This window comes from Prionailurus bengalensis, unplaced genomic scaffold (genome assembly GCF_016509475.1).
Source record: "Prionailurus bengalensis isolate Pbe53 unplaced genomic scaffold, Fcat_Pben_1.1_paternal_pri Un_scaffold_71, whole genome shotgun sequence".
NCBI lineage: Eukaryota > Metazoa > Chordata > Mammalia > Carnivora > Felidae > Prionailurus > Prionailurus bengalensis.
In genome coordinates, this window is record NW_025091171.1 from 1 (window position 1) to 134,019 (window position 134,019).

The following is a 134,019-nucleotide window of genomic DNA, read 5'->3' on the forward strand; positions in this document are numbered from 1 at the left end:
CCGGCTTGGCCCCACGCCCGCCTCCGCTTCCATCCCGCACCGCACCGCACCGCACCACGTCGGGCCGCTCACTGGGAAGAGGGTGGAAGCGAGCGTGGGGCATCCGGCCGGCCTTTCCTTCTGGGCCCCCCACCCCACACACACACCCCGCCGGGTTCTCAGCGCCTCCTCCCCAGTCCCAGGGCGAGCGCAGCCAGCCCCCCCAACCCCCCCGCCTTTCATTCCCGTCCGCCCCACCTGGTGCAAAGCCACCCCGGAGGCCCCAGCGCCCCCAGAGAACATCACCAGCCCGAGCCCGCTGCCCTAGCCGGGCCTCGCCAAACGCCGCCGGGGGCCCTGGGGATGAGGGCTCGAGGGAGGGAAGAGGTCCGGGACCCAGGGAGCCCAGGCCCGTGGCGGAGTCCGAGTGTGGGGTCTCGCTGCCCCGCCCTCCCCGCCCGCTCCTGGGTTCTTGTATCCACCCAGCCAGCCCCCACCCTCCAGTCCCCAGGCGCCAGCCCCCGGCCCCGCCCTCACCGCACCCCCCCACCCCTCCGTGCGTGCGGGTGCAGTGTCAGGAAAGGTGCAAAGCTGGGGCGTGGCTTCCAGCCGGTGCAGTGGGATTTAGCCTGGTGCGGGCAGTGGGGAGCGGGGAGCGGCGAGCGGACCCCTTGGGAAGTGCCGTGGGGTGTGCGGTGTGCGGGCTCGGGGGGCGGGGCGGGGCGAGGCGGGGCGGGGCCAGGCAGGGCTAGGCCAGGCCAGGCCAGGCCGCTTTGCCGGCCCGGGAGGAGCTGAGGGAGCAGTGGGCGGGGTGTGTTTGGCCCCAGGAGACGCGCTCCCCGGGGAGAGAGGGACACACGGAGGGAGGGGGGAGGGGCGGCGGGCGCCAAAGGAGAGGTCAAGGAGGCCAGAGGCAAAAGGCAAAAGGCAAAAAAAGCCTACAGCACCCGGTATTCCCAGGCGGTCTCCCATCCAAGTACTAACCAGGCCCGACCCTGCTTAGCTTCCGAGATCAGACGAGATCGGGCGCGTTCAGGGTGGTATGGCCGTAGACGCCGGCGGCTGCCGCTGGGCGCCTCAAGAGCCTGCTCCACGCGTCCCAAGCCCAGCGGGTGCCGCGCTTCACCCATGCACGCGCCTGCCTGCCTGGCTGCCTGGCTGCCTGGCTGCCTGGCTGCCTGGCTGCCGCCGCCCTCCGCCGCGGGCCCCGGGCGGGTGGCGGAGGCGGCGCAAGAGGACCCTGGCAAGGCGCTGTGGCGCAAGCCCCGGCCTTCACCGATCCCGGGACTCTTGCACGCTGCTCCCGGCTTGGCCCCACGCCCGCCTCCGCTTCCATCCCACCGCACCGCACCGCACCGCACCACGTCGGGCCGCTCACTGGGAAGAGGGTGGAAGCGAGCGTGGGGCATCCGGCCGGCCTTTCCTTCTGGGCCCCCCACCCCACACACACACCCCGCCGGGTTCTCAGCGCCTCCTCCCCAGTCCCAGGGCGAGCGCAGCCAGCCCCCCCAACCCCCCCGCCTTTCATTCCCGTCCGCCCCACCTGGTGCAAAGCCACCCCGGAGGCCCCAGCGCCCCCAGAGAACATCACCAGCCCGAGCCCGCTGCCCTAGCCGGGCCTCGCCAAACGCCGCCGGGGGCCCTGGGGATGAGGGCTCGAGGGAGGGAAGAGGTCCGGGACCCAGGGAGCCCAGGCCCGTGGCGGAGTCCGAGTGTGGGGTCTCGCTGCCCCGCCCTCCCCGCCCGCTCCTGGGTTCTTGTATCCACCCAGCCAGCCCCCACCCTCCAGTCCCCAGGCGCCAGCCCCCGGCCCCGCCCTCACCGCACCCCCCCACCCCTCCGTGCGTGCGGGTGCAGTGTCAGGAAAGGTGCAAAGCTGGGGCGTGGCTTCCAGCCGGTGCAGTGGGATTTAGCCTGGTGCGGGCAGTGGGGAGCGGGGAGCGGCGAGCGGACCCCTTGGGAAGTGCCGTGGGGTGTGCGGTGTGCGGGCTCGGGGGGCGGGGCGGGGCGAGGCGGGGCGGGGCCAGGCAGGGCTAGGCCAGGCCAGGCCAGGCCGCTTTGCCGGCCCGGGAGGAGCTGAGGGAGCAGTGGGCGGGGTGTGTTTGGCCCCAGGAGACGCGCTCCCCGGGGAGAGAGGGACACACGGAGGGAGGGGGGAGGGGCGGCGGGCGCCAAAGGAGAGGTCAAGGAGGCCAGAGGCAAAAGGCAAAAGGCAAAAAAAGCCTACAGCACCCGGTATTCCCAGGCGGTCTCCCATCCAAGTACTAACCAGGCCCGACCCTGCTTAGCTTCCGAGATCAGACGAGATCGGGCGCGTTCAGGGTGGTATGGCCGTAGACGCCGGCGGCTGCCGCTGGGCGCCTCAAGAGCCTGCTCCACGCGTCCCAAGCCCAGCGGGTGCCGCGCTTCACCCATGCACGCGCCTGCCTGCCTGGCTGCCTGGCTGCCTGGCTGCCTGGCTGCCTGGCTGCCTGGCTGCCGCCGCCCTCCGCCGCGGGCCCCGGGCGGGTGGCGGAGGCGGCGCAAGAGGACCCTGGCAAGGCGCTGTGGCGCAAGCCCCGGCCTTCACCGATCCCGGGACTCTTGCACGCTGCTCCCGGCTTGGCCCCACGCCCGCCTCCGCTTCCATCCCGCACCGCACCGCACCGCACCACGTCGGGCCGCTCACTGGGAAGAGGGTGGAAGCGAGCGTGGGGCATCCGGCCGGCCTTTCCTTCTGGGCCCCCCACCCCACACACACACCCCGCCGGGTTCTCAGCGCCTCCTCCCCAGTCCCAGGGCGAGCGCAGCCAGCCCCCCCAACCCCCCCGCCTTTCATTCTCGTCCGCCCCACCTGGTGCAAAGCCACCCCGGAGGCCCCAGCGCCCCCAGAGAACATCACCAGCCCGAGCCCGCTGCCCTAGCCGGGCCTCGCCAAACGCCGCCGGGGGCCCTGGGGATGAGGGCTCGAGGGAGGGAAGAGGTCCGGGACCCAGGGAGCCCAGGCCCGTGGCGGAGTCCGAGTGTGGGGTCTCGCTGCCCCGCCCTCCCCGCCCGCTCCTGGGTTCTTGTATCCACCCAGCCAGCCCCCACCCTCCAGTCCCCAGGCGCCAGCCCCCGGCCCCGCCCTCACCGCACCCCCCCACCCCTCCGTGCGTGCGGGTGCAGTGTCAGGAAAGGTGCAAAGCTGGGGCGTGGCTTCCAGCCGGTGCAGTGGGATTTAGCCTGGTGCGGGCAGTGGGGAGCGGGGAGCGGCGAGCGGACCCCTTGGGAAGTGCCGTGGGGTGTGCGGTGTGCGGGCTCGGGGGGCGGGGCGGGGCGAGGCGGGGCGGGGCCAGGCAGGGCTAGGCCAGGCCAGGCCAGGCCGCTTTGCCGGCCCGGGAGGAGCTGAGGGAGCAGTGGGCGGGCGGGGTGTGTTTGGCCCCAGGAGACGCGCTCCCCGGGGAGAGAGGGACACACGGAGGGAGGGGGGAGGGGCGGCGGGCGCCAAAGGAGAGGTCAAGGAGGCCAGAGGCAAAAGGCAAAAGGCAAAAAAAGCCTACAGCACCCGGTATTCCCAGGCGGTCTCCCATCCAAGTACTAACCAGGCCCGACCCTGCTTAGCTTCCGAGATCAGACGAGATCGGGCGCGTTCAGGGTGGTATGGCCGTAGACGCCGGCGGCTGCCGCTGGGCGCCTCAAGAGCCTGCTCCACGCGTCCCAAGCCCAGCGGGTGCCGCCGCTTCACCCATGCACGCGCACTGCCTGCCTGCCTGCCTGCCTGGCTGCCTGGCTGCCTGGCTGCCTGGCTGCCCCCCCTGGCTGCCTGCGCTGCCGCCTGCCCTGCCGGGCCTGGCCGCGCCCCGGCCCCGGGCGGGTGGCGGAGGCGGCGCAAGAGGACCCTGGCAAGGCGCTGTGGCGCAAGCCCCGGCTCTTGCACAACGCGATCCCGGGACTCTTGCACGCTGCTCCCGGCTTGGCCCCCACGCCCGCCTCCGCTTCCATCCCGCACCGCACCGCACCGCACCGCACCGCACCACGTCGGGCCCGCTCACTGGGAAGAGGGTGGAAGCGAGCGTGGGGCATCCGGCCGGCCTTTCCTTCTGGGCCCCCCACCCCACACACACACCCCGCCGGGTTCTCAGCGCCTCCTCCCCAGTCCCAGGGCGAGCGCAGCCAGCCCCCCCAACCCCCCCGCCTTTCATTCCCGTCCGCCCCACCTGGTGCAAAGCCACCCCGGAGGCCCCAGCGCCCCCAGAGAACATCACCAGCCCGAGCCCGCTGCCCTAGCCGGGCCTCGCCAAACGCCGCCGGGGGCCCTGGGGATGAGGGCTCGAGGGAGGGAAGAGGTCCGGGACCCAGGGAGCCCAGGCCCGTGGCGGAGTCCGAGTGTGGGGTCTCGCTGCCCCGCCCTCCCCGCCCGCTCCTGGGTTCTTGTATCCACCCAGCCAGCCCCCACCCTCCAGTCCCCAGGCGCCAGCCCCCGGCCCCGCCCTCACCGCACCCCCCCACCCCTCCGTGCGTGCGGGTGCAGTGTCAGGAAAGGTGCAAAGCTGGGGCGTGGCTTCCAGCCGGTGCAGTGGGATTTAGCCTGGTGCGGGCAGTGGGGAGCGGGGAGCGGCGAGCGGACCCCTTGGGAAGTGCCGTGGGGTGTGCGGTGTGCGGGCTCGGGGGGCGGGGCGGGGCGAGGCGGGGCGGGGCCAGGCAGGGCTAGGCCAGGCCAGGCCAGGCCGCTTTGCCGGCCCGGGAGGAGCTGAGGGAGCAGTGGGCGGGGTGTGTTTGGCCCCAGGAGACGCGCTCCCCGGGGAGAGAGGGACACACGGAGGGAGGGGGGAGGGGCGGCGGGCGCCAAAGGAGAGGTCAAGGAGGCCAGAGGCAAAAGGCAAAAGGCAAAAAAAGCCTACAGCACCCGGTATTCCCAGGCGGTCTCCCATCCAAGTACTAACCAGGCCCGACCCTGCTTAGCTTCCGAGATCAGACGAGATCGGGCGCGTTCAGGGTGGTATGGCCGTAGACGCCGGCGGCTGCCGCTGGGCGCCTCAAGAGCCTGCTCCACGCGTCCCAAGCCCAGCGGGTGCCGCGCTTCACCCATGCACGCGCCTGCCTGCCTGGCTGCCTGGCTGCCTGGCTGCCTGGCTGGCTGCCTGGCTGCCGCCGCCCTCCGCCGCGGGCCCCGGGCGGGTGGCGGAGGCGGCGCAAGAGGACCCTGGCAAGGCGCTGTGGCGCAAGCCCCGGCCTTCACCGATCCCGGGACTCTTGCACGCTGCTCCCGGCTTGGCCCCACGCCCGCCTCCGCTTCCATCCCGCACCGCACCGCACCGCACCACGTCGGGCCGCTCACTGGGAAGAGGGTGGAAGCGAGCGTGGGGCATCCGGCCGGCCTTTCCTTCTGGGCCCCCCACCCCACACACACACCCCGCCGGGTTCTCAGCGCCTCCTCCCCAGTCCCAGGGCGAGCGCAGCCAGCCCCCCCAAACCCCCCCGCCTTTCATTCCCGTCCGCCCCACCTGGTGCAAAGCCACCCCGGAGGCCCCAGCGCCCCCAGAGAACATCACCAGCCCGAGCCCGCTGCCCTAGCCGGGCCTCGCCAAACGCCGCCGGGGGCCCTGGGGATGAGGGCTCGAGGGAGGGAAGAGGTCCGGGACCCAGGGAGCCCAGGCCCGTGGCGGAGTCCGAGTGTGGGGTCTCGCTGCCCCGCCCTCCCCGCCCGCTCCTGGGTTCTTGTATCCACCCAGCCAGCCCCCACCCTCCAGTCCCCAGGCGCCAGCCCCCGGCCCCGCCCTCACCGCACCCCCCCACCCCTCCGTGCGTGCGGGTGCAGTGTCAGGAAAGGTGCAAAGCTGGGGCGTGGCTTCCAGCCGGTGCAGTGGGATTTAGCCTGGTGCGGGCAGTGGGGAGCGGGGAGCGGCGAGCGGACCCCTTGGGAAGTGCCGTGGGGTGTGCGGTGTGCGGGCTCGGGGGGCGGGGCGGGGCGAGGCGGGGCGGGGCCAGGCAGGGCTAGGCCAGGCCAGGCCAGGCCGCTTTGCCGGCCCGGGAGGAGCTGAGGGAGCAGTGGGCGGGGTGTGTTTGGCCCCAGGAGACGCGCTCCCCGGGGAGAGAGGGACACACGGAGGGAGGGGGGAGGGGCGGCGGGCGCCAAAGGAGAGGTCAAGGAGGCCAGAGGCAAAAGGCAAAAGGCAAAAAAAAGCCTACAGCACCCGGTATTCCCAGGCGGTCTCCCATCCAAGTACTAACCAGGCCCGACCCTGCTTAGCTTCCGAGATCAGACGAGATCGGGCGCGTTCAGGGTGGTATGGCCGTAGACGCCGGCGGCTGCCGCTGGGCGCCTCAAGAGCCTGCTCCACGCGTCCCAAGCCCAGCGGGTGCCGCGCTTCACCCATGCACGCGCCTGCCTGCCTGGCTGCCTGGCTGCCTGGCTGCCTGGCTGCCTGGCTGCCGCCGCCCTCCGCCGCGGGCCCCGGGCGGGTGGCGGAGGCGGCGCAAGAGGACCCTGGCAAGGCGCTGTGGCGCAAGCCCCGGCCTTCACCGATCCCGGGACTCTTGCACGCTGCTCCCGGCTTGGCCCCACGCCCGCCTCCGCTTCCATCCCGCACCGCACCGCACCGCACCACGTCGGGCCGCTCACTGGGAAGAGGGTGGAAGCGAGCGTGGGGCATCCGGCCGGCCTTTCCTTCTGGGCCCCCCACCCCACACACACACCCCGCCGGGTTCTCAGCGCCTCCTCCCCAGTCCCAGGGCGAGCGCAGCCAGCCCCCCCAACCCCCCCGCCTTTCATTCCCGTCCGCCCCACCTGGTGCAAAGCCACCCCGGAGGCCCCAGCGCCCCCAGAGAACATCACCAGCCCGAGCCCGCTGCCCTAGCCGGGCCTCGCCAAACGCCGCCGGGGGCCCTGGGGATGAGGGCTCGAGGGAGGGAAGAGGTCCGGGACCCAGGGAGCCCAGGCCCGTGGCGGAGTCCGAGTGTGGGGTCTCGCTGCCCCGCCCTCCCCGCCCGCTCCTGGGTTCTTGTATCCACCCAGCCAGCCCCCACCCTCCAGTCCCCAGGCGCCAGCCCCCGGCCCCGCCCTCACCGCACCCCCCCACCCCTCCGTGCGTGCGGGTGCAGTGTCAGGAAAGGTGCAAAGCTGGGGCGTGGCTTCCAGCCGGTGCAGTGGGATTTAGCCTGGTGCGGGCAGTGGGGAGCGGGGAGCGGCGAGCGGACCCCTTGGGAAGTGCCGTGGGGTGTGCGGTGTGCGGGCTCGGGGGGCGGGGCGGGGCGAGGCGGGGCGGGGCCAGGCAGGGCTAGGCCAGGCCAGGCCAGGCCGCTTTGCCGGCCCGGGAGGAGCTGAGGGAGCAGTGGGCGGGGTGTGTTTGGCCCCAGGAGACGCGCTCCCCGGGGAGAGAGGGACACACGGAGGGAGGGGGGAGGGGCGGCGGGCGCCAAAGGAGAGGTCAAGGAGGCCAGAGGCAAAAGGCAAAAGGCAAAAAAAAGCCTACAGCACCCGGTATTCCCAGGCGGTCTCCCATCCAAGTACTAACCAGGCCCGACCCTGCTTAGCTTCCGAGATCAGACGAGATCGGGCGCGTTCAGGGTGGTATGGCCGTAGACGCCGGCGGCTGCCGCTGGGCGCCTCAAGAGCCTGCTCCACGCGTCCCAAGCCCAGCGGGTGCCGCGCTTCACCCATGCACGCGCCTGCCTGGCTGCCTGCCTGCCTGGCTGCCTGGCTGCCTGGCTGCCTGGCTGCCTGGCTGCCGCCGCCCTCCGCCGCGGGCCCCGGGCGGGTGGCGGAGGCGGCGCAAGAGGACCCTGGCAAGGCGCTGTGGCGCAAGCCCCGGCCTTCACCGATCCCGGGACTCTTGCACGCTGCTCCCGGCTTGGCCCCACGCCCGCCTCCGCTTCCATCCCGCACCGCACCGCACCGCACCGCACCGCACCACGTCGGGCCGCTCACTGGGAAGAGGGTGGAAGCGAGCGTGGGGCATCCGGCCGGCCTTTCCTTCTGGGCCCCCCACCCCACACACACACCCCGCCGGGTTCTCAGCGCCTCCTCCCCAGTCCCAGGGCGAGCGCAGCCAGCCCCCCCCAACCCCCCCGCCTTTCATTCCCGTCCGCCCCACCTGGTGCAAAGCCACCCCGGAGGCCCCAGCGCCCCCAGAGAACATCACCAGCCCGAGCCCGCTGCCCTAGCCGGGCCTCGCCAAACGCCGCCGGGGGCCCTGGGGATGAGGGCTCGAGGGAGGGAAGAGGTCCGGGACCCAGGGAGCCCAGGCCCGTGGCGGAGTCCGAGTGTGGGGTCTCGCTGCCCCGCCCTCCCCGCCCGCTCCTGGGTTCTTGTATCCACCCAGCCAGCCCCCACCCTCCAGTCCCCAGGCGCCAGCCCCCGGCCCCGCCCTCACCGCACCCCCCCACCCCTCCGTGCGTGCGGGTGCAGTGTCAGGAAAGGTGCAAAGCTGGGGCGTGGCTTCCAGCCGGTGCAGTGGGATTTAGCCTGGTGCGGGCAGTGGGGAGCGGGGAGCGGCGAGCGGACCCCTTGGGAAGTGCCGTGGGGTGTGCGGTGTGCGGGCTCGGGGGGCGGGGCGGGGCGAGGCGGGGCGGGGCCAGGCAGGGCTAGGCCAGGCCAGGCCAGGCCGCTTTGCCGGCCCGGGAGGAGCTGAGGGAGCAGTGGGCGGGGTGTGTTTGGCCCCAGGAGACGCGCTCCCCGGGGAGAGAGGGACACACGGAGGGAGGGGGGAGGGGCGGCGGGCGCCAAAGGAGAGGTCAAGGAGGCCAGAGGCAAAAGGCAAAAGGCAAAAAAAGCCTACAGCACCCGGTATTCCCAGGCGGTCTCCCATCCAAGTACTAACCAGGCCCGACCCTGCTTAGCTTCCGAGATCAGACGAGATCGGGCGCGTTCAGGGTGGTATGGCCGTAGACGCCGGCGGCTGCCGCTGGGCGCCTCAAGAGCCTGCTCCACGCGTCCCAAGCCCAGCGGGTGCCGCGCTTCACCCATGCACGCGCCTGCCTGCCTGCCTGCCTGCCTGGCTGCCTGGCTGCCTGGCTGCCGCCGCCCTCCGCCGCGGGCCCCGGGCGGGTGGCGGAGGCGGCGCAAGAGGACCCTGGCAAGGCGCTGTGGCGCAAGCCCCGGCCTTCACCGATCCCGGGACTCTTGCACGCTGCTCCCGGCTTGGCCCCACGCCCGCCTCCGCTTCCATCCCGCACCGCACCGCACCGCACCGCACCGCACCACGTCGGGCCGCTCACTGGGAAGAGGGTGGAAGCGAGCGTGGGGCATCCGGCCGGCCTTTCCTTCTGCCCCCCCCCCACCCCGCCGGGTTCACAGCGCTTCCTCCCCAGTCCCGCTGGGCGCCTCAAGAGCCTGCTCCACCCGTCCCAAGCCCAGCGGTTGCAGCGTTTCTCCCATGCACCTGTCTGCCTGCCTGCCTGCCTGCCTGGCTGCCGCCGCGGTCTGCCTTGGGCCCTGGGCGTGTGGGGGTGGTCGCCCAAGAGGACCCTGGCAACTCGCTGTGGCGCAAGCCCCGGCGTTCTCCAATCCCGGGACTCTTGCAGGCTGCTCGCGGCCTGGCCCCACGCCGTCCTCAGCTTCCATCCCGCACCGCACCGCACTGCACCTCGCAGCCCCGCACCACACCGCCCCTCACCACACCACACCCCGGGGTGCTCACTGGGAAGAAGGTGAAAGTGAGGGTGGGCCATGTGGCAGGCCCTGCCTTCTGGGCCCGCTCTGCCGTGTTCTCAGTGCCTCCTCCCCAGCCCTATGGCTCTTGCAGCCAGCCTCCTGGCTTTTCTGTCCTGTCTGCACCACCTTGTCAAACCCTTCCGGGAGCCCCAGTGCTCCCAGAGAATATCACCAGTCCCAGCCAGCTCCGTTTGCGGAGACCCTTGCTCGCCTCCCACCCCACCCACGCACACCACGTCCTGGTTCAGGAGAATAGATCTATTCCCAGATAGGTAGACAGATAGTTCAAGGACCGAGAGACACCCTTTCAAGGTGATTGACAGAGAAAGGAACACGTTGGGAGAAGAGACAGGCAGATAGGGAGAGTCAGAATAAGAGGGACAAGGGGAGTGGGGGTGTGGAGAGGGAGATGGAAAGGGTGAGGGTGACAGAGATGGCGTCGGAGAGGGAGTGGGAGTGGTATTGAAGCAGCGACCTCTGGATTATCCAACACAGACACCCCCCAAACTCTAGGAACCACACACAAAGAGGCTGTGTTGGAGAGACAGCTACCCCCTCGGGAGGGTCATGGTGCTGGGGCGGGTCTAGGCAAAGTGGCAGTGGCTTGAAGCTGACTTATGACTCCTTGGATCCCAAGGGCCTGCAGCCTAGGCCTCAGGAGGCCCGTCTGATCCCTCCTCCCATTCCTGTCAGGCCCAGGTATGAGATGTGTGTGTGTTCGGGTGGGGGTGGGGGTGGGGGTGGTGGTAATGTGTGTGTGTGTGTGTGTGTGTGTGTGCGCGTGCGCGCGCAGGCGCGCACGTGGGTCTATGCGTGTGTTGGTGGGTGGGAGCACTCCCTTGCGAGTAATTCCTTCAAGTGATTCTCCCCGTTTCTCCTGGCTCTTCTGGCCTTTGGGCGCAGCCTCGCCTTGGCCTGTGCGGTCAGAACGAGAGCGAGGACCTGCATGCCATGCCAACGGCGCCTCTGGGCCCGGGGTGGTGGGCCTTCTGGTGTCCTGAGCTCGTGTCGGAATGGGGAAGACTTGGCCTCATCAGGGACAAAGGGCACTCATCAGATCAATAGTAGCATCCTTTAGGAGCTCTACTGTATTTTATAAACATATACACCATCTATACTTGCCTCCATTAGATGCATATGACACCACCTCCTCCTTCAAGATGTAGGGTCTGTCCCTTTTTCCACCCTACTAAATCTGGTCTGGCTTAGGATTGTTGTGACCAGTAGAGAATGGTAGTGTTATGCCCCGAATTCGTGATCCCCAAAGACCACCAGGGAGCCGAGTCCGATGCAGAAGCGAAGAGCCTTTATTCGAGCTAGCTCGAGCTCAATCTCCTACCTGCTTCGACGCGGCGGTGACATACTGGAGAGAAAGAGAGAGTTTCAAAAGCACAAAGGTTTTATAGGGATCATGGCCTTAGCCGATTGGCTGGGGAAGGGTCGTGGACTCAGCCGATTGGCGGCCAAAGTGTGGTCCCAATCAGCAATTATCAGAGTCCCTTGGAACTTGTTAAAAATGCAAATGTTGGGCCCGGTGGTCACAGACCTAGGGAATCCGAACCTCTGGGAGTGGGGCTCAGCAATCTGTGTTTGAACAAGTCTTCCAGGAGATTCTGATGCACCTGAAGTTTAAGAGCCACTGTGTCTGAGGATCTCTGACATGTTTGGCCTCAGTGTATACAGAACGTTTCTCACTGGTCCCCTATTAACCATTGGCTGTCAGCCTTGCTGTGCCGTAGAAATACCTAGCATCAAACACCATCCCCAGAGACTCTGATGAATTGGTTTGGGGAGGGGTAAAATGCTCCCAGGCCATTCTAAGCCTGGACAGGGTTGAGGGCTCCCGCCTCTGGCCCCCACCTGAGAGAAGGCCTCCCTCTTCTACTCACCCTTTCCATGCCTCTCACACTCCCCTTCCTCCCACCTCAGACTCGGGAAGAATGCCTCGATCGGTAGCCTGCTTTCTTAGAACACGTAAGTTACTTAAGGGGAGGAGGCGTGTTCTGAGGGTTGAGCAGGAACTTCTTTCTGCGGCCGTGTCGGGGACACGGTCACTAGTCGGCCGGCCTAGCTCTGCTCTTTCAGTCGCCGTGACGCTTAGGCAATTCTGGGCCTGCCTTTTAAGAGGCCTGGATGTTTTTGATTTCTCTCTCAGCGGCCTTGCTCCGATTTTTGCTGCCGCTGGGAATCCAGACTGTGCTCGTGAGAACGGGGAGCCCCACAGAGAGGTCTCGTTCACGCTCTGTGGTCAAATGGCCAGCCAGCTCCCAGCTGGCCGGCAGCAGCCCCTGCTGCCTTTACGTGAGGGAGACATCTAGGATGCCCAGTCAGCTGAGCCTTAAGAGGACAGCTGTTTCATTTGATGGCATTTGATGGCCATTTGGTGGCAGCAGCTGTAGAAACTCTAAGTCTTTACCACCCAGATGAACCCAGAGAATGCGCAGAATTATGAGAGATAATAATAATAAATTGCTTTAAACCACCAAGTTTTGCGAGTGTTTGTTTCACGACCATCTTACATCAGACTGATTCTATAATTGTTTCTTTAAACCATATGTGACCTCAAAATAGATTATGAGTCCCTTCCGGGCCTCAACGATACCCATCGTTGTTGGTTCTTGTACTTGAGTTCAGTGCAGGTCATAAGCAGAAATGCTTATCGAGGGGCACCTGGGCTTCTCAGTGGGTTGAGTGTCTGACTCCGTCTCAGGCCACGGTGTCGCCTGCCATCAGTGAGTTGGACTCCCGAATTCAGCTCGCTGCCGTAAGGGCAGCGCCTGCCTGAGATCCTCTGTCCCCCCATCCCCCTGTATGCTTTCAAAGAAACATTAAAGAAAAAAAGTGCTTCTTGAGCCGTTACTATTGTTAGACTACGCAGTTGTACGATGCCTGGAGGCCGGCAGAAGAGGAAGTTCTGGCCAGCTATCAGGAAAATCAGAATCGGAAGCCATTCCTGGCAGTACTCTAAAACAAAGCCACAAGAGGCTGGATCAGACCGGACAGGCCCAAGATGGCGTGTGCCCTAACAGAAAACCCTTGACCAAATAGGGAAGAAAAGGCACAAAACCCTGCTTCCAAGAAGTCTAGTTCCCGAGTAGTGAATATTTTACCCTTTGTCGATAAAACAGAGAAACCCGAACCCCAGGGCACACAGCTCTCTCTCACTGTCTCTCTCTCTCTCTCTCTCTCTCGCTCTCTCTCTCTCTCGCTCTCTCTCTCTCTCAGTACCCAGTCTCACATCTAAAGGGTATACTTTCACTTTCATAAACTTTGCTATTTGTACCACTCATCCACCGTGTTGGACCTCTCCTGGAATTCTTTTTTGTGAGGAGACCCAAAGCCTTCAGCGACATCTCTGGATTGGGCTAGGTTGAGGCCTCAGGGCCCGCGGTCTTCCCGGTTTATGCAGCCGCGTTATGTGTCAGGCTTCGGCGAGGTATTATCGTGTCGACTATGTTCCTTAAAGTCCCTGATGTACCAGCGGGCACGGACACTCACCCAATGAGGAAAGCACGAAGGAGGACACGTCAAGTCACAGGAAGGGTTGCCCATGCGCTACTTTTTGAGCCTCTACTACGTGCCCGGCACTGGACTGCCCACTCAGTGACCTCTCACCGTGCGATGAAACTCGGCTTCTTACGCGGCGCACAGAGCAGAACGTAAGAGCAGCCACACAACACCCTGGGAAGGGTGTAGGAAGTTCACGAACCGGTCTCAAAGTCGTCTGTGGGGGTGCAGTTGAGAGAAGGCCTTGGTCTGGGTCATCTCTTGGCACTTACCGCTCACGATGCCCACGTAGTGAAGGATCTCAGTTCTGTATGGAGATTAATCGGGGGGCGGTCGCCCGTTGGAAGTGGTCAGACATAGAGAGGTGTGTCTGAAGAGCCCGACAGTTTGCTGTGAAAATCTTCCCCTTTTTAAAGGGATTTCAGCCGTTTGGGGCCCCTGTAGACCTCCTCTGGTTTTGCTTCTTATCAGTTCTGGGGTGTCAGCGGATGCTGCCGGCGGCAGTACCTTAAACTGTTTGTGTCGCTGCTTGACACAGGCCCCTGCTCGACGTGACACACTCCATTTTGCTCTCTACAGGTGACGTGGGGCCTATGCGCAATTTTGTGACTCCAGTGTGGACCGGTTGTCTTGTTTTCAACCCTTCGTTTAGAGACCACAGTAAAGGCTCTTGTCTATGCTTCCTCCCTCTCTCTTTGCCTCCTGACCTCTGCTGGTGCTTTCCTATGTGGCCCCCTCATGGCACGGCCCCTCCTCTTGGGTTCTGTAAGAAACAAATTATATTTTCAATGGCAGTCATCCCCTGAGCTGTTGGCCCCTGATCTGATCTGTCGATTTCAGAAAACTGAAATTTTCTATTCATACACTCTGTTTTAGGGGCGCCTCGGGGGCTTAGTCAGTGAAGCGTCAGACTCTTGGTTTTGGTTCAGGTCATGGTCTCGTGGTTGGTGGGACTGAGCACCGCGCTGGGCTCTGTGCTGACAGCCCGGAGCCTGCTTGGGATTTCTCTCTCTCTCTCTCTCTCTCTCTCTCTCTGCCCTTCCTCCCACCTCATGCTTTCTCTCTTTCTCTGTCTCTCAAAAAAATAAATGAATAAACATTAAAAAATTTATATATATATATATATATATAGAGAGAGAGAGAGAGAGAGAGAGAGAGACATACATACTATATTTGAAAACAGCCCTGAATGACAAGACACTTCCCAGGCACTTTGAAGAGTGAACAAGAGTGAACAAATAAAGGATGGATGAACACTGCACTTTTCAAACAACAGGCCAGGATGGAGTCACTTATATGAAACCCCGAAAGACTCATCGCCACAAGACTTATCATCTTAAACCCAACTTCAGTTTCAGCCTCTCTCCCAGGAGTGGAATTTTGAACCAACCACATGGGCTGGAATTCTCCAGATCAGCACTAGAGAGGTAATCTGCAGGATGAGACCTCCCTGATCTTTCCCCTGAGGGAAGGTGACCTTGCCTCAAAGAATCCTTTCTTTTCTTTTGCTGATAACCAATTGTTCTACCTCAGTTCTGCCTATAAAAGGCTTCCCTGTGGTGCAGTTTCCTTGTCTTTGTCAGATGGCATGCTGTCCACTTGGTGAGTCGTCGACTAAAACCAACTAGACTTTTATTTTTGTAATGTTTCTTTATTTTGGAGTGAGAGAGAAATGTAGAATCTGAAGCAGGTTCCAAGCTCTGAGCTGTCCACACAGAGCCTGATGCAGGGCTCGAACTCACAAACTGCGAGATCATGACCTGAGCCCAAGTCGGACGCCCAACCGACTGAGCCACCCAGGCACCCCACCGATTAGGCTTTTAAAGTTACTCGTTTGAATTTTTGTTCTTTAACCCAATATTCTCAACAAGTTTTTATATTTTGGTCTATATTAGATTTCCTTTTCTCCATAAAATTACAGGTTCCATAAAGTGGAGGACATCTAAAACTTTGTATGGAGGGGCGCCTGGGTGGCTCAGTCGGTCGAGCGGCCGACTTGGGCTCAGGTCGTGATCTCAGGGCAGGTCACGGTCTCAAGGCTTGTGAGTTCGAGCCCCACGTTGGGCTCTGCGCTGACAGCTCAGACCCTGGAGCCGCTTCTGATTCCGTGTCTCCCTCTCTCTCTCCGCCCCTCCCCCGCCCACGCTCTGTCTCTGTCTCTCAAAAATAAATGGACATTAAAAAGAATGACAACAACAACAAAATCTTTGTATGGAAAAGACCAGAACTTGGGAGATTCTCCCTGCCCTGAGCACCCAGGATGAAGACTGACTCAGACTCTGCCTTTGTACTGAAAGTGGAATTTGGTTGATTTTTTTTTTTTTTGAAAAATTAAGCTATTAAAAACAAGACAACCAGCCCAAAAATGGAGTCACTTATGCTAAGCCCTATGTCACCAAACTAGGATCTAATTACAGTTTTGGCTCTCTCAGAAATGAAATCTTAAACCGTTCAATTAAGAATCACCCCACCGGCTTGGTGAAGTTTTGGGGTGGTGATGGGGTTCATGGGGCCTGGAGCCGGTGGCCAAGAAAGAATGTTTTTCTTTTAATTTATTTTTTGGTACTTATTTTTGAGACAGAGAGAAAGCACAAGTCAGGGCAGAGGCAGAGAGAGGACACAGGGTCTGAAGCGGGCTCCACGCTGACAGCAGAGAGCCCAATGTGGGGCTGGAACTCACAAACTGTGAGATCGTGACCTGAGTGGAAGTCAGATGCTTAGCTGACTGAGCCACCCAGGTGCCCCCAAAAAGAATTCTTGAACACAGACCATGTTGGTGCAAAAAGGTGATTTTATTAAAGCACGGGGACAGAGCCAGTGGGCAGAAAGAGCTCACTCAACTGGGGTTTGTGAAGAAGGGTTGGATTTATACTATGGGGTTGGGGACAAAAAGTTAAAAGAGAGGCCTCCGGAGGGACTTTGATATGCTACAGAGGACCCCTAAGGTACCTGAGGCCTTGCGAAAGTCAAGCTGAGGTTGTTTGTCTCTCTAGCAAAGCATTAACATTGAGACAGTGGGGAGTTCCTGGAGTCAAGTCGTACTCGGCCCGCCTCCGGTATCTGTCAATGGGCCGCAGGCTAGAAGGAAATTGAATTTTACCTGCCATTTCCTTCTTGCCTTTGTTCCCCACATCGCTGTGGACGGGTGTGGTTGGGGTGACAGGAAACGGAGTCTACAGGTTTCTGGAAATTAGGCTATTGATAACGCCGCCTTTCTCCTGTAATTGACTAGGACGTTTGCAGACTGATGGAGACACTTGTCCCGAGGGACTGTGATCTCTATCAGTTAACCATTTGTGTTGTCGTGTTTTGTTTCTCTCCTTTGTCTTCAGGCAGCCAGGTGTGCCTGAGGCACCTCTCACGCGTCCCACCCACCCGGGGGAGGGCTTGTATTTTGCCCTGCCTGCCTCCTGCTCCCTCATCAAGCTCTAGTCAGGTAATCTTCTTTCTAAGCCCCTCTCATCACCTAGAAGAAAGTAACCTCGTCATAACTGATGTGGGCAGCAGAGGCAGAAAAGAACGCAGATGAAATTAAATTTCCTTCTGACCTGCAGCCCATCGACAAATCCTCGAGGCTGGCAGAGTGAACCATTTCTCTGGGAACTCCAGACCGTTTTACCGTTAATGCTTTGCCAGGGCGGAAAACAACTTTTGCTTCACAGTAGCTAGGCCTCTGGATTCTGTAAGTCTTCTTTAACATATAAAAGTCCTTCTGGAAACGTCTCCTAGTCTTGACCTCCCCCAACTCCCAAGTATATCATCAGTCTCTCCTTACAATCCCAGGGCAGCGCTCTCTGCCCCTAAGTTCTGTCCCCATGCTTTAATAAAACCACCTCTTTGCACCAACGCTCTGCCTGCTTAAAGTATTATATTTGTCAATAGGCTGCAGGTTATAAGGAAATTGAATTTTATCTACATTCCTTTCTGCCTTTGCTGCCCATATCAGTGAACATAGAGTGCAATATTGGCTTCAGGAGTAGAATTTAGTGATGCATCGCTTCACATATACTTTTCATATAATACCCCGTGCTCATCCTAACACCTCCATACCACCACGCATTTAGCCCATCCCCCACTCACCTCCCTCCATCAACCCCCAGTTTGTTCTCTATCATTAAGAGTCTCTCGGGACCTCTGGGTGGCACAGTCAGTTAAGGTGTCTTCAGCTCAGGTCATGATCTCGCTGTTTGTGAGTTTGAGCCCTGTGTTGGGCTCTGTGCTGACAGCTCGGAGCCTGGAGCCTGCCTCGGATTCTGTGTCGCCCTCTCTCGCTCTCTCTCTCTCTCTCTCTCTCTGCCCGTCCCCTGCTTGTGTTCTGTCTCTCTCTCAAAAAATAAATACACATAACAACAACAACAAACGTCTCTTATGGTTTGCTTCTCTCTCTTTTAATTCCCCTTCCCATAGGAGAGCTTCCCCTGCTGGCCTCCTGACTCCATTCTGTTGTTACAGCAAATGCTGGGCATCCAGCACGAGCTTGTCCAGGGACAAGCATGCAGGGAATCAGAACGGACTGTTTATTTTGCACTGGTGTTGGCTCAGTGGAGTCACCTCCAAAGACTGAACGTTGGGCTGGAGTTTTACTGAGGGTTGGGCAGGACTAGTTTAGCGAAGTTTCTGGTTCCTGGCTGCTGGCCGATGCAAGAGGCAAGCAAGATTGCAGAAACTAAAACCATGCAGGGGAGTACCTGGCCTCAGACATCGGGCTGCCCTTTTTTGTTTGCATTTATCAGCTTTCCTCCTCATTGTATGAGGGGTTTTTTTTCCCCCTTAAAGTTTTTATTTATTTATTTTTGAGAGAGAGAGAGAGAGTGAGTGCAAGTGGGGTAGGAACAGAGAGAGAGAGAGAGAGAGAGAGAGAGAGAGAGAGAGAATCCCAAGCAGGCTCCACACTGTCAGTGCAGAGTCCAATGCGGGGCTAAAACCCACAAGCTGTTTGATCATGACCTAAGCTGAAGTCAGACGCTTAGCCCACTGAGCCACCTGGGTGTCTCTATATGAGGTTTTTTAAAATTAATTTTTACCCAAGTTACATCACATTCAACGAGATGGCCTCTTTTCTAGGTTATTTAACTCAAATCTGCAGATATTATCAGGGAGAGAATCAGTTTAGCATATTTCAAACAAGCTTTATCTTTGGGAGAGAGCGTGTGTGTGTGTGTGTGTGTGTGTGTGTGTGTGTGGTGGGGGGAGGGTAGTGAACAAGTGTAGGGGAAAACACAAAATGTCCCTGAAAGATATTAGCTCCATATTTATTTAGAAAGAAACATGAGAGGGGCACCTGGGTGGCTCAGTGCCTTAAGCATCCAACTCTTGGTTTTGGCTCAGGTCATGATCTCATGGTTTGTGAGTTCCAGTTCCTGCTTGGGATTCTGTCTCTCTCTGTCTCTGCCCCTGCCCCACTCACTCTCTGTGTCTCTCTCAACATAAATAAATAAAGTTAAAAAAAAAAAGAAAGAAAGAAAGAAAGAAAGAAAGAGGGGCGCCTGGGTGGCTCAGTCGGTTGAGTGTCCGACTTCAGCTCGGGTCATGATTCACAGTTCATGGGTTCGAGCCCCGCGTCAGGCTCTGACAGCTCAGCGTCTGGAGCCTGCTTGGGAGCCTTGGCTCCCTCTCTCTCTGCCCCTCCCCGGCTCCTGCTCTGTCGGTCTGTCTCTCTCTCAAAATGAATAAACATTAAAACTGAATAAAAAAAGAAAATTGAAAAAAGAAAGAAAAATGAGAAAAAGGTAAAGGGACAGAATAAAGAAAAAAGGAAAGTGAGGGGGTGGGGGAAAGAGTAGAGGAAAAAAAATAGATAAAAAACCCAAAAAGGATAAAACGAATTGTGGTCACATTCCCTCAGGTTACAACAAGCAGCTTTCTGAGCTAAAATGACCAAAACCTCAGGTCCGGCCGTGGTCTTACAAGGGTGCTTGGCATCCCCTAACAATGGCTGTGTGATACTGTGAGTGATAATAAGCAATGTGCAATTTGGTCTTCCTCTGTCCTTGTTGCAGGGTTTTCGCCTCAGTACCCGGGATTTGTCTTCTTGCTGTGTGGAAGAAGGAAGAGATGGGCACAAAATGAGCAGCAGGCAAAAGTCTATTAGAGCAGTATGAAAGCTGTCTTTACAGAGAGGGGGCATTGGAAAGTGAATACCAGCCACTGGAGGCAAGGGTCCTTGTTTTCTAAGGTTCTGCTCAGCCCTCCCTTCCCTTCCCCCCTGTTCCTTCTCAGGTTCTATCCTCACCGGCTGGATAACTCTAGGTGCCAGGTTGCCCATTCCTGATTGGCTCGACTCCATCGTGTGAGGAGTCAGGCTGATCATAGTGTCCTTCCTAGAACCGCAAGTCTTATGGTTTCCTTTTTGTAGTTAGGTCGTTTGAGTGTTAAATTCCTGAGGGAGCGTAGGTGCTATCTGTTCCACCCTGGAGAGGGATCTTATGCCCGAGGGGGTTTGCTATGGTCAAACACTCCCAGCATCGTTCCAAAATACGTGTTTTTTTCCCACCCGGGGACCTCAAGTCCTAACCTTTCCCTCTCTGCCTATTGTATCCTATCTTTTCCCTCTCGTATCCAACGCCCTTCATGGAGCTCCTAAAACTCCTGAAATGTCCTAAGTGGGGAAAGCAGTAAAGTGGTCTTTTATTATTCATAAGATGTCCCTTTCGATGACACCAGAATATATATTGATAAGATGGCTTTGGGGAAAAGCCCCCAGGGATAGGGGCTGGTCGCCATGGGAACAGCATCAGGATTAGAGGGGTGGGGAAGGCAGAGGGGCTGGCAGTTGAGTTCAACCCACAATGGCCAAAGATTTAATCGGCCACGTCTATGGAATGGAGCCTTCACGGAACCTCAGCAGGATGGGGTTTGGAGAGCTTTAGGGCTGGTGAACTCGTGCAGATTTGGGGAGAGGGGCACGGGACGCTCCGGGTCTTTCCCCCCCGTACCTTGCCCGCTGCATCTTTTCCGTCCGGCTATTCCTGAGCAATATTGTTGGAGTAGGCAACTGACCCCTAGTACCTGAAGGTCAGCAATGAAGAGGTCCCAGCTGGCTATAGGGAAGGTCAGAGACCTGTGCTGGCAGTACTTCCCAAGAAGACAGGTCCAGATGGCAGATGCCGTGACAGGAGCCCTCTGACTAAAATGGGAAGAAAGAAGCACGAAACCCTGTTACGGGCCCCCAGTAATGCATATTCTGCCTCTAGTTAACAATTGCTGATCAAACATAGAAACCCAAACCTCGGAACACGATTCTGTCTCTTACGTTCTCCGCTCTCATCTCTCAAGAGTGTACCTTTTGTCGTAATAAACTGTGCCACTTGTGTCACTTATGTGCTGTGCCGCTCGTCTGTCCTTGAATTCATTCTCGTGACAAGACCAAGAAACTTCAGGTTCTTGAGGTCCCGTTGGGTGGAGGCCCCAGAACCTGGATTCTCCCCAGTTCGACCAGGAACAATATCCTTTTAGAATCAACTGGCAATCTAGTAAGTAAACTGTGATTTCCAGAATTCTGTGACCTGCTCTAGCAAATGAATTGAACCAAAAGACGGGGGGTTTGTGGTAACCTCCCATCTATAGCCAGTCAGAAGCACCATGGAAACACCAACCTTGGACTTGCTGTGGGCATCTGAAGGGGCAGGCACAATTTATAGAACTAAGTCCTTTATTTTTTTCTTTAGGTTTATTCATTTAGTATTTCTAAGACAGAAAGAGAGAGAGCGAGAGCGAGAGAGAGAGAGAGAGAGAGAGCACACGTGGGTGAATGGCAGAGAGAGAAAGAGAGAGAGAATCAGAAGCAGGCTCCAGCTGTCAGCACAGAGCCCACTGCAGGGCTTGAACTCACAAATCACGAGATCACGACCTGAGCTGAAGCCGGAAACTCAACCAACGGAGCCATCCAGGTGCCCCACGTGAGACCAGGTCCTTAATATGTGGGATCTGATAACATCAGGTAGATAGGGTCAGAACTTAGATTATAGGACACCCAGAGAGTGTCACAGAATTGCTTGATGTGTGCAGACTTCCCCGTGTCTGATGTCAGAAGTGAAGTAGCATTGGAGTAGAGTATTGAGAATAGAGGAGACACGCAAGAATGTGTTTTGTTTCACTTTTGCAGGCTCTTTATGAAGTCATGAGCAAGAAATGGACCAGTCACAGCTGGAGATTATTTCCATTGCTATTCTTACTTTTTGGGTTCACAGATAAGGACTCCAAAGAGCTTTTTGTCTACGTGGGTTATTGGCAATTGTTATTTCCCTCATTAGAAATTAAAATCTGTATGATGTTTCAGTAGCTTGTTTTCACTTCCAGTCTGAAAATCTAGAATAATGTTAGGCTTTTAAAGAGCCCCAATGACTAACCTTAAAATATTCCATTCATTTTTTTTTTTTTAATTACGAATGATCGGTCTCCAAATGATGCTATAACTCAACGGACATCATGATACTGTAAGCAATGTTCTGTTGCATAAGACAAAATAAGGTACGTTATTAATACCTTAATAAAGCTAAGTGGGAGCATTATTAAAGCTTTATTAAAGCTTTTATTTAATGTTAAATGTTAATCATATTTCCCTCCATAGGATTATCAGCAGATTTCTCGTCAGAAACCTTAGAGGAATAATGAATGTCAACCAAGAATCCTATATCCTGCAAACTATCCTTCAAAAACGAGGGAGAAATGAAGACATTCCCAGAGAAATAAAAGCCTGCCCTGTGAGAAATGCTAAAGGAAGTCATCCAGATTGAAGTGAAAGGAGGAACACTTGGGTGGCTCAGTCGGTTGAGTATCCCACTCTTGATGTCAACTCAGGTCATGATCCCAGGGTTGTGGGATAAAGCCCCATGCCAGGCTCCACACTGAGTGTGGAGCCTGCTGAAGATTCTCTCTGTCTCTGTCTCTGTCTCTCTCTCTCTCTCTCCCTCTCTCTCTGTCCCTCTGCGCCCCTCCAACCCTCTTTCTTTCTCAAAATAAATAAACAAATACATACATACATACATACATAAATACATAAAATAAATGAAAGGACACTAGACTTTAGGAATTAGTAACTAGACAGTAGTAGCTTGAAGCCATCTGGAGAAGCAAAGTTAAATATGTGGGCACTTATAAAAGCTAGTATTATTGTTACTTTGATTTGGTAATTCTGCACTTTTTCTATGAGATTTAAGAGACGAATGCATAAGAAACTATCCTTAGTCTGCCTGGGGACACATAATACATAAAGGTGTCATTTTGTGACCTTAACACCTGAAAGGGGAGGGAGACAGACTTGAATAAGAAAAGGGCTTTTATATGTCCTTGAAGTGAGGCTGTATACATTCAAATCAGACTGTTAGGACTTGAAGATCTTGTTATAGACCGAATGTTTGTGTTTCCTCCTGACAAAGGAAAGCTCTGAATCTGATGGCTTCACAGGTGAATTCTACCAAATGTTTAGACAGGAACTGACACCAATGGTTTTCCGACTCGTCCCAAAAAATGGAAGACAAGGAAACACTTCCTAACTCATTCTAAGAGTCCAGCATCCCGATACCAGAGCCGGACCAAGACACTACAAGAAAAGAAAGTATAGAGCGATATCCCTTAAACCTTGATGCAAAACTCCTCAATACATATTGGATCTATGGTGAAATTCGCCCTAGAAAGGAAAGTCAAGTGGAAGCTCAAAAGTATACCCCTGGCCAAGAGAGTAAATGTTGTATCTGGCAGAATGGCAGAGATTAGTGGCATCCTAAGGGGTCTGAAGAAGGCAGGCGTGATGTCTGCTTAATTCACCAGTCTGGTCCCCTCAGCATGTGGATGGACGCTGGCGGAGGATTCTAGACCGGGGGTCCGCAGGGTACAGATTGCAGACGCAAACTGGCCAGCTCCCGTTTTTGCATATGGTGTTTACTCTTACAAGTGACTGAGAAAAATCAAAGAATGATATTTTATAACGTGCGAAAATTAAGAGAGATTCCTATTCCATCATTAATAAATAAAGCTTCATCCGGACACAGAGGGACACTTGCTCACGTGTGTATCGTCTGGCTGTTTTGGCACATGACGCATCCCAGCGACCAGGTGATAACGCCACCCTGTTTCAAGTGCCTACCACAGCGACCCTGAAAGAATACAGCGTTCGTGTGCATTACCGGACTAGGCAGTCGTCCCAATATTCCCAATTCACAGGAAAGCAACAATCATGAAAGGCAGGAATGTTATTTCATTTTTTAAATTATACCAGTGAGTTAAAAAAAAATTTTTTTTTTTATTTGTTAAAACGTATTTATTTTGAGAGGGGGCAGGGCAGAGAGAGGAGAGAGAGAATCCCAAGCAGGCCCCACACTGTCAGCCCCTGGAGCGCTATGCGGGGCTTGAACTCCCGAACAGGGAGATCGCGACCTGAGTCGAAGTCAAGAGTCGGATGCTAACTGACCAAGCCACCCAGGCGCCCTGAAGAGTAGAAAACTTAGGATCTCACAACACAGCCAATTGTGTCTTCATAAAAATAAAAGTTGGAAATGAGGCCGCAGCTAAAGTAAGTTGCCAAGCGGCGGGTTATTTTGCCAAGTGAGGAAACCATTCACTGAGGGTGATTTAATTCAACCAGGTTTGATCGTGGCAGCCAAAGAAACGTGTTCAGAGGATACAAACTTGTTGAAGATTGTTAGATTTTTTGCTTGGTGAATTGAGAACGTCGACTGAATTTCTAGAAAGGCACACGTATCCAGCAGAGGGCAGCATTAGCCCACAGAGTCAACACCCTTCACCAGAAGGAGACCCCATTTAGAGGAGCTGAGAGTTGACGATATGCTCAATTGCCAAGGTTTCGTAACCAGCGTATTAGCTTTTTGAATCTTCACGAAAACCCTGTAAGACGGGTGTTATTTTCGTCCTCGTTCTGCAGGTAAAAAACCTGAAGCTCCGAACGGGGAAGTGACTTTCACAAGGCACTAAGTCTAAGCCATTGGTCTGACGCCGGGACCCGTACTTTTTCAGTGAAACCCCATTCCAAAGTGCTTGCTATGTGCCAGGCGTGCTCTAAACACCTTGCACGTTTTAACTCCTTTAATTCTTCTACGAATCCCAGCATTTGGGTGCCATCAGCCCCGTTTTACAGACGAGGAAACTAAGATAAAGGAAAGCGAACACATTTCCTAAGGTAATTGCACCAGAACTGGGATCTGTGCTCACACTGTCCGGCCTGAGTCCCCAAAGGCCATCACGACACTGGTCCCTGCTTTCTGCTGGTGAGCTCATCATCTGATGATAAGCCGGGGTTTCTCAAAGTGGAGGTTAGTGTCACCTAGGAGCTTTCTAGAGCTGCAGTTTTGAGGCCACACCCCAGACCTCCTAACTCTGAAACTCTGTGGGTAGAGTCCCCTGCTCTGAGTTTAACAGGCCCTCGAAGTGGTTAGAAGCCATGCTAAAGTTAGACGCTGGAGTGTTTGATTCTCACTGTGGTCCTCACCCCTACGGTGCCCTCAACTCATACAAGTAAACGTGTAACACACCTCTGTCCGTCTGTGCGTTGAATAAGGGATGCTTGTGAACATACACAGATTTTACGGGTCGAGGCAAAGGTGCTTGTGTTGAATCTGACTCTTGGCTTGCTTTTAATTCCCAGGAGCAAGTTTTCTGGATGTGGTCTTCGGATCCCTATGTCACAAATTATTACAACAGCAATACCCTTTCTTGTTCCCGCCTCATGGCTGTGTCGCTCTTCTCTCATTATAAAGCTCCCCCCTCCCCCGCACCCAGGGTGCCTGGGTGGCTCAGTTGGTCAAGTCTCCCACTTCAGCTCAGGTCACGATCTCCTGGTTTGTGGGCTTGAGCCCCACGTTGGGCTCTTTGCTGACAGCTCAGAGCCCGGAGCTTGCTTTGGATTCTGTGTCTCCCTCTCTCTCTGCCCCTCTCCCACTCACGCTTTGTCTCTCTCTCTCAGAAATAAATAAACATTAAAACAAATTAAAAAAAAAAAAGAACTAAGGTGGCCTTCCCAACCCACCCCTTACCCGAGACTAATAAGAAGGAAAGGGAACTGTGAAGAATATAGAAATAGCAGATATAGGGTCCAGCCTCCGCCACTAATGCTGAGAGAGGGCGCCCAAGGAAGGCGTCCCCACCAGTTGGGGAATGTGACTTGAGCTGGACCCCAGTACTCAGGAGCCCCCTCTCCTGTTCTGGAAATGTGGGTTCCGTTTGCCTTTTCTGTTCCCAGAGGCTGCTCCGAGGACAGCCTTGAGATGCTGAAAACGCCTGCACAGTACATGGGACTGAGCCCAGTCAGAGCCTCTTTGGAAACTTTTAAGATTTGGAGGACAGGTGCAAGGATCCATTTCTCTTGCTGAGCTCAAGACAAGCCTCCTAAGTTCCCTTTGCTCTTATTAAAAGTGCTTCTCGCCACCACGGAGTGGCCTGCCTCTGTCTTTAGTCTCGCCCCGCCGTCTGCCCGCGGGGGCTGGTGTCAGATCACATGGGGAAAGCTCCTGAAAGGATTGGGAAGCTACACCCCCCCCGCCCTCGGTAGGGAGAGCATAGCCGTGGCTCACTGACTGTGGAGAAGGTGCTGTGGTGCGAAGCTGGAGGAACTTTCTGCAAACCCATCCTCTGTACCCTTTTCTACATCCACCCTCCGGCGTGCTGGGAAAGCTGAGTCTCACTTCACTTACCATGACTTTATTGCATCACCTAAAACTAAGACCCGTTAAATGATGGAATGCCAGACACATCATTTATGGTGAGACACATCCCGATTTCAGAGATACATGCTGATTCCAGAGATACAGTTTCTTTTAATTATATTTTTTAAAGTTATTTATTTTGAGAAAGCTGGCTCGTGTGCCCCTGGCTTGTTCATTTCTGATCTGACTCACCTTGACTTCCCTGCTCTTGGTCTCAGCTTCATCCTAAGCCTGGAAGCCACCAACACAGGGTCACCTTTCTCTTCTTCTGCTCTTCTGTCCTATTCCCAAACAAGACAAAGTCAGGGAACCTGGAAACCCAGGCCAGTCTGGGCATCGGGTATGGCGAGCAGTGACGGTGGCCAGGGCAGATTGGTAAGGAGACTGCACCCTGATGGTTGGTTGTGTCAGACCTCCGGGTGGGAAACCCTGGAGGGCATAGGCAGAGCAGTGACATGTCTGTGTGGAAATAAACAGCCGGGACTAGGGAGGCCACGGGTATTTCCTCTAGGTTTCACCAGCCCTTGGGGGAAAAAAAATACGCGTCAGGTAACACAACGGGCTTGAGTCTCTGAGAGCGTATCCGCAACGCCCCCGGCCCCCCAACCTTTGCTGTCCCCACCTAGTAGGGTCCTAGGTCCTCGAAGACCTGCTGAGTGGCTCTCCCTGGTGGTTCACAGCTGGAGTGGGACGAGCAGCTTCCTCCCTCCACTTGTCCTCGGCCGTTGGGGTGCTGCCCTGGGTGACTCAGACAAAGCGGGGCCGGGGACAGCATCTCAGCCCAGAAAGTCTTAGGGGTCTGTGTTTGCTGCATAAAAGCCTCTGTGCTTTCTTAAAGACAAAATGTTGACCTTGAAAAATGAAAGGTGGCACCTCCTAACTTTTTTTCTGAGAGCCAGCACAAGGATCCAGGCAGTGTACCGAGAGACGGAGCTTGTCCACCAGCTTTTCTGAGGCCGTGTCTCTGCTTCCGAACTTTGGAACTTGTGAGAAGGTACTGGTAGGGTACAACTAAAAGGCCTTGCCTTGTTCCAGTACAATTTTAGCTTAGATTTGATCTTCCAGTTCCTAGACTTCTACCTTGTCACGTTTGCCTCGCAGATGCCTTTTCCGAAGCCGGTGATAATGGCACGACGCTTCAGTGCGGACGGGGGTAATTTCCTAAAAGTTAAAGACCTTTGACGTCTTACTCGTGAAATGCGTTTCTATCCAGAATTCTCCCCAGGTCACGGTGGTGCCTAAGGAAAGTGATTCACTCTTCGGGCGCCTGGGTGGTTCGGTCGGTTGAGTATCCAACCCCTGATTTCAGCTCGGGTCACGATCCCAGGATTGTGGGATTGAGCCCCACATCGGGCCCCATGCTGCCTGTGGAATCTGCTTAAGATTCCGTCTCTTTCTCTCTCTGCCTGCTTCGCTCATGCATGCGCTCTCTCTAAAATTAAAAAAAAAAAGAAAAAGAATGTGATTCATGCTTTTGTGTCCTTAAAACGGAAAATCATAAGGGCACTGAGACGTGTACTTAAACACCACCAGAATGTGGACATGAAATTCATGTAACGACTGGCTTTTGAAAACCATCCACTAGCACAGAGCCGTCGGCGGGTCAAAGATGAGCCCCTTCTGGGGCCTGGCACTGGTCTCGGCAATGGAGGTAGACGAGGATCCTGCTGGGCCGAACGAGAAGATAAATAAGTCAATGGCAGGTATCGATAAGGGCGATGACAAGGATAAGATAAGGTCACGTGGTAGAGAGTGAGTGGGGCTGATTTAGCTTGGGGGGGGGGGTCAGGGATGGCCTCTCTGAAGAGAGTGATGTTTATTTTTTTTAATGTTTTTATTTATTTATTTGTGAGACAGAGAGGCAGAGTGTGAGTGGGGGAGGAGCAGAGAGAGAGGGAGACACAGAATCGGAGGCAGGCTCCAGGCTCTGAGCTGTCATCACAGAGCCCGACGTGGGGCTCGAACTCACGAGCCGCGCCGCGAGATCGTGGCCTGAGCCGAAGTCGGACGCTCAACCGACTGAGCCACCCAGGGCGCCCCAGAAAGCGATGTTTCAATGAAAACCTGAATAGGAGCGCCTGCCCGGAGCCGGCGTGGGAAAGGCGCGGGCCTGGCATTCCTACAGGTGCTGCAGCTGGCGGCCCGCGGCCTGGCCGGAGGCCCGGCCGCGCTGCTCTCCTCGGCCGTGGCGGTGGGAAAGCCCCGCGCGGGCAGGGACGCGGAGCCGCGCGCGGTCCAGGTGCCGGCGTGGGCGGGGTCCGCGGGCCCCGGGCCGGGCGTCTGGGACTCCAACGGGGACAGGCGAGAACCGCTGTCCTTGGCGAACCTGCGGAAGAGGAACCCGGAACGTGGAGAAGAAGAACTGGCCTCCAGGCTGGACCACGGCGAAGCCAAGGCCACGCGACACATCTTCCTCACCAGGCACTCCCAGAACCACGTGGATGCTTCCCAGGAAAAGGACCGCACGCTGACGCCCCTGGGTGGTGAACAGGCTGAACGGACGGGGCTCCGACTTGCCAGCTTGGGCTTGAACTTTAATAAAATTGTCCGTTCGTCCATGACCCGGGCCATCGACACCACTGCTGTCCGTCAGCGAACACCTGCCAGGCGTCTCCAAGGTCAGCGCAGACCTGCGGGGGGGGGAAGGCGCCCCCATCGAGCCCGACCCGCCCGTGTCCCACTGGAAGCCCGAGGCTGTGCAGTATGACGCAGCCGGGGCCCGGATCGAGGCCGCCTTCCGGAACCACATCCACCGGGCAGACGCCAAGCAGCAGGAGGACAGTTACGTGATCTGCAGCTGCCACGCCAACGTCATCCGCTACATGGTGTGCCGGGCGCTGCCGTTTCCCCCCCCCCCCCCCCCGGAAGTCTGGCTCCATCTCTCTCTCAAGGACAGTAGCATCAGCCACCTGGTGGTTCGGCCTGGTGGCCGAGGGGCGCTCAGGGCCCTCGGGGACACGGGGTTCATGCCTCCGGACAAGATCTCCCGCTCCTGAGGGCTGCCTGGAGGACCCGCTCCCTGGGGCCCCAGCCTGGTTCGCCCGGGTGCCGCCACGGACGCGGCTCCTTCCCCGTCTTCCCTCCACAGGCTGCGCTGCGGTGACGCTGTTCCTCCGGGAGGAAGGTGGAAAAAGCGCTCACGTCTTTAGTGTCTAAAATGGGGCGTTTCGGTCTGTACTTCCGACCCAGGATGGAAAAGGGAATCGTCGCGAGCAGATCAGCCTGATTTCTGTCTTGGGGTTCTCTGCCCCGTCTGCCAGGACGGGGCCTCGCTGCCGCCGTCTGCGGGGACTACGGCCAGTTTGCACAGGCGTCTTTGGTCGTGACCGCTGTTGGCCACGGGAGCCCCTCGAGGCTGTGGGCAAAGCCCATTAGGCACGAGGGGCTCCCGGGAGGAGGGGCCGCCAGCGCTTCCGTTCAGAACTTGTCGTCCGTTCTTCTCATTTCTTAAAACTCTCTCTATCGCTTAAATCTTTGTCAGTGAAAGATTCTGTTCCTCTGGGTTCTTGCTTCCCTAACCACTCGGTCTGGGGGCCTGCACCTGTGACGCCACGGGGTCTGAACTCCCCTGTGTTGTTCGGCCTTTCCCAGCACCTGGGAGCAGCACGAGGGTGAAGGAGGGGACCGGGACCGGAGAGCCACAGTGCAGCCAGGGTCCTGTTTCAGGAGAATACTAGACACTTCAGTCTGCCTCTGGCTGTTAATCCTTTACAGCTACGGATTAAACTGTTTAGACGTGATGTGTCCATTCCAAGTATTCTGTCAATTTAGGAGAAACTACAATTCCTGTGAAGTGGTCATGAGCATTTTCTGCGATCAGCGCGACTAATTGGGACATCTGATCCATTTGGAAATAACTGCCAAATAAAATTTTATTTTACTGGTTTAAAAAAAAAAAAACACCAAACCCGAGTAAACATCTTTGTCAAAAATCGGCCCAGCCATCCATCGTCCCCACCATTTCCTCCCCCCCCCCCCCCCCCCCCCCGTCCCCACCCCCACCCCCACCCCCATCCTCAATAGAACTGGACTAAGGGGTGGTCCCTCCACCTCTGGGCAGCTGTCCGCAGTGCTAACAACTAAGCAGAACAAAAACCTTCCTGCGAGAATTCAGCAAGGTGTCAATCGGCCCTTCTGACAAAGTTGGGGAGAACTTCCCCGTGGGAACAGAAACTGCTGGTCAAAGCAGATCTGTCTCTTGACAGGATTTTTGCACAGCTGTCATGCAGCCTTAGCCCAGCAGATTGGAAAAGGGTGGGGACGAGGCTGATTACGAGGAAGGAGAGATTTCTGTTACTGAATATTAACACCTTCAGTATGCCTGTCAAAAACGTCATTGCTTGGGAAAATCATGAACGAGAGAGCATGAGCTCTCATCTCCTACAGTCTCTCCTCTAAGATGGGTCCAATGTTAGAAAAAAAAAAAAAAAGCCGATGTAACAACTGGCTCACAAGGCAGTAAGAATTGCCACTTACAGGCCGGTTCCACGTTTTCCGGGAACATTCTATGATGGCTCGCCTGGTTGAGATCCTCTTCTCCATCCTCAGCGTAGATGACTTACCATCTTTTTTTTAGGAAACAAAGACGTGTACGTATTATTCTTGTTCGATGTGAAAATGTGAATTTAAAAATATGTCAACCGAGGGAGGGAGAAGGACAGACAGAAAAAGGCACTTTAAACTTCACATTTTCAACTTTCACATAGTGATTCCTGCCAGGGGACCCGAGGAAACCAAGGGTCGTCTCCCTAAGACTTGACATCTATTTGTTTCCATTTTTCCAAAGAATTTACATGTTGTGATTAAATACAAATTTATTTAATAATAAAACTGAATTCTGTCCGTGTAAATTCTTTTCAAGGAATGTATACCAAAGGCAAGACAACTATCATGTGGGTGCGGTCAGATATAAGTAAACACTCACGTGTGCCTATGCGTGCATTTAAAAAAAATCCTTAAATGGTTGAAAATGACTGCACTCACATACACCAAATGTGGTGTTTTTTTTATTTTTATTTTTTACATTTACTTTTTTGAGAGACAGAGTGCGAGCGCGAGTGGGGGAGGGGCAGAGAGCGAAGGAGACACGGCATCTGAAGCAGGCTCCAGGCTCTGAGCTGTCAGCACAGAGCCTGCCTGACACGGGGCTGGAACCCAAGAACCGTGAGCTCATGACCTGAGGCAGAGCTGCATGCTCAACCAACTTAGCCACCCAGGCTCCCCACATATGCTAAATGTTTTAGAAAACAGAGCGGGAAATCTGGGGCGTTCATTTCTTTTATTCATTCATTCATTCATTCATTCACTCATTTAAATTGACTGAGGCCTTCATTTCAATATGATTTTTCATATTCAAGAAAAACTTTTATTAGCACAAATGTAACCCTGTACTTCACGTTATGTAATTTAAACCCTATAAACTTAAATTGATCACTACAACTTTAAGTCAGGATCGAGCTTGGGTCACAGTGAGCTCTCTTGCTAAGTCAAAACCTACCGATAAGAGTATGGGGACAGAGCTGTTCCCTGAAGGAAGATGATGCACGTTCCCCGGATTTACAAGGCAGCAGTGGGAAGAAAGTGAATTTAATCCACCTTGGGGCACTAGTCACTGTCTTCACGAGTCATCTTTGCCTCAGGAGGTCAGAATTTTTACCTGGTGGTATGACCTAGACTATTCCAGTACTTTTCCAAGCCTGTTTTAGTGGTCTGATCGGTTACTGGGCTGCTATAGTTTCCCCCTGACCGGTCCTGTGGGGTACGGAGGACTAAGAGACACTCAGTGAATGGCCTGGCTTTCGGCCATAGTTCTCTACTCCCCATGGGTTGCAGTAGCCTAGTTTCTACCCGGTAATCAGCATCAATCAACACGGCTTATTCTCTGCTTTTTGTGTCGCGGCCCAAAGGTACCCAAACAGCCAGGGCAGTCTCCGCTCTCAATGTCGCATTTACTTGATTAAAAAAAAAAAAAAAAAAGTCGTGATTGAAATATGCAGGTCAAAAATGCAAACATTTTCAGTGCATGACAGGTTGGCACAAAACCCCACCCTACACTCACCACCCAGCTCAAGAAATAGAACATTCTCGGTACACCAGGAGCTCCTCTCTGGATCCCTTTCCCTCCTTATTTTCCCACAGGAAAGCACAGACCTGCCTTCTCAAGGCGTGGATGAGTTTTGTCTGTTTTCCAGCTTCGTATGCATGGAAACTCACAGCATGTACTCTTTTTCCATTGCTTTCTTTTAGCTCAACATTATATTGATGAGATTGAGTCATGGTTTTGCAGGTATAAATTAGTCGCTTGCCCTGCTGTTGGGACACACCCTCCATGAATTCATCCATCCCGTTTGTCATGGAATTATCTGTTGATGGGCCTCAAGAGGTTTCCAGCCTTAGGGCATTTCCAGTACTGAGGCCTCAGATTTCTTGGCGTCCGTGCTCCTGCATTTCGGTTGGGCACGTCTAAGGTCGTATTCCCGGGTCTCAGGGAATCCGCACGTTCTACTTTTGTAGGTTCTTCCAAATCATTTGTCCAAACTCTACTGATTCATAGTGTACGAGCGTTTCAGTTTTTCCACAGCCTTGTGAACACTGGCTTTGTCATTTTGGATAGTGGAATTAGTGGTTTTGACCTGCATTTCTTTGATAACAATCGAGATTCAGTACCTTGTCGTTCATCTCTTGGCCATCCGAATATCTGTTATGAAGTAGTGTATCTTGCCTGTTTTCCCATTTATCATTTTCCTTTGGGGCTTCCTTTGTCAAATACGTACTTGAAAATATCCTCCCTCATGTTTTAATTAATGCTGTCTTTTGATGTTCAGATATTCCTAATTTTCATTTATTCCCAGTTTTCAATGTTTTCCTTAGTTGTTAGTAGTACCTTTTGTATCCTTTAAGAAATGATTTCCTGCTCAAAGTCATGAAGATATTCTCCTGTTCTATTCTAAAAACTTTTACTGTTTTACTGTTTCTTTTTCCAAATGATTATTTATTTTTGACAGGGAGAGAGACAGCACAAGCAGGAGAGGGACAGAGAGAGAGAGGGAGATAGAATCCAAAGCAGGCTCAAGGATCTAAGCTGTCGGCACAGAGCCCGGGGTGGGGCTCAAACTTACAAACTGTGAGATCATGACCTGAGCAGAATTCAAACGCTTAGCCCACTGAGTCACCCAGGCGCCCCTGTTTTACTTTTTACATCAGATGTGTAATTCACCAAGAATGAGGTTTTTGCATATTATTTGAGTAGGAATCAAGTTTCATCCCCCCCCCCACTTATTAATATAGAACTCAACGACAACCCTTTAATGAAAAGATGGTCCTTTCTCAACTTTTCATAGTACCTCCCATCAGAGATCCAATGTCCAAAGAGAACATCGGTCTGTTTCTGGAATCTCTAGTCCTTACTTGTCCATCCTTGTGCCGGTACCACAGTGTCACAGTTGTTAACATCTGTATAACAAATCTCTATCCCGAGAGTGTTAGTCTTCCAACTATCTCCTTCTCCTATATTTTCTTATCTATCTTTGTCTTTTATATTCCCATAAATCTTAGAACTGGCTTTTAAACTCACACACGCGCACACACACACACACACTCACACTCACACACCCTATGAGGATTTTACTCGAGGTTGCTGTGGATCCTATACAGAAATTTGGTGGTGGTCTTTATCACGCTGACTTTTTCCAACATGCATATTTTTAAGGTTTATTTGTTTTTGAGAAAGAGAGAGAGAGTGCAAGACCTACAGATGGGGACAGAGGATCCAAAGCGGGCTGTGAGCTGACAGCAGAGCCTGATGTGGGACTGGAACTTGCGAACTGTGAGATAGTGACGTGAGCCGAAGTTGGCCGTCCGCTCGATCAACTGAGCCCCCCAGATGCCCCGACTTTTTCACATCTTGGCTACAATCCATTACCTCTCCTTCCCATTTATGAAGTTTCTTAAATTCCTCTCAGTTATATTTTCTACTTTTTTTGTGTAGAGGTTTTGTACGTTTTTATTAGGTTTGTTTTTAGTGGTTTTTTTTTCTTTTGTTTTGTTTTGTTTTGCTTTTTGTTTTTGTGGAGAGTGAGAGAGCGTGTGCTGGAGCACAAGCTAGGGAGGGGCAGAAGGAAGGGAGAGAGAGAGGGAATCATAGCGGGCTCCCTATGCCCAGCCTGGAGCCCAATGCCCCACTCCATCTCCCAACCCTCAAGTCGTGACCTGAGCTGAAATCAAGAGGTGGAGGCTTGACAGAGGGAGCCACCCAGGTGCCCCTGTTTTTACATATTTGAAGTGTATTCTTTCAAAGGCTGTAGCCTTTTTGTGTGCGTATAATTTTATTTACGCACTCATTGCTGTCATAAACAAAACGCAGGCTTCATTTTTGCACAACGGCTTTCAATTCAGTGACTTTGCAAAAGATTCTATGTAGATTCTTTCGGATTCTCTTTCTTCGTCTCTGCATTTGTCTCTTTCTCTGTGTATCTCTCTGTCTCTCTAATTATTATTACTTAACGTTCATGTTCATTCATTTCCTCGACATATTGAATCAGTTAGGACCTCCCATCATTCCCACTTTCAGACAGCACCACTTTAGCATGAGGTACATTGTTCGATTTAAAGTTTTGATTTGTTTGTTTTTGTCAAAATAGGGACTTTTCTTTCTATGTGTAGTTTGCTAAGTTTCTTTTTTGTTTTTCTTGTTTTTAAGTTTATTTATTTATTTTTGACAGAGACAGAGACAGAGTATGAGCATGAGCTGGGGAGGGGCAGAGAGAGGGGGGAGGCACAGAATCCGAAGCAGGCTCCAGGCTCCGAGCTGTCACTACACAGCCTGACGCGCGCGGGGCTCGAACTCACCAACCGTGAGATCATGACCTGGGCCGAGATCGGTTGCGTAACCGACGGAGCCACCCAAGCGCCCCCCTTTTTTTCCTTAAGTCAGGAATTGATGTGGAATTTTATCAAGCATGTTTTCAGGAACCTATTTAGATGGTCATTTGATTTTTATTCGTTATTCTGTTGATGGCATAAGTTATATGGATTGATTTCAAATATGAAGCTATGGGGGCGTTTCTGGACCACGCCCAATTAGGACGTGGTATATTATCCTTTTTCATGTGTTGCTAACTCACTTTGCAAATACTCTGTTCAGGTTATTTTTGCATGTTTATGAGCAGACGGCCACACTGTTTCACCTTGGCCCACGTCAGATTACTAAGGAACCTCCTTAGCCAACACATGGCACACAAGTGTGAGGGTATCGATGCCCCCCTAGGGGTGAACTTCAAAGGAGCAGGAAGCTACCTACTGCCTGTCAAGTGAGAAATTCTGGGAGGAGCTCTGTGTGCTTCTAAGAAGCCCCAAGAGAAATGACGCCCCCATACCTAGGGCGTTGATCTCAATGAACAGACCCTTCCATTGGCTTCTTTAAGGGTAGACTTTTTATTGTGTGCAGAAAACCTCCCAGATTATAAGTGTCCAGCCAGTGAATTTCCACCAAGGGAACATCTTCAGGTAATTGGAGCAAGAAATGGGCGCTCAGAGCATCTCAGCCGCCCCTCTCAGGCCCCCTTCCACATCCTTCCCGTCTTCGCTTGCTGGGTCCAATTCTCTGGCCGCTGCCTGGAACCGGGCGGGGAGGGGCGGGGCAAGGCAAGAAGGCCGCTTTGCCGGCCCGGGAGGGGCTGAGGGAGCAGTGGGCGGGGTGTGTTTGGCCCCAGGAGACGCGCTCCCCGGGGAGAGAGGGACACACGGAGGGAGGGGGGAGGGGCGGCGGGCGCCAAAGGAGAGGTCAAGGAGGCCAGAGGTAAAAGGCAAAAGGCAAAAAAAAGCCTACAGCACCCGGTATTCCCAGGCGGTCTCCCATCCAAGTACTAACCAGGCCCGACCCTGCTTAGCTTCCGAGATCAGACGAGATCGGGCGCGTTCAGGGTGGTATGGCCGTAGACGCCGGCGGCTGCCGCTGGGCGCCTCAAGAGCCTGCTCCACGCGTCCCAAGCCCAGCGGGTGCCGCGCTTCACCCATGCACGCGCCTGCCTGCCTGCCTGGCTGCCGCCGCCCTCCGCCGCGGGCCCCGGGCGGGTGGCGGAGGCGGCGCAAGAGGACCCTGGCAAGGCGCTGTGGCGCAAGCCCCGGCCTTCACCGATCCCGGGACTCTTGCACGCTGCTCCCGGCTTGGCCCCACGCCCGCCTCCGCTTCCATCCCTCACCGCACCGCACCGCACCGCACCGCACCGCACCACGTCGGGCCGCTCACTGGGAAGAGGGTGGAAGCGAGCGTGGGGCATCCGGCCGGCCTTTCCTTCTGGGCCCCCCACCCCACACACACACCCCGCCGGGTTCTCAGCGCCTCCTCCCCAGTCCCAGGGCGAGCGCAGCCAGCCCCCCCAACCCCCCCGCCTTTCATTCCCCTCCGCCCCACCTGGTGCAAAGCCACCCCGGAGGCCCCAGCGCCCCCAGAGAACATCACCAGCCCGAGCCCGCTGCCCTAGCCGGGCCTCGCCAAACGCCGCCGGGGGCCCTGGGGATGAGGGCTCGAGGGAGGGAAGAGGTCCGGGACCCAGGGAGCCCAGGCCCGTGGCGGAGTCCGAGTGTGGGGTCTCGCTGCCCCGCCCTCCCCGCCCGCTCCTGGGTTCTTGTATCCACCCAGCCAGCCCCCACCCTCCAGTCCCCAGGCGCCAGCCCCCGGCCCCGCCCTCACCGCACCCCCCCACCCCTCCGTGCGTGCGGGTGCAGTGTCAGGAAAGGTGCAAAGCTGGGGCGTGGCTTCCAGCCGGTGCAGTGGGATTTAGCCTGGTGCGGGCAGTGGGGAGCGGGGAGCGGCGAGCGGACCCCTTGGGAAGTGCCGTGGGGTGTGCGGTGTGCGGGCTCGGGGGGCGGGGCGGGGCGAGGCGGGGCGGGGCCAGGCAGGGCTAGGCCAGGCCAGGCCAGGCCGCTTTGCCGGCCCGGGAGGAGCTGAGGGAGCAGTGGGCGGGGTGTGTTTGGCCCCAGGAGACGCGCTCCCCGGGGAGAGAGGGACACACGGAGGGAGGGGGGAGGGGCGGCGGGCGCCAAAGGAGAGGTCAAGGAGGCCAGAGGCAAAAGGCAAAAGGCAAAAAAAGCCTACAGCACCCGGTATTCCCAGGCGGTCTCCCATCCAAGTACTAACCAGGCCCGACCCTGCTTAGCTTCCGAGATCAGACGAGATCGGGCGCGTTCAGGGTGGTATGGCCGTAGACGCCGGCGGCTGCCGCTGGGCGCCTCAAGAGCCTGCTCCACGCGTCCCAAGCCCAGCGGGTGCCGCGCTTCACCCATGCACGCGCCTGCCTGCCTGGCTGCCTGGCTGCCTGGCTGCCTGGCTGCCTGGCTGCCGCCGCCCTCCGCCGCGGGCCCCGGGCGGGTGGCGGAGGCGGCGCAAGAGGACCCTGGCAAGGCGCTGTGGCGCAAGCCCCGGCCTTCACCGATCCCGGGACTCTTGCACGCTGCTCCCGGCTTGGCCCCACGCCCGCCTCCGCTTCCATCCCGCACCGCACCGCACCGCACCACGTCGGGCCGCTCACTGGGAAGAGGGTGGAAGCGAGCGTGGGGCATCCGGCCGGCCTTTCCTTCTGGGCCCCCCACCCCACACACACACCCCGCCGGGTTCTCAGCGCCTCCTCCCCAGTCCCAGGGCGAGCGCAGCCAGCCCCCCCAACCCCCCCGCCTTTCATTCCCGTCCGCCCCACCTGGTGCAAAGCCACCCCGGAGGCCCCAGCGCCCCCAGAGAACATCACCAGCCCGAGCCCGCTGCCCTAGCCGGGCCTCGCCAAACGCCGCCGGGGGCCCTGGGGATGAGGGCTCGAGGGAGGGAAGAGGTCCGGGACCCAGGGAGCCCAGGCCCGTGGCGGAGTCCGAGTGTGGGGTCTCGCTGCCCCGCCCTCCCCGCCCGCTCCTGGGTTCTTGTATCCACCCAGCCAGCCCCCACCCTCCAGTCCCCAGGCGCCAGCCCCCGGCCCCGCCCTCACCGCACCCCCCCACCCCTCCGTGCGTGCGGGTGCAGTGTCAGGAAAGGTGCAAAGCTGGGGCGTGGCTTCCAGCCGGTGCAGTGGGATTTAGCCTGGTGCGGGCAGTGGGGAGCGGGGAGCGGCGAGCGGACCCCTTGGGAAGTGCCGTGGGGTGTGCGGTGTGCGGGCTCGGGGGGCGGGGCGGGGCGAGGCGGGGCGGGGCCAGGCAGGGCTAGGCCAGGCCAGGCCAGGCCGCTTTGCCGGCCCGGGAGGAGCTGAGGGAGCAGTGGGCGGGGTGTGTTTGGCCCCAGGAGACGCGCTCCCCGGGGAGAGAGGGACACACGGAGGGAGGGGGGAGGGGCGGCGGGCGCCAAAGGAGAGGTCAAGGAGGCCAGAGGCAAAAGGCAAAAGGCAAAAAAAGCCTACAGCACCCGGTATTCCCAGGCGGTCTCCCATCCAAGTACTAACCAGGCCCGACCCTGCTTAGCTTCCGAGATCAGACGAGATCGGGCGCGTTCAGGGTGGTATGGCCGTAGACGCCGGCGGCTGCCGCTGGGCGCCTCAAGAGCCTGCTCCACGCGTCCCAAGCCCAGCGGGTGCCGCGCTTCACCCATGCACGCGCCTGCCTGCCTGGCTGCCTGGCTGCCTGGCTGCCTGGCTGCCTGGCTGCCGCCGCCCTCCGCCGCGGGCCCCGGGCGGGTGGCGGAGGCGGCGCAAGAGGACCCTGGCAAGGCGCTGTGGCGCAAGCCCCGGCCTTCACCGATCCCGGGACTCTTGCACGCTGCTCCCGGCTTGGCCCCACGCCCGCCTCCGCTTCCATCCCGCACCGCACCGCACCGCACCACGTCGGGCCGCTCACTGGGAAGAGGGTGGAAGCGAGCGTGGGGCATCCGGCCGGCCTTTCCTTCTGGGCCCCCCACCCCACACACACACCCCGCCGGGTTCTCAGCGCCTCCTCCCCAGTCCCAGGGCGAGCGCAGCCAGCCCCCCCAACCCCCCCGCCTTTCATTCCCGTCCGCCCCACCTGGTGCAAAGCCACCCCGGAGGCCCCAGCGCCCCCAGAGAACATCACCAGCCCGAGCCCGCTGCCCTAGCCGGGCCTCGCCAAACGCCGCCGGGGGCCCTGGGGATGAGGGCTCGAGGGAGGGAAGAGGTCCGGGACCCAGGGAGCCCAGGCCCGTGGCGGAGTCCGAGTGTGGGGTCTCGCTGCCCCGCCCTCCCCGCCCGCTCCTGGGTTCTTGTATCCACCCAGCCAGCCCCCACCCTCCAGTCCCCAGGCGCCAGCCCCCGGCCCCGCCCTCACCGCACCCCCCCACCCCTCCGTGCGTGCGGGTGCAGTGTCAGGAAAGGTGCAAAGCTGGGGCGTGGCTTCCAGCCGGTGCAGTGGGATTTAGCCTGGTGCGGGCAGTGGGGAGCGGGGAGCGGCGAGCGGACCCCTTGGGAAGTGCCGTGGGGTGTGCGGTGTGCGGGCTCGGGGGGCGGGGCGGGGCGAGGCGGGGCGGGGCCAGGCAGGGCTAGGCCAGGCCAGGCCAGGCCGCTTTGCCGGCCCGGGAGGAGCTGAGGGAGCAGTGGGCGGGGTGTGTTTGGCCCCAGGAGACGCGCTCCCCGGGGAGAGAGGGACACACGGAGGGAGGGGGGAGGGGCGGCGGGCGCCAAAGGAGAGGTCAAGGAGGCCAGAGGCAAAAGGCAAAAGGCAAAAAAAGCCTACAGCACCCGGTATTCCCAGGCGGTCTCCCATCCAAGTACTAACCAGGCCCGACCCTGCTTAGCTTCCGAGATCAGACGAGATCGGGCGCGTTCAGGGTGGTATGGCCGTAGACGCCGGCGGCTGCCGCTGGGCGCCTCAAGAGCCTGCTCCACGCGTCCCAAGCCCAGCGGGTGCCGCGCTTCACCCATGCACGCGCCTGCCTGCCTGGCTGCCTGGCTGCCTGGCTGCCTGGCTGCCTGGCTGCCGCCGCCCTCCGCCGCGGGCCCCGGGCGGGTGGCGGAGGCGGCGCAAGAGGACCCTGGCAAGGCGCTGTGGCGCAAGCCCCGGCCTTCACCGATCCCGGGACTCTTGCACGCTGCTCCCGGCTTGGCCCCACGCCCGCCTCCGCTTCCATCCCTCACCGCACCGCACCGCACCGCACCGCACCGCACCGCACCGCACCACGTCGGGCCGCTCACTGGGAAGAGGGTGGAAGCGAGCGTGGGGCATCCGGCCGGCCTTTCCTTCTGGGCCCCCCACCCCACACACACACCCCGCCGGGTTCTCAGCGCCTCCTCCCCAGTCCCAGGGCGAGCGCAGCCAGCCCCCCCAACCCCCCCGCCTTTCATTCCCGTCCGCCCCACCTGGTGCAAAGCCACCCCGGAGGCCCCAGCGCCCCCAGAGAACATCACCAGCCCGAGCCCGCTGCCCTAGCCGGGCCTCGCCAAACGCCGCCGGGGGCCCTGGGGATGAGGGCTCGAGGGAGGGAAGAGGTCCGGGACCCAGGGAGCCCAGGCCCGTGGCGGAGTCCGAGTGTGGGGTCTCGCTGCCCCGCCCTCCCCGCCCGCTCCTGGGTTCTTGTATCCACCCAGCCAGCCCCCACCCTCCAGTCCCCAGGCGCCAGCCCCCGGCCCCGCCCTCACCGCACCCCCCCACCCCTCCGTGCGTGCGGGTGCAGTGTCAGGAAAGGTGCAAAGCTGGGGCGTGGCTTCCAGCCGGTGCAGTGGGATTTAGCCTGGTGCGGGCAGTGGGGAGCGGGGAGCGGCGAGCGGACCCCTTGGGAAGTGCCGTGGGGTGTGCGGTGTGCGGGCTCGGGGGGCGGGGCGGGGCGAGGCGGGGCGGGGCCAGGCAGGGCTAGGCCAGGCCAGGCCAGGCCGCTTTGCCGGCCCGGGAGGAGCTGAGGGAGCAGTGGGCGGGGTGTGTTTGGCCCCAGGAGACGCGCTCCCCGGGGAGAGAGGGACACACGGAGGGAGGGGGGAGGGGCGGCGGGCGCCAAAGGAGAGGTCAAGGAGGCCAGAGGCAAAAGGCAAAAGGCAAAAAAAGCCTACAGCACCCGGTATTCCCAGGCGGTCTCCCATCCAAGTACTAACCAGGCCCGACCCTGCTTAGCTTCCGAGATCAGACGAGATCGGGCGCGTTCAGGGTGGTATGGCCGTAGACGCCGGCGGCTGCCGCTGGGCGCCTCAAGAGCCTGCTCCACGCGTCCCAAGCCCAGCGGGTGCCGCGCTTCACCCATGCACGCGCCTGCCTGCCTGGCTGCCTGGCTGCCTGGCTGCCTGGCTGCCTGGCTGCCGCCGCCCTCCGCCGCGGGCCCCGGGCGGGTGGCGGAGGCGGCGCAAGAGGACCCTGGCAAGGCGCTGTGGCGCAAGCCCCGGCCTTCACCGATCCCGGGACTCTTGCACGCTGCTCCCGGCTTGGCCCCACGCCCGCCTCCGCTTCCATCCCGCACCGCACCGCACCGCACCACGTCGGGCCGCTCACTGGGAAGAGGGTGGAAGCGAGCGTGGGGCATCCGGCCGGCCTTTCCTTCTGGGCCCCCCACCCCACACACACACCCCGCCGGGTTCTCAGCGCCTCCTCCCCAGTCCCAGGGCGAGCGCAGCCAGCCCCCCCAACCCCCCCGCCTTTCATTCCCGTCCGCCCCACCTGGTGCAAAGCCACCCCGGAGGCCCCAGCGCCCCCAGAGAACATCACCAGCCCGAGCCCGCTGCCCTAGCCGGGCCTCGCCAAACGCCGCCGGGGGCCCTGGGGATGAGGGCTCGAGGGAGGGAAGAGGTCCGGGACCCAGGGAGCCCAGGCCCGTGGCGGAGTCCGAGTGTGGGGTCTCGCTGCCCCGCCCTCCCCGCCCGCTCCTGGGTTCTTGTATCCACCCAGCCAGCCCCCACCCTCCAGTCCCCAGGCGCCAGCCCCCGGCCCCGCCCTCACCGCACCCCCCCACCCCTCCGTGCGTGCGGGTGCAGTGTCAGGAAAGGTGCAAAGCTGGGGCGTGGCTTCCAGCCGGTGCAGTGGGATTTAGCCTGGTGCGGGCAGTGGGGAGCGGGGAGCGGCGAGCGGACCCCTTGGGAAGTGCCGTGGGGTGTGCGGTGTGCGGGCTCGGGGGGCGGGGCGGGGCGAGGCGGGGCGGGGCCAGGCAGGGCTAGGCCAGGCCAGGCCAGGCCGCTTTGCCGGCCCGGGAGGAGCTGAGGGAGCAGTGGGCGGGGTGTGTTTGGCCCCAGGAGACGCGCTCCCCGGGGAGAGAGGGACACACGGAGGGAGGGGGGAGGGGCGGCGGGCGCCAAAGGAGAGGTCAAGGAGGCCAGAGGCAAAAGGCAAAAGGCAAAAAAAGCCTACAGCACCCGGTATTCCCAGGCGGTCTCCCATCCAAGTACTAACCAGGCCCGACCCTGCTTAGCTTCCGAGATCAGACGAGATCGGGCGCGTTCAGGGTGGTATGGCCGTAGACGCCGGCGGCTGCCGCTGGGCGCCTCAAGAGCCTGCTCCACGCGTCCCAAGCCCAGCGGGTGCCGCGCTTCACCCATGCACGCGCCTGCCTGCCTGGCTGCCTGGCTGCCTGGCTGCCTGGCTGCCTGGCTGCCGCCGCCCTCCGCCGCGGGCCCCGGGCGGGTGGCGGAGGCGGCGCAAGAGGACCCTGGCAAGGCGCTGTGGCGCAAGCCCCGGCCTTCACCGATCCCGGGACTCTTGCACGCTGCTCCCGGCTTGGCCCCACGCCCGCCTCCGCTTCCATCCCTCACCGCACCGCACCGCACCGCACCGCACCGCACCACGTCGGGCCGCTCACTGGGAAGAGGGTGGAAGCGAGCGTGGGGCATCCGGCCGGCCTTTCCTTCTGGGCCCCCCACCCCACACACACACCCCGCCGGGTTCTCAGCGCCTCCTCCCCAGTCCCAGGGCGAGCGCAGCCAGCCCCCCCAACCCCCCCGCCTTTCATTCCCGTCCGCCCCACCTGGTGCAAAGCCACCCCGGAGGCCCCAGCGCCCCCAGAGAACATCACCAGCCCGAGCCCGCTGCCCTAGCCGGGCCTCGCCAAACGCCGCCGGGGGCCCTGGGGATGAGGGCTCGAGGGAGGGAAGAGGTCCGGGACCCAGGGAGCCCAGGCCCGTGGCGGAGTCCGAGTGTGGGGTCTCGCTGCCCCGCCCTCCCCGCCCGCTCCTGGGTTCTTGTATCCACCCAGCCAGCCCCCACCCTCCAGTCCCCAGGCGCCAGCCCCCGGCCCCGCCCTCACCGCACCCCCCCACCCCTCCGTGCGTGCGGGTGCAGTGTCAGGAAAGGTGCAAAGCTGGGGCGTGGCTTCCAGCCGGTGCAGTGGGATTTAGCCTGGTGCGGGCAGTGGGGAGCGGGGAGCGGCGAGCGGACCCCTTGGGAAGTGCCGTGGGGTGTGCGGTGTGCGGGCTCGGGGGGCGGGGCGGGGCGAGGCGGGGCGGGGCCAGGCAGGGCTAGGCCAGGCCAGGCCAGGCCGCTTTGCCGGCCCGGGAGGAGCTGAGGGAGCAGTGGGCGGGGTGTGTTTGGCCCCAGGAGACGCGCTCCCCGGGGAGAGAGGGACACACGGAGGGAGGGGGGAGGGGCGGCGGGCGCCAAAGGAGAGGTCAAGGAGGCCAGAGGCAAAAGGCAAAAGGCAAAAAAAGCCTACAGCACCCGGTATTCCCAGGCGGTCTCCCATCCAAGTACTAACCAGGCCCGACCCTGCTTAGCTTCCGAGATCAGACGAGATCGGGCGCGTTCAGGGTGGTATGGCCGTAGACGCCGGCGGCTGCCGCTGGGCGCCTCAAGAGCCTGCTCCACGCGTCCCAAGCCCAGCGGGTGCCGCGCTTCACCCATGCACGCGCCTGCCTGCCTGGCTGCCTGGCTGCCTGGCTGCCTGGCTGCCTGGCTGCCGCCGCCCTCCGCCGCGGGCCCCGGGCGGGTGGCGGAGGCGGCGCAAGAGGACCCTGGCAAGGCGCTGTGGCGCAAGCCCCGGCCTTCACCGATCCCGGGACTCTTGCACGCTGCTCCCGGCTTGGCCCCACGCCCGCCTCCGCTTCCATCCCGCACCGCACCGCACCGCACCACGTCGGGCCGCTCACTGGGAAGAGGGTGGAAGCGAGCGTGGGGCATCCGGCCGGCCTTTCCTTCTGGGCCCCCCACCCCACACACACACCCCGCCGGGTTCTCAGCGCCTCCTCCCCAGTCCCAGGGCGAGCGCAGCCAGCCCCCCCAACCCCCCCGCCTTTCATTCCCGTCCGCCCCACCTGGTGCAAAGCCACCCCGGAGGCCCCAGCGCCCCCAGAGAACATCACCAGCCCGAGCCCGCTGCCCTAGCCGGGCCTCGCCAAACGCCGCCGGGGGCCCTGGGGATGAGGGCTCGAGGGAGGGAAGAGGTCCGGGACCCAGGGAGCCCAGGCCCGTGGCGGAGTCCGAGTGTGGGGTCTCGCTGCCCCGCCCTCCCCGCCCGCTCCTGGGTTCTTGTATCCACCCAGCCAGCCCCCACCCTCCAGTCCCCAGGCGCCAGCCCCCGGCCCCGCCCTCACCGCACCCCCCCACCCCTCCGTGCGTGCGGGTGCAGTGTCAGGAAAGGTGCAAAGCTGGGGCGTGGCTTCCAGCCGGTGCAGTGGGATTTAGCCTGGTGCGGGCAGTGGGGAGCGGGGAGCGGCGAGCGGACCCCTTGGGAAGTGCCGTGGGGTGTGCGGTGTGCGGGCTCGGGGGGCGGGGCGGGGCGAGGCGGGGCGGGGCCAGGCAGGGCTAGGCCAGGCCAGGCCAGGCCGCTTTGCCGGCCCGGGAGGAGCTGAGGGAGCAGTGGGCGGGGTGTGTTTGGCCCCAGGAGACGCGCTCCCCGGGGAGAGAGGGACACACGGAGGGAGGGGGGAGGGGCGGCGGGCGCCAAAGGAGAGGTCAAGGAGGCCAGAGGCAAAAGGCAAAAGGCAAAAAAAGCCTACAGCACCCGGTATTCCCAGGCGGTCTCCCATCCAAGTACTAACCAGGCCCGACCCTGCTTAGCTTCCGAGATCAGACGAGATCGGGCGCGTTCAGGGTGGTATGGCCGTAGACGCCGGCGGCTGCCGCTGGGCGCCTCAAGAGCCTGCTCCACGCGTCCCAAGCCCAGCGGGTGCCGCGCTTCACCCATGCACGCGCCTGCCTGCCTGGCTGCCTGGCTGCCTGGCTGCCTGGCTGCCTGGCTGCCGCCGCCCTCCGCCGCGGGCCCCGGGCGGGTGGCGGAGGCGGCGCAAGAGGACCCTGGCAAGGCGCTGTGGCGCAAGCCCCGGCCTTCACCGATCCCGGGACTCTTGCACGCTGCTCCCGGCTTGGCCCCACGCCCGCCTCCGCTTCCATCACCGCACCGCACCGCACCGCACCACGTCGGGCCGCTCACTGGGAAGAGGGTGGAAGCGAGCGTGGGGCATCCGGCCGGCCTTTCCTTCTGGGCCCCCCACCCCACACACACACCCCGCCGGGTTCTCAGCGCCTCCTCCCCAGTCCCAGGGCGAGCGCAGCCAGCCCCCCCAACCCCCCCGCCTTTCATTCCCGTCCGCCCCACCTGGTGCAAAGCCACCCCGGAGGCCCCAGCGCCCCCAGAGAACATCACCAGCCCGAGCCCGCTGCCCTAGCCGGGCCTCGCCAAACGCCGCCGGGGGCCCTGGGGATGAGGGCTCGAGGGAGGGAAGAGGTCCGGGACCCAGGGAGCCCAGGCCCGTGGCGGAGTCCGAGTGTGGGGTCTCGCTGCCCCGCCCTCCCCGCCCGCTCCTGGGTTCTTGTATCCACCCAGCCAGCCCCCACCCTCCAGTCCCCAGGCGCCAGCCCCCGGCCCCGCCCTCACCGCACCCCCCCACCCCTCCGTGCGTGCGGGTGCAGTGTCAGGAAAGGTGCAAAGCTGGGGCGTGGCTTCCAGCCGGTGCAGTGGGATTTAGCCTGGTGCGGGCAGTGGGGAGCGGGGAGCGGCGAGCGGACCCCTTGGGAAGTGCCGTGGGGTGTGCGGTGTGCGGGCTCGGGGGGCGGGGCGGGGCGAGGCGGGGCGGGGCCAGGCAGGGCTAGGCCAGGCCAGGCCAGGCCGCTTTGCCGGCCCGGGAGGAGCTGAGGGAGCAGTGGGCGGGGTGTGTTTGGCCCCAGGAGACGCGCTCCCCGGGGAGAGAGGGACACACGGAGGGAGGGGGGAGGGGCGGCGGGCGCCAAAGGAGAGGTCAAGGAGGCCAGAGGCAAAAGGCAAAAGGCAAAAAAAGCCTACAGCACCCGGTATTCCCAGGCGGTCTCCCATCCAAGTACTAACCAGGCCCGACCCTGCTTAGCTTCCGAGATCAGACGAGATCGGGCGCGTTCAGGGTGGTATGGCCGTAGACGCCGGCGGCTGCCGCTGGGCGCCTCAAGAGCCTGCTCCACGCGTCCCAAGCCCAGCGGGTGCCGCGCTTCACCCATGCACGCGCCTGCCTGCCTGGCTGCCTGGCTGCCTGGCTGCCTGGCTGCCTGGCTGCCGCCGCCCTCCGCCGCGGGCCCCGGGCGGGTGGCGGAGGCGGCGCAAGAGGACCCTGGCAAGGCGCTGTGGCGCAAGCCCCGGCCTTCACCGATCCCGGGACTCTTGCACGCTGCTCCCGGCTTGGCCCCACGCCCGCCTCCGCTTCCATCCCACCGCACCGCACCGCACCGCACCGCACCACGTCGGGCCGCTCACTGGGAAGAGGGTGGAAGCGAGCGTGGGGCATCCGGCCGGCCTTTCCTTCTGGGCCCCCCACCCCACACACACACCCCGCCGGGTTCTCAGCGCCTCCTCCCCAGTCCCAGGGCGAGCGCAGCCAGCCCCCCCAACCCCCCCGCCTTTCATTCCCGTCCGCCCCACCTGGTGCAAAGCCACCCCGGAGGCCCCAGCGCCCCCAGAGAACATCACCAGCCCGAGCCCGCTGCCCTAGCCGGGCCTCGCCAAACGCCGCCGGGGGCCCTGGGGATGAGGGCTCGAGGGAGGGAAGAGGTCCGGGACCCAGGGAGCCCAGGCCCGTGGCGGAGTCCGAGTGTGGGGTCTCGCTGCCCCGCCCTCCCCGCCCGCTCCTGGGTTCTTGTATCCACCCAGCCAGCCCCCACCCTCCAGTCCCCAGGCGCCAGCCCCCGGCCCCGCCCTCACCGCACCCCCCCACCCCTCCGTGCGTGCGGGTGCAGTGTCAGGAAAGGTGCAAAGCTGGGGCGTGGCTTCCAGCCGGTGCAGTGGGATTTAGCCTGGTGCGGGCAGTGGGGAGCGGGGAGCGGCGAGCGGACCCCTTGGGAAGTGCCGTGGGGTGTGCGGTGTGCGGGCTCGGGGGGCGGGGCGGGGCGAGGCGGGGCGGGGCCAGGCAGGGCTAGGCCAGGCCAGGCCAGGCCGCTTTGCCGGCCCGGGAGGAGCTGAGGGAGCAGTGGGCGGGGTGTGTTTGGCCCCAGGAGACGCGCTCCCCGGGGAGAGAGGGACACACGGAGGGAGGGGGGAGGGGCGGCGGGCGCCAAAGGAGAGGTCAAGGAGGCCAGAGGCAAAAGGCAAAAGGCAAAAAAAGCCTACAGCACCCGGTATTCCCAGGCGGTCTCCCATCCAAGTACTAACCAGGCCCGACCCTGCTTAGCTTCCGAGATCAGACGAGATCGGGCGCGTTCAGGGTGGTATGGCCGTAGACGCCGGCGGCTGCCGCTGGGCGCCTCAAGAGCCTGCTCCACGCGTCCCAAGCCCAGCGGGTGCCGCGCTTCACCCATGCACGCGCCTGCCTGCCTGGCTGCCTGGCTGCCTGGCTGCCTGGCTGCCTGGCTGCCGCCGCCCTCCGCCGCGGGCCCCGGGCGGGTGGCGGAGGCGGCGCAAGAGGACCCTGGCAAGGCGCTGTGGCGCAAGCCCCGGCCTTCACCGATCCCGGGACTCTTGCACGCTGCTCCCGGCTTGGCCCCACGCCCGCCTCCGCTTCCATCCCGCACCGCACCGCACCGCACCACGTCGGGCCGCTCACTGGGAAGAGGGTGGAAGCGAGCGTGGGGCATCCGGCCGGCCTTTCCTTCTGGGCCCCCCACCCCACACACACACCCCGCCGGGTTCTCAGCGCCTCCTCCCCAGTCCCAGGGCGAGCGCAGCCAGCCCCCCCAACCCCCCCGCCTTTCATTCCCGTCCGCCCCACCTGGTGCAAAGCCACCCCGGAGGCCCCAGCGCCCCCAGAGAACATCACCAGCCCGAGCCCGCTGCCCTAGCCGGGCCTCGCCAAACGCCGCCGGGGGCCCTGGGGATGAGGGCTCGAGGGAGGGAAGAGGTCCGGGACCCAGGGAGCCCAGGCCCGTGGCGGAGTCCGAGTGTGGGGTCTCGCTGCCCCGCCCTCCCCGCCCGCTCCTGGGTTCTTGTATCCACCCAGCCAGCCCCCACCCTCCAGTCCCCAGGCGCCAGCCCCCGGCCCCGCCCTCACCGCACCCCCCCACCCCTCCGTGCGTGCGGGTGCAGTGTCAGGAAAGGTGCAAAGCTGGGGCGTGGCTTCCAGCCGGTGCAGTGGGATTTAGCCTGGTGCGGGCAGTGGGGAGCGGGGAGCGGCGAGCGGACCCCTTGGGAAGTGCCGTGGGGTGTGCGGTGTGCGGGCTCGGGGGGCGGGGCGGGGCGAGGCGGGGCGGGGCCAGGCAGGGCTAGGCCAGGCCAGGCCAGGCCGCTTTGCCGGCCCGGGAGGAGCTGAGGGAGCAGTGGGCGGGGTGTGTTTGGCCCCAGGAGACGCGCTCCCCGGGGAGAGAGGGACACACGGAGGGAGGGGGGAGGGGCGGCGGGCGCCAAAGGAGAGGTCAAGGAGGCCAGAGGCAAAAGGCAAAAGGCAAAAAAAGCCTACAGCACCCGGTATTCCCAGGCGGTCTCCCATCCAAGTACTAACCAGGCCCGACCCTGCTTAGCTTCCGAGATCAGACGAGATCGGGCGCGTTCAGGGTGGTATGGCCGTAGACGCCGGCGGCTGCCGCTGGGCGCCTCAAGAGCCTGCTCCACGCGTCCCAAGCCCAGCGGGTGCCGCGCTTCACCCATGCACGCGCCTGCCTGCCTGGCTGCCTGGCTGCCTGGCTGCCTGGCTGCCTGGCTGCCGCCGCCCTCCGCCGCGGGCCCCGGGCGGGTGGCGGAGGCGGCGCAAGAGGACCCTGGCAAGGCGCTGTGGCGCAAGCCCCGGCCTTCACCGATCCCGGGACTCTTGCACGCTGCTCCCGGCTTGGCCCCACGCCCGCCTCCGCTTCCATCCCGCACCGCACCGCACCGCACCACGTCGGGCCGCTCACTGGGAAGAGGGTGGAAGCGAGCGTGGGGCATCCGGCCGGCCTTTCCTTCTGGGCCCCCCACCCCACACACACACCCCGCCGGGTTCTCAGCGCCTCCTCCCCAGTCCCAGGGCGAGCGCAGCCAGCCCCCCCAACCCCCCCGCCTTTCATTCCCGTCCGCCCCACCTGGTGCAAAGCCACCCCGGAGGCCCCAGCGCCCCCAGAGAACATCACCAGCCCGAGCCCGCTGCCCTAGCCGGGCCTCGCCAAACGCCGCCGGGGGCCCTGGGGATGAGGGCTCGAGGGAGGGAAGAGGTCCGGGACCCAGGGAGCCCAGGCCCGTGGCGGAGTCCGAGTGTGGGGTCTCGCTGCCCCGCCCTCCCCGCCCGCTCCTGGGTTCTTGTATCCACCCAGCCAGCCCCCACCCTCCAGTCCCCAGGCGCCAGCCCCCGGCCCCGCCCTCACCGCACCCCCCCACCCCTCCGTGCGTGCGGGTGCAGTGTCAGGAAAGGTGCAAAGCTGGGGCGTGGCTTCCAGCCGGTGCAGTGGGATTTAGCCTGGTGCGGGCAGTGGGGAGCGGGGAGCGGCGAGCGGACCCCTTGGGAAGTGCCGTGGGGTGTGCGGTGTGCGGGCTCGGGGGGCGGGGCGGGGCGAGGCGGGGCGGGGCCAGGCAGGGCTAGGCCAGGCCAGGCCAGGCCGCTTTGCCGGCCCGGGAGGAGCTGAGGGAGCAGTGGGCGGGGTGTGTTTGGCCCCAGGAGACGCGCTCCCCGGGGAGAGAGGGACACACGGAGGGAGGGGGGAGGGGCGGCGGGCGCCAAAGGAGAGGTCAAGGAGGCCAGAGGCAAAAGGCAAAAGGCAAAAAAAGCCTACAGCACCCGGTATTCCCAGGCGGTCTCCCATCCAAGTACTAACCAGGCCCGACCCTGCTTAGCTTCCGAGATCAGACGAGATCGGGCGCGTTCAGGGTGGTATGGCCGTAGACGCCGGCGGCTGCCGCTGGGCGCCTCAAGAGCCTGCTCCACGCGTCCCAAGCCCAGCGGGTGCCGCGCTTCACCCATGCACGCGCCTGCCTGCCTGGCTGCCTGGCTGCCTGGCTGCCTGGCTGCCTGGCTGCCGCCGCCCTCCGCCGCGGGCCCCGGGCGGGTGGCGGAGGCGGCGCAAGAGGACCCTGGCAAGGCGCTGTGGCGCAAGCCCCGGCCTTCACCGATCCCGGGACTCTTGCACGCTGCTCCCGGCTTGGCCCCACGCCCGCCTCCGCTTCCATCCCGCACCGCACCGCACCGCACCACGTCGGGCCGCTCACTGGGAAGAGGGTGGAAGCGAGCGTGGGGCATCCGGCCGGCCTTTCCTTCTGGGCCCCCCACCCCACACACACACCCCGCCGGGTTCTCAGCGCCTCCTCCCCAGTCCCAGGGCGAGCGCAGCCAGCCCCCCCAACCCCCCCGCCTTTCATTCCCGTCCGCCCCACCTGGTGCAAAGCCACCCCGGAGGCCCCAGCGCCCCCAGAGAACATCACCAGCCCGAGCCCGCTGCCCTAGCCGGGCCTCGCCAAACGCCGCCGGGGGCCCTGGGGATGAGGGCTCGAGGGAGGGAAGAGGTCCGGGACCCAGGGAGCCCAGGCCCGTGGCGGAGTCCGAGTGTGGGGTCTCGCTGCCCCGCCCTCCCCGCCCGCTCCTGGGTTCTTGTATCCACCCAGCCAGCCCCCACCCTCCAGTCCCCAGGCGCCAGCCCCCGGCCCCGCCCTCACCGCACCCCCCCACCCCTCCGTGCGTGCGGGTGCAGTGTCAGGAAAGGTGCAAAGCTGGGGCGTGGCTTCCAGCCGGTGCAGTGGGATTTAGCCTGGTGCGGGCAGTGGGGAGCGGGGAGCGGCGAGCGGACCCCTTGGGAAGTGCCGTGGGGTGTGCGGTGTGCGGGCTCGGGGGGCGGGGCGGGGCGAGGCGGGGCGGGGCCAGGCAGGGCTAGGCCAGGCCAGGCCAGGCCGCTTTGCCGGCCCGGGAGGAGCTGAGGGAGCAGTGGGCGGGGTGTGTTTGGCCCCAGGAGACGCGCTCCCCGGGGAGAGAGGGACACACGGAGGGAGGGGGGAGGGGCGGCGGGCGCCAAAGGAGAGGTCAAGGAGGCCAGAGGCAAAAGGCAAAAGGCAAAAAAAGCCTACAGCACCCGGTATTCCCAGGCGGTCTCCCATCCAAGTACTAACCAGGCCCGACCCTGCTTAGCTTCCGAGATCAGACGAGATCGGGCGCGTTCAGGGTGGTATGGCCGTAGACGCCGGCGGCTGCCGCTGGGCGCCTCAAGAGCCTGCTCCACGCGTCCCAAGCCCAGCGGGTGCCGCGCTTCACCCATGCACGCGCCTGCCTGCCTGGCTGCCTGGCTGCCTGGCTGCCTGGCTGCCTGGCTGCCGCCGCCCTCCGCCGCGGGCCCCGGGCGGGTGGCGGAGGCGGCGCAAGAGGACCCTGGCAAGGCGCTGTGGCGCAAGCCCCGGCCTTCACCGATCCCGGGACTCTTGCACGCTGCTCCCGGCTTGGCCCCACGCCCGCCTCCGCTTCCATCCCTCACCGCACCGCACCGCACCGCACCGCACCGCACCACGTCGGGCCGCTCACTGGGAAGAGGGTGGAAGCGAGCGTGGGGCATCCGGCCGGCCTTTCCTTCTGGGCCCCCCACCCCACACACACACCCCGCCGGGTTCTCAGCGCCTCCTCCCCAGTCCCAGGGCGAGCGCAGCCAGCCCCCCCAACCCCCCCGCCTTTCATTCCCGTCCGCCCCACCTGGTGCAAAGCCACCCCGGAGGCCCCAGCGCCCCCAGAGAACATCACCAGCCCGAGCCCGCTGCCCTAGCCGGGCCTCGCCAAACGCCGCCGGGGGCCCTGGGGATGAGGGCTCGAGGGAGGGAAGAGGTCCGGGACCCAGGGAGCCCAGGCCCGTGGCGGAGTCCGAGTGTGGGGTCTCGCTGCCCCGCCCTCCCCGCCCGCTCCTGGGTTCTTGTATCCACCCAGCCAGCCCCCACCCTCCAGTCCCCAGGCGCCAGCCCCCGGCCCCGCCCTCACCGCACCCCCCCACCCCTCCGTGCGTGCGGGTGCAGTGTCAGGAAAGGTGCAAAGCTGGGGCGTGGCTTCCAGCCGGTGCAGTGGGATTTAGCCTGGTGCGGGCAGTGGGGAGCGGGGAGCGGCGAGCGGACCCCTTGGGAAGTGCCGTGGGGTGTGCGGTGTGCGGGCTCGGGGGGCGGGGCGGGGCGAGGCGGGGCGGGGCCAGGCAGGGCTAGGCCAGGCCAGGCCAGGCCGCTTTGCCGGCCCGGGAGGAGCTGAGGGAGCAGTGGGCGGGGTGTGTTTGGCCCCAGGAGACGCGCTCCCCGGGGAGAGAGGGACACACGGAGGGAGGGGGGAGGGGCGGCGGGCGCCAAAGGAGAGGTCAAGGAGGCCAGAGGCAAAAGGCAAAAGGCAAAAAAAGCCTACAGCACCCGGTATTCCCAGGCGGTCTCCCATCCAAGTACTAACCAGGCCCGACCCTGCTTAGCTTCCGAGATCAGACGAGATCGGGCGCGTTCAGGGTGGTATGGCCGTAGACGCCGGCGGCTGCCGCTGGGCGCCTCAAGAGCCTGCTCCACGCGTCCCAAGCCCAGCGGGTGCCGCGCTTCACCCATGCACGCGCCTGCCTGCCTGGCTGCCTGGCTGCCTGGCTGCCTGGCTGCCTGGCTGCCGCCGCCCTCCGCCGCGGGCCCCGGGCGGGTGGCGGAGGCGGCGCAAGAGGACCCTGGCAAGGCGCTGTGGCGCAAGCCCCGGCCTTCACCGATCCCGGGACTCTTGCACGCTGCTCCCGGCTTGGCCCCACGCCCGCCTCCGCTTCCATCCCGCACCGCACCGCACCGCACCACGTCGGGCCGCTCACTGGGAAGAGGGTGGAAGCGAGCGTGGGGCATCCGGCCGGCCTTTCCTTCTGGGCCCCCCACCCCACACACACACCCCGCCGGGTTCTCAGCGCCTCCTCCCCAGTCCCAGGGCGAGCGCAGCCAGCCCCCCCAACCCCCCCGCCTTTCATTCCCGTCCGCCCCACCTGGTGCAAAGCCACCCCGGAGGCCCCAGCGCCCCCAGAGAACATCACCAGCCCGAGCCCGCTGCCCTAGCCGGGCCTCGCCAAACGCCGCCGGGGGCCCTGGGGATGAGGGCTCGAGGGAGGGAAGAGGTCCGGGACCCAGGGAGCCCAGGCCCGTGGCGGAGTCCGAGTGTGGGGTCTCGCTGCCCCGCCCTCCCCGCCCGCTCCTGGGTTCTTGTATCCACCCAGCCAGCCCCCACCCTCCAGTCCCCAGGCGCCAGCCCCCGGCCCCGCCCTCACCGCACCCCCCCACCCCTCCGTGCGTGCGGGTGCAGTGTCAGGAAAGGTGCAAAGCTGGGGCGTGGCTTCCAGCCGGTGCAGTGGGATTTAGCCTGGTGCGGGCAGTGGGGAGCGGGGAGCGGCGAGCGGACCCCTTGGGAAGTGCCGTGGGGTGTGCGGTGTGCGGGCTCGGGGGGCGGGGCGGGGCGAGGCGGGGCGGGGCCAGGCAGGGCTAGGCCAGGCCAGGCCAGGCCGCTTTGCCGGCCCGGGAGGAGCTGAGGGAGCAGTGGGCGGGGTGTGTTTGGCCCCAGGAGACGCGCTCCCCGGGGAGAGAGGGACACACGGAGGGAGGGGGGAGGGGCGGCGGGCGCCAAAGGAGAGGTCAAGGAGGCCAGAGGCAAAAGGCAAAAGGCAAAAAAAGCCTACAGCACCCGGTATTCCCAGGCGGTCTCCCATCCAAGTACTAACCAGGCCCGACCCTGCTTAGCTTCCGAGATCAGACGAGATCGGGCGCGTTCAGGGTGGTATGGCCGTAGACGCCGGCGGCTGCCGCTGGGCGCCTCAAGAGCCTGCTCCACGCGTCCCAAGCCCAGCGGGTGCCGCGCTTCACCCATGCACGCGCCTGCCTGCCTGGCTGCCTGGCTGCCTGGCTGCCTGGCTGCCTGGCTGCCGCCGCCCTCCGCCGCGGGCCCCGGGCGGGTGGCGGAGGCGGCGCAAGAGGACCCTGGCAAGGCGCTGTGGCGCAAGCCCCGGCCTTCACCGATCCCGGGACTCTTGCACGCTGCTCCCGGCTTGGCCCCACGCCCGCCTCCGCTTCCATCCCGCACCGCACCGCACCGCACCACGTCGGGCCGCTCACTGGGAAGAGGGTGGAAGCGAGCGTGGGGCATCCGGCCGGCCTTTCCTTCTGGGCCCCCCACCCCACACACACACCCCGCCGGGTTCTCAGCGCCTCCTCCCCAGTCCCAGGGCGAGCGCAGCCAGCCCCCCCAACCCCCCCGCCTTTCATTCCCGTCCGCCCCACCTGGTGCAAAGCCACCCCGGAGGCCCCAGCGCCCCCAGAGAACATCACCAGCCCGAGCCCGCTGCCCTAGCCGGGCCTCGCCAAACGCCGCCGGGGGCCCTGGGGATGAGGGCTCGAGGGAGGGAAGAGGTCCGGGACCCAGGGAGCCCAGGCCCGTGGCGGAGTCCGAGTGTGGGGTCTCGCTGCCCCGCCCTCCCCGCCCGCTCCTGGGTTCTTGTATCCACCCAGCCAGCCCCCACCCTCCAGTCCCCAGGCGCCAGCCCCCGGCCCCGCCCTCACCGCACCCCCCCACCCCTCCGTGCGTGCGGGTGCAGTGTCAGGAAAGGTGCAAAGCTGGGGCGTGGCTTCCAGCCGGTGCAGTGGGATTTAGCCTGGTGCGGGCAGTGGGGAGCGGGGAGCGGCGAGCGGACCCCTTGGGAAGTGCCGTGGGGTGTGCGGTGTGCGGGCTCGGGGGGCGGGGCGGGGCGAGGCGGGGCGGGGCCAGGCAGGGCTAGGCCAGGCCAGGCCAGGCCGCTTTGCCGGCCCGGGAGGAGCTGAGGGAGCAGTGGGCGGGGTGTGTTTGGCCCCAGGAGACGCGCTCCCCGGGGAGAGAGGGACACACGGAGGGAGGGGGGAGGGGCGGCGGGCGCCAAAGGAGAGGTCAAGGAGGCCAGAGGCAAAAGGCAAAAGGCAAAAAAAGCCTACAGCACCCGGTATTCCCAGGCGGTCTCCCATCCAAGTACTAACCAGGCCCGACCCTGCTTAGCTTCCGAGATCAGACGAGATCGGGCGCGTTCAGGGTGGTATGGCCGTAGACGCCGGCGGCTGCCGCTGGGCGCCTCAAGAGCCTGCTCCACGCGTCCCAAGCCCAGCGGGTGCCGCGCTTCACCCATGCACGCGCCTGCCTGCCTGGCTGCCTGGCTGCCTGGCTGCCTGGCTGCCTGGCTGCCGCCGCCCTCCGCCGCGGGCCCCGGGCGGGTGGCGGAGGCGGCGCAAGAGGACCCTGGCAAGGCGCTGTGGCGCAAGCCCCGGCCTTCACCGATCCCGGGACTCTTGCACGCTGCTCCCGGCTTGGCCCCACGCCCGCCTCCGCTTCCATCCCCCGCACCGCACCGCACCGCACCGCACCGCACCACGTCGGGCCGCTCACTGGGAAGAGGGTGGAAGCGAGCGTGGGGCATCCGGCCGGCCTTTCCTTCTGGGCCCCCCACCCCACACACACACCCCGCCGGGTTCTCAGCGCCTCCTCCCCAGTCCCAGGGCGAGCGCAGCCAGCCCCCCCAACCCCCCCGCCTTTCATTCCCGTCCGCCCCACCTGGTGCAAAGCCACCCCGGAGGCCCCAGCGCCCCCAGAGAACATCACCAGCCCGAGCCCGCTGCCCTAGCCGGGCCTCGCCAAACGCCGCCGGGGGCCCTGGGGATGAGGGCTCGAGGGAGGGAAGAGGTCCGGGACCCAGGGAGCCCAGGCCCGTGGCGGAGTCCGAGTGTGGGGTCTCGCTGCCCCGCCCTCCCCGCCCGCTCCTGGGTTCTTGTATCCACCCAGCCAGCCCCCACCCTCCAGTCCCCAGGCGCCAGCCCCCGGCCCCGCCCTCACCGCACCCCCCCACCCCTCCGTGCGTGCGGGTGCAGTGTCAGGAAAGGTGCAAAGCTGGGGCGTGGCTTCCAGCCGGTGCAGTGGGATTTAGCCTGGTGCGGGCAGTGGGGAGCGGGGAGCGGCGAGCGGACCCCTTGGGAAGTGCCGTGGGGTGTGCGGTGTGCGGGCTCGGGGGGCGGGGCGGGGCGAGGCGGGGCGGGGCCAGGCAGGGCTAGGCCAGGCCAGGCCAGGCCGCTTTGCCGGCCCGGGAGGAGCTGAGGGAGCAGTGGGCGGGGTGTGTTTGGCCCCAGGAGACGCGCTCCCCGGGGAGAGAGGGACACACGGAGGGAGGGGGGAGGGGCGGCGGGCGCCAAAGGAGAGGTCAAGGAGGCCAGAGGCAAAAGGCAAAAGGCAAAAAAAGCCTACAGCACCCGGTATTCCCAGGCGGTCTCCCATCCAAGTACTAACCAGGCCCGACCCTGCTTAGCTTCCGAGATCAGACGAGATCGGGCGCGTTCAGGGTGGTATGGCCGTAGACGCCGGCGGCTGCCGCTGGGCGCCTCAAGAGCCTGCTCCACGCGTCCCAAGCCCAGCGGGTGCCGCGCTTCACCCATGCACGCGCCTGCCTGCCTGGCTGCCTGGCTGCCTGGCTGCCTGGCTGCCTGGCTGCCGCCGCCCTCCGCCGCGGGCCCCGGGCGGGTGGCGGAGGCGGCGCAAGAGGACCCTGGCAAGGCGCTGTGGCGCAAGCCCCGGCCTTCACCGATCCCGGGACTCTTGCACGCTGCTCCCGGCTTGGCCCCACGCCCGCCTCCGCTTCCATCCCGCACCGCACCGCACCGCACCACGTCGGGCCGCTCACTGGGAAGAGGGTGGAAGCGAGCGTGGGGCATCCGGCCGGCCTTTCCTTCTGGGCCCCCCACCCCACACACACACCCCGCCGGGTTCTCAGCGCCTCCTCCCCAGTCCCAGGGCGAGCGCAGCCAGCCCCCCCAACCCCCCCGCCTTTCATTCCCGTCCGCCCCACCTGGTGCAAAGCCACCCCGGAGGCCCCAGCGCCCCCAGAGAACATCACCAGCCCGAGCCCGCTGCCCTAGCCGGGCCTCGCCAAACGCCGCCGGGGGCCCTGGGGATGAGGGCTCGAGGGAGGGAAGAGGTCCGGGACCCAGGGAGCCCAGGCCCGTGGCGGAGTCCGAGTGTGGGGTCTCGCTGCCCCGCCCTCCCCGCCCGCTCCTGGGTTCTTGTATCCACCCAGCCAGCCCCCACCCTCCAGTCCCCAGGCGCCAGCCCCCGGCCCCGCCCTCACCGCACCCCCCCACCCCTCCGTGCGTGCGGGTGCAGTGTCAGGAAAGGTGCAAAGCTGGGGCGTGGCTTCCAGCCGGTGCAGTGGGATTTAGCCTGGTGCGGGCAGTGGGGAGCGGGGAGCGGCGAGCGGACCCCTTGGGAAGTGCCGTGGGGTGTGCGGTGTGCGGGCTCGGGGGGCGGGGCGGGGCGAGGCGGGGCGGGGCCAGGCAGGGCTAGGCCAGGCCAGGCCAGGCCGCTTTGCCGGCCCGGGAGGAGCTGAGGGAGCAGTGGGCGGGGTGTGTTTGGCCCCAGGAGACGCGCTCCCCGGGGAGAGAGGGACACACGGAGGGAGGGGGGAGGGGCGGCGGGCGCCAAAGGAGAGGTCAAGGAGGCCAGAGGCAAAAGGCAAAAGGCAAAAAAAGCCTACAGCACCCGGTATTCCCAGGCGGTCTCCCATCCAAGTACTAACCAGGCCCGACCCTGCTTAGCTTCCGAGATCAGACGAGATCGGGCGCGTTCAGGGTGGTATGGCCGTAGACGCCGGCGGCTGCCGCTGGGCGCCTCAAGAGCCTGCTCCACGCGTCCCAAGCCCAGCGGGTGCCGCGCTTCACCCATGCACGCGCCTGCCTGCCTGCCTGGCTGCCTGGCTGCCTGGCTGCCTGGCTGCCTGGCTGCCGCCGCCCTCCGCCGCGGGCCCCGGGCGGGTGGCGGAGGCGGCGCAAGAGGACCCTGGCAAGGCGCTGTGGCGCAAGCCCCGGCCTTCACCGATCCCGGGACTCTTGCACGCTGCTCCCGGCTTGGCCCCACGCCCGCCTCCGCTTCCATCCCTCACCGCACCGCACCGCACCGCACCGCACCGCACCACGTCGGGCCGCTCACTGGGAAGAGGGTGGAAGCGAGCGTGGGGCATCCGGCCGGCCTTTCCTTCTGGGCCCCCCACCCCACACACACACCCCGCCGGGTTCTCAGCGCCTCCTCCCCAGTCCCAGGGCGAGCGCAGCCAGCCCCCCCAACCCCCCCGCCTTTCATTCCCGTCCGCCCCACCTGGTGCAAAGCCACCCCGGAGGCCCCAGCGCCCCCAGAGAACATCACCAGCCCGAGCCCGCTGCCCTAGCCGGGCCTCGCCAAACGCCGCCGGGGGCCCTGGGGATGAGGGCTCGAGGGAGGGAAGAGGTCCGGGACCCAGGGAGCCCAGGCCCGTGGCGGAGTCCGAGTGTGGGGTCTCGCTGCCCCGCCCTCCCCGCCCGCTCCTGGGTTCTTGTATCCACCCAGCCAGCCCCCACCCTCCAGTCCCCAGGCGCCAGCCCCCGGCCCCGCCCTCACCGCACCCCCCCACCCCTCCGTGCGTGCGGGTGCAGTGTCAGGAAAGGTGCAAAGCTGGGGCGTGGCTTCCAGCCGGTGCAGTGGGATTTAGCCTGGTGCGGGCAGTGGGGAGCGGGGAGCGGCGAGCGGACCCCTTGGGAAGTGCCGTGGGGTGTGCGGTGTGCGGGCTCGGGGGGCGGGGCGGGGCGAGGCGGGGCGGGGCCAGGCAGGGCTAGGCCAGGCCAGGCCAGGCCGCTTTGCCGGCCCGGGAGGAGCTGAGGGAGCAGTGGGCGGGGTGTGTTTGGCCCCAGGAGACGCGCTCCCCGGGGAGAGAGGGACACACGGAGGGAGGGGGGAGGGGCGGCGGGCGCCAAAGGAGAGGTCAAGGAGGCCAGAGGCAAAAGGCAAAAGGCAAAAAAAGCCTACAGCACCCGGTATTCCCAGGCGGTCTCCCATCCAAGTACTAACCAGGCCCGACCCTGCTTAGCTTCCGAGATCAGACGAGATCGGGCGCGTTCAGGGTGGTATGGCCGTAGACGCCGGCGGCTGCCGCTGGGCGCCTCAAGAGCCTGCTCCACGCGTCCCAAGCCCAGCGGGTGCCGCGCTTCACCCATGCACGCGCCTGCCTGCCTGGCTGCCTGGCTGCCTGGCTGCCTGGCTGCCTGGCTGCCGCCGCCCTCCGCCGCGGGCCCCGGGCGGGTGGCGGAGGCGGCGCAAGAGGACCCTGGCAAGGCGCTGTGGCGCAAGCCCCGGCCTTCACCGATCCCGGGACTCTTGCACGCTGCTCCCGGCTTGGCCCCACGCCCGCCTCCGCTTCCATCCCTCACCGCACCGCACCGCACCGCACCGCACCGCACCACGTCGGGCCGCTCACTGGGAAGAGGGTGGAAGCGAGCGTGGGGCATCCGGCCGGCCTTTCCTTCTGGGCCCCCCACCCCACACACACACCCCGCCGGGTTCTCAGCGCCTCCTCCCCAGTCCCAGGGCGAGCGCAGCCAGCCCCCCCAACCCCCCCGCCTTTCATTCCCGTCCGCCCCACCTGGTGCAAAGCCACCCCGGAGGCCCCAGCGCCCCCAGAGAACATCACCAGCCCGAGCCCGCTGCCCTAGCCGGGCCTCGCCAAACGCCGCCGGGGGCCCTGGGGATGAGGGCTCGAGGGAGGGAAGAGGTCCGGGACCCAGGGAGCCCAGGCCCGTGGCGGAGTCCGAGTGTGGGGTCTCGCTGCCCCGCCCTCCCCGCCCGCTCCTGGGTTCTTGTATCCACCCAGCCAGCCCCCACCCTCCAGTCCCCAGGCGCCAGCCCCCGGCCCCGCCCTCACCGCACCCCCCCACCCCTCCGTGCGTGCGGGTGCAGTGTCAGGAAAGGTGCAAAGCTGGGGCGTGGCTTCCAGCCGGTGCAGTGGGATTTAGCCTGGTGCGGGCAGTGGGGAGCGGGGAGCGGCGAGCGGACCCCTTGGGAAGTGCCGTGGGGTGTGCGGTGTGCGGGCTCGGGGGGCGGGGCGGGGCGAGGCGGGGCGGGGCCAGGCAGGGCTAGGCCAGGCCAGGCCAGGCCGCTTTGCCGGCCCGGGAGGAGCTGAGGGAGCAGTGGGCGGGGTGTGTTTGGCCCCAGGAGACGCGCTCCCCGGGGAGAGAGGGACACACGGAGGGAGGGGGGAGGGGCGGCGGGCGCCAAAGGAGAGGTCAAGGAGGCCAGAGGCAAAAGGCAAAAGGCAAAAAAAGCCTACAGCACCCGGTATTCCCAGGCGGTCTCCCATCCAAGTACTAACCAGGCCCGACCCTGCTTAGCTTCCGAGATCAGACGAGATCGGGCGCGTTCAGGGTGGTATGGCCGTAGACGCCGGCGGCTGCCGCTGGGCGCCTCAAGAGCCTGCTCCACGCGTCCCAAGCCCAGCGGGTGCCGCGCTTCACCCATGCACGCGCCTGCCTGCCTGGCTGCCTGGCTGCCTGGCTGCCTGGCTGCCTGGCTGCCTGGCTGCCGCCGCCCTCCGCCGCGGGCCCCGGGCGGGTGGCGGAGGCGGCGCAAGAGGACCCTGGCAAGGCGCTGTGGCGCAAGCCCCGGCGTTCTCCAATCCCGGGACTCTTGCAGGCTGCTCGCGCCCTGGCCCCACGCCGTCCTCAGCTTCCATCCCGCACCGCACCGCACTGCACCTCGCAGCCCCGCACCACACCGCCCCTCACCACACCACACCCCGGGGTGCTCACTGGGAAGAAGGTGAAAGTGAGGGTGGGCCATGTGGCAGGCCCTGCCTTCTGGGCCCGCTCTGCCGTGTTCTCAGTGCCTCCTCCCCAGCCCTATGGCTCTTGCAGCCAGCCTCCTGGCTTTTCTGTCCTGTCTGCACCACCTTGTCAAACCCTTCCGGGAGCCCCAGTGCTCCCAGAGAATATCACCAGTCCCAGCCAGCTCCGTTTGCGGAGACCCTTGCTCGCCTCCCACCCCACCCACGCACACCACGTCCTGGTTCAGGAGAATAGATCTATTCCCAGATAGGTAGACAGATAGTTCAAGGACCGAGAGACACCCTTTCAAGGTGATTGACAGAGAAAGGAACACGTTGGGAGAAGAGACAGGCAGATAGGGAGAGTCAGAATAAGAGGGACAAGGGGAGTGGGGGTGTGGAGAGGGAGATGGAAAGGGTGAGGGTGACAGAGATGGCGTCGGAGAGGGAGTGGGAGTGGTATTGAAGCAGCGACCTCTGGATTATCCAACACAGACACCCCCCAAACTCTAGGAACCACACACAAAGAGGCTGTGTTGGAGAGACAGCTACCCCCTCGGGAGGGTCATGGTGCTGGGGCGGGTCTAGGCAAAGTGGCAGTGGCTTGAAGCTGACTTATGACTCCTTGGATCCCAAGGGCCTGCAGCCTAGGCCTCAGGAGGCCCGTCTGATCCCTCCTCCCATTCCTGTCAGGCCCAGGTATGAGATGTGTGTGTGTTCGGGTGGGGGTGGGGGTGGGGGTGGTGGTAATGTGTGTGTGTGTGTGTGTGTGTGTGTGCGCGTGCGCGCGCAGGCGCGCACGTGGGTCTATGCGTGTGTTGGTGGGTGGGAGCACTCCCTTGCGAGTAATTCCTTCAAGTGATTCTGCCCGTTTCTCCTGGCTCTTCTGGCCTTTGGGCGCAGCCTCGCCTTGGCCTGTGCGGTCAGAACGAGAGCGAGGACCTGCATGCCATGCCAACGGCGCCTCTGGGCCCGGGGTGGTGGGCCTTCTGGTGTCCTGAGCTCGTGTCGGAATGGGGAAGACTTGGCCTCATCAGGGACAAAGGGCACTCATCAGATCAATAGTAGCATCCTTTAGGAGCTCTACTGTATTTTATAAACATATACACCATCTATACTTGCCTCCATTAGATGCATATGACACCACCTCCTCCTTCAAGATGTAGGGTCTGTCCCTTTTTCCACCCTACTAAATCTGGTCTGGCTTAGGATTGTTGTGACCAGTAGAGAATGGTAGTGTTATGCCCCGAATTCGTGATCCCCAAAGACCACCAGGGAGCCGAGTCCGATGCAGAAGCGAAGAGCCTTTATTCGAGCTAGCTCGAGCTCAATCTCCTACCTGCTTCGACGCGGCGGTGACATACTGGAGAGAAAGAGAGAGTTTCAAAAGCACAAAGGTTTTATAGGGATCATGGCCTTAGCCGATTGGCTGGGGAAGGGTCGTGGACTCAGCCGATTGGCGGCCAAAGTGTGGTCCCAATCAGCAATTATCAGAGTCCCTTGGAACTTGTTAAAAATGCAAATGTTGGGCCCGGTGGTCACAGACCTAGGGAATCCGAACCTCTGGGAGTGGGGCTCAGCAATCTGTGTTTGAACAAGTCTTCCAGGAGATTCTGATGCACCTGAAGTTTAAGAGCCACTGTGTCTGAGGATCTCTGACATGTTTGGCCTCAGTGTATACAGAACGTTTCTCACTGGTCCCCTATTAACCATTGGCTGTCAGCCTTGCTGTGCTGTAGAAATACCTAGCATCAAACACCATCCCCAGAGACTCTGATGAATTGGTTTGGGGAGGGGTAAAATGCTCCCAGGCCATTCTAAGCCTGGACAGGGTTGAGGGCTCCCGCCTCTGGCCCCCACCTGAGAGAAGGCCTCCCTCTTCTACTCACCCTTTCCATGCCTCTCACACTCCCCTTCCTCCCACCTCAGACTCGGGAAGAATGCCTCGATCGGTAGCCTGCTTTCTTAGAACACGTAAGTTACTTAAGGGGAGGAGGCGTGTTCTGAGGGTTGAGCAGGAACTTCTTTCTGCGGCCGTGTCGGGGACACGGTCACTAGTCGGCCGGCCTAGCTCTGCTCTTTCAGTCGCCGTGACGCTTAGGCAATTCTGGGCCTGCCTTTTAAGAGGCCTGGATGTTTTTGATTTCTCTCTCAGCGGCCTTGCTCCGATTTTTGCTGCCGCTGGGAATCCAGACTGTGCTCGTGAGAACGGGGAGCCCCACAGAGAGGTCTCGTTCACGCTCTGTGGTCAAATGGCCAGCCAGCTCCCAGCTGGCCGGCAGCAGCCCCTGCTGCCTTTACGTGAGGGAGACATCTAGGATGCCCAGTCAGCTGAGCCTTAAGAGGACAGCTGTTTCATTTGATGGCATTTGATGGCCATTTGGTGGCAGCAGCTGTAGAAACTCTAAGTCTTTACCACCCAGATGAACCCAGAGGATGCGCAGAATTATGAGAGATAATAATAATAAATTGCTTTAAACCACCAAGTTTTGCGAGTGTTTGTTTCACGACCATCTTACATCAGACTGATTCTATAATTGTTTCTTTAAACCATATGTGACCTCAAAATAGATTATGAGTCCCTTCCGGGCCTCAACGATACCCATCGTTGTTGGTTCTTGTACTTGAGTTCAGTGCAGGTCATAAGCAGAAATGCTTATCGAGGGGCACCTGGGCTTCTCAGTGGGTTGAGTGTCTGACTCCGTCTCAGGCCACGGTGTCGCCTGCCATCAGTGAGTTGGACTCCCGAATTCAGCTCGCTGCCGTAAGGGCAGCGCCTGCCTGAGATCCTCTGTCCCCCCATCCCCCTGTATGCTTTCAAAGAAACATTAAAGAAAAAAAGTGCTTCTTGAGCCGTTACTATTGTTAGACTACGCAGTTGTACGATGCCTGGAGGCCGGCAGAAGAGGAAGTTCTGGCCAGCTATCAGGAAAATCAGAATCGGAAGCCATTCCTGGCAGTACTCTAAAACAAAGCCACAAGAGGCTGGATCAGACCGGACAGGCCCAAGATGGCGTGTGCCCTAACAGAAAACCCTTGACCAAATAGGGAAGAAAAGGCACAAAACCCTGCTTCCAAGAAGTCTAGTTCCCGAGTAGTGAATATTTTACCCTTTGTCGATAAAACAGAGAAACCCGAACCCCAGGGCACACAGCTCTCTCTCACTGTCTCTCTCTCTCTCTCTCTCTCGCTCTCTCTCTCTCTCGCTCTCTCTCTCTCTCAGTACCCAGTCTCACATCTAAAGGGTATACTTTCACTTTCATAAACTTTGCTATTTGTACCACTCATCCACCGTGTTGGACCTCTCCTGGAATTCTTTTTTGTGAGGAGACCCAAAGCCTTCAGCGACATCTCTGGATTGGGCTAGGTTGAGGCCTCAGGGCCCGCGGTCTTCCCGGTTTATGCAGCCGCGTTATGTGTCAGGCTTCGGCGAGGTATTATCGTGTCGACTATGTTCCTTAAAGTCCCTGATGTACCAGCGGGCACGGACACTCACCCAATGAGGAAAGCACGAAGGAGGACACGTCAAGTCACAGGAAGGGTTGCCCATGCGCTACTTTTTGAGCCTCTACTACGTGCCCGGCACTGGACTGCCCACTCAGTGACCTCTCACCGTGCGATGAAACTCGGCTTCTTACGCGGCGCACAGAGCAGAACGTAAGAGCAGCCACACAACACCCTGGGAAGGGTGTAGGAAGTTCACGAACCGGTCTCAAAGTCGTCTGTGGGGGTGCAGTTGAGAGAAGGCCTTGGTCTGGGTCATCTCTTGGCACTTACCGCTCACGATGCCCACGTAGTGAAGGATCTCAGTTCTGTATGGAGATTAATCGGGGGGCGGTCGCCCGTTGGAAGTGGTCAGACATAGAGAGGTGTGTCTGAAGAGCCCGACAGTTTGCTGTGAAAATCTTCCCCTTTTTAAAGGGATTTCAGCCGTTTGGGGCCCCTGTAGACCTCCTCTGGTTTTGCTTCTTATCAGTTCTGGGGTGTCAGCGGATGCTGCCGGCGGCAGTACCTTAAACTGTTTGTGTCGCTGCTTGACACAGGCCCCTGCTCGACGTGACACACTCCATTTTGCTCTCTACAGGTGACGTGGGGCCTATGCGCAATTTTGTGACTCCAGTGTGGACCGGTTGTCTTGTTTTCAACCCTTCGTTTAGAGACCACAGTAAAGGCTCTTGTCTATGCTTCCTCCCTCTCTCTTTGCCTCCTGACCTCTGCTGGTGCTTTCCTATGTGGCCCCCTCATGGCACGGCCCCTCCTCTTGGGTTCTGTAAGAAACAAATTATATTTTCAATGGCAGTCATCCCCTGAGCTGTTGGCCCCTGATCTGATCTGTCGATTTCAGAAAACTGAAATTTTCTATTCATACACTCTGTTTTAGGGGCGCCTCGGGGGCTTAGTCAGTGAAGCGTCAGACTCTTGGTTTTGGTTCAGGTCATGGTCTCGTGGTTGGTGGGACTGAGCACCGCGCTGGGCTCTGTGCTGACAGCCCGGAGCCTGCTTGGGATTTCTCTCTCTCTCTCTCTCTCTCTCTCTCTCTCTGCCCTTCCTCCCACCTCATGCTTTCTCTCTTTCTCTGTCTCTCAAAAAAATAAATGAATAAACATTAAAAAATTTATATATATATATATATATATAGAGAGAGAGAGAGAGAGAGAGAGAGAGACATACATACTATATTTGAAAACAGCCCTGAATGACAAGACACTTCCCAGGCACTTTGAAGAGTGAACAAGAGTGAACAAATAAAGGATGGATGAACACTGCACTTTTCAAACAACAGGCCAGGATGGAGTCACTTATATGAAACCCCGAAAGACTCATCGCCACAAGACTTATCATCTTAAACCCAACTTCAGTTTCAGCCTCTCTCCCAGGAGTGGAATTTTGAACCAACCACATGGGCTGGAATTCTCCAGATCAGCACTAGAGAGGTAATCTGCAGGATGAGACCTCCCTGATCTTTCCCCTGAGGGAAGGTGACCTTGCCTCAAAGAATCCTTTCTTTTCTTTTGCTGATAACCAATTGTTCTACCTCAGTTCTGCCTATAAAAGGCTTCCCTGTGGTGCAGTTTCCTTGTCTTTGTCAGATGGCATGCTGTCCACTTGGTGAGTCGTCGACTAAAACCAACTAGACTTTTATTTTTGTAATGTTTCTTTATTTTGGAGTGAGAGAGAAATGTAGAATCTGAAGCAGGTTCCAAGCTCTGAGCTGTCCACACAGAGCCTGATGCAGGGCTCGAACTCACAAACTGCGAGATCATGACCTGAGCCCAAGTCGGACGCCCAACCGACTGAGCCACCCAGGCACCCCACCGATTAGGCTTTTAAAGTTACTCGTTTGAATTTTTGTTCTTTAACCCAATATTCTCAACAAGTTTTTATATTTTGGTCTATATTAGATTTCCTTTTCTCCATAAAATTACAGGTTCCATAAAGTGGAGGACATCTAAAACTTTGTATGGAGGGGCGCCTGGGTGGCTCAGTCGGTCGAGCGGCCGACTTGGGCTCAGGTCGTGATCTCAGGGCAGGTCACGGTCTCAAGGCTTGTGAGTTCGAGCCCCACGTTGGGCTCTGCGCTGACAGCTCAGACCCTGGAGCCGCTTCTGATTCCGTGTCTCCCTCTCTCTCTCCGCCCCTCCCCCGCCCACGCTCTGTCTCTGTCTCTCAAAAATAAATGGACATTAAAAAGAATGACAACAACAACAAAATCTTTGTATGGAAAAGACCAGAACTTGGGAGATTCTCCCTGCCCTGAGCACCCAGGATGAAGACTGACTCAGACTCTGCCTTTGTACTGAAAGTGGAATTTGGTTGATTTTTTTTTTTTTTTGAAAAATTAAGCTATTAAAAACAAGACAACCAGCCCAAAAATGGAGTCACTTATGCTAAGCCCTATGTCACCAAACTAGGATCTAATTACAGTTTTGGCTCTCTCAGAAATGAAATCTTAAACCGTTCAATTAAGAATCACCCCACCGGCTTGGTGAAGTTTTGGGGTGGTGATGGGGTTCATGGGGCCTGGAGCCGGTGGCCAAGAAAGAATGTTTTTCTTTTAATTTATTTTTTGGTACTTATTTTTGAGACAGAGAGAAAGCACAAGTCAGGGCAGAGGCAGAGAGAGGACACAGGGTCTGAAGCGGGCTCCACGCTGACAGCAGAGAGCCCAATGTGGGGCTGGAACTCACAAACTGTGAGATCGTGACCTGAGTGGAAGTCAGATGCTTAGCTGACTGAGCCACCCAGGTGCCCCCAAAAAGAATTCTTGAACACAGACCATGTTGGTGCAAAAAGGTGATTTTATTAAAGCACGGGGACAGAGCCAGTGGGCAGAAAGAGCTCACTCAACTGGGGTTTGTGAAGAAGGGTTGGATTTATACTATGGGGTTGGGGACAAAAAGTTAAAAGAGAGGCCTCCGGAGGGACTTTGATATGCTACAGAGGACCCCTAAGGTACCTGAGGCCTTGCGAAAGTCAAGCTGAGGTTGTTTGTCTCTCTAGCAAAGCATTAACATTGAGACAGTGGGGAGTTCCTGGAGTCAAGTCGTACTCGGCCCGCCTCCGGTATCTGTCAATGGGCCGCAGGCTAGAAGGAAATTGAATTTTACCTGCCATTTCCTTCTTGCCTTTGTTCCCCACATCGCTGTGGACGGGTGTGGTTGGGGTGACAGGAAACGGAGTCTACAGGTTTCTGGAAATTAGGCTATTGATAACGCCGCCTTTCTCCTGTAATTGACTAGGACGTTTGCAGACTGATGGAGACACTTGTCCCGAGGGACTGTGATCTCTATCAGTTAACCATTTGTGTTGTCGTGTTTTGTTTCTCTCCTTTGTCTTCAGGCAGCCAGGTGTGCCTGAGGCACCTCTCACGCGTCCCACCCACCCGGGGGAGGGCTTGTATTTTGCCCTGCCTGCCTCCTGCTCCCTCATCAAGCTCTAGTCAGGTAATCTTCTTTCTAAGCCCCTCTCATCACCTAGAAGAAAGTAACCTCGTCATAACTGATGTGGGCAGCAGAGGCAGAAAAGAACGCAGATGAAATTAAATTTCCTTCTGACCTGCAGCCCATCGACAAATCCTCGAGGCTGGCAGAGTGAACCATTTCTCTGGGAACTCCAGACCGTTTTACCGTTAATGCTTTGCCAGGGCGGAAAACAACTTTTGCTTCACAGTAGCTAGGCCTCTGGATTCTGTAAGTCTTCTTTAACATATAAAAGTCCTTCTGGAAACGTCTCCTAGTCTTGACCTCCCCCAACTCCCAAGTATATCATCAGTCTCTCCTTACAATCCCAGGGCAGCGCTCTCTGCCCCTAAGTTCTGTCCCCATGCTTTAATAAAACCACCTCTTTGCACCAACGCTCTGCCTGCTTAAAGTATTATATTTGTCAATAGGCTGCAGGTTATAAGGAAATTGAATTTTATCTACATTCCTTTCTGCCTTTGCTGCCCATATCAGTGAACATAGAGTGCAATATTGGCTTCAGGAGTAGAATTTAGTGATGCATCGCTTCACATATACTTTTCATATAATACCCCGTGCTCATCCTAACACCTCCATACCACCACGCATTTAGCCCATCCCCCACTCACCTCCCTCCATCAACCCCCAGTTTGTTCTCTATCATTAAGAGTCTCTCGGGACCTCTGGGTGGCACAGTCAGTTAAGGTGTCTTCAGCTCAGGTCATGATCTCGCTGTTTGTGAGTTTGAGCCCTGTGTTGGGCTCTGTGCTGACAGCTCGGAGCCTGGAGCCTGCCTCGGATTCTGTGTCGCCCTCTCGCTCTCTCTCTCTCTCTCTCTCTCTGCCCGTCCCCTGCTTGTGTTCTGTCTCTCTCTCAAAAAATAAATACACATAACAACAACAACAAACGTCTCTTATGGTTTGCTTCTCTCTCTTTTAATTCCCCTTCCCATAGGAGAGCTTCCCCTGCTGGCCTCCTGACTCCATTCTGTTGTTACAGCAAATGCTGGGCATCCAGCACGAGCTTGTCCAGGGACAAGCATGCAGGGAATCAGAACGGACTGTTTATTTTGCACTGGTGTTGGCTCAGTGGAGTCACCTCCAAAGACTGAACGTTGGGCTGGAGTTTTACTGAGGGTTGGGCAGGACTAGTTTAGCGAAGTTTCTGGTTCCTGGCTGCTGGCCGATGCAAGAGGCAAGCAAGATTGCAGAAACTAAAACCATGCAGGGGAGTACCTGGCCTCAGACATCGGGCTGCCCTTTTTTGTTTGCATTTATCAGCTTTCCTCCTCATTGTATGAGGGGTTTTTTTTCCCCCTTAAAGTTTTTATTTATTTATTTTTGAGAGAGAGAGAGAGAGTGAGTGCAAGTGGGGTAGGAACAGAGAGAGAGAGAGAGAGAGAGAGAGAGAGAGAGAATCCCAAGCAGGCTCCACACTGTCAGTGCAGAGTCCAATGCGGGGCTAAAACCCACAAGCTGTTTGATCATGACCTAAGCTGAAGTCAGACGCTTAGCCCACTGAGCCACCTGGGTGTCTCTATATGAGGTTTTTTAAAATTAATTTTTACCCAAGTTACATCACATTCAACGAGATGGCCTCTTTTCTAGGTTATTTAACTCAAATCTGCAGATATTATCAGGGAGAGAATCAGTTTAGCATATTTCAAACAAGCTTTATCTTTGGGAGAGAGCGTGTGTGTGTGTGTGTGTGTGTGTGTGTGTGTGTGGTGGGGGGAGGGTAGTGAACAAGTGTAGGGGAAAAACACAAAATGTCCCTGAAAGATATTAGCTCCATATTTATTTAGAAAGAAACATGAGAGGGGCACCTGGGTGGCTCAGTGCCTTAAGCATCCAACTCTTGGTTTTGGCTCAGGTCATGATCTCATGGTTTGTGAGTTCCAGTTCCTGCTTGGGATTCTGTCTCTCTCTGTCTCTGCCCCTGCCCCACTCACTCTCTGTGTCTCTCTCAACATAAATAAATAAAGTTAAAAAAAAAAAGAAAGAAAGAAAGAAAGAAAGAAAGAGGGGCGCCTGGGTGGCTCAGTCGGTTGAGTGTCCGACTTCAGCTCGGGTCATGATTCACAGTTCATGGGTTCGAGCCCCGCGTCAGGCTCTGACAGCTCAGCGTCTGGAGCCTGCTTGGGAGCCTTGGCTCCCTCTCTCTCTGCCCCTCCCCGGCTCCTGCTCTGTCGGTCTGTCTCTCTCTCAAAATGAATAAACATTAAAACTGAATAAAAAAAGAAAATTGAAAAAAGAAAGAAAAATGAGAAAAAGGTAAAGGGACAGAATAAAGAAAAAAGGAAAGTGAGGGGGTGGGGGAAAGAGTAGAGGGAAAAAAATAGATAAAAAACCCAAAAAGGATAAAACGAATTGTGGTCACATTCCCTCAGGTTACAACAAGCAGCTTTCTGAGCTAAAATGACCAAAACCTCAGGTCCGGCCGTGGTCTTACAAGGGTGCTTGGCATCCCCTAACAATGGCTGTGTGATACTGTGAGTGATAATAAGCAATGTGCAATTTGGTCTTCCTCTGTCCTTGTTGCAGGGTTTTCGCCTCAGTACCCGGGATTTGTCTTCTTGCTGTGTGGAAGAAGGAAGAGATGGGCACAAAATGAGCAGCAGGCAAAAGTCTATTAGAGCAGTATGAAAGCTGTCTTTACAGAGAGGGGGCATTGGAAAGTGAATACCAGCCACTGGAGGCAAGGGTCCTTGTTTTCTAAGGTTCTGCTCAGCCCTCCCTTCCCTTCCCCCCTGTTCCTTCTCAGGTTCTATCCTCACCGGCTGGATAACTCTAGGTGCCAGGTTGCCCATTCCTGATTGGCTCGACTCCATCGTGTGAGGAGTCAGGCTGATCATAGTGTCCTTCCTAGAACCGCAAGTCTTATGGTTTCCTTTTTGTAGTTAGGTCGTTTGAGTGTTAAATTCCTGAGGGAGCGTAGGTGCTATCTGTTCCACCCTGGAGAGGGATCTTATGCCCGAGGGGGTTTGCTATGGTCAAACACTCCCAGCATCGTTCCAAAATACGTGTTTTTTTCCCACCCGGGGACCTCAAGTCCTAACCTTTCCCTCTCTGCCTATTGTATCCTATCTTTTCCCTCTCGTATCCAACGCCCTTCATGGAGCTCCTAAAACTCCTGAAATGTCCTAAGTGGGGAAAGCAGTAAAGTGGTCTTTTATTATTCATAAGATGTCCCTTTCGATGACACCAGAATATATATTGATAAGATGGCTTTGGGGAAAAGCCCCCAGGGATAGGGGCTGGTCGCCATGGGAACAGCATCAGGATTAGAGGGGTGGGGAAGGCAGAGGGGCTGGCAGTTGAGTTCAACCCACAATGGCCAAAGATTTAATCGGCCACGTCTATGGAATGGAGCCTTCACGGAACCTCAGCAGGATGGGGTTTGGAGAGCTTTAGGGCTGGTGAACTCGTGCAGATTTGGGGAGAGGGGCACGGGACGCTCCGGGTCTTTCCCCCCCGTACCTTGCCCGCTGCATCTTTTCCGTCCGGCTATTCCTGAGCAATATTGTTGGAGTAGGCAACTGACCCCTAGTACCTGAAGGTCAGCAATGAAGAGGTCCCAGCTGGCTATAGGGAAGGTCAGAGACCTGTGCTGGCAGTACTTCCCAAGAAGACAGGTCCAGATGGCAGATGCCGTGACAGGAGCCCTCTGACTAAAATGGGAAGAAAGAAGCACGAAACCCTGTTACGGGCCCCCAGTAATGCATATTCTGCCTCTAGTTAACAATTGCTGATCAAACATAGAAACCCAAACCTCGGAACACGATTCTGTCTCTTACGTTCTCCGCTCTCATCTCTCAAGAGTGTACCTTTTGTCGTAATAAACTGTGCCACTTGTGTCACTTATGTGCTGTGCCGCTCGTCTGTCCTTGAATTCATTCTCGTGACAAGACCAAGAAACTTCAGGTTCTTGAGGTCCCGTTGGGTGGAGGCCCCAGAACCTGGATTCTCCCCAGTTCGACCAGGAACAATATCCTTTTAGAATCAACTGGCAATCTAGTAAGTAAACTGTGATTTCCAGAATTCTGTGACCTGCTCTAGCAAATGAATTGAACCAAAAGACGGGGGGTTTGTGGTAACCTCCCATCTATAGCCAGTCAGAAGCACCATGGAAACACCAACCTTGGACTTGCTGTGGGCATCTGAAGGGGCAGGCACAATTTATAGAACTAAGTCCTTTATTTTTTTCTTTAGGTTTATTCATTTAGTATTTCTAAGACAGAAAGAGAGAGAGCGAGAGCGAGAGAGAGAGAGAGCGAGAGAGAGAGCACACGTGGGTGAATGGCAGAGAGAGAAAGAGAGAGAGAATCAGAAGCAGGCTCCAGCTGTCAGCACAGAGCCCACTGCAGGGCTTGAACTCACAAATCACGAGATCACGACCTGAGCTGAAGCCGGAAACTCAACCAACGGAGCCATCCAGGTGCCCCACGTGAGACCAGGTCCTTAATATGTGGGATCCGATAACATCAGGTAGATAGGGTCAGAACTTAGATTATAGGACACCCAGAGAGTGTCACAGAATTGCTTGATGTGTGCAGACTTCCCCGTGTCTGATGTCAGAAGTGAAGTAGCATTGGAGTAGAGTATTGAGAATAGAGGAGACACGCAAGAATGTGTTTTGTTTCACTTTTGCAGGCTCTTTATGAAGTCATGAGCAAGAAATGGACCAGTCACAGCTGGAGATTATTTCCATTGCTATTCTTACTTTTTGGGTTCACAGATAAGGACTCCAAAGAGCTTTTTGTCTACGTGGGTTATTGGCAATTGTTATTTCCCTCATTAGAAATTAAAATCTGTATGATGTTTCAGTAGCTTGTTTTCACTTCCAGTCTGAAAATCTAGAATAATGTTAGGCTTTTAAAGAGCCCCAATGACTAACCTTAAAATATTCCATTCATTTTTTTTTTTTTAATTACGAATGATCGGTCTCCAAATGATGCTATAACTCAACGGACATCATGATACTGTAAGCAATGTTCTGTTGCATAAGACAAAATAAGGTACGTTATTAATACCTTAATAAAGCTAAGTGGGAGCATTATTAAAGCTTTATTAAAGCTTTTATTTAATGTTAAATGTTAATCATATTTCCCTCCATAGGATTATCAGCAGATTTCTCGTCAGAAACCTTAGAGGAATAATGAATGTCAACCAAGAATCCTATATCCTGCAAACTATCCTTCAAAAACGAGGGAGAAATGAAGACATTCCCAGAGAAATAAAAGCCTGCCCTGTGAGAAATGCTAAAGGAAGTCATCCAGATTGAAGTGAAAGGAGGAACACTTGGGTGGCTCAGTCGGTTGAGTATCCCACTCTTGATGTCAACTCAGGTCATGATCCCAGGGTTGTGGGATAAAGCCCCATGCCAGGCTCCACACTGAGTGTGGAGCCTGCTGAAGATTCTCTCTGTCTCTGTCTCTGTCTCTCTCTCTCTCTCTCCCTCTCTCTCTGTCCCTCTGCGCCCCTCCAACCCTCTTTCTTTCTCAAAATAAATAAACAAATACATACATACATACATACATAAATACATAAAATAAATGAAAGGACACTAGACTTTAGGAATTAGTAACTAGACAGTAGTAGCTTGAAGCCATCTGGAGAAGCAAAGTTAAATATGTGGGCACTTATAAAAGCTAGTATTATTGTTACTTTGATTTGGTAATTCTGCACTTTTTCTATGAGATTTAAGAGACGAATGCATAAGAAACTATCCTTAGTCTGCCTGGGGACACATAATACATAAAGGTGTCATTTTGTGACCTTAACACCTGAAAGGGGAGGGAGACAGACTTGAATAAGAAAAGGGCTTTTATATGTCCTTGAAGTGAGGCTGTATACATTCAAATCAGACTGTTAGGACTTGAAGATCTTGTTATAGACCGAATGTTTGTGTTTCCTCCTGACAAAGGAAAGCTCTGAATCTGATGGCTTCACAGGTGAATTCTACCAAATGTTTAGACAGGAACTGACACCAATGGTTTTCCGACTCGTCCCAAAAAATGGAAGACAAGGAAACACTTCCTAACTCATTCTAAGAGTCCAGCATCCCGATACCAGAGCCGGACCAAGACACTACAAGAAAAGAAAGTATAGAGCGATATCCCTTAAACCTTGATGCAAAACTCCTCAATACATATTGGATCTATGGTGAAATTCGCCCTAGAAAGGAAAGTCAAGTGGAAGCTCAAAAGTATACCCCTGGCCAAGAGAGTAAATGTTGTATCTGGCAGAATGGCAGAGATTAGTGGCATCCTAAGGGGTCTGAAGAAGGCAGGCGTGATGTCTGCTTAATTCACCAGTCTGGTCCCCTCAGCATGTGGATGGACGCTGGCGGAGGATTCTAGACCGGGGGTCCGCAGGGTACAGATTGCAGACGCAAACTGGCCAGCTCCCGTTTTTGCATATGGTGTTTACTCTTACAAGTGACTGAGAAAAATCAAAGAATGATATTTTATAACGTGCGAAAATTAAGAGAGATTCCTATTCCATCATTAATAAATAAAGCTTCATCCGGACACAGAGGGACACTTGCTCACGTGTGTATCGTCTGGCTGTTTTGGCACATGACGCATCCCAGCGACCAGGTGATAACGCCACCCTGTTTCAAGTGCCTACCACAGCGACCCTGAAAGAATACAGCGTTCGTGTGCATTACCGGACTAGGCAGTCGTCCCAATATTCCCAATTCACAGGAAAGCAACAATCATGAAAGGCAGGAATGTTATTTCATTTTTTAAATTATACCAGTGAGTTAAAAAAAAATTTTTTTTTTTATTTGTTAAAACGTATTTATTTTGAGAGGGGGCAGGGCAGAGAGAGGAGAGAGAGAATCCCAAGCAGGCCCCACACTGTCAGCCCCTGGAGCGCTATGCGGGGCTTGAACTCCCGAACAGGGAGATCGCGACCTGAGTCGAAGTCAAGAGTCGGATGCTAACTGACCAAGCCACCCAGGCGCCCTGAAGAGTAGAAAACTTAGGATCTCACAACACAGCCAATTGTGTCTTCATAAAAATAAAAGTTGGAAATGAGGCCGCAGCTAAAGTAAGTTGCCAAGCGGCGGGTTATTTTGCCAAGTGAGGAAACCATTCACTGAGGGTGATTTAATTCAACCAGGTTTGATCGTGGCAGCCAAAGAAACGTGTTCAGAGGATACAAACTTGTTGAAGATTGTTAGATTTTTTGCTTGGTGAATTGAGAACGTCGACTGAATTTCTAGAAAGGCACACGTATCCAGCAGAGGGCAGCATTAGCCCACAGAGTCAACACCCTTCACCAGAAGGAGACCCCATTTAGAGGAGCTGAGAGTTGACGATATGCTCAATTGCCAAGGTTTCGTAACCAGCGTATTAGCTTTTTGAATCTTCACGAAAACCCTGTAAGACGGGTGTTATTTTCGTCCTCGTTCTGCAGGTAAAAAACCTGAAGCTCCGAACGGGGAAGTGACTTTCACAAGGCACTAAGTCTAAGCCATTGGTCTGACGCCGGGACCCGTACTTTTTCAGTGAAACCCCATTCCAAAGTGCTTGCTATGTGCCAGGCGTGCTCTAAACACCTTGCACGTTTTAACTCCTTTAATTCTTCTACGAATCCCAGCATTTGGGTGCCATCAGCCCCGTTTTACAGACGAGGAAACTAAGATAAAGGAAAGCGAACACATTTCCTAAGGTAATTGCACCAGAACTGGGATCTGTGCTCACACTGTCCGGCCTGAGTCCCCAAAGGCCATCACGACACTGGTCCCTGCTTTCTGCTGGTGAGCTCATCATCTGATGATAAGCCGGGGTTTCTCAAAGTGGAGGTTAGTGTCACCTAGGAGCTTTCTAGAGCTGCAGTTTTGAGGCCACACCCCAGACCTCCTAACTCTGAAACTCTGTGGGTAGAGTCCCCTGCTCTGAGTTTAACAGGCCCTCGAAGTGGTTAGAAGCCATGCTAAAGTTAGACGCTGGAGTGTTTGATTCTCACTGTGGTCCTCACCCCTACGGTGCCCTCAACTCATACAAGTAAACGTGTAACACACCTCTGTCCGTCTGTGCGTTGAATAAGGGATGCTTGTGAACATACACAGATTTTACGGGTCGAGGCAAAGGTGCTTGTGTTGAATCTGACTCTTGGCTTGCTTTTAATTCCCAGGAGCAAGTTTTCTGGATGTGGTCTTCGGATCCCTATGTCACAAATTATTACAACAGCAATACCCTTTCTTGTTCCCGCCTCATGGCTGTGTCGCTCTTCTCTCATTATAAAGCTCCCCCCTCCCCCGCACCCAGGGTGCCTGGGTGGCTCAGTTGGTCAAGTCTCCCACTTCAGCTCAGGTCACGATCTCCTGGTTTGTGGGCTTGAGCCCCACGTTGGGCTCTTTGCTGACAGCTCAGAGCCCGGAGCTTGCTTTGGATTCTGTGTCTCCCTCTCTCTCTGCCCCTCTCCCACTCACGCTTTGTCTCTCTCTCTCAGAAATAAATAAACATTAAAACAAATTAAAAAAAAAAAAGAACTAAGGTGGCCTTCCCAACCCACCCCTTACCCGAGACTAATAAGAAGGAAAGGGAACTGTGAAGAATATAGAAATAGCAGATATAGGGTCCAGCCTCCGCCACTAATGCTGAGAGAGGGCGCCCAAGGAAGGCGTCCCCACCAGTTGGGGAATGTGACTTGAGCTGGACCCCAGTACTCAGGAGCCCCCTCTCCTGTTCTGGAAATGTGGGTTCCGTTTGCCTTTTCTGTTCCCAGAGGCTGCTCCGAGGACAGCCTTGAGATGCTGAAAACGCCTGCACAGTACATGGGACTGAGCCCAGTCAGAGCCTCTTTGGAAACTTTTAAGATTTGGAGGACAGGTGCAAGGATCCATTTCTCTTGCTGAGCTCAAGACAAGCCTCCTAAGTTCCCTTTGCTCTTATTAAAAGTGCTTCTCGCCACCACGGAGTGGCCTGCCTCTGTCTTTAGTCTCGCCCCGCCGTCTGCCCGCGGGGGCTGGTGTCAGATCACATGGGGAAAGCTCCTGAAAGGATTGGGAAGCTACACCCCCCCCGCCCTCGGTAGGGAGAGCATAGCCGTGGCTCACTGACTGTGGAGAAGGTGCTGTGGTGCGAAGCTGGAGGAACTTTCTGCAAACCCATCCTCTGTACCCTTTTCTACATCCACCCTCCGGCGTGCTGGGAAAGCTGAGTCTCACTTCACTTACCATGACTTTATTGCATCACCTAAAACTAAGACCCGTTAAATGATGGAATGCCAGACACATCATTTATGGTGAGACACATCCCGATTTCAGAGATACATGCTGATTCCAGAGATACAGTTTCTTTTAATTATATTTTTTAAAGTTATTTATTTTGAGAAAGCTGGCTCGTGTGCCCCTGGCTTGTTCATTTCTGATCTGACTCACCTTGACTTCCCTGCTCTTGGTCTCAGCTTAATCCTAAGCCTGGAAGCCACCAACACAGGGTCACCTTTCTCTTCTTCTGCTCTTCTGTCCTATTCCCAAACAAGACAAAGTCAGGGAACCTGGAAACCCAGGCCAGTCTGGGCATCGGGTATGGCGAGCAGTGACGGTGGCCAGGGCAGATTGGTAAGGAGACTGCACCCTGATGGTTGGTTGTGTCAGACCTCCGGGTGGGAAACCCTGGAGGGCATAGGCAGAGCAGTGACATGTCTGTGTGGAAATAAACAGCCGGGACTAGGGAGGCCACGGGTATTTCCTCTAGGTTTCACCAGCCCTTGGGGGAAAAAAAATACGCGTCAGGTAACACAACGGGCTTGAGTCTCTGAGAGCGTATCCGCAACGCCCCCGGCCCCCCAACCTTTGCTGTCCCCACCTAGTAGGGTCCTAGGTCCTCGAAGACCTGCTGAGTGGCTCTCCCTGGTGGTTCACAGCTGGAGTGGGACGAGCAGCTTCCTCCCTCCACTTGTCCTCGGCCGTTGGGGTGCTGCCCTGGGTGACTCAGACAAAGCGGGGCCGGGGACAGCATCTCAGCCCAGAAAGTCTTAGGGGTCTGTGTTTGCTGCATAAAAGCCTCTGTGCTTTCTTAAAGACAAAATGTTGACCTTGAAAAATGAAAGGTGGCACCTCCTAACTTTTTTTCTGAGAGCCAGCACAAGGATCCAGGCAGTGTACCGAGAGACGGAGCTTGTCCACCAGCTTTTCTGAGGCCGTGTCTCTGCTTCCGAACTTTGGAACTTGTGAGAAGGTACTGGTAGGGTACAACTAAAAGGCCTTGCCTTGTTCCAGTACAATTTTAGCTTAGATTTGATCTTCCAGTTCCTAGACTTCTACCTTGTCACGTTTGCCTCGCAGATGCCTTTTCCGAAGCCGGTGATAATGGCACGACGCTTCAGTGCGGACGGGGGTAATTTCCTAAAAGTTAAAGACCTTTGACGTCTTACTCGTGAAATGCGTTTCTATCCAGAATTCTCCCCAGGTCACGGTGGTGCCTAAGGAAAGTGATTCACTCTTCGGGCGCCTGGGTGGTTCGGTCGGTTGAGTATCCAACCCCTGATTTCAGCTCGGGTCACGATCCCAGGATTGTGGGATTGAGCCCCACATCGGGCCCCATGCTGCCTGTGGAATCTGCTTAAGATTCCGTCTCTTTCTCTCTCTGCCTGCTTCGCTCATGCATGCGCTCTCTCTAAAATTAAAAAAAAAAAGAAAAAGAATGTGATTCATGCTTTTGTGTCCTTAAAACGGAAAATCATAAGGGCACTGAGACGTGTACTTAAACACCACCAGAATGTGGACATGAAATTCATGTAACGACTGGCTTTTGAAAACCATCCACTAGCACAGAGCCGTCGGCGGGTCAAAGATGAGCCCCTTCTGGGGCCTGGCACTGGTCTCGGCAATGGAGGTAGACGAGGATCCTGCTGGGCCGAACGAGAAGATAAATAAGTCAATGGCAGGTATCGATAAGGGCGATGACAAGGATAAGATAAGGTCACGTGGTAGAGAGTGAGTGGGGCTGATTTAGCTTGGGGGGGGGGGTCAGGGATGGCCTCTCTGAAGAGAGTGATGTTTATTTTTTTTAATGTTTTTATTTATTTATTTGTGAGACAGAGAGGCAGAGTGTGAGTGGGGGAGGAGCAGAGAGAGAGGGAGACACAGAATCGGAGGCAGGCTCCAGGCTCTGAGCTGTCATCACAGAGCCCGACGTGGGGCTCGAACTCACGAGCCGCGCCGCGAGATCGTGGCCTGAGCCGAAGTCGGACGCTCAACCGACTGAGCCACCCAGGGCGCCCCAGAAAGCGATGTTTCAATGAAAACCTGAATAGGAGCGCCTGCCCGGAGCCGGCGTGGGAAAGGCGCGGGCCTGGCATTCCTACAGGTGCTGCAGCTGGCGGCCCGCGGCCTGGCCGGAGGCCCGGCCGCGCTGCTCTCCTCGGCCGTGGCGGTGGGAAAGCCCCGCGCGGGCAGGGACGCGGAGCCGCGCGCGGTCCAGGTGCCGGCGTGGGCGGGGTCCGCGGGCCCCGGGCCGGGCGTCTGGGACTCCAACGGGGACAGGCGAGAACCGCTGTCCTTGGCGAACCTGCGGAAGAGGAACCCGGAACGTGGAGAAGAAGAACTGGCCTCCAGGCTGGACCACGGCGAAGCCAAGGCCACGCGACACATCTTCCTCACCAGGCACTCCCAGAACCACGTGGATGCTTCCCAGGAAAAGGACCGCACGCTGACGCCCCTGGGTGGTGAACAGGCTGAACGGACGGGGCTCCGACTTGCCAGCTTGGGCTTGAACTTTAATAAAATTGTCCGTTCGTCCATGACCCGGGCCATCGACACCACTGCTGTCCGTCAGCGAACACCTGCCAGGCGTCTCCAAGGTCAGCGCAGACCTGCGGGGGGGGGAAGGCGCCCCCATCGAGCCCGACCCGCCCGTGTCCCACTGGAAGCCCGAGGCTGTGCAGTATGACGCAGCCGGGGCCCGGATCGAGGCCGCCTTCCGGAACCACATCCACCGGGCAGACGCCAAGCAGCAGGAGGACAGTTACGTGATCTGCAGCTGCCACGCCAACGTCATCCGCTACATGGTGTGCCGGGCGCTGCCGTTTCCCCCCCCCCCCCCCCCCGGAAGTCTGGCTCCATCTCTCTCTCAAGGACAGTAGCATCAGCCACCTGGTGGTTCGGCCTGGTGGCCGAGGGGCGCTCAGGGCCCTCGGGGACACGGGGTTCATGCCTCCGGACAAGATCTCCCGCTCCTGAGGGCTGCCTGGAGGACCCGCTCCCTGGGGCCCCAGCCTGGTTCGCCCGGGTGCCGCCACGGACGCGGCTCCTTCCCCGTCTTCCCTCCACAGGCTGCGCTGCGGTGACGCTGTTCCTCCGGGAGGAAGGTGGAAAAAGCGCTCACGTCTTTAGTGTCTAAAATGGGGCGTTTCGGTCTGTACTTCCGACCCAGGATGGAAAAGGGAATCGTCGCGAGCAGATCAGCCTGATTTCTGTCTTGGGGTTCTCTGCCCCGTCTGCCAGGACGGGGCCTCGCTGCCGCCGTCTGCGGGGACTACGGCCAGTTTGCACAGGCGTCTTTGGTCGTGACCGCTGTTGGCCACGGGAGCCCCTGGAGGCTGTGGGCAAAGCCCATTAGGCACGAGGGGCTCCCGGGAGGAGGGGCCGCCAGCGCTTCCGTTCAGAACTTGTCGTCCGTTCTTCTCATTTCTTAAAACTCTCTCTATCGCTTAAATCTTTGTCAGTGAAAGATTCTGTTCCTCTGGGTTCTTGCTTCCCTAACCACTCGGTCTGGGGGCCTGCACCTGTGACGCCACGGGGTCTGAACTCCCCTGTGTTGTTCGGCCTTTCCCAGCACCTGGGAGCAGCACGAGGGTGAAGGAGGGGACCGGGACCGGAGAGCCACAGTGCAGCCAGGGTCCTGTTTCAGGAGAATACTAGACACTTCAGTCTGCCTCTGGCTGTTAATCCTTTACAGCTACGGATTAAACTGTTTAGACGTGATGTGTCCATTCCAAGTATTCTGTCAATTTAGGAGAAACTACAATTCCTGTGAAGTGGTCATGAGCATTTTCTGCGATCAGCGCGACTAATTGGGACATCTGATCCATTTGGAAATAACTGCCAAATAAAATTTTATTTTACTGGTTTAAAAAAAAAAAAACACCAAACCCGAGTAAACATCTTTGTCAAAAATCGGCCCAGCCATCCATCGTCCCCACCATTTCCTCCCCCCCCCCCCCCCCCCCCCCCACCCCCACCCCCACCCCCATCCTCAATAGAACTGGACTAAGGGGTGGTCCCTCCACCTCTGGGCAGCTGTCCGCAGTGCTAACAACTAAGCAGAACAAAAACCTTCCTGCGAGAATTCAGCAAGGTGTCAATCGGCCCTTCTGACAAAGTTGGGGAGAACTTCCCCGTGGGAACAGAAACTGCTGGTCAAAGCAGATCTGTCTCTTGACAGGATTTTTGCACAGCTGTCATGCAGCCTTAGCCCAGCAGATTGGAAAAGGGTGGGGACGAGGCTGATTACGAGGAAGGAGAGATTTCTGTTACTGAATATTAACACCTTCAGTATGCCTGTCAAAAACGTCATTGCTTGGGAAAATCATGAACGAGAGAGCATGAGCTCTCATCTCCTACAGTCTCTCCTCTAAGATGGGTCCAATGTTAGAAAAAAAAAAAAAAAGCCGATGTAACAACTGGCTCACAAGGCAGTAAGAATTGCCACTTACAGGCCGGTTCCACGTTTTCCGGGAACATTCTATGATGGCTCGCCTGGTTGAGATCCTCTTCTCCATCCTCAGCGTAGATGACTTACCATCTTTTTTTTAGGAAACAAAGACGTGTACGTATTATTCTTGTTCGATGTGAAAATGTGAATTTAAAAATATGTCAACCGAGGGAGGGAGAAGGACAGACAGAAAAAGGCACTTTAAACTTCACATTTTCAACTTTCACATAGTGATTCCTGCCAGGGGACCCGAGGAAACCAAGGGTCGTCTCCCTAAGACTTGACATCTATTTGTTTCCATTTTTCCAAAGAATTTACATGTTGTGATTAAATACAAATTTATTTAATAATAAAACTGAATTCTGTCCGTGTAAATTCTTTTCAAGGAATGTATACCAAAGGCAAGACAACTATCATGTGGGTGCGGTCAGATATAAGTAAACACTCACGTGTGCCTATGCGTGCATTTAAAAAAAATCCTTAAATGGTTGAAAATGACTGCACTCACATACACCAAATGTGGTGTTTTTTTTATTTTTATTTTTTACATTTACTTTTTTGAGAGACAGAGTGCGAGCGCGAGTGGGGGAGGGGCAGAGAGCGAAGGAGACACGGCATCTGAAGCAGGCTCCAGGCTCTGAGCTGTCAGCACAGAGCCTGCCTGACACGGGGCTGGAACCCAAGAACCGTGAGCTCATGACCTGAGGCAGAGCTGCATGCTCAACCAACTTAGCCACCCAGGCTCCCCACATATGCTAAATGTTTTAGAAAACAGAGCGGGAAATCTGGGGCGTTCATTTCTTTTATTCATTCATTCATTCATTCATTCACTCATTTAAATTGACTGAGGCCTTCATTTCAATATGATTTTTCATATTCAAGAAAAACTTTTATTAGCACAAATGTAACCCTGTACTTCACGTTATGTAATTTAAACCCTATAAACTTAAATTGATCACTACAACTTTAAGTCAGGATCGAGCTTGGGTCACAGTGAGCTCTCTTGCTAAGTCAAAACCTACCGATAAGAGTATGGGGACAGAGCTGTTCCCTGAAGGAAGATGATGCACGTTCCCCGGATTTACAAGGCAGCAGTGGGAAGAAAGTGAATTTAATCCACCTTGGGGCACTAGTCACTGTCTTCACGAGTCATCTTTGCCTCAGGAGGTCAGAATTTTTACCTGGTGGTATGACCTAGACTATTCCAGTACTTTTCCAAGCCTGTTTTAGTGGTCTGATCGGTTACTGGGCTGCTATAGTTTCCCCCTGACCGGTCCTGTGGGGTACGGAGGACTAAGAGACACTCAGTGAATGGCCTGGCTTTCGGCCATAGTTCTCTACTCCCCATGGGTTGCAGTAGCCTAGTTTCTACCCGGTAATCAGCATCAATCAACACGGCTTATTCTCTGCTTTTTGTGTCGCGGCCCAAAGGTACCCAAACAGCCAGGGCAGTCTCCGCTCTCAATGTCGCATTTACTTGATTAAAAAAAAAAAAAAAAAAAGTCGTGATTGAAATATGCAGGTCAAAAATGCAAACATTTTCAGTGCATGACAGGTTGGCACAAAACCCCACCCTACACTCACCACCCAGCTCAAGAAATAGAACATTCTCGGTACACCAGGAGCTCCTCTCTGGATCCCTTTCCCTCCTTATTTTCCCACAGGAAAGCACAGACCTGCCTTCTCAAGGCGTGGATGAGTTTTGTCTGTTTTCCAGCTTCGTATGCATGGAAACTCACAGCATGTACTCTTTTTCCATTGCTTTCTTTTAGCTCAACATTATATTGATGAGATTGAGTCATGGTTTTGCAGGTATAAATTAGTCGCTTGCCCTGCTGTTGGGACACACCCTCCATGAATTCATCCATCCCGTTTGTCATGGAATTATCTGTTGATGGGCCTCAAGAGGTTTCCAGCCTTAGGGCATTTCCAGTACTGAGGCCTCAGATTTCTTGGCGTCCGTGCTCCTGCATTTCGGTTGGGCACGTCTAAGGTCGTATTCCCGGGTCTCAGGGAATCCGCACGTTCTACTTTTGTAGGTTCTTCCAAATCATTTGTCCAAACTCTACTGATTCATAGTGTACGAGCGTTTCAGTTTTTCCACAGCCTTGTGAACACTGGCTTTGTCATTTTGGATAGTGGAATTAGTGGTTTTGACCTGCATTTCTTTGATAACAATCGAGATTCAGTACCTTGTCGTTCATCTCTTGGCCATCCGAATATCTGTTATGAAGTAGTGTATCTTGCCTGTTTTCCCATTTATCATTTTCCTTTGGGGCTTCCTTTGTCAAATACGTACTTGAAAATATCCTCCCTCATGTTTTAATTAATGCTGTCTTTTGATGTTCAGATATTCCTAATTTTCATTTATTCCCAGTTTTCAATGTTTTCCTTAGTTGTTAGTAGTACCTTTTGTATCCTTTAAGAAATGATTTCCTGCTCAAAGTCATGAAGATATTCTCCTGTTCTATTCTAAAAACTTTTACTGTTTTACTGTTTCTTTTTCCAAATGATTATTTATTTTTGACAGGGAGAGAGACAGCACAAGCAGGAGAGGGACAGAGAGAGAGAGGGAGATAGAATCCAAAGCAGGCTCAAGGATCTAAGCTGTCGGCACAGAGCCCGGGGTGGGGCTCAAACTTACAAACTGTGAGATCATGACCTGAGCAGAATTCAAACGCTTAGCCCACTGAGTCACCCAGGCGCCCCTGTTTTACTTTTTACATCAGATGTGTAATTCACCAAGAATGAGGTTTTTGCATATTATTTGAGTAGGAATCAAGTTTCATCCCCCCCCCCACTTATTAATATAGAACTCAACGACAACCCTTTAATGAAAAGATGGTCCTTTCTCAACTTTTCATAGTACCTCCCATCAGAGATCCAATGTCCAAAGAGAACATCGGTCTGTTTCTGGAATCTCTAGTCCTTACTTGTCCATCCTTGTGCCGGTACCACAGTGTCACAGTTGTTAACATCTGTATAACAAATCTCTATCCCGAGAGTGTTAGTCTTCCAACTATCTCCTTCTCCTATATTTTCTTATCTATCTTTGTCTTTTATATTCCCATAAATCTTAGAACTGGCTTTTAAACTCACACACGCGCACACACACACACACACTCACACTCACACACCCTATGAGGATTTTACTCGAGGTTGCTGTGGATCCTATACAGAAATTTGGTGGTGGTCTTTATCACGCTGACTTTTTCCAACATGCATATTTTTAAGGTTTATTTGTTTTTGAGAAAGAGAGAGAGAGTGCAAGACCTACAGATGGGGACAGAGGATCCAAAGCGGGCTGTGAGCTGACAGCAGAGCCTGATGTGGGACTGGAACTTGCGAACTGTGAGATAGTGACGTGAGCCGAAGTTGGCCGTCCGCTCGATCAACTGAGCCCCCCAGATGCCCCGACTTTTTCACATCTTGGCTACAATCCATTACCTCTCCTTCCCATTTATGAAGTTTCTTAAATTCCTCTCAGTTATATTTTCTACTTTTTTTGTGTAGAGGTTTTGTACGTTTTTATTAGGTTTGTTTTTAGTGGTTTTTTTTTCTTTTGTTTTGTTTTGTTTTGCTTTTTGTTTTTGTGGAGAGTGAGAGAGCGTGTGCTGGAGCACAAGCTAGGGAGGGGCAGAAGGAAGGGAGAGAGAGAGGGAATCATAGCGGGCTCCCTATGCCCAGCCTGGAGCCCAATGCCCCACTCCATCTCCCAACCCTCAAGTCGTGACCTGAGCTGAAATCAAGAGGTGGAGGCTTGACAGAGGGAGCCACCCAGGTGCCCCTGTTTTTACATATTTGAAGTGTATTCTTTCAAAGGCTGTAGCCTTTTTGTGTGCGTATAATTTTATTTACGCACTCATTGCTGTCATAAACAAAACGCAGGCTTCATTTTTGCACAACGGCTTTCAATTCAGTGACTTTGCAAAAGATTCTATGTAGATTCTTTCGGATTCTCTTTCTTCGTCTCTGCATTTGTCTCTTTCTCTGTGTATCTCTCTGTCTCTCTAATTATTATTACTTAACGTTCATGTTCATTCATTTCCTCGACATATTGAATCAGTTAGGACCTCCCATCATTCCCACTTTCAGACAGCACCACTTTAGCATGAGGTACATTGTTCGATTTAAAGTTTTGATTTGTTTGTTTTTGTCAAAATAGGGACTTTTCTTTCTATGTGTAGTTTGCTAAGTTTCTTTTTTGTTTTTCTTGTTTTTAAGTTTATTTATTTATTTTTGACAGAGACAGAGACAGAGTATGAGCATGAGCTGGGGAGGGGCAGAGAGAGGGGGGAGGCACAGAATCCGAAGCAGGCTCCAGGCTCCGAGCTGTCACTACACAGCCTGACGCGCGCGGGGCTCGAACTCACCAACCGTGAGATCATGACCTGGGCCGAGATCGGTTGCGTAACCGACGGAGCCACCCAAGCGCCCCCCTTTTTTTCCTTAAGTCAGGAATTGATGTGGAATTTTATCAAGCATGTTTTCAGGAACCTATTTAGATGGTCATTTGATTTTTATTCGTTATTCTGTTGATGGCATAAGTTATATGGATTGATTTCAAATATGAAGCTATGGGGGCGTTTCTGGACCACGCCCAATTAGGACGTGGTATATTATCCTTTTTCATGTGTTGCTAACTCACTTTGCAAATACTCTGTTCAGGTTATTTTTGCATGTTTATGAGCAGACGGCCACACTGTTTCACCTTGGCCCACGTCAGATTACTAAGGAACCTCCTTAGCCAACACATGGCACACAAGTGTGAGGGTATCGATGCCCCCCTAGGGGTGAACTTCAAAGGAGCAGGAAGCTACCTACTGCCTGTCAAGTGAGAAATTCTGGGAGGAGCTCTGTGTGCTTCTAAGAAGCCCCAAGAGAAATGACGCCCCCATACCTAGGGCGTTGATCTCAATGAACAGACCCTTCCATTGGCTTCTTTAAGGGTAGACTTTTTATTGTGTGCAGAAAACCTCCCAGATTATAAGTGTCCAGCCAGTGAATTTCCACCAAGGGAACATCTTCAGGTAATTGGAGCAAGAAATGGGCGCTCAGAGCATCTCAGCCGCCCCTCTCAGGCCCCCTTCCACATCCTTCCCGTCTTCGCTTGCTGGGTCCAATTCTCTGGCCGCTGCCTGGAACCGGGCGGGGAGGGGCGGGGCAAGGCAAGAAGGCCGCTTTGCCGGCCCGGGAGGGGCTGAGGGAGCAGTGGGCGGGGTGTGTTTGGCCCCAGGAGACGCGCTCCCCGGGGAGAGAGGGACACACGGAGGGAGGGGGGAGGGGCGGCGGGCGCCAAAGGAGAGGTCAAGGAGGCCAGAGGTAAAAGGCAAAAGGCAAAAAAAAGCCTACAGCACCCGGTATTCCCAGGCGGTCTCCCATCCAAGTACTAACCAGGCCCGACCCTGCTTAGCTTCCGAGATCAGACGAGATCGGGCGCGTTCAGGGTGGTATGGCCGTAGACGCCGGCGGCTGCCGCTGGGCGCCTCAAGAGCCTGCTCCACGCGTCCCAAGCCCAGCGGGTGCCGCGCTTCACCCATGCACGCGCCTGCCTGCCTGCCTGGCTGCCGCCGCCCTCCGCCGCGGGCCCCGGGCGGGTGGCGGAGGCGGCGCAAGAGGACCCTGGCAAGGCGCTGTGGCGCAAGCCCCGGCCTTCACCGATCCCGGGACTCTTGCACGCTGCTCCCGGCTTGGCCCCACGCCCGCCTCCGCTTCCATCCCTCACCGCACCGCACCGCACCGCACCGCACCGCACCACGTCGGGCCGCTCACTGGGAAGAGGGTGGAAGCGAGCGTGGGGCATCCGGCCGGCCTTTCCTTCTGGGCCCCCCACCCCACACACACACCCCGCCGGGTTCTCAGCGCCTCCTCCCCAGTCCCAGGGCGAGCGCAGCCAGCCCCCCCAACCCCCCCGCCTTTCATTCCCCTCCGCCCCACCTGGTGCAAAGCCACCCCGGAGGCCCCAGCGCCCCCAGAGAACATCACCAGCCCGAGCCCGCTGCCCTAGCCGGGCCTCGCCAAACGCCGCCGGGGGCCCTGGGGATGAGGGCTCGAGGGAGGGAAGAGGTCCGGGACCCAGGGAGCCCAGGCCCGTGGCGGAGTCCGAGTGTGGGGTCTCGCTGCCCCGCCCTCCCCGCCCGCTCCTGGGTTCTTGTATCCACCCAGCCAGCCCCCACCCTCCAGTCCCCAGGCGCCAGCCCCCGGCCCCGCCCTCACCGCACCCCCCCACCCCTCCGTGCGTGCGGGTGCAGTGTCAGGAAAGGTGCAAAGCTGGGGCGTGGCTTCCAGCCGGTGCAGTGGGATTTAGCCTGGTGCGGGCAGTGGGGAGCGGGGAGCGGCGAGCGGACCCCTTGGGAAGTGCCGTGGGGTGTGCGGTGTGCGGGCTCGGGGGGCGGGGCGGGGCGAGGCGGGGCGGGGCCAGGCAGGGCTAGGCCAGGCCAGGCCAGGCCGCTTTGCCGGCCCGGGAGGAGCTGAGGGAGCAGTGGGCGGGGTGTGTTTGGCCCCAGGAGACGCGCTCCCCGGGGAGAGAGGGACACACGGAGGGAGGGGGGAGGGGCGGCGGGCGCCAAAGGAGAGGTCAAGGAGGCCAGAGGCAAAAGGCAAAAGGCAAAAAAAGCCTACAGCACCCGGTATTCCCAGGCGGTCTCCCATCCAAGTACTAACCAGGCCCGACCCTGCTTAGCTTCCGAGATCAGACGAGATCGGGCGCGTTCAGGGTGGTATGGCCGTAGACGCCGGCGGCTGCCGCTGGGCGCCTCAAGAGCCTGCTCCACGCGTCCCAAGCCCAGCGGGTGCCGCGCTTCACCCATGCACGCGCCTGCCTGCCTGCTGCCTGGCTGCCTGGCTGCCTGGCTGCCTGGCTGCCGCCGCCCTCCGCCGCGGGCCCCGGGCGGGTGGCGGAGGCGGCGCAAGAGGACCCTGGCAAGGCGCTGTGGCGCAAGCCCCGGCCTTCACCGATCCCGGGACTCTTGCACGCTGCTCCCGGCTTGGCCCCACGCCCGCCTCCGCTTCCATCCCGCACCGCACCGCACCGCACCACGTCGGGCCGCTCACTGGGAAGAGGGTGGAAGCGAGCGTGGGGCATCCGGCCGGCCTTTCCTTCTGGGCCCCCCACCCCACACACACACCCCGCCGGGTTCTCAGCGCCTCCTCCCCAGTCCCAGGGCGAGCGCAGCCAGCCCCCCCAACCCCCCCGCCTTTCATTCCCGTCCGCCCCACCTGGTGCAAAGCCACCCCGGAGGCCCCAGCGCCCCCAGAGAACATCACCAGCCCGAGCCCGCTGCCCTAGCCGGGCCTCGCCAAACGCCGCCGGGGGCCCTGGGGATGAGGGCTCGAGGGAGGGAAGAGGTCCGGGACCCAGGGAGCCCAGGCCCGTGGCGGAGTCCGAGTGTGGGGTCTCGCTGCCCCGCCCTCCCCGCCCGCTCCTGGGTTCTTGTATCCACCCAGCCAGCCCCCACCCTCCAGTCCCCAGGCGCCAGCCCCCGGCCCCGCCCTCACCGCACCCCCCCACCCCTCCGTGCGTGCGGGTGCAGTGTCAGGAAAGGTGCAAAGCTGGGGCGTGGCTTCCAGCCGGTGCAGTGGGATTTAGCCTGGTGCGGGCAGTGGGGAGCGGGGAGCGGCGAGCGGACCCCTTGGGAAGTGCCGTGGGGTGTGCGGTGTGCGGGCTCGGGGGGCGGGGCGGGGCGAGGCGGGGCGGGGCCAGGCAGGGCTAGGCCAGGCCAGGCCAGGCCGCTTTGCCGGCCCGGGAGGAGCTGAGGGAGCAGTGGGCGGGGTGTGTTTGGCCCCAGGAGACGCGCTCCCCGGGGAGAGAGGGACACACGGAGGGAGGGGGGAGGGGCGGCGGGCGCCAAAGGAGAGGTCAAGGAGGCCAGAGGCAAAAGGCAAAAGGCAAAAAAAGCCTACAGCACCCGGTATTCCCAGGCGGTCTCCCATCCAAGTACTAACCAGGCCCGACCCTGCTTAGCTTCCGAGATCAGACGAGATCGGGCGCGTTCAGGGTGGTATGGCCGTAGACGCCGGCGGCTGCCGCTGGGCGCCTCAAGAGCCTGCTCCACGCGTCCCAAGCCCAGCGGGTGCCGCGCTTCACCCATGCACGCGCCTGCCTGCCTGGCTGCCTGGCTGCCTGGCTGCCTGGCTGCCTGGCTGCCGCCGCCCTCCGCCGCGGGCCCCGGGCGGGTGGCGGAGGCGGCGCAAGAGGACCCTGGCAAGGCGCTGTGGCGCAAGCCCCGGCCTTCACCGATCCCGGGACTCTTGCACGCTGCTCCCGGCTTGGCCCCACGCCCGCCTCCGCTTCCATCCCGCACCGCACCGCACCGCACCACGTCGGGCCGCTCACTGGGAAGAGGGTGGAAGCGAGCGTGGGGCATCCGGCCGGCCTTTCCTTCTGGGCCCCCCACCCCACACACACACCCCGCCGGGTTCTCAGCGCCTCCTCCCCAGTCCCAGGGCGAGCGCAGCCAGCCCCCCCAACCCCCCCGCCTTTCATTCCCGTCCGCCCCACCTGGTGCAAAGCCACCCCGGAGGCCCCAGCGCCCCCAGAGAACATCACCAGCCCGAGCCCGCTGCCCTAGCCGGGCCTCGCCAAACGCCGCCGGGGGCCCTGGGGATGAGGGCTCGAGGGAGGGAAGAGGTCCGGGACCCAGGGAGCCCAGGCCCGTGGCGGAGTCCGAGTGTGGGGTCTCGCTGCCCCGCCCTCCCCGCCCGCTCCTGGGTTCTTGTATCCACCCAACCAGCCCCCACCCTCCAGTCCCCAGGCGCCAGCCCCCGGCCCCGCCCTCACCGCACCCCCCCACCCCTCCGTGCGTGCGGGTGCAGTGTCAGGAAAGGTGCAAAGCTGGGGCGTGGCTTCCAGCCGGTGCAGTGGGATTTAGCCTGGTGCGGGCAGTGGGGAGCGGGGAGCGGCGAGCGGACCCCTTGGGAAGTGCCGTGGGGTGTGCGGTGTGCGGGCTCGGGGGGCGGGGCGGGGCGAGGCGGGGCGGGGCCAGGCAGGGCTAGGCCAGGCCAGGCCAGGCCGCTTTGCCGGCCCGGGAGGAGCTGAGGGAGCAGTGGGCGGGGTGTGTTTGGCCCCAGGAGACGCGCTCCCCGGGGAGAGAGGGACACACGGAGGGAGGGGGGAGGGGCGGCGGGCGCCAAAGGAGAGGTCAAGGAGGCCAGAGGCAAAAGGCAAAAGGCAAAAAAAGCCTACAGCACCCGGTATTCCCAGGCGGTCTCCCATCCAAGTACTAACCAGGCCCGACCCTGCTTAGCTTCCGAGATCAGACGAGATCGGGCGCGTTCAGGGTGGTATGGCCGTAGACGCCGGCGGCTGCCGCTGGGCGCCTCAAGAGCCTGCTCCACGCGTCCCAAGCCCAGCGGGTGCCGCGCTTCACCCATGCACGCGCCTGCCTGCCTGGCTGCCTGGCTGCCTGGCTGCCTGGCTGCCTGGCTGCCGCCGCCCTCCGCCGCGGGCCCCGGGCGGGTGGCGGAGGCGGCGCAAGAGGACCCTGGCAAGGCGCTGTGGCGCAAGCCCCGGCCTTCACCGATCCCGGGACTCTTGCACGCTGCTCCCGGCTTGGCCCCACGCCCGCCTCCGCTTCCATCCCGCACCGCACCGCACCGCACCGCACCGCACCGCACCGCACCACGTCGGGCCGCTCACTGGGAAGAGGGTGGAAGCGAGCGTGGGGCATCCGGCCGGCCTTTCCTTCTGGGCCCCCCACCCCACACACACACCCCGCCGGGTTCTCAGCGCCTCCTCCCCAGTCCCAGGGCGAGCGCAGCCAGCCCCCCCAACCCCCCCGCCTTTCATTCCCGTCCGCCCCACCTGGTGCAAAGCCACCCCGGAGGCCCCAGCGCCCCCAGAGAACATCACCAGCCCGAGCCCGCTGCCCTAGCCGGGCCTCGCCAAACGCCGCCGGGGGCCCTGGGGATGAGGGCTCGAGGGAGGGAAGAGGTCCGGGACCCAGGGAGCCCAGGCCCGTGGCGGAGTCCGAGTGTGGGGTCTCGCTGCCCCGCCCTCCCCGCCCGCTCCTGGGTTCTTGTATCCACCCAGCCAGCCCCCACCCTCCAGTCCCCAGGCGCCAGCCCCCGGCCCCGCCCTCACCGCACCCCCCCACCCCTCCGTGCGTGCGGGTGCAGTGTCAGGAAAGGTGCAAAGCTGGGGCGTGGCTTCCAGCCGGTGCAGTGGGATTTAGCCTGGTGCGGGCAGTGGGGAGCGGGGAGCGGCGAGCGGACCCCTTGGGAAGTGCCGTGGGGTGTGCGGTGTGCGGGCTCGGGGGGCGGGGCGGGGCGAGGCGGGGCGGGGCCAGGCAGGGCTAGGCCAGGCCAGGCCAGGCCGCTTTGCCGGCCCGGGAGGAGCTGAGGGAGCAGTGGGCGGGGTGTGTTTGGCCCCAGGAGACGCGCTCCCCGGGGAGAGAGGGACACACGGAGGGAGGGGGGAGGGGCGGCGGGCGCCAAAGGAGAGGTCAAGGAGGCCAGAGGCAAAAGGCAAAAGGCAAAAAAAGCCTACAGCACCCGGTATTCCCAGGCGGTCTCCCATCCAAGTACTAACCAGGCCCGACCCTGCTTAGCTTCCGAGATCAGACGAGATCGGGCGCGTTCAGGGTGGTATGGCCGTAGACGCCGGCGGCTGCCGCTGGGCGCCTCAAGAGCCTGCTCCACGCGTCCCAAGCCCAGCGGGTGCCGCGCTTCACCCATGCACGCGCCTGCCTGCCTGGCTGCCTGGCTGCCTGGCTGCCTGGCTGCCTGGCTGCCGCCGCCCTCCGCCGCGGGCCCCGGGCGGGTGGCGGAGGCGGCGCAAGAGGACCCTGGCAAGGCGCTGTGGCGCAAGCCCCGGCCTTCACCGATCCCGGGACTCTTGCACGCTGCTCCCGGCTTGGCCCCACGCCCGCCTCCGCTTCCATCCCGCACCGCACCGCACCGCACCGCACCGCACCGCACCGCACCGCACCACGTCGGGCCGCTCACTGGGAAGAGGGTGGAAGCGAGCGTGGGGCATCCGGCCGGCCTTTCCTTCTGGGCCCCCCACCCCACACACACACCCCGCCGGGTTCTCAGCGCCTCCTCCCCAGTCCCAGGGCGAGCGCAGCCAGCCCCCCCAACCCCCCCGCCTTTCATTCCCGTCCGCCCCACCTGGTGCAAAGCCACCCCGGAGGCCCCAGCGCCCCCAGAGAACATCACCAGCCCGAGCCCGCTGCCCTAGCCGGGCCTCGCCAAACGCCGCCGGGGGCCCTGGGGATGAGGGCTCGAGGGAGGGAAGAGGTCCGGGACCCAGGGAGCCCAGGCCCGTGGCGGAGTCCGAGTGTGGGGTCTCGCTGCCCCGCCCTCCCCGCCCGCTCCTGGGTTCTTGTATCCACCCAGCCAGCCCCCACCCTCCAGTCCCCAGGCGCCAGCCCCCGGCCCCGCCCTCACCGCACCCCCCCACCCCTCCGTGCGTGCGGGTGCAGTGTCAGGAAAGGTGCAAAGCTGGGGCGTGGCTTCCAGCCGGTGCAGTGGGATTTAGCCTGGTGCGGGCAGTGGGGAGCGGGGAGCGGCGAGCGGACCCCTTGGGAAGTGCCGTGGGGTGTGCGGTGTGCGGGCTCGGGGGGCGGGGCGGGGCGAGGCGGGGCGGGGCCAGGCAGGGCTAGGCCAGGCCAGGCCAGGCCGCTTTGCCGGCCCGGGAGGAGCTGAGGGAGCAGTGGGCGGGGTGTGTTTGGCCCCAGGAGACGCGCTCCCCGGGGAGAGAGGGACACACGGAGGGAGGGGGGAGGGGCGGCGGGCGCCAAAGGAGAGGTCAAGGAGGCCAGAGGCAAAAGGCAAAAGGCAAAAAAAGCCTACAGCACCCGGTATTCCCAGGCGGTCTCCCATCCAAGTACTAACCAGGCCCGACCCTGCTTAGCTTCCGAGATCAGACGAGATCGGGCGCGTTCAGGGTGGTATGGCCGTAGACGCCGGCGGCTGCCGCTGGGCGCCTCAAGAGCCTGCTCCACGCGTCCCAAGCCCAGCGGGTGCCGCGCTTCACCCATGCACGCGCCTGCCTGCCTGGCTGCCTGGCTGCCTGGCTGCCTGGCTGCCTGGCTGCCGCCGCCCTCCGCCGCGGGCCCCGGGCGGGTGGCGGAGGCGGCGCAAGAGGACCCTGGCAAGGCGCTGTGGCGCAAGCCCCGGCCTTCACCGATCCCGGGACTCTTGCACGCTGCTCCCGGCTTGGCCCCACGCCCGCCTCCGCTTCCATCCCGCACCGCACCGCACCGCACCGCACCGCACCGCACCACGTCGGGCCGCTCACTGGGAAGAGGGTGGAAGCGAGCGTGGGGCATCCGGCCGGCCTTTCCTTCTGGGCCCCCCACCCCACACACACACCCCGCCGGGTTCTCAGCGCCTCCTCCCCAGTCCCAGGGCGAGCGCAGCCAGCCCCCCCAACCCCCCCGCCTTTCATTCCCGTCCGCCCCACCTGGTGCAAAGCCACCCCGGAGGCCCCAGCGCCCCCAGAGAACATCACCAGCCCGAGCCCGCTGCCCTAGCCGGGCCTCGCCAAACGCCGCCGGGGGCCCTGGGGATGAGGGCTCGAGGGAGGGAAGAGGTCCGGGACCCAGGGAGCCCAGGCCCGTGGCGGAGTCCGAGTGTGGGGTCTCGCTGCCCCGCCCTCCCCGCCCGCTCCTGGGTTCTTGTATCCACCCAGCCAGCCCCCACCCTCCAGTCCCCAGGCGCCAGCCCCCGGCCCCGCCCTCACCGCACCCCCCCACCCCTCCGTGCGTGCGGGTGCAGTGTCAGGAAAGGTGCAAAGCTGGGGCGTGGCTTCCAGCCGGTGCAGTGGGATTTAGCCTGGTGCGGGCAGTGGGGAGCGGGGAGCGGCGAGCGGACCCCTTGGGAAGTGCCGTGGGGTGTGCGGTGTGCGGGCTCGGGGGGCGGGGCGGGGCGAGGCGGGGCGGGGCCAGGCAGGGCTAGGCCAGGCCAGGCCAGGCCGCTTTGCCGGCCCGGGAGGAGCTGAGGGAGCAGTGGGCGGGGTGTGTTTGGCCCCAGGAGACGCGCTCCCCGGGGAGAGAGGGACACACGGAGGGAGGGGGGAGGGGCGGCGGGCGCCAAAGGAGAGGTCAAGGAGGCCAGAGGCAAAAGGCAAAAGGCAAAAAAAGCCTACAGCACCCGGTATTCCCAGGCGGTCTCCCATCCAAGTACTAACCAGGCCCGACCCTGCTTAGCTTCCGAGATCAGACGAGATCGGGCGCGTTCAGGGTGGTATGGCCGTAGACGCCGGCGGCTGCCGCTGGGCGCCTCAAGAGCCTGCTCCACGCGTCCCAAGCCCAGCGGGTGCCGCGCTTCACCCATGCACGCGCCTGCCTGCCTGGCTGCCTGGCTGCCTGGCTGCCTGGCTGCCTGGCTGCCGCCGCCCTCCGCCGCGGGCCCCGGGCGGGTGGCGGAGGCGGCGCAAGAGGACCCTGGCAAGGCGCTGTGGCGCAAGCCCCGGCCTTCACCGATCCCGGGACTCTTGCACGCTGCTCCCGGCTTGGCCCCACGCCCGCCTCCGCTTCCATCCCGCACCGCACCGCACCGCACCGCACCGCACCGCACCACGTCGGGCCGCTCACTGGGAAGAGGGTGGAAGCGAGCGTGGGGCATCCGGCCGGCCTTTCCTTCTGGGCCCCCCACCCCACACACACACCCCGCCGGGTTCTCAGCGCCTCCTCCCCAGTCCCAGGGCGAGCGCAGCCAGCCCCCCCAACCCCCCCGCCTTTCATTCCCGTCCGCCCCACCTGGTGCAAAGCCACCCCGGAGGCCCCAGCGCCCCCAGAGAACATCACCAGCCCGAGCCCGCTGCCCTAGCCGGGCCTCGCCAAACGCCGCCGGGGGCCCTGGGGATGAGGGCTCGAGGGAGGGAAGAGGTCCGGGACCCAGGGAGCCCAGGCCCGTGGCGGAGTCCGAGTGTGGGGTCTCGCTGCCCCGCCCTCCCCGCCCGCTCCTGGGTTCTTGTATCCACCCAGCCAGCCCCCACCCTCCAGTCCCCAGGCGCCAGCCCCCGGCCCCGCCCTCACCGCACCCCCCCACCCCTCCGTGCGTGCGGGTGCAGTGTCAGGAAAGGTGCAAAGCTGGGGCGTGGCTTCCAGCCGGTGCAGTGGGATTTAGCCTGGTGCGGGCAGTGGGGAGCGGGGAGCGGCGAGCGGACCCCTTGGGAAGTGCCGTGGGGTGTGCGGTGTGCGGGCTCGGGGGGCGGGGCGGGGCGAGGCGGGGCGGGGCCAGGCAGGGCTAGGCCAGGCCAGGCCAGGCCGCTTTGCCGGCCCGGGAGGAGCTGAGGGAGCAGTGGGCGGGGTGTGTTTGGCCCCAGGAGACGCGCTCCCCGGGGAGAGAGGGACACACGGAGGGAGGGGGGAGGGGCGGCGGGCGCCAAAGGAGAGGTCAAGGAGGCCAGAGGCAAAAGGCAAAAGGCAAAAAAAGCCTACAGCACCCGGTATTCCCAGGCGGTCTCCCATCCAAGTACTAACCAGGCCCGACCCTGCTTAGCTTCCGAGATCAGACGAGATCGGGCGCGTTCAGGGTGGTATGGCCGTAGACGCCGGCGGCTGCCGCTGGGCGCCTCAAGAGCCTGCTCCACGCGTCCCAAGCCCAGCGGGTGCCGCGCTTCACCCATGCACGCGCCTGCCTGCCTGGCTGCCTGGCTGCCTGGCTGCCTGGCTGCCTGGCTGCCGCCGCCCTCCGCCGCGGGCCCCGGGCGGGTGGCGGAGGCGGCGCAAGAGGACCCTGGCAAGGCGCTGTGGCGCAAGCCCCGGCCTTCACCGATCCCGGGACTCTTGCACGCTGCTCCCGGCTTGGCCCCACGCCCGCCTCCGCTTCCATCCCGCACCGCACCGCACCGCACCACGTCGGGCCGCTCACTGGGAAGAGGGTGGAAGCGAGCGTGGGGCATCCGGCCGGCCTTTCCTTCTGGGCCCCCCACCCCACACACACACCCCGCCGGGTTCTCAGCGCCTCCTCCCCAGTCCCAGGGCGAGCGCAGCCAGCCCCCCCAACCCCCCCGCCTTTCATTCCCGTCCGCCCCACCTGGTGCAAAGCCACCCCGGAGGCCCCAGCGCCCCCAGAGAACATCACCAGCCCGAGCCCGCTGCCCTAGCCGGGCCTCGCCAAACGCCGCCGGGGGCCCTGGGGATGAGGGCTCGAGGGAGGGAAGAGGTCCGGGACCCAGGGAGCCCAGGCCCGTGGCGGAGTCCGAGTGTGGGGTCTCGCTGCCCCGCCCTCCCCGCCCGCTCCTGGGTTCTTGTATCCACCCAGCCAGCCCCCACCCTCCAGTCCCCAGGCGCCAGCCCCCGGCCCCGCCCTCACCGCACCCCCCCACCCCTCCGTGCGTGCGGGTGCAGTGTCAGGAAAGGTGCAAAGCTGGGGCGTGGCTTCCAGCCGGTGCAGTGGGATTTAGCCTGGTGCGGGCAGTGGGGAGCGGGGAGCGGCGAGCGGACCCCTTGGGAAGTGCCGTGGGGTGTGCGGTGTGCGGGCTCGGGGGGCGGGGCGGGGCGAGGCGGGGCGGGGCCAGGCAGGGCTAGGCCAGGCCAGGCCAGGCCGCTTTGCCGGCCCGGGAGGAGCTGAGGGAGCAGTGGGCGGGGTGTGTTTGGCCCCAGGAGACGCGCTCCCCGGGGAGAGAGGGACACACGGAGGGAGGGGGGAGGGGCGGCGGGCGCCAAAGGAGAGGTCAAGGAGGCCAGAGGCAAAAGGCAAAAGGCAAAAAAAGCCTACAGCACCCGGTATTCCCAGGCGGTCTCCCATCCAAGTACTAACCAGGCCCGACCCTGCTTAGCTTCCGAGATCAGACGAGATCGGGCGCGTTCAGGGTGGTATGGCCGTAGACGCCGGCGGCTGCCGCTGGGCGCCTCAAGAGCCTGCTCCACGCGTCCCAAGCCCAGCGGGTGCCGCGCTTCACCCATGCACGCGCCTGCCTGCCTGGCTGCCTGGCTGCCTGGCTGCCTGGCTGCCTGGCTGCCGCCGCCCTCCGCCGCGGGCCCCGGGCGGGTGGCGGAGGCGGCGCAAGAGGACCCTGGCAAGGCGCTGTGGCGCAAGCCCCGGCCTTCACCGATCCCGGGACTCTTGCACGCTGCTCCCGGCTTGGCCCCACGCCCGCCTCCGCTTCCATCCCGCACCGCACCGCACCGCACCACGTCGGGCCGCTCACTGGGAAGAGGGTGGAAGCGAGCGTGGGGCATCCGGCCGGCCTTTCCTTCTGGGCCCCCCACCCCACACACACACCCCGCCGGGTTCTCAGCGCCTCCTCCCCAGTCCCAGGGCGAGCGCAGCCAGCCCCCCCAACCCCCCCGCCTTTCATTCCCGTCCGCCCCACCTGGTGCAAAGCCACCCCGGAGGCCCCAGCGCCCCCAGAGAACATCACCAGCCCGAGCCCGCTGCCCTAGCCGGGCCTCGCCAAACGCCGCCGGGGGCCCTGGGGATGAGGGCTCGAGGGAGGGAAGAGGTCCGGGACCCAGGGAGCCCAGGCCCGTGGCGGAGTCCGAGTGTGGGGTCTCGCTGCCCCGCCCTCCCCGCCCGCTCCTGGGTTCTTGTATCCACCCAGCCAGCCCCCACCCTCCAGTCCCCAGGCGCCAGCCCCCGGCCCCGCCCTCACCGCACCCCCCCACCCCTCCGTGCGTGCGGGTGCAGTGTCAGGAAAGGTGCAAAGCTGGGGCGTGGCTTCCAGCCGGTGCAGTGGGATTTAGCCTGGTGCGGGCAGTGGGGAGCGGGGAGCGGCGAGCGGACCCCTTGGGAAGTGCCGTGGGGTGTGCGGTGTGCGGGCTCGGGGGGCGGGGCGGGGCGAGGCGGGGCGGGGCCAGGCAGGGCTAGGCCAGGCCAGGCCAGGCCGCTTTGCCGGCCCGGGAGGAGCTGAGGGAGCAGTGGGCGGGGTGTGTTTGGCCCCAGGAGACGCGCTCCCCGGGGAGAGAGGGACACACGGAGGGAGGGGGGAGGGGCGGCGGGCGCCAAAGGAGAGGTCAAGGAGGCCAGAGGCAAAAGGCAAAAGGCAAAAAAAGCCTACAGCACCCGGTATTCCCAGGCGGTCTCCCATCCAAGTACTAACCAGGCCCGACCCTGCTTAGCTTCCGAGATCAGACGAGATCGGGCGCGTTCAGGGTGGTATGGCCGTAGACGCCGGCGGCTGCCGCTGGGCGCCTCAAGAGCCTGCTCCACGCGTCCCAAGCCCAGCGGGTGCCGCGCTTCACCCATGCACGCGCCTGCCTGCCTGCCTGCCTGCCTGGCTGCCTGGCTGCCTGGCTGCCTGGCTGCCGCCGCCCTCCGCCGCGGGCCCCGGGCGGGTGGCGGAGGCGGCGCAAGAGGACCCTGGCAAGGCGCTGTGGCGCAAGCCCCGGCCTTCACCGATCCCGGGACTCTTGCACGCTGCTCCCGGCTTGGCCCCACGCCCGCCTCCGCTTCCATCCCGCACCGCACCGCACCGCACCACGTCGGGCCGCTCACTGGGAAGAGGGTGGAAGCGAGCGTGGGGCATCCGGCCGGCCTTTCCTTCTGGGCCCCCCACCCCACACACACACCCCGCCGGGTTCTCAGCGCCTCCTCCCCAGTCCCAGGGCGAGCGCAGCCAGCCCCCCCAACCCCCCCGCCTTTCATTCCCGTCCGCCCCACCTGGTGCAAAGCCACCCCGGAGGCCCCAGCGCCCCCAGAGAACATCACCAGCCCGAGCCCGCTGCCCTAGCCGGGCCTCGCCAAACGCCGCCGGGGGCCCTGGGGATGAGGGCTCGAGGGAGGGAAGAGGTCCGGGACCCAGGGAGCCCAGGCCCGTGGCGGAGTCCGAGTGTGGGGTCTCGCTGCCCCGCCCTCCCCGCCCGCTCCTGGGTTCTTGTATCCACCCAGCCAGCCCCCACCCTCCAGTCCCCAGGCGCCAGCCCCCGGCCCCGCCCTCACCGCACCCCCCCACCCCTCCGTGCGTGCGGGTGCAGTGTCAGGAAAGGTGCAAAGCTGGGGCGTGGCTTCCAGCCGGTGCAGTGGGATTTAGCCTGGTGCGGGCAGTGGGGAGCGGGGAGCGGCGAGCGGACCCCTTGGGAAGTGCCGTGGGGTGTGCGGTGTGCGGGCTCGGGGGGCGGGGCGGGGCGAGGCGGGGCGGGGCCAGGCAGGGCTAGGCCAGGCCAGGCCAGGCCGCTTTGCCGGCCCGGGAGGAGCTGAGGGAGCAGTGGGCGGGGTGTGTTTGGCCCCAGGAGACGCGCTCCCCGGGGAGAGAGGGACACACGGAGGGAGGGGGGAGGGGCGGCGGGCGCCAAAGGAGAGGTCAAGGAGGCCAGAGGCAAAAGGCAAAAGGCAAAAAAAGCCTACAGCACCCGGTATTCCCAGGCGGTCTCCCATCCAAGTACTAACCAGGCCCGACCCTGCTTAGCTTCCGAGATCAGACGAGATCGGGCGCGTTCAGGGTGGTATGGCCGTAGACGCCGGCGGCTGCCGCTGGGCGCCTCAAGAGCCTGCTCCACGCGTCCCAAGCCCAGCGGGTGCCGCGCTTCACCCATGCACGCGCCTGCCTGCCTGCCTGCCTGCCTGGCTGCCTGGCTGCCTGGCTGCCTGGCTGCCTGGCTGCCGCCGCCCTCCGCCGCGGGCCCCGGGCGGGTGGCGGAGGCGGCGCAAGAGGACCCTGGCAAGGCGCTGTGGCGCAAGCCCCGGCCTTCACCGATCCCGGGACTCTTGCACGCTGCTCCCGGCTTGGCCCCACGCCCGCCTCCGCTTCCATCCCGCACCGCACCGCACCACGTCGGGCCGCTCACTGGGAAGAGGGTGGAAGCGAGCGTGGGGCATCCGGCCGGCCTTTCCTTCTGGGCCCCCCACCCCACACACACACCCCGCCGGGTTCTCAGCGCCTCCTCCCCAGTCCCAGGGCGAGCGCAGCCAGCCCCCCCAACCCCCCCGCCTTTCATTCCCGTCCGCCCCACCTGGTGCAAAGCCACCCCGGAGGCCCCAGCGCCCCCAGAGAACATCACCAGCCCGAGCCCGCTGCCCTAGCCGGGCCTCGCCAAACGCCGCCGGGGGCCCTGGGGATGAGGGCTCGAGGGAGGGAAGAGGTCCGGGACCCAGGGAGCCCAGGCCCGTGGCGGAGTCCGAGTGTGGGGTCTCGCTGCCCCGCCCTCCCCGCCCGCTCCTGGGTTCTTGTATCCACCCAGCCAGCCCCCACCCTCCAGTCCCCAGGCGCCAGCCCCCGGCCCCGCCCTCACCGCACCCCCCCACCCCTCCGTGCGTGCGGGTGCAGTGTCAGGAAAGGTGCAAAGCTGGGGCGTGGCTTCCAGCCGGTGCAGTGGGATTTAGCCTGGTGCGGGCAGTGGGGAGCGGGGAGCGGCGAGCGGACCCCTTGGGAAGTGCCGTGGGGTGTGCGGTGTGCGGGCTCGGGGGGCGGGGCGGGGCGAGGCGGGGCGGGGCCAGGCAGGGCTAGGCCAGGCCAGGCCAGGCCGCTTTGCCGGCCCGGGAGGAGCTGAGGGAGCAGTGGGCGGGGTGTGTTTGGCCCCAGGAGACGCGCTCCCCGGGGAGAGAGGGACACACGGAGGGAGGGGGGAGGGGCGGCGGGCGCCAAAGGAGAGGTCAAGGAGGCCAGAGGCAAAAGGCAAAAGGCAAAAAAAGCCTACAGCACCCGGTATTCCCAGGCGGTCTCCCATCCAAGTACTAACCAGGCCCGACCCTGCTTAGCTTCCGAGATCAGACGAGATCGGGCGCGTTCAGGGTGGTATGGCCGTAGACGCCGGCGGCTGCCGCTGGGCGCCTCAAGAGCCTGCTCCACGCGTCCCAAGCCCAGCGGGTGCCGCGCTTCACCCATGCACGCGCCTGCCTGCCGGCCTGCCTGCCGGCCTGCCTGGCTGCCGCCGCCCTCCGCCGCGGGCCCCGGGCGGGTGGCGGAGGCGGCGCAAGAGGACCCTGGCAAGGCGCTGTGGCGCAAGCCCCGGCCTTCACCGATCCCGGGACTCTTGCACGCTGCTCCCGGCTTGGCCCCACGCCCGCCTCCGCTTCCATCCCGCACCGCACCGCACCGCACCGCACCACGTCGGGCCGCTCACTGGGAAGAGGGTGGAAGCGAGCGTGGGGCATCCGGCCGGCCTTTCCTTCTGCCCCCCACCCCACCCCGCCGGGTTCACAGCGCTTCCTCCCCAGTCCCGCTGGGCGCCTCAAGAGCCTGCTCCACCCGTCCCAAGCCCAGCGGTTGCAGCGTTTCTCCCATGCACCTGTCTGCCTGCCTGCCTGCCTGCCTGGCTGCCGCCGCGGTCTGCCTTGGGCCCTGGGCGTGTGGGGGTGGTCTCCCAAGAGGACCCTGGCAACTCGCTATGGCGCAAGCCCCGGCGTTCTCCAATCCCGGGACTCTTGCAGGCTGCTCGCGGCCTGGCCCCACGCCGTCCTCAGCTTCCATCCCGCACCGCACCGCACTGCACCTCGCAGCCCCGCACCACACCGCCCCTCACCACACCACACCCCGGGGTGCTCACTGGGAAGAAGGTGAAAGTGAGGGTGGGCCATGTGGCAGGCCCTGCCTTCTGGGCCCGCTCTGCCGTGTTCTCAGTGCCTCCTCCCCAGCCCTATGGCTCTTGCAGCCAGCCTCCTGGCTTTTCTGTCCTGTCTGCACCACCTTGTCAAACCCTTCCGGGAGCCCCAGTGCTCCCAGAGAATATCACCAGTCCCAGCCAGCTCCGTTTGCGGAGACCCTTGCTCGCCTCCCACCCCACCCACGCACACCACGTCCTGGTTCAGGAGAATAGATCTATTCCCAGATAGGTAGACAGATAGTTCAAGGACCGAGAGACACCCTTTCAAGGCGATTGACAGAGAAAGGAACACGTTGGGAGAAGAGACAGGCAGATAGGGAGAGTCAGAATAAGAGGGACAAGGGGAGTGGGGGTGTGGAGAGGGAGATGGAAAGGGTGAGGGTGACAGAGATGGCGTCGGAGAGGGAGTGGGAGTGGTATTGAAGCAGCGACCTCTGGATTATCCAACACAGACACCCCCCAAACTCTAGGAACCACACACAAAGAGGCTGTGTTGGAGAGACAGCTACCCCCTCGGGAGGGTCATGGTGCTGGGGCGGGTCTAGGCAAAGTGGCAGTGGCTTGAAGCTGACTTATGACTCCTTGGATCCCAAGGGCCTGCAGCCTAGGCCTCAGGAGGCCCGTCTGATCCCTCCTCCCATTCCTGTCAGGCCCAGGTATGAGATGTGTGTGTGTTCGGGTGGGGGTGGGGGTGGGGGTGGTGGTAATGTGTGTGTGTGTGTGTGTGTGTGTGTGTGCGTGCGCGCGCAGGCGCGCACGTGGGTCTATGCGTGTGTTGGTGGGTGGGAGCACTCCCTTGCGAGTAATTCCTTCAAGTGATTCTCCCCGTTTCTCCTGGCTCTTCTGGCCTTTGGGCGCAGCCTCGCCTTGGCCTGTGCGGTCAGAACGAGAGCGAGGACCTGCATGCCATGCCAACGGCGCCTCTGGGCCCGGGGTGGTGGGCCTTCTGGTGTCCTGAGCTCGTGTCGGAATGGGGAAGACTTGGCCTCATCAGGGACAAAGGGCACTCATCAGATCAATAGTAGCATCCTTTAGGAGCTCTACTGTATTTTATAAACATATACACCATCTATACTTGCCTCCATTAGATGCATATGACACCACCTCCTCCTTCAAGATGTAGGGTCTGTCCCTTTTTCCACCCTACTAAATCTGGTCTGGCTTAGGATTGTTGTGACCAGTAGAGAATGGTAGTATTATGCCCCGAATTCGTGATCCCCAAAGACCACCAGGGAGCCGAGTCCGATGCAGAAGCGAAGAGCCTTTATTCGAGCTAGCTCGAGCTCAATCTCCTACCTGCTTCGACGCGGCGGTGACATACTGGAGAGAAAGAGAGAGTTTCAAAAGCACAAAGGTTTTATAGGGATCATGGCCTTAGCCGATTGGCTGGGGAAGGGTCGTGGACTCAGCCGATTGGCGGCCAAAGTGTGGTCCCAATCAGCAATTATCAGAGTCCCTTGGAACTTGTTAAAAATGCAAATGTTGGGCCCGGTGGTCACAGACCTAGGGAATCCGAACCTCTGGGAGTGGGGCTCAGCAATCTGTGTTTGAACAAGTCTTCCAGGAGATTCTGATGCACCTGAAGTTTAAGAGCCACTGTGTCTGAGGATCTCTGACATGTTTGGCCTCAGTGTATACAGAACGTTTCTCACTGGTCCCCTATTAACCATTGGCTGTCAGCCTTGCTGTGCCGTAGAAATACCTAGCATCAAACACCATCCCCAGAGACTCTGATGAATTGGTTTGGGGAGGGGTAAAATGCTCCCAGGCCATTCTAAGCCTGGACAGGGTTGAGGGCTCCCGCCTCTGGCCCCCACCTGAGAGAAGGCCTCCCTCTTCTGCTCACCCTTTCCATGCCTCTCACACTCCCCTTCCTCCCACCTCAGACTCGGGAAGAATGCCTCGATCGGTAGCCTGCTTTCTTAGAACACGTAAGTTACTTAAGGGGAGGAGGCGTGTTCTGAGGGTTGAGCAGGAACTTCTTTCTGCGGCCGTGTCGGGGACACGGTCACTAGTCGGCCGGCCTAGCTCTGCTCTTTCAGTCGCCGTGACGCTTAGGCAATTCTGGGCCTGCCTTTTAAGAGGCCTGGATGTTTTTGATTTCTCTCTCAGCGGCCTTGCTCCGATTTTTGCTGCCGCTGGGAATCCAGACTGTGCTCGTGAGAACGGGGAGCCCCACAGAGAGGTCTCGTTCACGCTCTGTGGTCAAATGGCCAGCCAGCTCCCAGCTGGCCGGCAGCAGCCCCTGCTGCCTTTACGTGAGGGAGACATCTAGGATGCCCAGTCAGCTGAGCCTTAAGAGGACAGCTGTTTCATTTGATGGCATTTGATGGCCATTTGGTGGCAGCAGCTGTAGAAACTCTAAGTCTTTACCACCCAGATGAACCCAGAGAATGCGCAGAATTATGAGAGATAATAATAATAAATTGCTTCAAACCACCAAGTTTTGCGAGTGTTTGTTTCACGACCATCTTACATCAGACTGATTCTATAATTGTTTCTTTAAACCATATGTGACCTCAAAATAGATTATGAGTCCCTTCCGGGCCTCAACGATACCCATCGTTGTTGGTTCTTGTACTTGAGTTCAGTGCAGGTCATAAGCAGAAATGCTTATCGAGGGGCACCTGGGCTTCTCAGTGGGTTGAGTGTCTGACTCCGTCTCAGGCCACGGTGTCGCCTGCCATCAGTGAGTTGGACTCCCGAATTCAGCTCGCTGCCGTAAGGGCAGCGCCTGCCTGAGATCCTCTGTCCCCCCATCCCCCTGTATGCTTTCAAAGAAACATTAAAGAAAAAAAGTGCTTCTTGAGCCGTTACTATTGTTAGACTACGCAGTTGTACGATGCCTGGAGGCCGGCAGAAGAGGAAGTTCTGGCCAGCTATCAGGAAAATCAGAATCGGAAGCCATTCCTGGCAGTACTCTAAAACAAAGCCACAAGAGGCTGGATCAGACCGGACAGGCCCAAGATGGCGTGTGCCCTAACAGAAAACCCTTGACCAAATAGGGAAGAAAAGGCACAAAACCCTGCTTCCAAGAAGTCTAGTTCCCGAGTAGTGAATATTTTACCCTTTGTCGATAAAACAGAGAAACCCGAACCCCAGGGCACACAGCTCTCTCTCACTGTCTCTCTCTCTCTCTCTCTCTCGCTCTCTCTCTCTCTCGCTCTCTCTCTCTCTCAGTACCCAGTCTCACATCTAAAGGGTATACTTTCACTTTCATAAACTTTGCTATTTGTACCACTCATCCACCGTGTTGGACCTCTCCTGGAATTCTTTTTTGTGAGGAGACCCAAAGCCTTCAGCGACATCTCTGGATTGGGCTAGGTTGAGGCCTCAGGGCCCGCGGTCTTCCCGGTTTATGCAGCCGCGTTATGTGTCAGGCTTCGGCGAGGTATTATCGTGTCGACTATGTTCCTTAAAGTCCCTGATGTACCAGCGGGCACGGACACTCACCCAATGAGGAAAGCACGAAGGAGGACACGTCAAGTCACAGGAAGGGTTGCCCATGCGCTACTTTTTGAGCCTCTACTACGTGCCCGGCACTGGACTGCCCACTCAGTGACCTCTCACCGTGCGATGAAACTCGGCTTCTTACGCGGCGCACAGAGCAGAACGTAAGAGCAGCCACACAACACCCTGGGAAGGGTGTAGGAAGTTCACGAACCGGTCTCAAAGTCGTCTGTGGGGGTGCAGTTGAGAGAAGGCCTTGGTCTGGGTCATCTCTTGGCACTTACCGCTCACGATGCCCACGTAGTGAAGGATCTCAGTTCTGTATGGAGATTAATCGGGGGGCGGTCGCCCGTTGGAAGTGGTCAGACATAGAGAGGTGTGTCTGAAGAGCCCGACAGTTTGCTGTGAAAATCTTCCCCTTTTTAAAGGGATTTCAGCCGTTTGGGGCCCCTGTAGACCTCCTCTGGTTTTGCTTCTTATCAGTTCTGGGGTGTCAGCGGATGCTGCCGGCGGCAGTACCTTAAACTGTTTGTGTCGCTGCTTGACACAGGCCCCTGCTCGACGTGACACACTCCATTTTGCTCTCTACAGGTGACGTGGGGCCTATGCGCAATTTTGTGACTCCAGTGTGGACCGGTTGTCTTGTTTTCAACCCTTCGTTTAGAGACCACAGTAAAGGCTCTTGTCTATGCTTCCTCCCTCTCTCTTTGCCTCCTGACCTCTGCTGGTGCTTTCCTATGTGGCCCCCTCATGGCACGGCCCCTCCTCTTGGGTTCTGTAAGAAACAAATTATATTTTCAATGGCAGTCATCCCCTGAGCTGTTGGCCCCTGATCTGATCTGTCGATTTCAGAAAACTGAAATTTTCTATTCATACACTCTGTTTTAGGGGCGCCTCGGGGGCTTAGTCAGTGAAGCGTCAGACTCTTGGTTTTGGTTCAGGTCATGGTCTCGTGGTTGGTGGGACTGAGCACCGCGCTGGGCTCTGTGCTGACAGCCCGGAGCCTGCTTGGGATTTCTCTCTCTCTCTCTCTCTCTCTCTCTCTCTCTGCCCTTCCTCCCACCTCATGCTTTCTCTCTTTCTCTGTCTCTCAAAAAAATAAATGAATAAACATTAAAAAATTTATATATATATATATATATATAGAGAGAGAGAGAGAGAGAGAGAGAGAGAGAGACATACATACTATATTTGAAAACAGCCCTGAATGACAAGACTCTTCCCAGGCACTTTGAAGAGTGAACAAGAGTGAACAAATAAAGGATGGATGAACACTGCACTTTTCAAACAACAGGCCAGGATGGAGTCACTTATATGAAACCCCGAAAGACTCATCGCCACAAGACTTATCATCTGAAACCCAACTTCAGTTTCAGCCTCTCTCCCAGGAGTGGAATTTTGAACCAACCACATGGGCTGGAATTCTCCAGATCAGCACTAGAGAGGTAATCTGCAGGATGAGACCTCCCTGATCTTTCCCCTGAGGGAAGGTGACCTTGCCTCAAAGAATCCTTTCTTTTCTTTTGCTGATAACCAATTGTTCTACCTCAGTTCTGCCTATAAAAGGCTTCCCTGTGGTGCAGTTTCCTTGTCTTTGTCAGATGGCATGCTGTCCACTTGGTGAGTCCTCGACTAAAACCAACTAGACTTTTATTTTTGTAATGTTTCTTTATTTTGGAGTGAGAGAGAAATGTAGAATCTGAAGCAGGTTCCAAGCTCTGAGCTGTCCACACAGAGCCTGATGCAGGGCTCGAACTCACAAACTGCGAGATCATGACCTGAGCCCAAGTCGGACGCCCAACCGACTGAGCCACCCAGGCACCCCACCGATTAGGCTTTTAAAGTTACTCGTTTGAATTTTTGTTCTTTAACCCAATATTCTCAACAAGTTTTTATATTTTGGTCTATATTAGATTTCCTTTTCTCCATAAAATTACAGGTTCCATAAAGTGGAGGACATCTAAAACTTTGTATGGAGGGGCGCCTGGGTGGCTCAGTCGGTCGAGCGGCCGACTTGGGCTCAGGTCGTGATCTCAGGGCAGGTCACGGTCTCAAGGCTTGTGAGTTCGAGCCCCACGTTGGGCTCTGCGCTGACAGCTCAGACCCTGGAGCCGCTTCTGATTCCGTGTCTCCCTCTCTCTCTCCGCCCCTCCCCCGCCCACGCTCTGTCTCTGTCTCTCAAAAATAAATGGACATTAAAAAGAATGACAACAACAACAAAATCTTTGTATGGAAAAGACCAGAACTTGGGAGATTCTCCCTGCCCTGAGCACCCAGGATGAAGACTGACTCAGACTCTGCCTTTGTACTGAAAGTGGAATTTGGTTGATTTTTTTTTTTTTTGAAAAATTAAGCTATTAAAAACAAGACAACCAGCCCAAAAATGGAGTCACTTATGCTAAGCCCTATGTCACCAAACTAGGATCTAATTACAGTTTTGGCTCTCTCAGAAATGAAATCTTAAACCGTTCAATTAAGAATCACCCCACCGGCTTGGTGAAGTTTTGGGGTGGTGATGGGGTTCATGGGGCCTGGAGCCGGTGGCCAAGAAAGAATGTTTTTCTTTTAATTTATTTTTTGGTACTTATTTTTGAGACAGAGAGAAAGCACAAGTCAGGGCAGAGGCAGAGAGAGGACACAGGGTCTGAAGCGGGCTCCACGCTGACAGCAGAGAGCCCAATGTGGGGCTGGAACTCACAAACTGTGAGATCGTGACCTGAGTGGAAGTCAGATGCTTAGCTGACTGAGCCACCCAGGTGCCCCCAAAAAGAATTCTTGAACACAGACCATGTTGGTGCAAAAAGGTGATTTTATTAAAGCACGGGGACAGAGCCAGTGGGCAGAAAGAGCTCACTCAACTGGGGTTTGTGAAGAAGGGTTGGATTTATACTATGGGGTTGGGGACAAAAAGTTAAAAGAGAGGCCCCCGGAGGGACTTTGATATGCTACAGAGGACCCCTAAGGTACCTGAGGCCTTGCGAAAGTCAAGCTGAGGTTGTTTGTCTCTCTAGCAAAGCATTAACATTGAGACAGTGGGGAGTTCCTGGAGTCAAGTCGTACTCGGCCCGCCTCCGGTATCTGTCAATGGGCCGCAGGCTAGAAGGAAATTGAATTTTACCTGCCATTTCCTTCTTGCCTTTGTTCCCCACATCGCTGTGGACGGGTGTGGTTGGGGTGACAGGAAACGGAGTCTACAGGTTTCTGGAAATTAGGCTATTGATAACGCCGCCTTTCTCCTGTAATTGACTAGGACGTTTGCAGACTGATGGAGACACTTGTCCCGAGGGACTGTGATCTCTATCAGTTAACCATTTGTGTTGTCGTGTTTTGTTTCTCTCCTTTGTCTTCAGGCAGCCAGGTGTGCCTGAGGCACCTCTCACGCGTCCCACCCACCCGGGGGAGGGCTTGTATTTTGCCCTGCCTGCCTCCTGCTCCCTCATCAAGCTCTAGTCAGGTAATCTTCTTTCTAAGCCCCTCTCATCACCTAGAAGAAAGTAACCTCGTCATAACTGATATGGGCAGCAGAGGCAGAAAAGAACGCAGATGAAATTAAATTTCCTTCTGACCTGCAGCCCATCGACAAATCCTCGAGGCTGGCAGAGTGAACCATTTCTCTGGGAACTCCAGACCGTTTTACCGTTAATGCTTTGCCAGGGCGGAAAACAACTTTTGCTTCACAGTAGCTAGGCCTCTGGATTCTGTAAGTCTTCTTTAACATATAAAAGTCCTTCTGGAAACGTCTCCTAGTCTTGACCTCCCCCAACTCCCAAGTATATCATCAGTCTCTCCTTACAATCCCAGGGCAGCGCTCTCTGCCCCTAAGTTCTGTCCCCATGCTTTAATAAAACCACCTCTTTGCACCAACGCTCTGCCTGCTTAAAGTATTATATTTGTCAATAGGCTGCAGGTTATAAGGAAATTGAATTTTATCTACATTCCTTTCTGCCTTTGCTGCCCATATCAGTGAACATAGAGTGCAATATTGGCTTCAGGAGTAGAATTTAGTGATGCATCGCTTCACATATACTTTTCATATAATACCCCGTGCTCATCCGAACACCTCCATACCACCACGCATTTAGCCCATCCCCCACTCACCTCCCTCCATCAACCCCCAGTTTGTTCTCTATCATTAAGAGTCTCTCGGGACGTCTGGGTGGCACAGTCAGTTAAGGTGTCTTCAGCTCAGGTCATGAGCTCGCTGTTTGTGAGTTTGAGCCCTGTGTTGGGCTCTGTGCTGACAGCTCGGAGCCTGGAGCCTGCCTCGGATTCTGTGTCGCCCTCTCGCTCGCTCTCTCTCTCTCTCTCTCTCTGCCCGTCCCCTGCTTGTGTTCTGTCTCTCTCTCAAAAAATAAATACACATAACAACAACAACAAACGTCTCTTATGGTTTGCTTCTCTCTCTTTTAATTCCCCTTCCCATAGGAGAGCTTCCCCTGCTGGCCTCCTGACTCCATTCTGTTGTTACAGCAAATGCTGGGCATCCAGCACGAGCTTGTCCAGGGACAAGCATGCAGGGAATCAGAACGGACTGTTTATTTTGCACTGGTGTTGGCTCAGTGGAGTCACCTCCAAAGACTGAACGTTGGGCTGGAGTTTTACTGAGGGTTGGGCAGGACTAGTTTAGCGAAGTTTCTGGTTCCTGGCTGCTGGCCGATGCAAGAGGCAAGCAAGATTGCAGAAACTAAAACCATGCAGGGGAGTACCTGGCCTCAGACATCGGGCTGCCCTTTTTTGTTTGCATTTATCAGCTTTCCTCCTCATTGTATGAGGGTTTTTTTTCCCCCTTAAAGTTTTTATTTATTTATTTTTGAGAGAGAGAGAGAGAGAGAGAGAGAGAGAGTGAGTGCAAGTGGGGTAGGAACAGAGAGAGAGAGAGAGAGAGAGAGAGAGAGAGAATCCCAAGCAGGCTCCACACTGTCAGTGCAGAGTCCAATGCGGGGCTAAAACCCACAAGCTGTTTGATCATGACCTAAGCTGAAGTCAGACGCTTAGCCCACTGAGCCACCTGGGTGTCTCTATATGAGGTTTTTTAAAATTAATTTTTACCCAAGTTACATCACATTCAACGAGATGGCCTCTTTTCTAGGTTATTTAACTCAAATCTGCAGATATTATCAGGGAGAGAATCAGTTTAGCATATTTCAAACAAGCTTTATCTTTGGGAGAGAGCGTGTGTGTGTGTGTGTGTGTGTGTGTGTGTGTGTGGTGGGGGGAGGGTAGTGAACAAGTGTAGGGGAAAACACAAAATGTCCCTGAAAGATATTAGCTCCATATTTATTTAGAAAGAAACATGAGAGGGGCACCTGGGTGGCTCAGTGCCTTAAGCATCCAACTCTTAGTTTTGGCTCAGGTCATGATCTCATGGTTTGTGAGTTCCAGTTCCTGCTTGGGATTCTGTCTCTCCCTGTCTCTGCCCCTACCCCACTCACTCTCTGTGTCTCTCTCAACATAAATAAATAAAGTTTAAAAAAAAAGAGAAAGAAAGAAAGAAAGAGGGGCGCCTGGGTGGCTCAGTCGGTTGAGTGTCCGACTTCAGCTCGGGTCATGATTCACAGTTCATGGGTTCGAGCCCCGCGTCAGGCTCTGACAGCTCAGCGTCTGGAGCCTGCTTGGGAGCCTTGGCTCCCTCTCTCTCTGCCCCTCCCCGGCTCCTGCTCTGTCGGTCTGTCTCTCTCTCAAAATGAATAAACATTAAAACTGAATAAAAAAAGAAAATTGAAAAAAGAAAGAAAAATGAGAAAAAGGTAAAGGGACAGAATAAAGAAAAAAGGAAAGTGAGGGGGTGGGGGAAAGAGTAGAGGAAAAAAAATAGATAAAAAACCCAAAAAGGATAAAACGAATTGTGGTCACATTCCCTCAGGTTACAACAAGCAGCTTTCTGAGCTAAAATGACCAAAACCTCAGGTCCGGCCGTGGTCTTACAAGGGTGCTTGGCATCCCCTAACAATGGCTGTGTGATACTGTGAGTGATAATAAGCAATGTGCAATTTGGTCTTCCTCTGTCCTTGTTGCAGGGTTTTCGCCTCAGTACCCGGGATTTGTTTTCTTGCTGTGTGGAAGAAGGAAGAGATGGGCACAAAATGAGCAGCAGGCAAAAGTCTATTAGAGCAGTATGAAAGCTGTCTTTACAGAGAGGGGGCATTGGAAAGTGAATACCAGCCACTGGAGGCAAGGGTCCTTGTTTTCTAAGGTTCTGCTCAGCCCTCCCTTCCCTTCCCCCCTGTTCCTTCTCAGGTTCTATCCTCACCGGCTGGATAACTCTAGGTGCCAGGTTGCCCATTCCTGATTGGCTCGACTCCATCGTGTGAGGAGTCAGGCTGATCATAGTGTCCTTCCTAGAACCGCAAGTCTTATGGTTTCCTTTTTGTAGTTAGGTCGTTTGAGTGTTAAATTCCTGAGGGAGCGTAGGTGCTATCTGTTCCACCCTGGAGAGGGATCTTATGCCCGAGGGGGTTTGCTATGGTCAAACACTCCCAGCATCGTTCCAAAATACGTGTTTTTTTCCCACCCGGGGACCTCAAGTCCTAACCTTTCCCTCTCTGCCTATTGTATCCTATCTTTTCCCTCTCGTATCCAACGCCCTTCATGGAGCTCCTAAAACTCCTGAAATGTCCTAAGTGGGGAAAGCAGTAAAGTGGTCTTTTATTATTCATAAGATGTCCCTTTCGATGACACCAGAATATATATTGATAAGATGGCTTTGGGGAAAAGCCCCCAGGGATAGGGGCTGGTCGCCATGGGAACAGCATCAGGATTAGAGGGGTGGGGAAGGCAGAGGGGCTGGCAGTTGAGTTCAACCCACAATGGCCAAAGATTTAATCGGCCACGTCTATGGAATGGAGCCTTCACGGAACCTCAGCAGGATGGGGTTTGGAGAGCTTTAGGGCTGGTGAACTCGTGCAGATTTGGGGAGAGGGGCACGGGACGCTCCGGGTCTTTCCCCCCCGTACCTTGCCCGCTGCATCTTTTCCGTCCGGCTATTCCTGAGCAATATTGTTGGAGTAGGCAACTGACCCCTAGTACCTGAAGGTCAGCAATGAAGAGGTCCCAGCTGGCTATAGGGAAGGTCAGAGACCTGTGCTGGCAGTACTTCCCAAGAAGACAGGTCCAGATGGCAGATGCCGTGACAGGAGCCCTCTGACTAAAATGGGAAGAAAGAAGCACGAAACCCTGTTACGGGCCCCCAGTAATGCATATTCTGCCTCTAGTTAACAATTGCTGATCAAACATAGAAACCCAAACCTCGGAACACGATTCTGTCTCTTACGTTCTCCGCTCTCATCTCTCAAGAGTGTACCTTTTGTCGTAATAAACTGTGCCACTTGTGTCACTTATGTGCTGTGCCGCTCGTCTGTCCTTGAATTCATTCTCGTGACAAGACCAAGAAACTTCAGGTTCTTGAGGTCCCGTTGGGTGGAGGCCCCAGAACCTGGATTCTCCCCAGTTCGACCAGGAACAATATCCTTTTAGAATCAACTGGCAATCTAGTAAGTAAACTGTGATTTCCAGAATTCTGTGACCTGCTCTAGCAAATGAATTGAACCAAAAGACGGGGGGTTTGTGGTAACCTCCCATCTATAGCCAGTCAGAAGCACCATGGAAACACCAACCTTGGACTTGCTGTGGGCATCTGAAGGGGCAGGCACAATTTATAGAACTAAGTCCTTTATTTTTTTCTTTAGGTTTATTCATTTAGTATTTCTAAGACAGAAAGAGAGAGAGCGAGAGCGAGAGAGAGAGAGAGAGAGAGAGAGCACACGTGGGTGAATGGCAGAGAGAGAAAGAGAGAGAGAATCAGAAGCAGGCTCCAGCTGTCAGCACAGAGCCCACTGCAGGGCTTGAACTCACAAATCACGAGATCACGACCTGAGCTGAAGCCGGAAACTCAACCAACGGAGCCATCCAGGTGCCCCACGTGAGACCAGGTCCTTAATATGTGGGATCCGATAACATCAGGTAGATAGGGTCAGAACTTAGATTATAGGACACCCAGAGAGTGTCACAGAATTGCTTGATGTGTGCAGACTTCCCCGTGTCTGATGTCAGAAGTGAAGTAGCATTGGAGTAGAGTATTGAGAATAGAGGAGACACGCAAGAATGTGTTTTGTTTCACTTTTGCAGGCTCTTTATGAAGTCATGAGCAAGAAATGGACCAGTCACAGCTGGAGATTATTTCCATTGCTATTCTTACTTTTTGGGTTCACAGATAAGGACTCCAAAGAGCTTTTTGTCTACGTGGGTTATTGGCAATTGTTATTTCCCTCATTAGAAATTAAAATCTGTATGATGTTTCAGTAGCTTGTTTTCACTTCCAGTCTGAAAATCTAGAATAATGTTAGGCTTTTAAAGAGCCCCAATGACTAACCTTAAAATATTCCATTCATTTTTTTTTTTTTTAATTACGAATGATCGGTCTCCAAATGATGCTATAACTCAACGGACATCATGATACTGTAAGCAATGTTCTGTTGCATAAGACAAAATAAGGTACGTTATTAATACCTTAATAAAGCTAAGTGGGAGCATTATTAAAGCTTTATTAAAGCTTTTATTTAATGTTAAATGTTAATCATATTTCCCTCCATAGGATTATCAGCAGATTTCTCGTCAGAAACCTTAGAGGAATAATGAATGTCAACCAAGAATCCTATATCCTGCAAACTATCCTTCAAAAACGAGGGAGAAATGAAGACATTCCCAGAGAAATAAAAGCCTGCCCTGTGAGAAATGCTAAAGGAAGTCATCCAGATTGAAGTGAAAGGAGGAACACTTGGGTGGCTCAGTCGGTTGAGTATCCCACTCTTGATGTCAACTCAGGTCATGATCCCAGGGTTGTGGGATAAAGCCCCATGCCAGGCTCCACACTGAGTGTGGAGCCTGCTGAAGATTCTCTCTGTCTCTGTCTCTGTCTCTCTCTCTCTCTCTCCCTCTCTCTCTGTCCCTCTGCGCCCCTCCAACCCTCTTTCTTTCTAAAAATAAATAAACAAATACATACATACATACATACATAAATACATAAAATAAATGAAAGGACACTAGACTTTAGGAATTAGTAACTAGACAGTAGTAGCTTGAAGCCATCTGGAGAAGCAAAGTTAAATATGTGGGCACTTATAAAAGCTAGTATTATTGTTACTTTGATTTGGTAATTCTGCACTTTTTCTATGAGATTTAAGAGACGAATGCATAAGAAACTATCCTTAGTCTGCCTGGGGACACATAATACATAAAGGTGTCATTTTGTGACCTTAACACCTGAAAGGGGAGGGAGACAGACTTGAATAAGAAAAGGGCTTTTATATGTCCTTGAAGTGAGGCTGTATACATTCAAATCAGACTGTTAGGACTTGAAGATCTTGTTATAGACCGAATGTTTGTGTTTCCTCCTGACAAAGGAAAGCTCTGAATCTGATGGCTTCACAGGTGAATTCTACCAAATGTTTAGACAGGAACTGACACCAATGGTTTTCCGACTCGTCCCAAAAAATGGAAGACAAGGAAACACTTCCTAACTCATTCTAAGAGTCCAGCATCCCGATACCAGAGCCGGACCAAGACACTACAAGAAAAGAAAGTATAGAGCGATATCCCTTAAACCTTGATGCAAAACTCCTCAATACATATTGGATCTATGGTGAAATTCGCCCTAGAAAGGAAAGTCAAGTGGAAGCTCAAAAGTATACCCCTGGCCAAGAGAGTAAATGTTGTATCTGGCAGAATGGCAGAGATTAGTGGCATCCTAAGGGGTCTGAAGAAGGCAGGCGTGATGTCTGCTTAATTCACCAGTCTGGTCCCCTCAGCATGTGGATGGACGCTGGCGGAGGATTCTAGACCGGGGGTCCGCAGGGTACAGATTGCAGACGCAAACTGGCCAGCTCCCGTTTTTGCATATGGTGTTTACTCTTACAAGTGACTGAGAAAAATCAAAGAATGATATTTTATAACGTGCGAAAATTAAGAGAGATTCCTATTCCATCATTAATAAATAAAGCTTCATCCGGACACAGAGGGACACTTGCTCACGTGTGTATCGTCTGGCTGTTTTGGCACATGACGCATCCCAGCGACCAGGTGATAACGCCACCCTGTTTCAAGTGCCTACCACAGCGACCCTGAAAGAATACAGCGTTCGTGTGCATTACCGGACTAGGCAGTCGTCCCAATATTCCCAATTCACAGGAAAGCAACAATCATGAAAGGCAGGAATGTTATTTCATTTTTTAAATTATACCAGTGAGTTAAAAAAAAATTTTTTTTTTTATTTGTTAAAACGTATTTATTTTGAGAGGGGGCAGGGCAGAGAGAGGAGAGAGAGAATCCCAAGCAGGCCCCGCACTGTCAGCCCCTGGAGCGCTATGCGGGGCTTGAACTCCCGAACAGGGAGATCGCGACCTGAGTCGAAGTCAAGAGTCGGATGCTAACTGACCAAGCCACCCAGGCGCCCTGAAGAGTAGAAAACTTAGGATCTCACAACACAGCCAATTGTGTCTTCATAAAAATAAAAGTTGGAAATGAGGCCGCAGCTAAAGTAAGTTGCCAAGCGGCGGGTTATTTTGCCAAGTGAGGAAACCATTCACTGAGGGTGATTTAATTCAACCAGGTTTGATCGTGGCAGCCAAAGAAACGTGTTCAGAGGATACAAACTTGTTGAAGATTGTTAGATTTTTTGCTTGGTGAATTGAGAACGTCGACTGAATTTCTAGAAAGGCACACGTATCCAGCAGAGGGCAGCATTAGCCCACAGAGTCAACACCCTTCACCAGAAGGAGACCCCATTTAGAGGAGCTGAGAGTTGACGATATGCTCAATTGCCAAGGTTTCGTAACCAGCGTAGTAGCTTTTTGAATCTTCACGAAAACCCTGTAAGACGGGTGTTATTTTCGTCCTCGTTCTGCAGGTAAAAAACCTGAAGCTCCGAACGGGGAAGTGACTTTCACAAGGCACTAAGTCTAAGCCATTGGTCTGACGCCGGGACCCGTACTTTTTCAGTGAAACCCCATTCCAAAGTGCTTGCTATGTGCCAGGCGTGCTCTAAACACCTTGCACGTTTTAACTCCTTTAATTCTTCTACGAATCCCAGCATTTGGGTGCCATCAGCCCCGTTTTACAGACGAGGAAACTAAGATAAAGGAAAGCGAACACATTTCCTAAGGTAATTGCACCAGAACTGGGATCTGTGCTCACACTGTCCGGCCTGAGTCCCCAAAGGCCATCGCGACACTGGTCCCTGCTTTCTGCTGGTGAGCTCATCATCTGATGATAAGCCGGGGTTTCTCAAAGTGGAGGTTAGTGTCACCTAGGAGCTTTCTAGAGCTGCAGTTTTGAGGCCACACCCCAGACCTCCTAACTCTGAAACTCTGTGGGTAGAGTCCCCTGCTCTGAGTTTAACAGGCCCTCGAAGTGGTTAGAAGCCATGCTAAAGTTAGACGCTGTGGTCCTCACCCCTACGGTGCCCTCAACTCATACAAGTAAACGTGTAACACACCTCTGTCCGTCTGTGCGTTGAATAAGGGATGCTTGTGAACATACACAGATTTTACGGGTCGAGGCAAAGGTGCTTGTGTTGAATCTGACTCTTGGCTTGCTTTTAATTCCCAGGAGCAAGTTTTCTGGATGTGGTCTTCGGATCCCTATGTCACAAATTATTACAACAGCAATACCCTTTCTTGTTCCCGCCTCATGGCTGTGTCGCTCTTCTCTCATTATAAAGCTCCCCCCTCCCCCGCACCCAGGGTGCCTGGGTGGCTCAGTTGGTCAAGTCTCCCACTTCAGCTCAGGTCACGATCTCCTGGTTTGTGGGCTTGAGCCCCACGTTGGGCTCTTTGCTGACAGCTCAGAGCCCGGAGCTTGCTTTGGATTCTGTGTCTCCCTCTCTCTCTGCCCCTCTCCCACTCACGCTTTGTCTCTCTCTCTCAGAAATAAATAAACATTAAAACAAATTAAAAAAAAAAAAGAACTAAGGTGGCCTTCCCAACCCACCCCTTACCCGAGACTAATAAGAAGGAAAGGGAACTGTGAAGAATATAGAAATAGCAGATATAGGGTCCAGCCTCCGCCACTAATGCTGAGAGAGGGCGCCCAAGGAAGGCGTCCCCACCAGTTGGGGAATGTGACTTGAGCTGGACCCCAGTACTCAGGAGCCCCCTCTCCTGTTCTGGAAATGTGGGTTCCGTTTGCCTTTTCTGTTCCCAGAGGCTGCTCTGAGGACAGCCTTGAGATGCTGAAAACGCCTGCACAGTACATGGGACTGAGCCCAGTCAGAGCCTCTTTGGAAACTTTTAAGATTTGGAGGACAGGTGCAAGGATCCATTTCTCTTGCTGAGCTCAAGACAAGCCTCCTAAGTTCCCTTTGCTCTTATTAAAAGTGCTTCTCGCCACCACGGAGTGGCCTGCCTCTGTCTTTAGTCTCGCCCCGCCGTCTGCCCGCGGGGGCTGGTGTCAGATCACATGGGGAAAGCTCCTGAAAGGATTGGGAAGCTACACCCCCCCCCCTCGGTAGGGAGAGCATAGCCGTGGCTCACTGACTGTGGAGAAGGTGCTGTGGTGCGAAGCTGGAGGAACTTTCTGCAAACCCATCCTCTGTACCCTTTTCTAAGCCCACCCTCCGGCGTGCTGGGAAAGCTGAGTCTCACTTCACTTACCATGACTTTATTGCATCACCTAAAACTAAGACCCGTTAAATGATGGAATGCCAGACACATCATTTATGGTGAGACACATCCCGATTTCAGAGATACATGCTGATTCCAGAGATACAGTTTCTTTTAATTATATTTTTTAAAGTTATTTATTTTGAGAAAGCTGGCTCGTGTGCCCCTGGCTTGTTCATTTCTGATCTGACTCACCTTGACTTCCCTGCTCTTGGTCTCAGCTTAATCCTAAGCCTGGAAGCCACCAACACAGGGTCACCTTTCTCTTCTTCTGCTCTTCTGTCCTATTCCCAAACAAGACAAAGTCAGGGAACCTGGAAACCCAGGCCAGTCTGGGCATCGGGTATGGCGAGCAGTGACGGTGGCCAGGGCAGATTGGTAAGCAGACTGCACCCTGATGGTTGGTTGTGTCAGACCTCCGGGTGGGAAACCCTGGAGGGCATAGGCAGAGCAGTGACATGTCTGTGTGGAAATAAACAGCCGGGACTAGGGAGGCCACGGGTATTTCCTCTAGGTTTCACCAGCCCTTGGGGGAAAAAAAATACGCGTCAGGTAACACAACGGGCTTGAGTCTCTGAGAGCGTATCCGCAACGCCCCCGGCCCCCCAACCTTTGCTGTCCCCACCTAGTAGGGTCCTAGGTCCTCGAAGACCTGCTGAGTGGCTCTCCCTGGTGGTTCACAGCTGGAGTGGGACGAGCAGCTTCCTCCCTCCACTTGTCCTCGGCCGTTGGGGTGCTGCCCTGGGTGACTCAGACAAAGCGGGGCCGGGGACAGCATCTCAGCCCAGAAAGTCTTAGGGGTCTGTGTTTGCTGCATAAAAGCCTCTGTGCTTTCTTAAAGACAAAATGTTGACCTTGAAAAATGAAAGGTGGCACCTCCTAACTTTTTTTCTGAGAGCCAGCACAAGGATCCAGGCAGTGTACCGAGAGACGGAGCTTGTCCACCAGCTTTTCTGAGGCCGTGTCTCTGCTTCCGAACTTTGGAACTTGTGAGAAGGTACTGGTAGGGTACAACTAAAAGGCCTTGCCTTGTTCCAGTACAATTTTAGCTTAGATTTGATCTTCCAGTTCCTAGACTTCTACCTTGTCACGTTTGCCTCGCAGATGCCTTTTCCGAAGCCGGTGATAATGGCACGACGCTTCAGTGCGGACGGGGGTAATTTCCTAAAAGTTAAAGACCTTTGACGTCTTACTCGTGAAATGCGTTTCTATCCAGAATTCTCCCCAGGTCACGGTGGTGCCTAAGGAAAGTGATTCACTCTTCGGGCGCCTGGGTGGTTCGGTCGGTTGAGTATCCAACCCCTGATTTCAGCTCGGGTCACGATCCCAGGATTGTGGGATTGAGCCCCACATCGGGCCCCATGCTGCCTGTGGAATCTGCTTAAGATTCCGTCTCTTTCTCTCTCTGCCTGCTTCGCTCATGCATGCGCTCTCTCTAAAATTAAAAAAAAAAAGAAAAAGAATGTGATTCATGCTTTTGTGTCCTTAAAACGGAAAATCATAAGGGCACTGAGACGTGTACTTAAACACCACCAGAATGTGGACATGAAATTCATGTAACGACTGGCTTTTGAAAACCATCCACTAGCACAGAGCCGTCGGCGGGTCAAAGATGAGCCCCTTCTGGGGCCTGGCACTGGTCTCGGCAATGGAGGTAGACGAGGATCCTGCTGGGCCGAACGAGAAGATAAATAAGTCAATGGCAGGTATCGATAAGGGCGATGACAAGGATAAGATAAGGTCACGTGATAGAGAGTGAGTGGGGCTGATTTAGCTTGGGGGGGGGGTCAGGGATGGCCTCTCTGAAGAGAGTGATGTTTATTTTTTTAATGTTTTTATTTATTTATTTGTGAGACAGAGAGGCAGAGTGTGAGTGGGGGAGGAGCAGAGAGCGAGGGAGACACAGAATCGGAGGCAGGCTCCAGGCTCTGAGCTGTCATCACAGAGCCCGACGTGGGGCTCGAACTCACGAGCCGCGCCGCGAGATCGTGGCCTGAGCCGAAGTCGGACGCTCAACCGACTGAGCCACCCAGGGCGCCCCAGAAAGCGATGTTTCAATGAAAACCTGAATAGGAGCGCCTGCCCGGAGCCGGCGTGGGAAAGGCGCGGGCCTGGCATTCCTACAGGTGCTGCAGCTGGCGGCCCGCGGCCTGGCCGGAGGCCCGGCCGCGCTGCTCTCCTCGGCCGTGGCGGTGGGAAAGCCCCGCGCGGGCAGGGACGCGGAGCCGCGCGCGGTCCAGGTGCCGGCGTGGGCGGGGTCCGCGGGCCCCGGGCCGGGCGTCTGGGACTCCAACGGGGACAGGCGAGAACCGCTGTCCTTGGCGAACCTGCGGAAGAGGAACCCGGAACGTGGAGAAGAAGAACTGGCCTCCAGGCTGGACCACGGCGAAGCCAAGGCCACGCGACACATCTTCCTCACCAGGCACTCCCAGAACCACGTGGATGCTTCCCAGGAAAAGGACCGCACGCTGACGCCCCTGGGTGGTGAACAGGCTGAACGGACGGGGCTCCGACTTGCCAGCTTGGGCTTGAACTTTAATAAAATTGTCCGTTCGTCCATGACCCGGGCCATCGACACCACTGCTGTCGTCAGCGAACACCTGCCAGGCGTCTCCAAGGTCAGCGCAGACCTGCGGGGGGGGGAAGGCGCCCCCATCGAGCCCGACCCGCCCGTGTCCCACTGGAAGCCCGAGGCTGTGCAGTATGACGCAGCCGGGGCCCGGATCGAGGCCGCCTTCCGGAACCACATCCACCGGGCAGACGCCAAGCAGCAGGAGGACAGTTACGTGATCTGCAGCTGCCACGCCAACGTCATCCGCTACATGGTGTGCCGGGCGCTGCCGTTCCCCCCCCCCCCCCCGGAAGTCTGGCTCCATCTCTCTCTCAAGGACAGTAGCATCAGCCACCTGGTGGTTCGGCCTGGTGGCCGAGGGGCGCTCAGGGCCCTCGGGGACACGGGGTTCATGCCTCCGGACAAGATCTCCCGCTCCTGAGGGCTGCCTGGAGGACCCGCTCCCTGGGGCCCCAGCCTGGTTCGCCCGGGTGCCGCCACGGACGCGGCTCCTTCCCCGTCTTCCCTCCACAGGCTGCGCTGCGGTGACGCTGTTCCTCCGGGAGGAAGGTGGAAAAAGCGCTCACGTCTTTAGTGTCTAAAATGGGGCGTTTCGGTCTGTACTTCCGACCCAGGATGGAAAAGGGAATCGTCGCGAGCAGATCAGCCTGATTTCTGTCTTGGGGGTCTCTGCCCCGTCTGCCAGGACCGGGCCTCGCTGCCGCCGTCTGCGGGGACTACGGCCAGTTTGCACAGGCGTCTTTGGTCGTGACCGCTGTTGGCCACGGGAGCCCCTGGAGGCTGTGGGCAAAGCCCATTAGGCACGAGGGGCTCCCCGGAGGAGGGGCCGTCAGCGCTTCCGTTCAGAACTTGTCGTCCGTTCTTCTCATTTCTTAAAACTCTCTCTATCGCTTAAATCTTTGTCAGTGAAAGATTCTGTTCCTCTGGGTTCTTGCTTCCCTAACCACTCGGTGTGGGGGCCTGCACCTGTGACGCCACGGGGTCTGAACTCCCCTGTGTTGTTCGGCCTTTCCCAGCACCTGGGAGCAGCACGAGGGGGAAGGAGGGGACCGGGACCGGAGAGCGACAGTGCAGCCAGGGTCCTGTTTCAGGAGAATACTAGACACTTCAGTCTGCCTCTGGCTGTTAATCCTTTACAGCTACGGATTAAACTGTTTAGACGTGATGTGTCCATTCCAAGTATTCTGTCAATTTAGGAGAAACTACAATTCCTGTGAAGTGGTCATGAGCATTTTCTGCGATCAGCGCGACCAATTGGGACATCTGATCCATTTCTCTGTAACTTTGGAAATAACTGCCAAATTAAATTTTATTTTACTGGTTTAAAAAAAAAACAAACAAAGCCGAGTAAACATCTTTGTCAAAAATCGGCCCAGCCATCCATCGTCCCCACCATTTCCTCCCCCCGTCCCCACCCCCACCCCCACCCCCACCCCCACCCCCACCCCCATCCTCAATAGAACTGGACTAAGGGGTGGTCCCTCCACCTCTGGGCAGCTGTCCGCAGTGCTAACAACTAAGCAGAACAAAAACCTTCCTGCGAGAATTCAGCAAGGTGTCAATCGGCCCTTCTGACAAAGTTGGGGAGAACTTCCCCGTGGGAACAGAAACTGCTGGTCAAAGCAGATCTGTCTCTTGACAGGATTTTTGCACAGCTGTCATGCAGCCTTAGCCCAGCAGATTGGAAAAGGGTGGGGACGAGGCTGATTATGAGGAAGGAGAGATTTCTGTTACTGAATATTAACACCTTCAGTATGCCTGTCAAAAACGTCATTGCTTGGGAAAATCATGAACGAGAGAGCATGAGCTCTCATCTCCTACAGTCTCTCCTCTAAGATGGGTCCAATGTTAGAAAAAAAAAAAAAAAGCCGATGTAACAACTGGCTCACAAGGCAGTAAGAATTGCCACTTACAGGCCGGTTCCACGTTTTCCAGGAACATTCTACGATGGCTCGCCTGGTTGAGATCCTCTTCTCCATCCTCAGCGTAGATGACTTACCATCTTTTTTTTAGGAAACAAAGACGTGTACGTATTATTCTTGTTCGATGTGAAAATGTGAATTTAAAAATATGTCAACCGAGGGAGGGAGAAGGACAGACAGAAAAAGGCACTTTAAACTTCACATTTTCAACTTTCACATAGTGATTCCTGCCAGGGGACCCGAGGAAACCAAGGGGTCGTCTCCCTAAGACTTGACATCTATTTGTTTCCATTTTTCCAAAGAATTTACATGTTGTGATTAAATACAAATTTATTTAATAATAAAACTGAATTCTGTCCGTGTAAATTCTTTTCAAGGAATGTATACCAAAGGCAAGACAACTATCATGTGGGTGCGGTCAGATAGAAGTAAACACTCACGTGTGCCTATGCGTGCATTTAAAAAAAATCCTTAAATGGTTGAAAATGACTGCACTCACATACACCAAATGTGGTGTTTTTTTTATTTTTATTTTTTACATTTACTTTTTTGAGAGACAGAGTGCGAGCGCGAGTGGGGGAGGGGCAGAGAGCGAAGGAGACACGGCATCTGAAGCAGGCTCCAGGCTCTGAGCTGTCAGCACAGAGCCTGCCTGACACGGGGCTGGAACCCAAGAACCCTGAGCTCATGACCTGAGGCAGAGCTGCATGCTCAACCAACTTAGCCACCCAGGCTCCCCACATATGCTAAATGTTTTAGAAAACAGAGCGGGAAATCTGGGGCGTTCATTTCTTTTATTCATTCATTCATTCATTCATTCACTCATTTAAATTGACTGAGGCCTTCATTTCAATATGATTTTTCATATTCAAGAAAAACTTTTATTAGCACAAATGTAACCCTGTACTTCACGTTATGTAATTTAAACCCTATAAACTTAAATTGATCACTACAACTTTAAGTCAGGATCGAGCTTGGGTCACAGTGAGCTCTCTTGCTAAGTCAAAACCTACCGATAAGAGTATGGGGACAGAGCTGTTCCCTGAAGGAAGATGATGCACGTTCCCCGGATTTACAAGGCAGCAGTGGGAAGAAAGTGAATTTAGTCCACCTTGGGGCACTATTCACTGTCTTCATGAGTCATCTTTGCCTCAGGAGGTCAGAATTTTTACCTGGTGGTATGACCTAGACTATTCCAGTACTTTTCCAAGCCTGTTTTAGTGGTCTGATCGGTTACTGGGCTGCTATAGTTTCCCCCTGACCGGTCCTGTGGGGTACGGAGGACTAAGAGACACTCAGTGAATGGCCTGGCTTTCGGCCATAGTTCTCTACTCCCCATGGGTTGCAGTAGCCTAGTTTCTACCTGGTAATCAGCATCAATCAACACGGCTTATTCTCTGCTTTTTGTGTCGCGGCCCAAAGGTACCCAAACAGCCAGGGCAGTCTCCGCTCTCAATGTCGCATTTACTTGATTAAAAAAAAAAAAAAAAAAAAGTCGTGATTGAAATATGCAGGTCAAAAATGCAAACATTTTCAGTGAATGACAGGTTGGCACAAAACCCCACCCTACACTCACCACCCAGCTCAAGAAATAGAACATTCTCGGTACACCAGGAGCCCCTCTCTGGATCCCTTTCCCTCCTTATTTTCCCACAGGAAAGCACAGACCTGCCTTCTCAAGGCGTGGATGAGTTTTGTCTGTTTTCCAGCTTCGTATGCATGGAAACTCACAGCATGTACTCTTTTTCCATTGCTTTCTTTTGGCTCAACATTATATTGATGAGATTGAGTCATGGTTTTGCAGGTATAAATTAGTCGCTTGCCCTGCTGTTGGGACACACCCTCCATGAATTCATCCATCCCGTTTGTCATGGAATTATCTGTTGATGGGCCTCAAGAGGTTTCCAGCCTTAGGGCATTTCCAGTACTGAGGCCTCAGATTTCTTGGCGTCCGTGCTCCTGCATTTCGGTTGGGCACGTCTAAGGTCGTATTCCCGGGTCTCAGGGAATCCGCACGTTCTACTTTTGTAGGTTCTTCCAAATCATTTGTCCAAACTCTACTGATTCATAGTGTACGAGCGTTTCAGTTTTTCCACAGCCTTGTGAACACTGGCTTTGTCATTTTGGATAGTGGAATTAGTGGTTTTGACCTGCATTTCTTTGATAACAATCGAGATTCAGTACCTTGTCGTTCATCTCTTGGCCATCCGAATATCTGTTATGAAGTAGTGTATCTTGCCTGTTTTCCCATTTATCATTTTCCTTTGGGGCTTCCTTTGTCAAATACGTACTTGAAAATATCCTCCCTCATGTTTTAATTAATGCTGTCTTTTGATGTTCAGATATTCCTAATTTTCATTTATTCCCAGTTTTCAATGTTTTCCTTAGTTGTTAGTAGTACCTTTTGTATCCTTTAAGAAATGATTTCCTGCTCAAAGTCATGAAGATATTCTCCTGTTCTATTCTAAAAACTTTTACTGTTTTACTGTTTCTTTTTCCAAATGTTTATTTATTTTTGACAGGGAGAGAGACAGCACAAGCAGGAGAGGGACAGAGAGAGAGAGGGAGATAGAATCCAAAGCAGGCTCAAGGATCTAAGCTGTCGGCACAGAGCCCGAGGTGGGGCTCAAACTTACAAACCGTGAGATCATGACCTGAGCAGAATTCAAACGCTTAGCCCACTGAGTCACCCAGGCGCCCCTGTTTTACTTTTTACATCAGATGTGTAATTCACCAAGAATGAGGTTTTTGCATATTATTTGAGTAGGCATCAAGTTTCATCCCCCCCCCCCCCACTTATTAATATAGAACTCAACGACAACCCTTTAATGAAAAGATGGTCCTTTCTCAACTTTTCATAGTACCTCCCATCAGAGATCCAAAGTCCAAAGAGAACATCGGTCTGTTTCTGGAATCTCTAGTCCTTACTTGTCCATCCTTGTGCCGGTACCACAGTGTCACAGTTGTTAACATCTGTATAACAAATCTCTATCCCGAGAGTGTTAGTCTTCCAACTATCTCCTTCTCCTATATTTTCTTATCTATCTTTGTCTTTTATATTCCCATAAATCTTAGAACTGGCTTTTAAACTCACACACGCGCGCACACACACACACACACTCACACACCCTATGAGGATTTTACTCGAGGTTGCTGTGGATCCTATACAGAAATTTGGTGGTGGTCTTTATCACGCTGACTTTTTCCAACATGCATATTTTTAAGGTTTATTTGTTTTTGAGAAAGAGAGAGAGAGTGCAAGACCTACAGATGGGGACAGAGGATCCAAAGCGGGCTGTGAGCTGACAGCAGAGCCTGATGTGGGACTGGAACTTGCGAACTGTGAGATAGTGACGTGAGCCGAAGTTGGACGTCCGCTCGATCAACTGAGCCCCCCAGATGCCCCGACTTTTTCACATCTTGGCTACAATCCATTACCTCTCCTTCCCATTTATGAAGTTTTTTAAATTCCTCTCAGTTATATTTTCTACTTTTTTTGTGTAGAGGTTTTGTACGTTTTTATTAGGTTTGTTTTTAGTGTTTTTTTTTCTTTTGTTTTGTTTTGTTTTGCTTTTTGTTTTTGTGGAGAGTGAGAGAGCGTGTGCTGGAGCACAAGCTAGGGAGGGGCAGAAGGAAGGGAGAGAGAGAGGGAATCATAGCGGGCTCCCTATGCCCAGCCTGGAGCCCAATGCCCCACTCCATCTCCCAACCCTCAAGTCGTGACCTGAGCTGAAATCAAGAGGTGGAGGCTTGACAGAGGGAGCCACCCAGGTGCCCCTGTTTTTACATATTTGAAGTGTATTCTTTCAAAGGCTGTAGCCTTTTTGTGTGCGTATAATTTTATTTACGCACTCATTGCTGTCATAAACAAAACGCAGGCTTCATTTTTGCACAACGGCTTTCAATTCAGTGACTTTGCAAAAGATTATATGTAGATTCTTTCGGATTCTCTTTCTTCGTCTCTGCATTTGTCTCTTTCTCTGTGTATCTCTCTGTCTCTCTAATTATTATTATTACTTAACGTTCATGTTCATTCATTTCCTCGACATATTGAATCAGTTAGGACCTCCCATCATTCCCACTTTCAGACAGCACCACTTTAGCATGAGGTACATTGTTCGATTTAAAGTTTTGATTTGTTTGTTTTTGTCAAAATAGGGACTTTTCTTTCTATGGGTAGTTTGCTAAGTTTCTTTTTTGTTTTTCTTGTTTTTAAGTTTATTTATTTATTTTTGACAGAGACAGAGTATGAGCATGAGCTGGGGAGGGGCAGAGAGAGGGGGGGAGGCACAGAATCCGAGGCAGGCTCCAGGCTCCGAGCTGTCACTACACAGCCTGACGCGCGGGGCTCGAACTCACCAACCGTGAGATCATGACCTGGGCCGAGATCGGTTGCGTAACCGACGGAGCCACCCAAGCGCCCCCCTTTTTTTCCTTAAGTCAGGAATTGATGTGGAATTTTATCAAGCATGTTTTCAGGAACCTATTTAGATGGTCATTTGATTTTTATTCGTTATTCTGTTGATGGCATAAGTTATATGGATTGATTTCAAATATGAAGCTATGGGGGCGTTTCTGGACCACGCCCAATTAGGACGTGGTATATTATCCTTTTTCATGTGTTGCTAACTCACTTTGCAAATACTCTGTTCAGGTTATTTTTTGCATGTTTATGAGCAGACGGCCACACTGTATCACCTTGGCCCATGTCAGATTACTAAGGAACCTCCTTAGCCAACACATGGCACACAAGTGTGAGGGTATCGATGCCCCCCTAGGGGTGAACTTCAAAGAGCAGGAAGCTACCTACTGCCTGTCAAGTGAGAAATTCTGGGAGGAGCTCTGTGTGCTTCTAAGAAGCCCCAAGAGAAATGACGCCCCCATACCTAGGGCGTTGATCTCAATGAACAGACCCTTCCACTGGCTTCTTTAAGGGTAGACTTTTTATTGTGTGCAGAAAACCTCTCAGATTATAAGTGTCCAGCCAGTGAATTTCCACCAAGGGAACATCTTCAGGTAATTGGAGCAAGAAATGGGCGCTCAGAGCATTTCAGCCGCCCCTCTCAGGCCCCCTTCCACATCCTTCCCATCTTCGCTTGCTGGGTCCAATTCTCTGGCCGCTGCCTGGAACCGGGCGGGGAGGGGCGGGGCAAGGCAAGAAGGCCGCTTTGCCGGCACGGGAGGGGCTGAGGGAGCAGTGGGCGGGGTGTGTTTGGCCCCAGGAGACGCGCTCCCCGGGGAGAGAGGGACACACGGAGGGAGGGGGGAGGGGCGGCGGGCGCCAAAGGAGAGGTCAAGGAGGCCAGAGGCAAAAGGCAAAAGGCAAAAAAAAGCCTACAGCACCCGGTATTCCCAGGCGGTCTCCCATCCAAGTACTAACCAGGCCCGACCCTGCTTAGCTTCCGAGATCAGACGAGATCGGGCGCGTTCAGGGTGGTATGGCCGTAGACGCCGGCGGCTGCCGCTGGGCGCCTCAAGAGCCTGCTCCACGCGTCCCAAGCCCAGCGGGTGCCGCGCTTCACCCATGCACGCGCCTGCCTGCCTGGCTGCCTGGCTGCCTGGCTGCCTGGCTGCCTGGCTGCCGCCGCCCTCCGCCGCGGGCCCCGGGCGGGTGGCGGAGGCGGCGCAAGAGGACCCTGGCAAGGCGCTGTGGCGCAAGCCCCGGCCTTCACCGATCCCGGGACTCTTGCACGCTGCTCCCGGCTTGGCCCCACGCCCGCCTCCGCTTCCATCCCGCACCGCACCGCACCGCACCGCACCGCACCACGTCGGGCCGCTCACTGGGAAGAGGGTGGAAGCGAGCGTGGGGCATCCGGCCGGCCTTTCCTTCTGGGCCCCCCCCCACACACACACCCCGCCGGGTTCTCAGCGCCTCCTCCCCAGTCCCAGGGCGAGCGCAGCCAGCCCCCCCAACCCCCCCGCCTTTCATTCACGTCCGCCCCACCTGGTGCAAAGCCACCCCGGAGGCCCCAGCGCCCCCAGAGAACATCACCAGCCCGAGCCCGCTGCCCTAGCCGGGCCTCGCCAAACGCCGGGGGCCCTGGGGATGAGGGCTCGAGGGAGGGAAGAGGTCCGGGACCCAGGGAGCCCAGGCCCGTGGCGGAGTCCGAGTGTGGGGTCTCGCTGCCCCGCCCTCCCCGCCCGCTCCTGGGTTCTTGTATCCACCCAGCCAGCCCCCACCCTCCAGTCCCCAGGCGCCAGCCCCCGGTCCCGCCCTCACCGCACCCCCCCACCCCTCCGTGCGTGCGGGTGCAGTGTCAGGAAAGGTGCAAGGCTGGGGCGTGGCTTCCAGCCGGTGCAGTGGGATTTAGCCTGGTGCGGGCAGTGGGGAGCGGGGAGCGGCGAGCGGACCCCTTGGGAAGTGCCGTGGGGTGTGCGGTGTGCGGGCTCGGGGGGCGGGGCGGGGCGAGGCGGAGCGGGGCGGGGCCAGGCTAGGCTAGGCCAGGCCAGGCCAGGCCGCTTTGCCGGCCCGGGAGGAGCTGAGGGAGCAGTGGGCGGGGTGTGTTTGGCCCCAGGAGACGCGCTCCCCGGGGAGAGAGGGACACACGGAGGGAGGGGGGAGGGGCGGCGGGCGCCAAACGAGAGGTCAAGGAGGCCAGAGGCAAAAGGCAAAAGGCAAAAAAAAGCCTACAGCACCCGGTATTCCCAGGCGGTCTCCCATCCAAGTACTAACCAGGCCCGACCCTGCTTAGCTTCCGAGATCAGACGAGATCGGGCGCGTTCAGGGTGGTATGGCCGTAGACGCCGGCGGCTGCCGCTGGGCGCCTCAAGAGCCTGCTCCACGCGTCCCAAGCCCAGCGGGTGCCGCGCTTCACCCATGCACGCGCCTGCCTGCCTGCCTGCCTGCCTGCCGGCCTGCCTGGCTGCCGCCGCCCTCCGCCGCGGGCCCCGGGCGGGTGGCGGAGGCGGCGCAAGAGGACCCTGGCAAGGCGCTGTGGCGCAAGCCCCGGCCTTCACCGATCCCGGGACTCTTGCACGCTGCTCCCGGCTTGGCCCCACGCCCGCCTCCGCTTCCATCCCGCACCGCACCGCACCGCACCGCACCGCACCACGTCGGGCCGCTCACTGGGAAGAGGGTGGAAGCGAGCGTGGGGCATCCGGCCGGCCTTTCCTTCTGGGCCCCCCCCCCCACACACACACCCCGCCGGGTTCTCAGCGCCTCCTCCCCAGTCCCAGGGCGAGCGCAGCCAGCCCCCCCCAACCCCCCCGCCGTTCCTTCCCGTCCGCCCCACCTGGTGCAAAGCCACCCCGGAGGCCCCAGCGCCCCCAGAGAACATCACCAGCCCGAGCCCGCTGCCCTAGCCGGGCCTCGCCAAACGCCGGGGGCCCTGGGGATGAGGGCTCGAGGGAGGGAAGAGGTCCGGGACCCAGGGAGCCCAGGCCCGTGGCGGAGTCCGAGTGTGGGGTCTCGCTGCCCCGCCCTCCCCGCCCGCTCCTGGGTTCTTGTATCCACCCAGCCAGCCCCCACCCTCCAGTCCCCAGGCGCCAGCCCCCGGTCCCGCCCTCACCGCACCCCCCCACCCCTCCGTGCGTGCGGGTGCAGTGTCAGGAAAGGTGCAAGGCTGGGGCGTGGCTTCCAGCCGGTGCAGTGGGATTTAGCCTGGTGCGGGCAGTGGGGAGCGGGGAGCGGCGAGCGGACCCCTTGGGAAGTGCCGTGGGGTGTGCGGTGTGCGGGCTCGGGGGGCGGGGCGGGGCGAGGCGGAGCGGGGCGGGGCCAGGCTAGGCTAGGCCAGGCCAGGCCAGGCCGCTTTGCCGGCCCGGGAGGAGCTGAGGGAGCAGTGGGCGGGGTGTGTTTGGCCCCAGGAGACGCGCTCCCCGGGGAGAGAGGGACACACGGAGGGAGGGGCGAGGGGCGGCGGGCGCCAAAGGAGAGGTCAAGGAGGCCAGAGGCAAAAGGCAAAAAGCAAAAAAAGCCTACAGCACCCGGTATTCCCAGGCGGTCTCCCATCCAAGTACTAACCAGGCCCGACCCTGCTTAGCTTCCGAGATCAGACGAGATCGGGCGCGTTCAGGGTGGTATGGCCGTAGACGCCGGCGGCTGCCGCTGGGCGCCTCAAGAGCCTGATCCACGCGTCCCAAGCCCAGCGGTTGCAGCGTTTCTCCCATGCACCTGTCTGCCTGCCTGCCTGCCTGCCTGGCTGCCGCCGCGGTCTGCCTTGGGCCCTGGGCGTGTGGGGGTGGTCTCCCAAGAGGACCCTGGCAACTCGCTATGGCGCAAGCCCCGGCGTTCTCCAATCCCGGGACTCTTGCAGGCTGCTCGCGGCCTGGCCCACGCCGTCCTCAGCTTCCATCCCGCACCGCACCGCACTGCACCTCGCAGCCCCGCACCACACCGCCCCTCACCACACCACACCCCGGGGTGCTCACTGGGAAGAAGGTGAAAGTGAGGGTGGGCCATGTGGCAGGCCCTGCCTTCTGGGCCCGCTCTGCCGTGTTCTCAGTGCCTCCTCCCCAGCCCTATGGCTCTTGCAGCCAGCCTCCTGGCTTTTCTGTCCTGTCTGCACCACCTTGTCAAACCCTTCCGGGAGCCCCAGTGCTCCCAGAGAATATCACCAGTCCCAGCCAGCTCCGTTTGCGGAGACCCTTGCTCGCCTCCCACCCCACCCACGCACACCACGTCCTGGTTCAGGAGAATAGATCTATTCCCAGATAGGTAGACAGATAGTTCAAGGACCGAGAGACACCCTTTCAAGGCGATTGACAGAGAAAGGAACACGTTGGGAGAAGAGACAGGCAGATAGGGAGAGTCAGAATAAGAGGGACAAGGGGAGTGGGGGTGTGGAGAGGGAGATGGAAAGGGTGAGGGTGACAGAGATGGCGTCGGAGAGGGAGTGGGAGTGGTATTGAAGCAGCGACCTCTGGATTATCCAACACAGACACCCCCCAAACTCTAGGAACCACACACAAAGAGGCTGTGTTGGAGAGACAGCTACCCCCTCGGGAGGGTCATGGTGCTGGGGCGGGTCTAGGCAAAGTGGCAGTGGCTTGAAGCTGACTTATGACTCGTTGGATCCCAAGGGCCTGCAGCCTAGGCCTCAGGAGGCCCGTCTGATCCCTCCTCCCATTCCTGTCAGGCCCAGGTATGAGATGTGTGTGTGTTCGGGTGGGGGTGGGGGTGGGGGTGGTGGTAATGTGTGTGTGTGTGTGTGTGTGTGTGTGTGCGTGCGCGCGCAGGCGCGCACGTGGGTCTATGCGTGTGTTGGTGGGTGGGAGCACTCCCTTGCGAGTAATTCCTTCAAGTGATTCTCCCCGTTTCTCCTGGCTCTTCTGGCCTTTGGGCGCAGCCTCGCCTTGGCCTGTGCGGTCAGAACGAGAGCGAGGACCTGCATGCCATGCCAACGGCGCCTCTGGGCCCGGGGTGGTGGGCCTTCTGGTGTCCTGAGCTCGTGTCGGAATGGGGAAGACTTGGCCTCATCAGGGACAAAGGGCACTCATCAGATCAATAGTAGTATCCTTTAGGAGCTCTACTGTATTTTATAAACATATACACCATCTATACTTGCCTCCATTAGATGCATATGACACCACCTCCTCCTTCAAGATGTAGGGTCTGTCCCTTTTTCCACCCTACTAAATCTGGTCTGGCTTAGGATTGTTGTGACCAGTAGAGAATGGTAGTATTATGCCCCGAATTCGTGATCCCCAAAGACCACCAGGGAGCCGAGTCCAATGCAGAAGCGAAGAGCCTTTATTCGAGCTAGCTCGAGCTCAATCTCCTACCTGCTTCGACGCGGCGGTGACATACTGGAGAGAAAGAGAGAGTTTCAAAAGCACAAAGGTTTTATAGGGATCATGGCCTTAGCCGATTGGCTGGGGAAGGGTCGTGGACTCAGCCGATTGGCGGCCAAAGTGTGGTCCCAATCAGCAATTATCAGAGTCCCTTGGAACTTGTTAAAAATGCAAATGTTGGGCCCGGTGGTCACAGACCTAGGGAATCCGAACCTCTGGGAGTGGGGCTCAGCAATCTGTGTTTGAACAAGTCTTCCAGGAGATTCTGATGCACCTGAAGTTTAAGAGCCACTGTGTCTGAGGATCTCTGACATGTTTGGCCTCAGTGTATACAGAACGTTTCTCACTGGTCCCCTATTAACCATTGGCTGTCAGCCTTGCTGTGCCGTAGAAATACCTAGCATCAAACACCATCCCCAGAGACTCTGATGAATTGGTTTGGGGAGGGGTAAAATGCTCCCAGGCCATTCTAAGCCTGGACAGGGTTGAGGGCTCCCGCCTCTGGCCCCCACCTGAGAGAAGGCCTCCCTCTTCTACTCACCCTTTCCATGCCTCTCACACTCCCCTTCCTCCCACCTCAGACTCGGGAAGAATGCCTCGATCGGTAGCCTGCTTTCTTAGAACACGTAAGTTACTTAAGGGGAGGAGGCGTGTTCTGAGGGTTGAGCAGGAACTTCTTTCTGCGGCCGTGTCGGGGACACGGTCACTAGTCGGCCGGCCTAGCTCTGCTCTTTCAGTCGCCGTGACGCTTAGGCAATTCTGGGCCTGCCTTTTAAGAGGCCTGGATGTTTTTGATTTCTCTCTCAGCGGCCTTGCTCCGATTTTTGCTGCCGCTGGGAATCCAGACTGTGCTCGTGAGAACGGGGAGCCCCACAGAGAGGTCTCGTTCACGCTCTGTGGTCAAATGGCCAGCCAGCTCCCAGCTGGCCGGCAGCAGCCCCTGCTGCCTTTACGTGAGGGAGACATCTAGGATGCCCAGTCAGCTGAGCCTTAAGAGGACAGCTGTTTCATTTGATGGCATTTGATGGCCATTTGGTGGCAGCAGCTGTAGAAACTCTAAGTCTTTACCACCCAGATGAACCCAGAGAATGCGCAGAATTATGAGAGATAATAATAATAAATTGCTTTAAACCACCAAGTTTTGCGAGTGTTTGTTTCACGACCATCTTACATCAGACTGATTCTATAATTGTTTCTTTAAACCATATGTGACCTCAAAATAGATTATGAGTCCCTTCCGGGCCTCAACGATACCCATCGTTGTTGGTTCTTGTACTTGAGTTCAGTGCAGGTCATAAGCAGAAATGCTTATCGAGGGGCACCTGGGCTTCTCAGTGGGTTGAGTGTCTGACTCCGTCTCAGGCCACGGTGTCGCCTGCCATCAGTGAGTTGGACTCCCGAATTCAGCTCGCTGCCGTAAGGGCAGCGCCTGCCTGAGATCCTCTGTCCCCCCATCCCCCTGTATGCTTTCAAAGAAACATTAAAGAAAAAAAGTGCTTCTTGAGCCGTTACTATTGTTAGACTACGCAGTTGTACGATGCCTGGAGGCCGGCAGAAGAGGAAGTTCTGGCCAGCTATCAGGAAAATCAGAATCGGAAGCCATTCCTGGCAGTACTCTAAAACAAAGCCACAAGAGGCTGGATCAGACCGGACAGGCCCAAGATGGCGTGTGCCCTAACAGAAAACCCTTGACCAAATAGGGAAGAAAAGGCACAAAACCCTGCTTCCAAGAAGTCTAGTTCCCGAGTAGTGAATATTTTACCCTTTGTCGATAAAACAGAGAAACCCGAACCCCAGGGCACACAGCTCTCTCTCACTGTCTCTCTCTCTCTCTCTCTCTCTCTCGCTCTCTCTCTCTCTCGCTCTCTCTCTCTCTCAGTACCCAGTCTCACATCTAAAGGGTATACTTTCACTTTCATAAACTTTGCTATTTGTACCACTCATCCACCGTGTTGGACCTCTCCTGGAATTCTTTTTTGTGAGGAGACCCAAAGCCTTCAGCGACATCTCTGGATTGGGCTAGGTTGAGGCCTCAGGGCCCGCGGTCTTCCCGGTTTATGCAGCCGCGTTATGTGTCAGGCTTCGGCGAGGTATTATCG

The 134,019-nt window shown here is 58.4% G+C and overlaps 3 protein-coding genes and 42 non-coding genes across 45 annotated transcripts; 3 read left to right on the forward strand and 42 right to left on the reverse strand.

Moving 5' to 3' along the window:
- Positions 1-914: 914 nt before the first annotated feature.
- On the reverse strand, positions 915-1,033 carry LOC122478477. Its single transcript, XR_006296013.1, has one exon. It is a non-coding gene; the product is annotated as a 5S ribosomal RNA (ribosomal RNA).
- Positions 1,034-2,199: 1,166 nt separating this feature from the next.
- Positions 2,200-2,318, reverse strand: LOC122478488. Its single transcript, XR_006296024.1, has one exon. It is a non-coding gene; the product is annotated as a 5S ribosomal RNA (ribosomal RNA).
- Positions 2,319-3,493: 1,175 nt separating this feature from the next.
- Positions 3,494-3,612, reverse strand: LOC122478499. Its single transcript, XR_006296035.1, has one exon. It is a non-coding gene; the product is annotated as a 5S ribosomal RNA (ribosomal RNA).
- A 1,222-nt stretch (positions 3,613-4,834) lies between these two features.
- LOC122478511 lies at positions 4,835-4,953 on the reverse strand. Its single transcript, XR_006296046.1, has one exon. It is a non-coding gene; the product is annotated as a 5S ribosomal RNA (ribosomal RNA).
- Positions 4,954-6,122: 1,169 nt separating this feature from the next.
- LOC122478521 lies at positions 6,123-6,241 on the reverse strand. The gene has a single exon (XR_006296056.1). It is a non-coding gene; the product is annotated as a 5S ribosomal RNA (ribosomal RNA).
- Positions 6,242-7,405: 1,164 nt separating this feature from the next.
- Positions 7,406-7,524, reverse strand: LOC122478478. Its single transcript, XR_006296014.1, has one exon. It is a non-coding gene; the product is annotated as a 5S ribosomal RNA (ribosomal RNA).
- Positions 7,525-8,710: 1,186 nt separating this feature from the next.
- Positions 8,711-8,829, reverse strand: LOC122478479. Its single transcript, XR_006296015.1, has one exon. It is a non-coding gene; the product is annotated as a 5S ribosomal RNA (ribosomal RNA).
- Positions 8,830-27,364: 18,535 nt separating this feature from the next.
- LOC122478476 (serine/threonine-protein phosphatase PGAM5, mitochondrial-like) lies at positions 27,365-28,822 on the forward strand. The gene is given in 3 exon segments (XM_043572069.1): positions 27,365-27,458; positions 27,828-28,342; positions 28,344-28,822. Coding segments are annotated over 3 exon segments (1,017 nt in total). The 3' UTR covers positions 28,752-28,822.
- A 6,752-nt stretch (positions 28,823-35,574) lies between these two features.
- Positions 35,575-35,693, reverse strand: LOC122478480. Its single transcript, XR_006296016.1, has one exon. It is a non-coding gene; the product is annotated as a 5S ribosomal RNA (ribosomal RNA).
- Positions 35,694-36,843: 1,150 nt separating this feature from the next.
- LOC122478481 lies at positions 36,844-36,962 on the reverse strand. The gene has a single exon (XR_006296017.1). It is a non-coding gene; the product is annotated as a 5S ribosomal RNA (ribosomal RNA).
- A 1,163-nt stretch (positions 36,963-38,125) lies between these two features.
- Positions 38,126-38,244, reverse strand: LOC122478482. The gene has a single exon (XR_006296018.1). It is a non-coding gene; the product is annotated as a 5S ribosomal RNA (ribosomal RNA).
- Positions 38,245-39,407: 1,163 nt separating this feature from the next.
- Positions 39,408-39,526, reverse strand: LOC122478483. The gene has a single exon (XR_006296019.1). It is a non-coding gene; the product is annotated as a 5S ribosomal RNA (ribosomal RNA).
- A 1,188-nt stretch (positions 39,527-40,714) lies between these two features.
- LOC122478484 lies at positions 40,715-40,833 on the reverse strand. Its single transcript, XR_006296020.1, has one exon. It is a non-coding gene; the product is annotated as a 5S ribosomal RNA (ribosomal RNA).
- Positions 40,834-41,996: 1,163 nt separating this feature from the next.
- LOC122478485 lies at positions 41,997-42,115 on the reverse strand. The gene has a single exon (XR_006296021.1). It is a non-coding gene; the product is annotated as a 5S ribosomal RNA (ribosomal RNA).
- A 1,178-nt stretch (positions 42,116-43,293) lies between these two features.
- On the reverse strand, positions 43,294-43,412 carry LOC122478486. The gene has a single exon (XR_006296022.1). It is a non-coding gene; the product is annotated as a 5S ribosomal RNA (ribosomal RNA).
- A 1,163-nt stretch (positions 43,413-44,575) lies between these two features.
- On the reverse strand, positions 44,576-44,694 carry LOC122478487. Its single transcript, XR_006296023.1, has one exon. It is a non-coding gene; the product is annotated as a 5S ribosomal RNA (ribosomal RNA).
- Positions 44,695-45,858: 1,164 nt separating this feature from the next.
- Positions 45,859-45,977, reverse strand: LOC122478489. The gene has a single exon (XR_006296025.1). It is a non-coding gene; the product is annotated as a 5S ribosomal RNA (ribosomal RNA).
- A 1,171-nt stretch (positions 45,978-47,148) lies between these two features.
- Positions 47,149-47,267, reverse strand: LOC122478490. The gene has a single exon (XR_006296026.1). It is a non-coding gene; the product is annotated as a 5S ribosomal RNA (ribosomal RNA).
- Positions 47,268-48,430: 1,163 nt separating this feature from the next.
- On the reverse strand, positions 48,431-48,549 carry LOC122478491. The gene has a single exon (XR_006296027.1). It is a non-coding gene; the product is annotated as a 5S ribosomal RNA (ribosomal RNA).
- A 1,163-nt stretch (positions 48,550-49,712) lies between these two features.
- LOC122478492 lies at positions 49,713-49,831 on the reverse strand. The gene has a single exon (XR_006296028.1). It is a non-coding gene; the product is annotated as a 5S ribosomal RNA (ribosomal RNA).
- Positions 49,832-50,994: 1,163 nt separating this feature from the next.
- On the reverse strand, positions 50,995-51,113 carry LOC122478493. The gene has a single exon (XR_006296029.1). It is a non-coding gene; the product is annotated as a 5S ribosomal RNA (ribosomal RNA).
- Positions 51,114-52,291: 1,178 nt separating this feature from the next.
- Positions 52,292-52,410, reverse strand: LOC122478494. Its single transcript, XR_006296030.1, has one exon. It is a non-coding gene; the product is annotated as a 5S ribosomal RNA (ribosomal RNA).
- Positions 52,411-53,573: 1,163 nt separating this feature from the next.
- LOC122478495 lies at positions 53,574-53,692 on the reverse strand. Its single transcript, XR_006296031.1, has one exon. It is a non-coding gene; the product is annotated as a 5S ribosomal RNA (ribosomal RNA).
- A 1,163-nt stretch (positions 53,693-54,855) lies between these two features.
- On the reverse strand, positions 54,856-54,974 carry LOC122478496. Its single transcript, XR_006296032.1, has one exon. It is a non-coding gene; the product is annotated as a 5S ribosomal RNA (ribosomal RNA).
- A 1,175-nt stretch (positions 54,975-56,149) lies between these two features.
- Positions 56,150-56,268, reverse strand: LOC122478497. Its single transcript, XR_006296033.1, has one exon. It is a non-coding gene; the product is annotated as a 5S ribosomal RNA (ribosomal RNA).
- Positions 56,269-57,431: 1,163 nt separating this feature from the next.
- Positions 57,432-57,550, reverse strand: LOC122478498. The gene has a single exon (XR_006296034.1). It is a non-coding gene; the product is annotated as a 5S ribosomal RNA (ribosomal RNA).
- Positions 57,551-58,732: 1,182 nt separating this feature from the next.
- LOC122478500 lies at positions 58,733-58,851 on the reverse strand. Its single transcript, XR_006296036.1, has one exon. It is a non-coding gene; the product is annotated as a 5S ribosomal RNA (ribosomal RNA).
- A 1,178-nt stretch (positions 58,852-60,029) lies between these two features.
- Positions 60,030-60,148, reverse strand: LOC122478501. Its single transcript, XR_006296037.1, has one exon. It is a non-coding gene; the product is annotated as a 5S ribosomal RNA (ribosomal RNA).
- Positions 60,149-78,300: 18,152 nt separating this feature from the next.
- On the forward strand, positions 78,301-79,759 carry LOC122478472 (serine/threonine-protein phosphatase PGAM5, mitochondrial-like). The gene is given in 4 exon segments (XM_043572064.1): positions 78,301-78,394; positions 78,764-79,278; positions 79,280-79,537; positions 79,539-79,759. Coding segments are annotated over 4 exon segments (1,017 nt in total). The 3' UTR covers positions 79,689-79,759.
- A 6,748-nt stretch (positions 79,760-86,507) lies between these two features.
- On the reverse strand, positions 86,508-86,626 carry LOC122478503. The gene has a single exon (XR_006296038.1). It is a non-coding gene; the product is annotated as a 5S ribosomal RNA (ribosomal RNA).
- Positions 86,627-87,776: 1,150 nt separating this feature from the next.
- On the reverse strand, positions 87,777-87,895 carry LOC122478504. Its single transcript, XR_006296039.1, has one exon. It is a non-coding gene; the product is annotated as a 5S ribosomal RNA (ribosomal RNA).
- A 1,162-nt stretch (positions 87,896-89,057) lies between these two features.
- LOC122478505 lies at positions 89,058-89,176 on the reverse strand. Its single transcript, XR_006296040.1, has one exon. It is a non-coding gene; the product is annotated as a 5S ribosomal RNA (ribosomal RNA).
- A 1,163-nt stretch (positions 89,177-90,339) lies between these two features.
- LOC122478506 lies at positions 90,340-90,458 on the reverse strand. The gene has a single exon (XR_006296041.1). It is a non-coding gene; the product is annotated as a 5S ribosomal RNA (ribosomal RNA).
- A 1,183-nt stretch (positions 90,459-91,641) lies between these two features.
- Positions 91,642-91,760, reverse strand: LOC122478507. Its single transcript, XR_006296042.1, has one exon. It is a non-coding gene; the product is annotated as a 5S ribosomal RNA (ribosomal RNA).
- A 1,188-nt stretch (positions 91,761-92,948) lies between these two features.
- On the reverse strand, positions 92,949-93,067 carry LOC122478508. The gene has a single exon (XR_006296043.1). It is a non-coding gene; the product is annotated as a 5S ribosomal RNA (ribosomal RNA).
- A 1,178-nt stretch (positions 93,068-94,245) lies between these two features.
- On the reverse strand, positions 94,246-94,364 carry LOC122478509. The gene has a single exon (XR_006296044.1). It is a non-coding gene; the product is annotated as a 5S ribosomal RNA (ribosomal RNA).
- A 1,178-nt stretch (positions 94,365-95,542) lies between these two features.
- Positions 95,543-95,661, reverse strand: LOC122478510. Its single transcript, XR_006296045.1, has one exon. It is a non-coding gene; the product is annotated as a 5S ribosomal RNA (ribosomal RNA).
- A 1,163-nt stretch (positions 95,662-96,824) lies between these two features.
- Positions 96,825-96,943, reverse strand: LOC122478512. Its single transcript, XR_006296047.1, has one exon. It is a non-coding gene; the product is annotated as a 5S ribosomal RNA (ribosomal RNA).
- A 1,163-nt stretch (positions 96,944-98,106) lies between these two features.
- On the reverse strand, positions 98,107-98,225 carry LOC122478513. Its single transcript, XR_006296048.1, has one exon. It is a non-coding gene; the product is annotated as a 5S ribosomal RNA (ribosomal RNA).
- Positions 98,226-99,392: 1,167 nt separating this feature from the next.
- On the reverse strand, positions 99,393-99,511 carry LOC122478514. The gene has a single exon (XR_006296049.1). It is a non-coding gene; the product is annotated as a 5S ribosomal RNA (ribosomal RNA).
- A 1,170-nt stretch (positions 99,512-100,681) lies between these two features.
- On the reverse strand, positions 100,682-100,800 carry LOC122478515. The gene has a single exon (XR_006296050.1). It is a non-coding gene; the product is annotated as a 5S ribosomal RNA (ribosomal RNA).
- An 18,509-nt stretch (positions 100,801-119,309) lies between these two features.
- Positions 119,310-120,761, forward strand: LOC122478473 (serine/threonine-protein phosphatase PGAM5, mitochondrial-like). Its single transcript, XM_043572065.1, has 2 exons — positions 119,310-119,403; positions 119,771-120,761. Exons 1-2 carry the CDS (start codon positions 119,310-119,312, stop codon positions 120,688-120,690), a joined length of 1,014 nt encoding a protein of 337 aa, XP_043428000.1. The 3' UTR covers positions 120,691-120,761.
- Positions 120,762-127,522: 6,761 nt separating this feature from the next.
- On the reverse strand, positions 127,523-127,641 carry LOC122478516. Its single transcript, XR_006296051.1, has one exon. It is a non-coding gene; the product is annotated as a 5S ribosomal RNA (ribosomal RNA).
- A 1,174-nt stretch (positions 127,642-128,815) lies between these two features.
- Positions 128,816-128,934, reverse strand: LOC122478517. Its single transcript, XR_006296052.1, has one exon. It is a non-coding gene; the product is annotated as a 5S ribosomal RNA (ribosomal RNA).
- Positions 128,935-130,102: 1,168 nt separating this feature from the next.
- Positions 130,103-130,221, reverse strand: LOC122478518. The gene has a single exon (XR_006296053.1). It is a non-coding gene; the product is annotated as a 5S ribosomal RNA (ribosomal RNA).
- Positions 130,222-134,019: the final 3,798 nt, after the last annotated feature.

Excerpts from the sequence above, each read along its gene's own strand:
- LOC122478473 (XM_043572065.1), top strand. The coding sequence starts at position 119,310 with ATGAGCCCCTTCTGGGGCCTGGCACTGGTCTCGGCAATGGAGGTAGAC. Across the intron at positions 119,404-119,770 it reads GATAAATAAGTCAATGGCAG|GAGCGCCTGCCCGGAGCCGG; the intron begins GTATCGATAAGG and ends AAACCTGAATAG.